General features: G+C 43.0%; 2 protein-coding genes across 2 annotated transcripts; one reads left to right on the top strand and one right to left on the bottom strand.

The window, feature by feature from the left end:
- Positions 1-20078: 20078 nt before the first annotated feature.
- zgc:174164 (uncharacterized protein LOC570656 homolog) lies at positions 20079-86194 on the bottom strand. Its single transcript, XM_060939265.1, has 22 exons — positions 85876-86194; positions 72159-72268; positions 71988-72064; positions 71798-71876; positions 69831-69907; positions 68854-69043; positions 66203-66265; positions 66045-66116; positions 64759-64928; positions 64515-64605; positions 60794-60924; positions 58523-58694; positions 57511-57600; positions 56187-56382; positions 52119-52224; positions 51591-51774; positions 49113-49199; positions 48804-48909; positions 41131-41272; positions 40062-40164; positions 36173-36204; positions 20079-20517 (listed from the first exon to the last, which is right to left on the bottom strand). The coding sequence occupies exons 1-22, from the start codon at positions 85976-85978 to the stop codon at positions 20415-20417; spliced, it is 2484 nt and encodes an 827-aa protein (XP_060795248.1). The 5' UTR covers positions 85979-86194; the 3' UTR covers positions 20079-20414.
- An 815-nt stretch (positions 86195-87009) lies between these two features.
- c14h10orf88 (chromosome 14 C10orf88 homolog) lies at positions 87010-94235 on the top strand. Its single transcript, XM_060938731.1, has 6 exons — positions 87010-87456; positions 88477-88674; positions 88792-88864; positions 90484-90684; positions 92993-93279; positions 93398-94235. The coding sequence occupies exons 1-6, from the start codon at positions 87320-87322 to the stop codon at positions 93579-93581; spliced, it is 1080 nt and encodes a 359-aa protein (XP_060794714.1). The 5' UTR covers positions 87010-87319; the 3' UTR covers positions 93582-94235.
- Positions 94236-102704: the final 8469 nt, after the last annotated feature.

Below are 102704 nucleotides of genomic sequence, written 5' to 3'. Positions count from 1 at the left end.
TGGCCGTTGCAAAAGTAGAAAAGGACTTTCAATATGTAAATTGTGCATGAATAATTACTCAAACTTCCACTGGGGGGGGGGAAGAGAGTTGAGTCCTGATCGATCACGTGACACCGTTCCACAATTATTGACACCCAGATGATTATTTATTAAAATATATATATAATCGGTATGTGGTATTAAGTTTTAAAATTAAAATTTTTAAAAATTTTAAAAAACCAAAGGTACGAACAAATATGAAAAGCATGTGCGTATCGAGCTGTGGGGTGACTTTATGGAACAGACTGGAGACAGAAATAAAACAAAGTGCAAATATAAATCTGTTTTTAAAAAAAGGTACAAAAAATATTTTTAAACAAGTATATAGAAGAGGGGGTGGCACGGTGGTGTAGTGGTTAGCGCTGTTGCCTCACAGCAAGAAGGTCCGGGTTCGAGCCCCGTGGCCGGCGAGGGCCTTTCTGTGTGGAGTTTGCATGTTCTCCCCGTGTCCGCGTGGGTTTCCTCCGGGTGCTCCGGTTTCCCCCACAGTCCAAAGACATGCAGGTTAGGTTAACTGGTGACTCTAAATTGACCGTAGGTGTGAATGTGAGTGTGAATGGTTGTCTGTGTCTATGTGTCAGCCCTGTGATGACCTGGCGACTTGTCCAAGGTGTATCCCGCCTTTCGCCCGTAGTCAGCTGGGATAGGCTCCAGCTTGCCTGCGACCCTGTAGGACAGGATAAAGTGGCTAGAGATAATGAGATTTATTTATTGAGGAAAATGATCCAATATTACATATCTGTGAGTGGCAAAAGTATGTGAACCTCTAGGATTAGCAGTTAATTTTAGGTGAAATTAAAGTCAGACGTTTTCAATCAATGGGATGACAATCAGGTGCGAGTGGGCACCCTGTTTAATTTAAAGAACAGGGATCTATCAAAGTCTGATCTTCACAACACATGTTTGTGGAAGTGTATCATGGCACGAACAAAGGAGATTTCTGAGGACCTCAGAAAAAGTGTTGTTGATGCTCATCAGGCTGGAAAAGGTTACAAAACCATCTCTAAAGAGTTTGGACTCCACCAATACACAGTCAGACAGATTGTGTACAAATGGAGGAAATTCGAGACCATTGTTACCCTCCCCAGGAGTGGTCGACCAACAAAGATCACTCCAAGAGCAAGGCATGTAATAGTCGGCAAGGTCACAAAGGACCCCAGGGTAACTTCTACGCAACTGAAGGCCTCCCTCACATTGACTAATGTTAATGTTCATGAGTCCACCATCAGGAGAACAATGAACAACAATGGTGTGCATGGCAGGGTTGCAATGAGAAAGCCACTGCTCTCCAAAAAGAACATTGCTGCTTGTCTGCAGTTTGCTAAAGATCATGTGGACAAACCAGAAGGCTATTGGAAAAATGTTTTGTGGATGGATGAGACCAAAATAGAACTTTTTGGTTTAAATGAGAAGCGTTATGTTTGGAGAAAGGAAAACACTGCATTCCAGCATAAGAACCTTATCCCATCTGTGAAACATGGTGGTAGTAGTATCATGGTTTGGGCCTGTTTTGCTGCATCTGGGCCAGGAGAGCTTGCCATCATTGATGGAACAATGAATTCTGAATTATACCAGGGAATTCTAAAGGAAAATGTCAGGACATCTGTCCATGAACTGAATCTCAAGAGAAGGTGGGTCATGAAGCAAGACAATGACCCTAAGCACACAAGTCGTTCTACCAAAAAATGGTTAAAGAAGAATAAAGTTAATGTTTTGGAATGGCCAAGTCAAAGTCGTGAGCTTAATCCAATCGAAATGTTGTGGAAGGACCTGAAGCGAACAGTTCATGTGAGGAAACCCACCAACATCCCAGAGTTGAAGCTGTTCTGTACGGGGGAATGGGCTAAAATTCCTCCAAGCCGGTGTGCAGGACTGATCAACAGTTACCGCAAACGTTTAGTTGCAGTTATTGCTGCACAAGGGGGTCACACCAGATACTGAAAGCAAAGGTTCACATACTTTTGCCACTCATAGATATGTAATATTGGATCATTTTCCTCAATAAATAAATGACCAAGTATAATATTTTTGTCTCATTTGTTTAACTGGGTTCTCTTTATCTACTTTTAGGACTTGTGTGAAAATCCGATGATGTTTTAGGTCATATTTATGCAGAAATATAGAAAATTCTAAAGGGTTCACAAACTTTCAAGCACCACTGTATGTAGTAGATATTTATTTTTGTAACTATATATTTATATAGATATTTATGAAGTGTATATATGGTATATAGTATATATATTTTTTGTAATTATATATTTATATAGATATTTGTGAAGTGTATATATGGTATATAGCAGTGGCGGCTGGCTTTTGTAAAAGTGAGGGAGGAAGGAATGCTTGGTTGAAGTGTGACCCAGTGCGACCGTACCTGCTGGACCGGCTATAGTTACACGCACGGGTTGAGTTGATAATAGTTTTTCCTGAATAATTCATTAACATCTTTTCCACGGTGTCAAACAACTGGCAACAGTCAACAAGTAAAAGAACAACAATAACATTATTTCACAACTATTTACATGGGATATAGCCGTGTTTAAGACAAACATTGATGTTAAGGAATGATTCAGGCCAACTGATTGAGGCTCCCTATTTATATATCAAGTCAATTCTCCGTGCTGTCTGATTTGCAAATCTATCTGTTACCTGATCGTACCACGCTGGATCTTTTTGGAGTGTCTTGAGAATCTTTTTTTCAATTGAAATAATGGCCAGATGTTTTAATCTCTCCTGCCCCATTGCGTTGCGTGTGTACGTTTTAATTCTCTTGAGGCACGAAAAACTCCTTTCAACCCCTGCAGAGGTTGCGCCAATTGTTCCAATCAGGGACATGAGCCTGTACAACTGTGGCATCGCCCCATCAAGACCGCTGGACTTCATGAAGCCAAGGGCATCGCAAAGTTTTCTTGATGAATTTATTTCTGCATTGTGATAAAAATGCTGCAGTTCGATTCTCAGCTTTTCTTGATCAAAAAGGTGGCCATATGTCTCCATCAAATTTGACAGTAGCTGCGTAGGAAATGATATTTTGAACGAGTCGAATTTCGCCGCATCCAAAAGCTCCATGAAGCGCAAGCGGTCGAGGTGTTGAAAGCGCTGAGTTATTTGAGTGCGCAAGTTGTCGTGGATGGAATCATAAAGTGCTCTGTAGGACTGACGGGGATTAAGCAGCCTTCTTTTGACCCTGTGAGACAAGTCAGGGTCTTCTGTTAGAGAGGCAGCCCTGGCGTAGATTTTGTCAAAGGCGCTCTGTACTTTTAGCTCATCCAATATTTGCAGGAGATTCTCTATTCGCCGTTTGCAAAAGGCGACATCCATGGATTTGTGCTGCAAGATGTCAAACACCACGTCAGTGTGCGAAAACAACTGCTCAAAAGTGAAGAGTAAAAACGCAAATTCAAACTCTTGCATTTTCAACCTCAAACCATCAGCTAAACGTATTGTCTCATCATCCATCATTGGGCGCTCAGTAATGTTCTCGAAAATCTGAAGTAGTTCGTCATAATTTGAAGCAACCGTGTTCACGACCCTAGAGGAAAAGTTCCAGCGAGTGGGAGCGCTCCGGGGAATGCGGGCGCAACTGAACTCCTCGAGTAAAGAAACCCTCTTGCTGGACTTGGAGAAAAAAGACGTGAAGCCACCCAAGTGAGCAAAGAAGTATTTTGCTTGGGGAATGGTCTTAACACCCTGACTTAAAACTAGGTTTAAGCGATGTGCATAGCAGTGGACAAATGTTGCACAGGGAGCCAATTCTCTCACTTTAGCCTGAAGGCCATTCAAGTCCGAGGCCATGACCGCGGCACCATCGTAAGTCTGAGCGACAAGTTTATCCTTGAAATTGAAACCTGACAACTCAGTCTGCACGAAATCGAACAAGGATTGTGCACTGCAACCACTGGACACATCAAAAAATCCTAGAAAGCGTTCCTGAATTGTACCTTGATTATCGACATAGCGCAAGATGACAGACAGCTGTGAATGACAGCTTATGTCTGTGGTCTCGTCGATTTGCCACGAGAAGAAGGGTGCCGTGTTAAGTTGCTTTTGGATTTCTGAATTAACTGAACCAGCTATAGCGGATATTAGATCATTCTGGATTGTTTTTGACATGCCTGTGAAGACAGTCGAACTTTCCAGATGCTCTGCCAGAACACGATCATAGCGAGCAATAACCTCCGCTAGCTCCCTGTAATTGCCCTTATTGTCCGAATTCCCCCCTTCTTCATGTCCCCTCAGTGACAACTCTTGCATGCCTAGGTAGGCTGTTGCATCTATCAGACGTTTTAATACCTCTCTATTGCGACTCACTTTAGCATTGTGCTGCTGGATTTGCAGCCGCACACCCTTGTCTACCACCCTATCTACTGGCATGGTGCCTAGTAAGGACAGTCGGATAGCAGCACCAACGTGGTCTTGACACTTCTCATGGCGTTTGGTTGCCCTTTCTAGATTTTTTAAATCATTGAAACCATGAACACTCCACGCTTGTGATTTGGCATTGTTCATTAGCAAACAGGGCCAGCAATATAATCGATGGGTGGTAACGCTACCAGTGAGCCATGTGTACCTAGCAAAACATGTAGCATTCACTGTACTGCCTTTGCCATTGGGTTTTGTGATTTCGATTCTAGGGGTTGGTCTACCTGCTGCTTTGATGGCTAATTTTTCACTGTAGCTCAGCCCATGGAAGGGTTTTGCAAGCAAAACATTCACCACGTCCTCTGTTTCCATTACTTTATTCGTAGAATATCTATAACATAGTCAATCCACTTCCACCTCGCTGTTCTCACTCTGACTGCCGAAGTGCCCGAGTCACCGGATCTAGAAGTTAAGTTTGATAAGATAACCCCTCCCCCCAGGCAGCTAAGGCCTCTACTTATTGGTTCATTGCGCAACTAGGGCTGCAGCCTATTGGTTGATATTTTGTAGCACTTGTCAGATCTCTTAGCTAGTCCCACCCTCTTAGAGGAGGATTTTCCTCCTCTCTCTCATTGAAGTCTATGTTAACCACGAGCCGCCAGTGCCGGAGACTGTTTGAATCGGAGTGAATGGGAGCCGAAGGGAGGAAGATCCTCCGTGCAGTAATTTCTAATAGCGAGCGATAGGGGGTGCTAATGTAATTTCACCCAGAGAAACGAATATAATGTACATGTCATATTTGGCAGTAAAATAGTAATATTCAAGGACAGCAATTCATTAAATTGGTCAAGACAATTTCAACTTTTTATTCTTAGAATTTTTAAGGAGGATCTTCCTCCCTCTCCTCACTGGAGAAGCCACCTGTGGTATATAGTATATATATTTTTTGTAATTATATATTTATATAGATATTTATGAAGTGTGTGTATATATATATGTAATTATATATTTATATAGATATTTATTAAGTGTATATATGGTATGTAGTATATATTTATTTTTGTAATTAAATATTTATATAGGGTCATTCCATGCCAAATCAACAAATATCTGACAAATTTATGCTCGACTATCTCAGATTTCAATGAAATTTGGAGGGCTCAGAGATACTATTAAAAGAAGTTAATCCCCAACATTTGAGCTTCCTATCTCCAACGGTTTCAGAGATACAGGCATTTGAATTTTTCGATTTTTTTTGCATTTTGCTCAAAATATATATATTTCAAAGTGTAATATAATCTTTATTATGCAAGATAGAAACCTAAAATTTTGCACAGAGAGACTCAATGTCTTGTACTACAAGCTTCAACTTAGAATTTCAATGGTCATTGTATATTAGATGGTGATTTTAACAAGGAAATTAAAAAGACAAATTTGCATTTTTTGCATTTTTAATTCATTCTGGAAGCTTGCCTGTGGCAGTAATGCTTAAACTAAGAATGTTATTCAAATCTACACAGAAATATCTACCAATTTCAGTTTTACCAAGTCTCCACTATTCCTAGTTTGTCTGTAATAGGGTTTTGAAATTCTCTGATTTCTAAAACATGCCATTTTCAGGAGCAAGAAATCCAATGTGGGATAGCATTTTCAGTAATCCCCAAGACCCATATTTTATGTTTCCAAATTTTTGTTCTGTGTCTCTCAAGTATTTTTAAACTACAGGGGTTTAAAAAATCCATTTTCACCAAATTCGAATTTTTGATATATTTTCATATAACTGATATTTGAGGGTTAATAAATGCTTCAATAAGGCTCAAGTAGGTTAGGAGACATGTTTCTTCCTCAATTTTAAATAAAATTTCAATTAATGCTCAGTATTAATTATTTGTAAATTGATTTTAATCTAAGACTGTGTAACATTAGCAATCAATGACCAGCTATTGTGTACCAGTCAACAGCCAGCCTTATCAATATCAACACAGCACAATAGGTGACCTTTGATACCAGAACAGGTGGCTCATATCTTATAGTTTTAGAGTCTGTAAACTGCATACTTGTTCAGATAACATTATATTGCTTGGATTATATTAAATACATTGTAATACAGAGCACTGAGAAAATTTACCAGTGTTATTAACTGAATGTGTTTCTTTGCAAGGATTGGATATTTTGAATAGTTGACTAGGGAATTTAATTATAGTTGCTTTCAATTTGAGATCAGTATAAATGAGTTTGTTCTTAGACATCTAGAAATGGCTGAACTTCCTCCCTGTTCTATAGGAATTGGACTAAAGAAATATTCTGACTGCCATAAACTAACAGTCTTGGGGATTACTGAAAAAAATTTACAAGTTCCTAACTGCTATCCCACATTGGATTTCTTGCTACTGAAAATGGCATGTTTTAGAAATCGGCGAATTTCAAAACCCTATTACAGACAAACTAGGAATGGTGGAGACTTGGTAAAACTGAAATTGGTAGATATTTCTGTGTAGATTTGAATAACATTCTTAGTTTAAGCATTACTGCCACAGGCAAGCTTCCAGAATGAGTTAAAAATGCAAAAAAATGCAAATTTGTCTTTTTAATTTCCTTGTTAAAATCACCATCTAATATACAATGACCATTGAAATTCTAAGTTGAAGCTTGTAGTACAAGACATTGAGTCTCTCTGTGCGAAATTTTAGGTTTCTATCTTGCATAATAAAGATTATATTGCACTTTGAAATATATATGTTTTGAGCAAAAAACAAAAAAATCGAAAAATTCAAATGCCTGTATCTCTGAAACTATTGGTGATAGGAAGCTCAAGTTTTGGGGATTAACTTCTTTTAATAGCATCTCTGAGCCCTCCAAATTTCATTGAAATCTGAGATGGTCGAGCATAACCTCTTGTTGATTTGGCATGGAATGACCCAATAAATATTTATGAAGTGTGTATATATATGGTATGTAGTATATATTTATTTTTGTAATTATATATTTATATAGATATTCATGAAGTGTATATATGGTATATATTTTTATAGGTGTATTAATGAAGTTTGGATTTCGGGGTAGTTAAAAAGGGGTGGGAAATTAAAAAAGTATTGTACTTCTTCCCACTCCTTTTTCAAGCAATGTGCAATGTATTGGAATGTCTTAGCTCTTTATGTATTTTATTTATTAATTTTTTTGTCACTTTTTCTTTTTTTTGTATGTACAAATAGTTACATACATTTTTTTATACATGTTCGGAATAAAATAAATTCATTCATTCATTCATTCAATTCAAGTTAAAAAACAGCTTTTATTTAAATTTTGTTTTACATGGATTTATATTTAGTACAAAATATCTTTAATATACTGAAAATTTATGGATGTCAGTGTTTACATAAATGAGGAAGTAATTCTAATGTTTGTAAACAAATGAACTGATAATGTTGAACCTGCGTCAGAAAATCTTTTTTGTTCGACTTTCTAAGAATTTTCGTAGATCACATTTTGTTCATCATTCGTCGTTGTTTGTATTAATTTCTAGTTTTGTAGTTTACCAATAAATGTCAAGTCAAGTTTATTTGTATAGCGCTTTTAACAATAAACATTGTCGCAAAGCAGCTTTACAGAATTTGAACGACTTAAACATGAGCTAATTTTATCCCTAATCTAGCCCCAATGAGCGAGCCTGTGGCGACGGTGGCAAGGAAAAACTCCCTCAGACGACATGAGGAAGAAACCTCGAGAGGAACCAGACTCAAAAGGGAACCCATCCCCATCCGGGCAACAACAGACAACATGACTATAACATTAACAGTTTTAACATGAAGACAGTTTCGTTGATGTTATAAACTCTTCATTGATGGAAACTTGAGTGCAAAACTGTTCATGACAACTGCAGTCCTAAAGTTAGCAAGTCAACTGTAGTCCTCAGCCATAAAAGCATGACTGTAAGAGTCCAGAGCATCCTCCAAGTGTGACTTTCAACTATCCACATAGGGCCGTCCTCCACAGGAGCGATGCGATGAGACGCCAACCAGACACAGGGCACCAGGATGGATCAGGCAGGTCCGAGGAGCAGAAGAGGTCAGCACCTCGATTCCAGGACCGACATGTCGCTCAGAGGGACAGATTTTGTTTTGGGGGGGGGAGAAAACACAGGTTGTTAGGTATGCCCAATGTCACCTGAATAAGTAGGAGCAGTATACATATTGCACTGAGTACAAGCAGGGACTCCGGCAACTAACTATGACAGCATAACTAAAAGGGGAGAGCCAGAAAGTAACACAGGCATGACGGAGCCCCGGGACATAAAGCAGCAGCCACTACACTGTCAACAAACTCGAGTGAGCAAGTAAGTGGGGACTGACAGCATCCATACATCCCAGTTTACCAAAACACTATGTCTGAGGACCCTCCAGATCTACTCCTTTACCTCATAAACACCATTAACAAAAGGCTTGACTAAACAGGTATGTTTTCAGCCTAGACTTAAACACTGAGACTGTGTCTGATTCCCGAACATTACTTGGAAGGCTGTTCCATGACTGTGGGGCTTTGTAAGAAAAGGCTCCGCCCCCTGATGTAGCCTTCACTATATGAGGTACCAGCAGATAGCCTGCACCTTTTGATCTAAGTAGGCGTGGCAGGTCATAGAGGAGCAGAAGTTCACAGGCAATTGTCAACAGGCAATTGATATTGTAACCACATGAACATCCAGGTCGCATCTCATTCCTCGAACCAAAATATAAAATGTCTACTGATATTGTAATATGTGGTAGATATTTACAACAAACTGAAAAAAAAAATTCTGAATGGAATAGAAAAATCTGAATATTTCAAGCATGTCATTTTTTTTTATATGCGAGGAATTTAATTCTGCTCTAATTCTATTTATTGCAATCGGATTCCAAATACTCGATAAACATTCCATCATGTTATGAATGAGGGGGGGAAAGATCAATATAATATATATATATATATATATATATATATATATATATATATATATATATATATATATATATATATATATATATAATTATTATTATTTTTTTAAAGTACTTCATCGACTTCAACAATGTTACACAAAGATCGATCCATAACAGTCGTAAATGTCCCTTAATTCCACAGGGTGTCAATAAAGGTGGACACCGGTGAACGTGATCACTATTATCGACACTTCACGTGACTTCTCAAACGCGCGTTGAGATACAAAATGGCGACTGTCAAATGAAAGAGTAAGAAACAAAGTAGGTTTCGATAAGGAGATCATGAAATATTGGCGAATTTGATCAGTAAAAACATGTCCGTGATCTTTCCACCACTGGAAAAAATTCCATCTCAGGTAACGAGCTGCGTCATCAGACGACAAGGTCAAAGGGCGAGGGGGGTCTTCCGGTTGATTGATTGACCAATAATAACTGTTGTAACTGAAACTCACCTTTGTAAAATTGTTTTTTATTGGTAAATCTGAAAAGGTGTCGATAATTGTTGCCATCTCTCTCTCTCTAATACATAAGAAACACTACATTTCTGATTGGTCAGAAGTTGATCATCTCATCTCATTATCTCATTACCTCTAGCCGCTTTATCCTGTTCTACAGGGTCGCAGGTGAGCTGGAGCCTATCCCAGCTGACTACGGGCGAAAGGCGGGGTACACCCTGGACAAGTCGCCAGGTCATCACAGGGCTGACACATAGACACAGACAACCATTCACACTCACATTCACACCTACGCTCAATTTAGAGTCACCAGTTAACCTAACCTGCATGTCTTTGGACTGTGGGGGAAACCGGAGCACCCGGAGGAAACCCACGCGGACAACATGCAAACTCCGCACAGAAAGGCCCTCGCCGGCCACGGGGCTCGAACCCGGACCTTCTTGCTGTGAGGTGACAGCGCTAACCACTACACTACCGTGCCGCCCTGGTCAGAAGTTGTTGATTAATTTTCTTTTGCAGCAGTTCTGACAGGAAGTGATGTTTTCTGGAAGGAGGGGTTTATTTAACATTTATGGAAGGAGTCTCCAGTGTCAGTGCTTTCATTATGGGAAATGTGAATTTAATTGTATTTAATCAAAACCTTAAAGGAACTTTAAATTTAGTCGTGTATTTCAGTTACCTTTAAGACCAGCCCTTAAATTTAGTAGACTGCCAACTCATCTGAAATTTTCAAATTATTTTATTGTGCATGGCATTTTCTTGTGTCTTGCAAGAACAATATCATTCAGACAAGATGTGATCATTTTGATGTCCTGAGGGTTGCTTTTCTCCGTTTTGGGATCGTTTTCCTCCCTCTTGAGGTAAACTGTACGGCCCAGTGGAAACAGGAAACAGCCGAACACGAGGGAGGAGCTTTAACTAATTAGCATAACTATGGAACTGCGTCACACCGAGATGGCGCCGCCGCCAAGAAAACACTGTAACTCTGCATCGACCTCTGAGAGTTTTGAGTTGCAGAGATGTAATTTGTGGTTGGCATTCGCGTGAAACAAGAGACGAATATATCTTTTCTCTGTTCCTGCTTTTGTGTTCTCGTTTCTTTTTTTGTAAGATCAAGACATTACGTGTGTAACTCCATACTCGCTCCTGTGGAGTCAAGCCCATGCATTCTAAGGCTAAGATAGCTAAGCGCTAGTTAGAATGATTTGGTTATCTGTCCAGAAAAATGACACGTCATCTAACCTTGCTCTATCTTGCAGTTGCACTCACTCAGCAGGCTTTCCTTTCCTTTTCCGCTGACGGGAGAGTTGAGTTTGCCACGTTTGCCCATGCCAACTTGTTTTGGTTAAAAGTAGCTCAAACACGCCCCTCAGTGGTCACATGATATTGTTGCTCACTTGCTTCAACGATCTCCAGAACTGTAAAACGCAGGACGCTTTTTATCTCGGCAAAACATTTACACACAGGATACACGGTGTGTGTATGTGTGTGTGTGTGTGTGCAGCATCGCAACATCTCAAAACTCAAACAACTATAGACATAGAACATTTTACCCAGAATTCAACTTTGCAGTCAGAACCTTTACTGAAATTTTTAAATTCATTAAATATGCCAGTAACTTTAAGAGCCTTTACTGGTATTCTTAAAAGTAATAACGACTTTTTAAGTACATTTAAAGGTTCAATTTAGTAACTCAGCCTTGCGATGAGCTGGCGACTTGTCCAGGGTGTACCCTGCCTCTCGCCCATGGTCAGCTGGGATAGGCTCCAGCTTGCCCCCCGCGACCCCGCATGGGATTACAGATAAAACAAACAAACAAACAAACAAACAAACAAACATTTAATAACTTTAAGTGACATCTTAAACATTCTTTTTAACAGCATTTTGTTCTCTTTAAGAAATCAAGGAAAGGCACGTAGTTATCATGGGCGCCGCCAGGGGGGGAAGGTTAGAACAATTCTAGGGGCCCAGCACTGCCATGGGGCCCTTTAAGGGGCCGATAATATGCTTTTAATGATTTTAATAAGACTTTTGAAATAACAACAATGCAATATTCCATCTGGTAAAATGAGCTAATTGAACAAGGTTGTTTATTTCTTGAGTTCTTCAACATATTGTCATTTAACCCTCCCCCTTTTGCGAAATGGTACGGTCCAGTTCTGGTAGAAGCGCGATGCGTTAAATCTGTGTGCTGATCAGTGCAACGCTACTTGCTGCTGTGTCGCGGTGCAGCAGCCAGCCAGCCAGCAGTGGACTGCGTACAGTCTATGATCGCTAAATATGAAGAGTGGCTGTCAAAAACGTAAAGAAAGGCAGCTGAAAGCTGAGAGGGACCGGAGAGGCAGGCAACTGGTCACTCAGTTTTTCCCAAAGAAAGGTAGCTAATCGCTCACATGTGTGTTCAAAATATTAGCGAATGGTAAATGAACAGTATGAACGTAGTTGGATTTAGACCCCGAAGCCGTTTGTTTTCAGGATAATGGCTGGCTGATGAAATTATTGGCTGGCTAGCTGACTCAGCCAAAACCTTAATGGCTGCTGCAGCCACCAAAATGTTTATGGCTACAAATGGCTGATACTGGACGTCACTGTGTGGCATATATCCGGGCGAACGGATCAAACAAATGGGGGGAATAAATAGCAAATTACCACAGGTCCCCTGGTCTCTTACTTCATTGTAAATATAAATCTAGCAAGATTGTAGTTCAATGCTAATAATAAGCTAATCTGGATTGTTCGAGGAAGGCATCTAGCTATCTACTCTCACTAGCAATGACCAGTGAAGGACTGGCAGCTATCTTACTATGATGAAAGTAGCGTGGTGGAGTACTTTTTTTTTTATCAATCTCGAAGTATGTGAAACAAACAAACAAACAAACAAAAAACCTTTACACTTTCCCTCAGCAGCGGCAAAGAATGCAGCCATCTCGTCGATATCGGAGTCGATTGATGCTCTGGGTGGGTTCCCGGGTTCCCCAGTGTATCGTGGTAACGGTGTGAGGGGCGGGAAGCCAGACAGGTAGTCACAACGGCAAGCTTGTGGTGGCTCTCTGTGCTGTGATATCAGTTCTAAATCTCTACAGTGTATGTCTATACGTCTCTATTGTGTTACTACTAGTGTGTACAGTTGATCATGTTTGTGTCACTTTTCTTGTAGCTCATGATGTGGATAAACCCATTATTTGATGTACACAATTCTTAGTGGCTCAGCCAAATTTTATTAGATAGCGGCTCAAATTGGCTTACAAAATTATTGGCTGGCGGCGGCTCAAATTCTAAATGGCGGTTTTAGCGGCGCCTGGCGGCGGCTTCGGGGTCTAATTGGATTAGCCTATCAAGAGAACACTTTTACAGTTTGTACAGTGACATTTTTTCCATTTTAATAACTGAACTGACTTGTGTGATAAACAAGATGAAATATTACATTATGCTGGTGCTAATAACTAGTGCTGATAACCAGTTTCATAACTAATGGGGTGCCCTAAATATGCACAGATTCAGCCTCAGGGGGACCTCCGCCCTACCAAACCACTGAACCCCCCTTTGGAGAAGGAGGTAGGCAGCAATACAAACCATAAATGCTTTAGGATTGAAGTTTTTAATGAGCGAGCACCATATACAGTTTGCTAGATTAAAGTGTTGCTAATAACGGACACCAGTCAAGTGTTTGACATGGTTACGTGTGTGGAATGTTCACACATTCTAAACCATAAATTTCAATTCTCTGTATGTCCTGCACATATGGCATTATTGATAATAAAGATTTCCATAGGTATTTTGATGCTGGGTAGAAAACTTTTTCTATGATTTATTAGCAGTCACATCACACATTTCACTACCAATTGTCCTAGCACAAGAAGGCATGTGGCAAAATCTTGAATTTTCATTTGTGATTGTAAATGCACCAGAATTAGTCACTGACCAGTTTTCATCTAGTCCCTGGTAGGTTAATACATAAAATGTAATAACAAAGTCACAAACTCAAGGTCCATGGGCTATCAAAAGTCAAATAATGACAATAGTGCAATTGTGACGAGGGTGGGCAAAGTTGGGGGGCCCAAAATTCTAATCTTTCATGGGGCCCAAAATTTCTGGCAGCGCCCCTGGTAGTTATACAATAAGAATCTTAACGTTATAAGTAATTAAACTGAAATTTAGTATTTTGTAAAGTTTTAGGATACTTTAAGAATATCTTAAAGCTGTTACTTTGACGAGTGTTTTTACTTTTTTTTTTTAAGCTGTAACTTTTTAAAGGGTCCTGATATCATCAGGATAAAGGAGGTTTGTTGTTGTTGCAGTTTGCTGTGTATGTTTTTAAACATACACTACCGTTCAAAAGTTTGGGGTCACCCAGACAATTTTGTGTTTTCCATGAAAAGTCGCACTTTTATTTACCACCATAAGTTGTAAAATGAATAGAAAATATAGTCAAGACATTTTTCTGGCCATTTTGAGCATTTAATCGACCCCACAAATGTGATGCTCCAGAAACTCAATCTGCTCAAAGGAAGGTCAGTTTTATAGCTTCTCTAAAGAGCTCAACTGTTTTCAGCTGTGCTAACATGATTGTACAAGGGTTTTCTAATCATCCATTAGCCTTCTGAGGCAATGAGCAAACACATTGTACCATTAGAACACTGGAGTGAGAGTTGCTGGAAATGGGCCTCTATACACCTATGGAGATATTGCACCAAAAACCAGACATTTGCAGCTAGAATAGTCATTTACCACATTAGCAATGTATAGAGTGGATTTCTGATTAGTTTAAAGTGATCTTCATTGAAAAGAACAGTGCTTTTCTTTCAAAAATAAGGACATTTCAAAGTGACCCCAAACTTTTGAACCGTAGTGTATGCAGCGTGACAAAGTCAAGAAGAGGTGTTAAGGCGAGTGTTGCGCTTGAGGCCGACCTTTTTGCTCAGGACATCGATATCTGTGTGTTGTCTCCGAAACTCACTTAAAAAGGATTATTCCAGACTCGGTGGTGAGCATTTCGAACTATGTTTTTGATAGGAGGGACCGAAATTGGTTTGATAACGATAAACAGGAGAAGGGCGGAGTTGCTATATTTGCTAGAAACAATATTAATGTGAAGCGAGTATTTAGATCTGAGTATTTTGAGACTATCAGCTTAGAAATAGAACTACCAGCAGGCCATCAAATGCTAATGTGCGGAATTTATCACCCTCCCAAACCAAGATATCCGGAGCAGGAATTGACTGAATACGTGACTGAGATCGTTGATGATGGTGTGTGAAGGTGATTTAAATCGTTTTGATCTGGAACGTTTATCAACTTTAACTGGACTGAAAGCTCTTGTTGACTTTCTTACTCGCAGTAAATCAGTTTTGGATAATTGCCTCACGAATAATGAAGCGCTTTTCTCCAGGTGTTACCCGATTGTTGCCCAAATAAAGACAGATCATAAAGGCATTATTCTACTGGCAGGTGTGAAATTAAAGCCCCGAGACTAAAGCGTATACTGAATGACTATAGGGAACAGAGAAGAATAGAATTCCATAAAAAGCTTCTGGAACTAAACTGGTCTGAGGCTATTAACTGCACTAGTCTGGAAGTCGCAGTGGACTTTCTATATTCAACCATCGAGCGTCTAATGGAAGAATGTTTTCCTAGTAAGACTGTGACTATGTCGTCAAGAGACCTCCCGTGGATGAGCCCTCTTGTTAAGGCGCTACTGAAAAGGAAGACAAGGTGTAATAGTGAAAATAATGTGAAAGATCTGACACAGAAGATAAGGAGGATTATTGCGGATAATCGACGCGGGGAAGCTTGGATCGCGAGCATGGTGGCGAAAAGTGGATCAACTGTCACATAGAAGAAATAAGAGCTGCCCAAACTTTGATCAGCATTTTATCGAGTGACTTAACTATTTTGGTGAACTTTGTTTTGATCCTGCCTACACCAGACCCCTACCAGTTAATCTAGATGCTAACTTGTCACCCCATCAGCTTTCTTCTGTGCAGGTGTTCCAAGCTCCATCGAGGATCAAACGCACGGCCACCGGACCCGATGGAATACCCTTTTGGGTATGGAAAGAGCATGCAGCAATTTTCACCCCAGTCTTTTTCACCCCAGCAATTTTCAAGCCCTACAGTCTTGGCCGAGGTGATGGAAAGAAGCTAACATCAACCCCCTTGCTAAAGTTGATATTCCAGTGGAGTATGCAGACTATAGAGGCATTAAAGTGCTGATGACACGTTTTTGACATCTTTGGCGATGTTTTATAACATAAAAAGTAATTCACGATGATCCCATATATTAATTCACGAAGGCGCCTATTTTACAAGTTATGATAAAAACGCGGCTATTTGGGCAAATTTGACGGGACTGCAGCACCCAGGAGACGAAAGAGGAGGAGGAGCTATATGACGTCAGCGAAAGAACCTTCCTCCTAACTTACCAGTTTGTTGTTGATGCGACAGGTGTTCAGTTTGTCATCTCATCTCATCTCATTATCTCTAGCCGCTTTATCCTGTTCTACAGGGTCGCAGGCAAGCTGGAGCCTATCCCAGCTGACTACGGGCGAAAGGCGGGGTACACCCTGGACAAGTCGCCAGGTCATCACAGGGCTGACACATAGACACAGACAACCATTCACACTCACATTCACACCTATGGTCAATTTAGAGTCACCAGTTAACCTAACCTGCATGTCTTTGGACTGTGGGGGAAACCGGAGCACCCGGAGGAAACCCACGCAGACACGGGGAGAACATGCAAACTCCGCACAGAAAGGCCCTCGCCGGCCACGGGGCTCGAACCCGGACCTTCTTGCTGTGAGGCGACAGCGCTAACCACTACACCACCGTGCCGCCCCCCAGTTTGTCATTATTAGTATTATTATTATACATTATATATATATATTAGTTATTATGCCTTCGCGTTGTGTTGCCGGCTTTTGCTCCAAAACCTACAAGGATGGGGTAAGTTTATTCAAGTTTCCCAGAGATCCCGAGCTGCATGTGAAGTGGGTGAAGCAAGTCAGGCGCACTTGTGACAAGTGGGAGCCCTCACCAACACCCGTCCTGTGCTCTGAACACTTCGATTTGGATTGTTTTGACACCCTTCCCAGCTTAAAAGAATCTCTTGGGTGTTCAGTTCATCACAAACGTGTGTTACTACCATCAGCAGTGCCTACACAGTGTTGCCAGATTGGGAGGTTTCCCACCCAGTTGAGCGGTTTCAAGTGCATTTTGGTGGGTTTTGAACATATTTTGGGCTGGAAAACGTCAGCAGTATCTGTTGCCAGATACTGCTGAAGTTTTCCAGCCCAAAATATGTTCAAAACCCACCAAAATGCACTTGAAACCGCCCACCTGGGCGGGATTCCTCCCAGTCTGGCAACACTGCCAGTATTCCAGAGGGGGTCTACTCGTAGCTATGCCGGATCCAAAGACAGTCCTCCTGTCAGAACATGTGTTGTGAAACGACATAAGATAAAGGTACGTAGAGCTATAGATTCTACATGATAATCATAAATGTAATCATAAAGTCGGCGTGATATCAGTCATGTATTAGCTTGTGAAAGCTTGCGGCTTTCATGTAACTGCCGCCTAGCAACGAGAGGCAAAGGGTAAAGACGGTAGGCTATCATAGATTCTATTCGGAAGAGATCAACACAATTCTAGACTCCCAGAAGAGGAAGAGCTAGCACTAGAGAGTTCACTGGCGTTTTCATGCACCATTTCCATTGAGTAGAACCAGAGTAGAACAGCCAGTGAACCGCAGCGTGTTCTTCCGCTGACGTCACAACATGGCTGCGAGCCACGGACCCAGTTTTCTTGCGCTGTGCAATTAAAAGTTGGATATTTGCGTAACAACAGCTTCTTTTCACGTAATTATAACAGAAATCTAACATGTTTGCCATGTTGTATAGTTTATTTAAGAAATTGCATAGAGTTATGTTCGTGTCATCAGCCCTTTAATATAACCCCAGTGATAGCCAGGTCCTTTGAAAGAACTGTATATGACATTTTTAACAAGAACACTCTAGAAAGGTACTTATCTAATAGTCAGTTTGCTTATCACTCAGGCGGCAGCTGCATCAATGCTCTTTTGAAAATACAACAAACAGTGGTGCTTGAAAGTTTGTGAACCCTTTAGAATTTTCTATATTTCTGCATAAATATGACCTAAAACATCATCAGATTTTCACACAAGTCCTAAAAGTAGATAAAGAGAACCCAGTTAAACAAGTGAGAAAAAAATTTAATACTTGGTTATTTATTTATTGAGGAAAATGATCCAATATTACATATCTGTGAGTGGCAAAAGTATGTGAACCTCTAGGATTCGCAGTTAATTTGAAGGTGAAATTAGAGTCAGGCATTTTCAATCAATGGGATGACAATCAGGTGTGAGTGGGCACCCTGTTTTATTTAAAGAACAGGGATCTATCAAAGTCTGATCTTCACAACACATGTTTGTGGAAGTGTATCGTGGCACGAACAAAGGAGATTTCTGAGGACCTCAGAAAAAGCGTTCTTGATGCTCATCAGGCTGGAAAAGGTTACAAAACCATCTCTAAAGAGTTTGGACTCCACCAATCCACAGTCAGACAGATTGTGTACAAATGGAGGAAATTCAAGACCATTGTTACCCTCCCCAGGAGTGGTCAACCAACAAAGATCACTCCAAGAGCAAGGCGTGTAATAGTCGATGAGGTCATAAAGGACCCCAGGGTAACTTCTAAGCAACTGAAGGCCTCTCTCACATTGGGTAATGTTAATGTTCATGAGTCCACCATCAGGAGAACACTGAACAACAATAGTGTGCATGGCAGGGTTGCAAGGAGAAAGCCGCTGCACTCCAAAAAGAACATTGTTGCTCGTCTGCAGTTTGCTAAAGATCACGTGGACAAGCCAGAAGGCGATTGGAAAAATGTTTTGTGGATGGTTAAGACCAAAATACAACTTTTTGGTTTCAATGACAAGCGTTATTTTTGGAGAAAGGAAAACACTGCATTCCAGCATAAGAACCTTATCCCATCTGTGAAACATGGTGGTGGTAGTATCATGGTTTGGGCCAGTTTTGCTGCATCTGGGCCAGGACGGTTTGCCATCATTGATGGAACAATGAATTCTGAATTATACCAGCGAATTCAAAAGGAAAATGTCAGGACATCTATCCATGAACTGAATCTCAAGAGAAGGTGGGTCATGCACCAAGACAACGACCCTAAGCACACAAGTCGTTCTACCAAAGAATGGTTAAAGAAGAAGAAAGTTAATGTTTTGGAATGGCCAAGTCAAAGTCCTGACCTTAATCCAATGGAAATGTTGTGGAAGGACCTGAAGCGAGCAGTTCATGTGAGGAAACCCACCAACATCCCAGAGTTGAAGCTGCTCTGTATGGAGGAATGGGCTAAAATTCCTCCAAGCCGGTGTGCAGGACTGATCAACAGTTACTGCAAACGTTTAGTTGCAGTTATTGCTGCACAAGGGGATCACACCAGATACTGAAAGCAAAGGTTCACATACTTTTGCCACTCACAGATATGTAATATTGAACCATTTTCCTCAATAAATAAATGGCCAAGTATAATATTTTTCTCTCATTTGTTTAACTGGGTTCTCTTTATCTACTTTTAGGACTTGTGTGAAAATCTGATCATGTTTTAGGTCATATTTATGCAGAAATATAGAAAATTCTAAAGGGTTCACAAACTTTCAAGCACCACTGTACTTATCTCGCTGCTCTAGATAAGAAAGAAACACAGGCAGTAAGACTCTTTCCTATGGATTTCTCTAAAGCATTTGATCGTGTCAAGCATAGCATACTCGCAGATAAAGTTATGGGGCAGCCATCTTAATCCGTTCATGGTTAACTGGTATTTAAGGTTTTTAGAAGATAGAAAACAAAGGGTAGTGTGTCATGAAATTGTGTGTGATTGGAAAACAGAGCGTTTTAGGCATAGTTTTTTTTAAGAGAATAATTTTTAAATATAAGTTGATGTAGGTTTTGAGATTAGGTTTTACATTTAGGAATTTCTGTCATTTATATTGTTACACTTGATATGTATTTTTTTAATCGAGTGAATAAAGACTATTACTTAGCCTGAAAAAAACAGACTTGTTTTTATAGCTGCTCTAATGTGGGCGAGTTGTTTCATAAGCATTACACAACATTAAATGCAACTGTAAACAGATAAAAAAAATTGCGACATGATACTCTTAAATTACAAATTGTACTCGTTGGTAAATTGCTATAGAAGGATGAAACATGGGAGCTGTGCTGTTATAAGAAAATATTCATCCTCGAGGTGGTAACAGTTACGCCATCATCACACCACCCCGTTGTTTTATTAGAAACACCTGCATTATACAATTATTTAATCAGTGAATCATATGAAAGCAGCACAGTGCATACAATCAAACAAAAACATGCTAATGAGGGGCATCAGAAATCACCCTACGGCAAAGATACAAACCGTAAACAAAACTCAAATGTGCACTGAGAATATTCACAGAATCACATGACATAACACGAGAGACTACTGGGTCATTTCTTCACTGTGATAATCAACATCACATTTCTGTGCAATTCCACAAACATCCTTTTGTGAGTTTGGTCACTGGACGATGTTCCTGGGTGGAATGGGTCGAGGAACTCCAGGTCCGTTTCTGGGAGGCTGAGAACTCCAAACTGCAGGCTGCACATCATCATAACCCTGACTGTGAGAAGTGCGAGAGCAAACAGAGAATGTAAACATCGCACAGAAAGAACACTGGAGTCATTCGCTATGGAATAAAACACTGCTGCTAAAGGGAAAGACTCTGCGGAGAAGCGTAAACTTCTCTGTAACAGCTTTAACTCTGACGCTGGCGTCGGTACATTGTTTACAGTCTGTCTCAAATAGGAACAAACAAGATCGACGGTGAGCCACTGCTCACTTGCGTATCCCCCCGCTCTCACTTACAACCCCGATTCCAAAAAAGTTGGGACAAAGTACAAATTGTAAATAAAAACGGAATGCAATAATTTACAAATCTCAAAAACTGATATTGTATTCACAATAGAACATAGACAACATATCAAATGTCAAAAGTGAGACATTTTGAAATTTCATGCCAAATATTGGCTCATTTGAAATTTCATGACAGCAACACATCTCAAAAAAGTTGGGACAGGGGCAATAAGAGGCTGGAAAAGTTAAAGGTACAAAAAAGGAACAGCTGGAGGACCAAACTGCAACTCATTAGGTCAGACCCTTTTCAGTCACGTGACCTTCGTAAACGCGACCACCATTTTGGACATGTAGTGGACTTCGGCTCGAATCAGTTTGAATGCGAGGAAGGCGACAAACGAAAAACATAAAAGAAAAAGGAGCGAGATGCAGAAAACACCTTCACTATCCAGCGACGTAGGGCATTTACAGGGCGAGCAGAGGGAGCGCGCTCCGGCTTGCTCAAATTAAGCAGCGCGCTCCGGCTTGCTCCCGGAGTGCTCCGGCCGAGGTTCCGGAGCACACTCCGGTTTGCTCCCCCTCAAATTAAGCAGCGCGCTCCGGCTTGCTCCCGGAGCACTCTGGGAGCAAGCCGGAGCGCGCTGCTTAATTTGAGGGGGAGCAAGCCGGAGCGCGCTCCGGAACCTCGGCCGGAGCACTCCGGAACCTCGGCCGGAGCACTCCGGGAGCAAGCCGGAGCGCGCTGCTTAATTTGAGGGGGAGCAAGCCGGAGCGCGCTCCGGAACCTCGGCCGAAGCACTCCGGGAGCAAGCCGGAGCGCGCTGCTTAATTTGAGGGGGAGCAAGCCGGAGCACGCTCCGGAACCTCGGACGTTGGCTCCGGCAGCTATTTACACCAGATCATAATTACAGTAAACTAGTAAATACAGTAAAGGAAAAACTTGAGACTGAAAGGTTTTAACAGTCATCCAAATGACTGAACGTAAACATTGCTACCATAACTAGCTACTATATTGTTGACATTAGCTAGTCAACAATAGCTACTACAGAAGAACAAAGAGGTTACAATGGGTTATTTTAACCTATTTGGTTACACACTCGCCGCCACAGAATGTTAACAGCAATGTAATGTCTTTTCTGGCTAATTTTATTCGTCTTACCTCCAACAAAGTGGTCACTACACAAGCGTTGGTATGCCGAGGGCTGCCAATCTTTCCTGTTAATGGCCGCTATCCATCTTCTCCGTTGGGATCCGATAAAATGATAAACCTTGCCTTGTTTGTTGATGGTTACTACATCCAGGTGCACAACAATATAGTGGCATGATGGAAGTCTTGCTGAAAGTAAAAACTTTCTTTGCTGCCATTCCTCAATGTTGGCTGTGGTAAACTACTGGTAGTACATGTCCAAAATGGCGGCCGCGTTTGTCGTGACGTCACGTGAAAAGGGTCATTAACATGACTGGGTATAAAAAGAGCATCTTGGAGTGGCAGCGGCTCTCAGAAGTAAAGATGGGAAGAGGATCACCAATCCCCCTAATTCTGCGCCGACAAATAGTGGAGCAATATCAGAAAGGAGTTCGACAGTGTAAAATTGCAAAGAGTTTGAACATATTTTCGGAAAGGCGGTGAGGTGAGGAAAGGACTCTCCAAACATTTTACTGAATTGGATGGCTTTATTGGTGAATTATGCCACCAAAAAAGAACTTTATAGCCGAGGAAGGCAAGGACATTAAAAAGTCACTCGGCTTTCTGGCAGAAGAGGTTTCTGTTATTAAACAGCAACAGAAAACCATCATGGACCAGGTGACGGAAGTGAAGTCGCTCAGGCTGCAGAACGCCGAGAAGGAGCAGTGTCTCGCCCACCTGGAGAGCAGAGTTGCTGATTTAGAACAGTACACCAGGATGAACGACATCATCGTCACTGGGATTCAGATTAAACCCCGGTCATATGCAAAAGCAGTGACAAGGGAGGGGGAATCTGATGAACTGGGCAGCAACTCTGTGGAGCAACAAGTGTCGGCATTCCTACACTCAAAGCGAATCGATATTGATTGCAACAACGTCGAGGCCTGCCACATTCTACACAGGAGAGACAAAGAGAACACCGCCATCATCATGAGATTCATCAGCCGGAAACATAAAGCTACACTGCTGAAACAAGGAAGGAAACTGAAAGGGACAAACGTCTACATCAACGAGCACCTGACAAAACGCAATGCTGACATCGCCAGAAAAGCACGACATCTGAAGAAAGAAAACAAAATTCAATCTACATGGATCACCAACTGCAAAGTATTCATCAAGCTGAATGGTACACCGGAGGAGGCAAGAGTTCCGGTCATATGAAACATTGAGGACTTGGACAAATACCAGTGATGGCTTTCGGGACTGTACGGTGTAGGTGCATTTGGTAATTATTAAGTGATCTCATTAAATCAGTCTCATTAAATTTCTCATCTCATCTCATTATCTCTAGCCGCTTTATCCTTCTACAGGGTCGCAGGCAAGCTGGAGCCTATCCCAGCTGACTACGGGCGAAAGGCGGGGTACACCCTGGACAGGTCGCCAGATCATCACAGGGCTGACACATAGACACAGACAACCATTCACACTCACATTCACACCTACGGTCAATTTAGAGTCACCAGTTAACCTAACCTGCATGTCTTTGGACTGTGGGGGAAACCGGAGCACCCGGAGGAAACCCACGCGGACACGGGGAGAACATGCAAACTCCACACAGAAAGGCCCTCGCCGGCCCCGGGGCTCGAACCCAGGACCTTCTTGCTGTGAGGCGACAGCGCTAACCACTACACCACCGTGCCGCCCTCTCATTAAATTTGAAGGTTAATAATTAAAATGAATCAGTCTCATTTGAATCGTTTGAAGTGAATCACTCAAGGGAATCACTCAAGTGAATCGTTCAAGTGAATCGAATCAGTGAATCATTCAAAGTGAATTATACCATTAATCCTGGTGCTTAATAACAAATTACCAAACAGCTAGATTATGGTATATTCCAAATTATTATTGATCACTTACCATATTACATAACTTATATGCACCTTTTTTAATTCTTTGAGAGATTGGGGACTTCAGATATTTATTGGAACACAAATAAAAAACAGTTTGTTCAATAAATGAATTTATTATAACAAAGATAAAAAAAATTTTTGAATAATGTCAGCATATATATATATATATATATATATATATATATATATATATATATATATATATATATATGAATGATGATATGGTCATATACTTGAGTATGTACCGGTAGATGTATAAGAGCTTGTGTGTGTGTGTGTGAGAGGCTATAAAGTTTGGAATGTTATCTGTGAAAGGGAGAGCCAGGGTGTGTGTGTGTGTGTGTGTGTGTGTGAGGGGGCTATAATGTTTGGAATGTTATCTGAGGTGTTGGGGGGAAGGTGAGTCCCCCCCCGTGGTTTGCCTTGAGACAAAGGAATTCCACCTACTTTATAACATTATCAAATTCACTGAAATCTTGATAAGGTCAAAATGTATAATAAGAATGAAATTGAGGATATTAGTAAGGAATAAGAGAGAGACAGAGACATGCACAGCCTATCTAATTGAGATATTAAAAACAAAACAGATCAATTCAACACGCTGCGTGTTTAACAGTGTAACAGATAAACCTGGGTTTAAATTCACACTTTTTCAATAAAAGCTAAATTCCTAAGACTGATCTTTATTATGCCCAAATGCCAAAACCTTACTCAATATTCTTTAGCCAGATATGAAGAGATATTCGCCGTTGTAGAGCACGTGAGTCGATTCCGTGAGTTGATTCCGTCGACAGAGAACTTCTCTTGATCCGACGCGTCGTGGCTCGTGATGAGAAGAAAAGTCTCTGATTAAAATTAATGTGCACAGCGCTTCAATCAGGAGGAATTCTGGTCGCTCCTAATTACAAATTAAAACTGCGTTTGGGCGGCAGTCGTGACGTCACTTCTAATACGAATAAACCGGTTGTAACTCAGGTTAAGTTTAAAGATCGCGCGACTCTGGAGTTTACCTTGGCCAAGGGTAAGAAAGAAATCGCGCTGAATGATGGATCTTGCAAGAAAGAGGTGTTTTGGGGTTTGCCCGCGAAGCGAGCGGCCTCTTTATGTCTGCAGTATTGCAACCGCGACGGGAAAGAGGAAGAGCGGAAGTTCGTTCCATGATTTATGCATTCATAGCGGACGTGGTGATGGTGATCCTGCCCCGGCGTGACGTAGGTCAACGCGGAAGTGGGCTGATGGGAGATGTAGTTTCTAAAGGGACTGTACCTACAATGGTAATCAGTACTGACGTGACACTACACCAAACTCAACCATGACACACACCGAAATAACTTTCATCCATTACCCGGAACACTACTCGGCTCACGCAATTGCTTGTTGATTATGAAAACCTGGAACTGAAACCACATGAATTCACTGACCATAAACTATTGGATACAGAAAATGACATAGACCCGGACAATAACTTTTTTTCAACCATTAATGACAATTGCCACTATTTCACAGAGGAACAGTACAATCAGTCCACTCAGGCTGTGGGAAAATTATCAATAATACACTTCAACAGCAGACGCATGTACACTAACTTCAAACACATCAAGAAATACTGAAGTCAGTTTACTCATCCATTCAGCATAATTGCCGTATCGGAGACCTGGATTGACCTGGAGAAAGGAGTGGATTTCGAACTGGCTGGATATGAATTTAATTACCGGTATATAAACAGGAAAAATAAAGGTGGAGGAGGAGTGGCGGTGTATGTGGACTGTAATTTGAATTATAAGTTAATAGATGGCATGACAGCGGTGATTGATAACTTATTAGAATATTTAACAATCGAAATTAATATTGAAAAAAGTAGAAATGTATTAATTAGTTGTATATATAGAGCGCCAGAAACTAGTATAGAGGCGTTTAAGGGCTGGGTAGAAAAGACATTTACAGTAGATAATAAAAAAGTTATCTTCATTTGTGGGGATACTAATATTGATCTGTTGAACCCTAATAAGCACAGTATGACTGAGGAATTTATTAATACCATGTACAGTATGAGTCTCCACCCAAAAATTACCAGACCCACCAGAATTACTGACCATAGTGCTACCTTAATAGATAATATATTTACCAATGATATAGATAATAACATTATAAGTGGAATATTAATCAATGATATGAGTGATCATCTACCAGTTTTTACAATTTATGACTGCAATCATAAGAGAAATGTGACAGACCTTAAACTTAAGTATAGAAGAGTTAGGATTGAGGAGGCCATGTTTGCATTAAATAATGATTTATTAATGCAAGACTGGGAATCAGTTTATATTGAGAATAGCATTGATAGAGCATATGATAACTTTAAGTATGTTCAAATTATTATATGATAAAAAAATTGCCCACTGAAGCAATATAGTACAAAACAAAACTATAATGACCAACCTTGGATTACTAAGGGATTACAAAATGCCTGTAAGAAGAAAAACACACTATATAGAGAATTTATTAAATTAAGAACCAAAGAGGCAGAAAATAAATATAAAAAATATAAAAAGTTAACGAGTATCATAAGGAGATGAAGGAAGGATTATTATGGTAAATTAATATATAATAACAAAAATAATTTTAAAGGAATATGGAATATATTAAATAGTATTATTAAAGATGGCTCTGGACAAATACGTTACCCTAAATACAACCCCGATTCCAAAAAAGTTGGGACAAAGTACAAATTGTAAATAAAAATGGAATGCAATAATTTACAAATCTCAGAAACTGATCTTGTATTCACAATAGAACATAGACAACATATCAAATGTAGAAAGTGAGACATTTTGAAATTTCATGCCAAATATTGGCTCATTTGAAATTCCATGGCAGCAACACATCTCAAAAAAGTTGGGACGAGGCAATAAGAGGCAGGAAAGCTTAAAGGTACAAAAAGGGAACAGCTGGAGGACCAAATTGCAACTCATTAGGTCAATTGGCAATAGGTCATTAACATGACTGGGTATAAAAAGAGCATCTTGGAGTGGCAGCGGCTCTCAGAAGTAAAGATGGGAAGAGGATCACCAATCCCCCTAATTCTGCACCGACAAATAGTGGAGCAATATCAGAAAGGAGTTCGACAGTGTAAAATTGCAAAGAGTTTGAACATATCATCATCTACAGTGCATAATATCATCAAAAGATTCAGAGAATCTGGAAGAATCTCTGTGCGTAAGGGTCAAGGCCGGAAAACCATACTGGGTACCCGTGATCTTCGGGCCCTTAAGGCCTCTGCATGCTCGTGCGACAAGGCTTTCACAGATAGCTTTTCGCAGACAGTTGTAATTTATTGTTGAGCGGGGGAATAGGCATGCGCGATGTTATTCACCGGCACAACGCAAGGGGGCGCGAAGTCGCTAGGAGGAGTTGGTGGGTGTGGTTAGTGGAGTGTTTATCCTCCGGTTACTTATAATGACTAGAACTTTTTTTTTTTATAATGACTAGAACTGGAGTCGTATAGATGTACGTACTTCCTCACTTCCTCAATCAACCGCTCTTCGTGCTGCTCCATCTTCGCTCGTGTTTTTAAAAATGCCGGTCGTGAAAACAAAACAAACCGGGAAAGCAGGGAAGCGGAAGTGCATGTACAGCGGATGTAGAGTGGACCAATCAGAGCCCTCTTGTCTGCGAGGCTTCTGCGGTGGTCACAATTTTTGGGAGGTGCGCGCAGAGAGTCTGCGAAGGTGGGGGGGCTACGCAGACACTGTCTGCGACACCGTCTGCGAGGACTGGGTTGTCAGCATAAATTGGCCTTTAGACGGCACTGCATCACATACAGGCATGCTTCTGTATTGGAAATCACAAAATGGGCTCAGGAATATTTCCAGAGAACATTATCTGTGAACACAATTCACCGTGCCATCCGCCGTTGCCAGCTAAAACTCTATAGTTTAAAGAAGAAGCCATATCTAAACGTGATCCAGAAGCGCAGACGTCTTCTCTGGGTCAAGGCTCATTTAAAATGGACTGTGGCAAAGTGGAAAACTGTTCTGTGGTCAGACGAATCAAAATTTGAAGTTCTTTATGGAAATCAGGGACGCCGTGTCATCCGGACTAAAGAGAAGGACGACCCAAGTTGTTATCAGCGCTCAGTTCAGAAGCCTGCATCTCTGATGGTATGGGGTTGCATTAGTGCGTGTGGCATGGGCAGCTTACACATCTGGAAAGACACCATCAATGCTGAAAGGTATATCCAGGTTCTAGAGCAACATATGCTCCCATCCAGATGACGTCTCTTTCAGGGAAGACCTTGCATTTTCCAACATGACAATGCCAAACCACATACTGCATCAATTACAGCATCATGGCTGCGTAGAAGAAGGGTCCGGGTACTGAACTGGCCAGCCTGCAGTCCAGATCTTTCACCCATAGAAAAAACATTTGGTGCATCATAAAACGGAAGATACAACAAAAAAGACCTAAGACAGTTGAGCAACTAGAATCCTACATTAGACAAGAATGGGTTAACATTCCTATCCCTAAACTTGAGCAACTTGTCTCCTCAGTCCCCAGACGTTTACAGACTGTTGTAAAGAGAAAAGGGGATGTCTCACAGTGGTAAACATGGCCTTGTCCCAACTTTTTTGAGATGTGTTGTTGTCATGAAATTTAAAATCACCTAATTTTTCTCTTTAAATTATACATTTTCTCAGTTTAAACATTTGATATGTCATCTATGTTCTATTCTGAATAAAATATGGAATTTTGAAACTTCGTACTTTGTCCCAACTTTTTTGGAATCGGGGTTGTATATATATATATATATATATATATATATATGCATTATTGTATATAATATATAAGCATAATATGCATAATTATGATATGGGTATCTGTGTATGTATGGATGTGTATAGTTATAGGTATGTGTATATGTATGTACTGTATATATGTATTGTATGTGTGTATATATGCATAAGTATTTGTATATATGATTTGATTTGGTCGATATTATACCATGTTGGTATGTCTTGGTATGTTGGTATGTTTTTTTTTTTGTTGATTTTGCTTTCTTTTGTATATATAGTTTATTATGGTAGAAAGTGGCGTTTGATTAACGGTGGTATAGAGGTTTAGGATTTGATAAGTTATTTACTTCTTCCTAATCCTTTCCGAACATTATGTTATTGCCTTGTGGCTACGCTATTCTGTTTGTTTATGATGATGTTTTGATGATTGCATTTTTTATTTTTATTTTTATTTTTTTGTTTTTATATCTTCTTTACTGTTCGGAATCAATCAATCAATCAATCATATCATCATCTACAGTGCATAATATCATGAAAAGATTCAGAAAATCTGGAAGAATCTCTGTACGTAAGGGTCAAGGCTGGAAAACCATACTGGGCGCCCGTGATCTTCGGCCCCTTAGACGGCACTGCATCACATACAGACATGCTTCTGTATTGGAAATCACAAAATGGGCTCAGGAATATTTCCAGAGAACATTATCTGTGAACACAATTCACCGTGCCATCTGCCGTTGCCAGCTAAAACTCTATAGTTCAAAGAAGAAGCCGTATCTAAACATGATCCAGAAGCGCAGACGTCTTCTCTGGGCCAAGGCTCATTCAAAATGGACTGTGGCAAAGTGGAAAACTGTTCTGTGGTCAGAAGAATCAAAATTTGAAGTTCTTTATGGAAATCAGGGACACCGTGTCATTCGGACTAAAGAGGAGAAGGACGACCCAAGTTGTTACCAGTGCTCAGTTCAGAAGCCTGCATCTCTGATGGTATGGGGTTGCATTAGTGCGTGTGGCATGGGCAGCTTACACATCTGGAAAGATACCATCAATGCTGAAAGGTATATCCAGGTTCTCGAGCAACATATGCTCCCATCCAGACGACGTCTCTTTCAGGGAAGACCTTGCATTTTCCAACATGACAATGCCAAACCATATACTGCATCAATTACAGCATCATGGCTGCATAGAAGAAGGGTCCGGGTACTGAACTGGCCAGCCTGCAGTCCAGATCTTTCACCCATAGAAAGCATTTGGCGCATCATAAAATGGAAGATACGACAAAAAAGACCTAAGACAGTTGAGCAACTAGAATCCTACTGTGGCTGCGGGGGCGTGGTCAAGCGCCGGTCTGTGACAGGACGGCGGAGTCAGGGAAGGTACGTGGCAGAATCACTACACCTGATGGCAATTAACCTGTGTTTGTGTGTGTCTTCCCAGTGACCGCGCCCTATTTAAGGAGGGACAGCGAGAGCAGAGGAGCTCATCCCGAACCCAGATGCCGGTTGTGTGTGTGTGTCTGCATTAACAGCATTGTTTTCACTGAAAAGTGTGGCAATAAAAGCCGTAGTGTACAAACCTGATCTCTGTCCTGCCGTCCTCTGTGCTCCACCCTTAGTGGGAACTGTTACAGTGGTGCCGAAACCCGGGAAGTGGAGCACCAGCCAATCAGCCCCATGGAGTCCTCCCTGTTCGCCAACCTGGTCCACGCCCTCGCCACGGCCCAGCAAAGCCAGCACCAGGCGCTCGTCATCCTCCGAAAGGAACAAGAGAGATGCTTCGAGGCCCTGGTGCTGGCCCAGCAAGAAGACCGAGAGGCGTTCCGGCACCTCCTCGCGTCGGCGGGGTCCACCAGCGCTCCTACCGCGGGCCCGTCTCCCCTCACCGTCACTAAGATGGGCCCGCAGGACGACCCCGAGGCGTTCATCACGTTCTTCGAACAAGTCGCAGAAGCCTCGGGGTGGCCGATGGAGCAGCGCGCGGCGCGCCTCCTCCCCCTGCTAACGGGAAAGGCACAGCTGGCCGCGCTACAGCTCCCCGCCGACCGGCCTACGCGGACCTCTGCCGGGCCGTCCTCCAGCGCGTGGGGCGCACCCCAGAACAGCAGCGCCAGCGCTTCCGCGCGTTGCGCTTGGAGGAAGTCGGCCGGCTGTTTGCGTTTGGCCAACAGCTCCGGGATGCCTGCTGGCAGTGGTTGAGGGCCGACAACCGCGACGCCGAGGGAATCATCGACTAGGTGGTGTTGGAACAATTCATCGCTTGCTTGCCAGCAGGAACCGCGGAGTGGGTCCAGTGCCACCGCCCGGCATCGCTGGATCAGGCAGTCGTGCTGGCGGAGGACCATTTGGCGGCTGTTCCGGCGGCAGGACAGCAGATGGCATCTTCTCTTCTCTCTCTCTCCCCCTCCTCCTGTGTCCCGTCCTCGCCCCATTCCCCCACCGTGGAGGCGGGGGCCGGCACCACTCCAGCCGGCCTGCCGCACCCGCGGTGCCCTCCCGTTTCTCCCTTCTGTGTCTGTCTCTCCCCCCCCTCAGATGAGTGAGCCCCAGAACACTGGTGCAGAGGGAAAGCCCGGGCCGCTTCGCTGGCGCTGCGGGGAACCGGGCCACCTTCAACAGCAGTGCACGGCGATGGAAGTGGGCGCGGTGGTTCGGATCCCCGATGCGCCAGAGGCCGCCCTCAATTGGGCCGGAGCATATCGCATACCGGTGAGTATCCAAGGGGATACATATCAGGTGTTGGTTGATTCTGGCTGTAATCAGACCTCAATTCACCAAAGCCTGGTGCAACACGAGGCATTGGGGGGAGCACAGGGGGTGAAGGTGTTGTGTGTGCACAGGGACGTTCACAGCTACCCTTTGGTGTCGGTCCACATTTTTTTCAGAGGGGAAAAAGTTATAGTGAAGGCGGCGGTTAATCCTCGCCTTACCCACTCTTTAATTTTGGGGACTGATTGGCTGGGATTTCAGGATTTAATGATGCACTTAGTCAAGAGTGGGTCCTACCATTTAATGGGGGGAGGTCCCGGTGTCGCTTTGGCAGGAGCAGCTGTCACAGAGCCGTCTACGTCATCTCTGCGTCAGAGTGAGGAGCCGCCGGCTCCTCCTCCCTCTCTTGGGGAATCCCTCGCAGATTTCCCATTAGAGCAATCGCGAGACGAGACTCTGCGACATGCATTTGACCAAGTGAGAGTAATCGATGGTCAAACGCTCCAGCCGAACGCCACCCCGTCCTTCCCCTACTTTGCGATTATGAAGGATAGGTTATACCGAGTGATGCAGGACACTCAAACTAAAGAGCAAGTCACACAGCTTTTGATTCCGAAGAGCCGCCGGGAATTGGTATTCCAGGCGGCTCACTTTAATCCCATGGCTGGACACTTAGGGCAGGATAAGACACTAGCCCGAATAATGGCCCGATTCTATTGGCCGGGGATTCGCGGCGATGTTCGTAGGTGGTGTACAGCATGCCGCGAATACCAGTTAGTAAATCCAGCGGCCATTCCAAAAGCGCCTTTGCGCCCTCTTCCATTGATCGAGACCCCGTTTGAGAGAATTGGGATGGATCTCGTCGGGCCATTAGATCGGTCAGCACGGGGGTACCGCTTTATATTAGTTCTGGTGGACTATGCAACGCGATACCCGGAAGCAGTGCCTCTGCGCAATATCTCAGCACGCAGTATTGCAGAGGCACTCTTCCGCGTCATCTCCCGAGTTGGAATCCCGAAAGAGATTCTGACTGATCAAGGCACTACATTTATGTCATGGACACTGCGCGAACTGTATGGGTTATTGGGGATTAAGCCGATCCGCACCAGTGTGTATCACCCACAAATGGACGGTTTAGTGGAACGGTTCAATCGCACCCTCAAAAATATCATTTAAAAATTCGTAAGTGAGGACGCACGTAATTGGGATCAGTGGCTCGAGCCCTTGTTGTTCTCAGTGCGAGAGTTTCCCCAAGCCTCCACGGGGTTCTCCCCGTTTGAATTATTATATGGGCGTAAGCTGCGCGGCATCCTAGACGTGCTGCAGGAAAATTGGGAGGAGGGACCTTCACAAAGCAAGAACGAAATTCAATACGTTATGGACCTGCGCGCAAAACTCCACACGCTCACCCACCTAACCCAGGAGAATTTGCGGCAGGCCCAGGAACGGCAAGCCCGCCTGTACAACAAGGGTATGCGCCTTAGGGAGTTCACACAGGGAGATAAAGTACTCGTACTGTTGCCCACTTCGAGCTCCAAATTGATCGTCAAGTGCCAAGGACCCTTTGAGGTCACACGGCGAGTCAGGGACGTCGACTACAAGGTGAGGCGAACGGACAGGGGTGGGGCGCTACAAATTTACCACCTCAATCTGCTTAAACTCTGGAAGGAGGAGGTCCCCGTGGAGTTGGTGTCGGTGGTTCCGGAGAAGGCGGAGCTGGGGCCAGAGGTTCAAAAAGGGACACTGACATCACGTACCCCTCCGGTCCCCTGTGGAGACCACCTCTCCCCGACCCAGCTCACGGAGGTCGCCCAGTTGCAGACCGAGTTTTCGGATGTGTTCTCGCCCCTGCCCGGTTGCACTAACCTCATAGAGCACCACATAGAGACGCCCCCGGGGGTGGTAGTGCGTAGCCGCCCTTACAGACTACCCGAACACAAAAAAAAGGTGGTTCGGGAAGAACTTGAGACCATGCTCGAAATGGGCATCGTCGAGGAGTCCCACAGTGACTGGAGCAGCCCGGTGGTCTTGGTACCCAAGGCCGACGGGTCGGTCCGGTTCTGTGTGGACTACAGAAAAGTCAACGCGGTGTCTAAATTCGATGCGTACCCAATGCCTCGTATTGATGAGTTGCTCGATCGACTCGGCACTGCTCACTTTTATTCAACACTGGATTTGACGAAGGGATATTGGCAGATCCCCTTGACTCCCCTATCCCGAGAAAAAACGACCTTTTCCACACCGTTTGGTTTACACCAATTCATCACCCTTCCGTTTGGGCTGTTTGGGGCGCCCGCTACGTTTCAGCGGCTGATGGGCAGAGTCCTCTGCCCCCACGCCACGTATGCGGCCGCGTATCTAGATGATATCATCATCTATAGTAATGACTGGCCGAGGCACCTTGAACATCTGAGGGCCGTCCTTAGGTCGCTGAGGCGAGCGGGGCTCACAGCCAACCCAAAGACGTGTGCGATTGGGCGGGTGGAAGTATCTGGGCTTCCACTTGTGCAATGGGCAGGTGCGTCCCCAAATTAATAAGACGGCAGCGATTGCGGCCTGCCCGAGACCCAAGACCAAAAAGGGGGTGAGACAGTTCCTGGGGTGGCTGGCTATTACCGTAGGTTTATACCTAATTGTTCGGATGTCACCAGCCCGCTGACTGATCTCACTAAAAAGGGGGCCCAAGATCCGGTCCAGTGGACGGAGCAATGCCAGCGGGCTTTTTCAGAGCTAAAGGCTGCACTGTGTGGGGGGCCACTTTTACACTCCCCTGACTTTTCTCTCCCCTTTGTGTTGCAGACCGATGCGTCGGACAGAGGGCTGGGGGCAGTTTTGTCCCAGGAGGTGGAGGAGGAGGACCGCCCCATCCTCTACATCAGTAGGAAGCTGTCAGTGCGTGAGGGGCGCTACAGCACCATTGAAAAGGAGTGTCTGGCGATCAAGTGGGCAGTCCTCACCCTCCTTTACTACCTGCTGGGGCGCCCTTTCACCCTCTGTTCGGACCACGTGCCCCTCCAGTGGCTCCACCACATGAAAGATGCCAACACACGGATCACCCATTGGTATCTGGCACTCCAACCCTTCAATTTTAAGGTGATCCACAGGCCGGGGGCGCAGATGGTCATGGCGGACTTCCTCTCTCGTCGGGGGGGGGGGGGGGGGGGGGGGGGGGGGGGGGGGGAGTCAGCTGCAGGCCGGACGGCCTGAGTCGGGCGGTGGGGGTATGTGGCAGCGGGGGCGTGGTCAAGCGCCGGTCTGTGACAGGAGGGCGGAGTCAGGGAAGGTAAGTGGCAGAATCACTACACCTGACGGCAATTAACCTGTGTTTGTGTGTGTCTTCCCAGTGACCGCACCCTATTTAAGGAGGGAGAGCGAGAACAGAGGAGCTCATCCCGAACCCAGATGCCAGTTGTGTGTGTGTGTCTGCATTAACAGCATTGTTTTCACTGAAAAGTGTGGCAATAAAAGCCGTAGTGTACAAACCTGATCTCTGTCCTGCCGTCCTCTGTGCTCCACCCTTAGTGGGAACTGTTACTCCTACATTAGACAAGAATGGGTTAACATTTCTATCCCTAAACTTGAGCAACTTGTCTCCTCAGTCCCCAGATGTTTACAGACTGTTGTAAAGAGAAAAGGGGATGTCTCACAGTGGTAAACATGGCCTTATCCCAACTTTTTTGAGATGTGTTGTCATGAAATTTAAAATCACCTAATTTTTCTCTTTAAATGATGCATTTTCTCAGTTTAAACACTTGATATGTCATCTATGTTCTATTCTGAATAAAATATGGAATTTTGAAGCTTCCACGTCATTGCATTCCGTTTTTATTTACAATTTGTACTTTGTCCCAACTTTTTTGGAATTGGGGTTGTACAGAATGCAAGCAATCGAAGGAATAGGACACTTATTACAGTATGAATGTTGACTTCAACAAATAATGAACCCTGAAACAAGTAAGTAAAGAACAGTGTCTCTTCCCGGGTATTTCAAATAGCATCTTGGTAAACTGTCATTTTGAAATAGCATTTTGCTTCCTGAAATAGTGTCAAAATCCATGCTATATATTTCGTAAATACATTCAGTCGGTAAACAGGAACTTGATGTGCGACAGACCTGAAAACAATATACACAGTATAGAACCCCAAGCTGAAGCTCGGTACCAAATATCAAGCAGTTATGATTTGTAGTTGCTGAGAAAAAGTTACGAAATTTTTGTAAATCCACGCTATATGTTTCGTAAATACGTTAAATCAGTAAACAGGAAGTTGATGTGCGACAGACGTGAAAATGGTATAGAACCCCAAGCTGAAGCTCGGTACCAAATATCAAGCAGTTGTGATTTGTAGTTGCGGAGAAAAGTATTACGAAAATTTTGTAAATCTACACTATATGTTTTGTAAATACATTCTGTCGGTAAACAGGAAGTCGATGTGCGACAGACCTGAAAACAGTAGACATGGTATAGAACCCCAAGCTGAAGCTCGGTACCAAATATCAAGCAGTTGTGATTTGTAGTTGCTGAGAAAAGTGTTATGAAAATTTTGTAACTCTACACTATATATTTCGTAAATACATTCTGTCGGTAAACAGGAAGTCGATGTGCGACAGACGTGAAAACAGTAGACAAGGTATAGAACCCCAAGTTGAAGTTTGGTACCAAGTGGCTATGATTTTGTGGTTGCTGAGAAAAAGGGTGTTGCGGACGGATGGAGATACGGACGGACGGACAGAGGTTAAAAACCAGTATACCCCCCTCCTTTGGAGGGAGGTATAATAATTAGTCATTTAAGCCAGACTTGGACCCGGATCAATCAGTAAATATTAATAATGTATGATGTATTAACAGATATGTACAGATATATATCAGTTACTGTATATACTGTATATTACCTTGGCTGAGCTCCCGGGGTGGCAGATGGATACTGAAACAAACACCAAAGGTAAAATCATTATGGTCAGAGACTCAGGTATTAGCTGTACATGAAAATAGCACCATGCCATTGTATAAAGCGAACAGGATAGGACAGTGGGGACTGGTTTCCTCCGCCCCGAGCAGTTCACATGACCCACTAATGTTACACATAAAACATGGGAATGTTCTTCAGAACAACTTCAGACTGCTATTTCTTACTGCACAGGGACAAAATGAGCATGTGTATTTCACACCTCGACACTTCTCATCCTCAGAAAAGTTTGTACAGTTAATTTAGTGAATAAGTACAGAACGCATCAGAGTCGGATTCAGAGTCAGCGAATTTCCTCTGCAGGGAAAGTTCCTCGTATTCAGAGTCGGCTTATGCAGCTTTCCTGAGCTCCACATTCAGACGATTAAAATCAGTGACGTGAAAATCCATCCATCCATTATCCGTAACCGCTTATCCTGTGCAGGGTTGTGGGCAAGCTGGAGCCTATCCCAGCTGACTATGGGCGAGAGGCAGGGTACACCCTGGACAAGTCGCCAGGTCATCGCAGGGCTGATACATAGAGACAAACAACCATTCACACTCACATTCACACATATGGTCAATTTAGAGCCACCAATTAGCCTAACCTGCATGTCTTTGGACTGTGGGGGGAACCGGAGCACCCGGAGGAAACCCACGCAGACACGGGGAGGACATGCAAACTCCACACAGAAAGGCCTCCGTCAACCATTGGGCTCGAACCCAGAACCTTTTTGCTGTGAGGCGACAGTGCTAACCACTACACCACCGTGCCGCCAACATACATACATACATACATACATAATCTGTAGCCACTTATCCTAGACAGGGTCGCAGGCGAGCTGGAGCCTATCCCAGCTGACTAAGAGTGAGAGGCAGGGTACACCCTGGACAAGTCGCCAGGTCATCGCAGGGCTGATACATAGAGACAAACAACCATTCACACTCGCATTCACACCTATGGTCAATTTAGAGCCACCAATTAGCCTAACCTGCATGTCTTTGGACTGTGGGGGAAACCGGAGCACCCGGCGGAAACCCCTGCAGACACGGGGAGAACATGCAAACTCCACACAGAAAGGCCCTCGCCGGCCACTGGGCTCAAACCTAGAACCTTCTTGCTGTAAGGCGACAGTGCTAACCACTACACCACCGTGCTGCCAACACGAAAACCTCTAAAACTAAATGTTTATGTGATCATATTTTTTGTGTTTGTCCATCGCCATTGCGAAGATGACCATAACATCAGAGTCGCTGAATTAGGCTCAATGTGTCTGAAGATGACGGATGAGGCCAATTTGGGCACAAAAGTATCGTACACGTTGAGTAACAGTTAAAGAGGTGCCCTCATCTTACGGACTTCACGTTTCCTCCTACACTCTGTCAAGCGTGATGACTCCGCATCACTGAACCCTTTATTTATGGCAGCGCTCCAGGAAGGACGGTCTGGTGCAAGGCTTTCCCACAAATTGGCGCAATTATTTTCAGAGACCCCTTGAGATTGTCTTTGAATCTTTTTCCACTAACCTCCAATAGATCTTTTACCAGAAGACAACTTACCATAAAATAACTGTTTAGGGAGCCGTGAATCAGACATGTGATCATACAGTGCCTTGCAAAAGTATTTATCCCCCTTTGTGGTTGTCCTGTTTTGTTGAATTACAAGCTGGAATTAAAATAAATGTTTGGATGGTTAGCACCATTTGATTTACACAACATGTCTACCACTTTACAGGTGAAAATTATTGTTTTATTGTGATGCAAACAATAATTAAGATGAAAAAACAGAAATCTGGAGTGTGCATAGGTATTCACCCCCCAAAGTAAATAGTTTGTAGAGCCACCTTGTGCTGCAATTACAGCTGCAAGTCTCTTGGGGTATGTCTCTATTAGCTTACCACATCTAACCACTGGGATTTTTGCCCATTTCTCAAGGCAAAACTGCTCCAACTCCTTCAAGTTAGATGGGTTTCGTTGGTGCACAGCAATCTTCAAGTTATGCCACAGATTCTCAATTGGATTGAGGTCTGGGCTTTGACTAGGCCATTCCAAGGCATTTAAATGTTTCCCTTTAAACCACTCCAGTATAGCTTTAGCAGTATGTTTAGGGTTATTGTCCTGCTGGAATGTGAACCTTCGTCCCAGTCTCAAACCTCTGGCCGACTCAAACAGGTTTTCCTCTAGAATTGCCCTGTATTTAGTGCCATCCATCTTTCCTTCAGTCCTGACCAGCTTTCCTGTCCCTGCAGATGAAAAACATCCCCACAGCATGATGCTGCCACCGCCATGCTTCACTGTTGGAATGGTGTTCTCAGGGTGTTGGGTTTACACCACATGTGGCATTTCCCATAATGTCCCAAAAGATCAATTTTAGTCTCATTTGACCAGAGAATCTTCTTCCATGTGTTTGAGGAGTCTGGCACATGCTGCTGGGCAAACTCCAAATGTGTTTTCTTAAGCAATGGCTTTTTTTTCTGGTCACTCTTCCAGAAAGCCCCACTCTGTGGAGTGCATGGCTTAAAGTGTTCCTATGGACAGATACTCCCATCTCCGCTGTGGATCTTTGCAGCTCCTTCAGTGTTATCTTTGGTGTCTTTGTTGCATCTCTGATTAATGCCCTCCTTGCCCGGTCTGTGAGTTTTGGTGGGCGGGGCCTTCTCTTGTCAGGTTTGTAGTGATGCCATATTCTTTCCATTTTGCTATAATGGATTTAATGGTGCTCTGTGGGATATTCAAAGTTCGGGATATTTTTTATAACCCAACCCTGATCTATACTTCTCCACAACTTTGTCTCTGACCTGTTTGGAGGCTCCTTGGTTTTCATGTTGCTTGCTTCGTAGTGTTGCAGAGTCAGGGTCCTTCCAGAACAGGGTGATTTATACAGACATCATGTGACAGATCATGTGACATTTTGATTGCACACAGGTGGATCTTAATCAACTAATTATGTGACTTATGAAGTGAATTGTTTGGAGCAGCTCTTACTTAGGGGTTTCATATGAAAAGAGGTGAATACCTATCTATGCACACTCCAGATAAAACAACAACTTTTACCTTTAAAGTTGTAGGCATGTTGTGTAAATCAAATGATGCTAGCCCTCCAGAAATCCATTTTAATTCCAACTTGTAATGCGACAAAACCGGACAAACACCAAGGGGGATGAATACTTTCGCAAGACACTGTATGTCATCATATACAGAGCAACTGTTTACAGATTTTGATAATAAAGCAGTATCAGCTGTGATGCTTTTAAACAGACTTCATTTTCAGAAGGTTAATCACCAGTTTAGCTCACGCTAATCTTACGCTGGACCGTCAATCTGTCTGGGCTTTGGGACCAGAACTAAGTATTGTGCAACCCCAGTGGCTGGGTATTTTACCAAATCTGCATGTCTTTGAACTGTGGGGGAAACCGGAGCACCTGGAGGAAACTCACACAGAAAGGCCCCCGTTGGCCATGAGGTTCGAGCCTAGAACCTTCTTGCTGTGAGGCAACAGTGATACAACACCACCGTGCCACCGACTTTTACAGTTGGTGTAAAATGGCCTTTACGCTCATGAAAATGTTGACATGAAATGCGATACGTGACCAAACCTGACTAACATAAGAGCGGAGATGAGATCCGTGATCTGCTGATGCTGAGATGCTGCAGTGCGCCGCTCAAGCCCAGGCCTCTCATTAGACACAGTGTATTCAAACACTGAGCTGTTAAAACTAAAATTAATCTTTAAATTAACAAAACAAACATCGTCATGTTTGTTTAAATCTCAGGATGGCCTGATATAAAAGCGATTCCAAATCGAATAAACGTATGAAACGTTTTATTAACCGTACCTGTGGATTTTTAGGAGGATTGGGCGTCGGGGGCTGAGGACGCGCTGGTCTTTGGACATTTCCGCTTGGCTGGTTGTTCGTCTGAGCATTTGCTTCATTTGTCCTGTGAAGTGCGACAGCGCTGGCGTGATTAGTACAGTAAAAGATGAATAAAAGACAGTAGGTTATAGATACTAACCCATAAACCTCGGTGTTGTTACAGCTCATGTGCACAAACTGACATGATCTTTTACCTGTGATATTTTTTTTGTCTCATTAGGTCAATAATAAGTCACATAAGTGACAACAGGAACTTTTTTCATGGATGTATCAATATCAAAATAATCAACTTCCTGACTTATTTAATTTATGAATGGTTCGAATTAAAATACACTCAGGGGCCACTTCATTAGGAACACCCATCCACCTGCTGTTTGATGCAGTTCTTTAATCAGCCATCAAATCATGCAGATACAAAATCAAGAGCTTCAGCGAATTAATGTTCACAATGTTCAAACATCAGAATGGGAAAACTTGTGATCTCAAAGTGTGACCACCTTTCACTGTGGCGTGGGTGTTGGTTTGAGTCAGATGAGTATTTCTGGTTTGAGTATTTCAGAAACTGCTGATCTCTTGGGGTTTTCACACATAACAGTCTCAACACAGAATGGTGCGGAAAACAAAAAACATCGAGTGAGTGAGAGTTCTGTGGGTGGAAAAAACAAACACCTTGTTGATAAGAGAGGTCAGAGGAAAATGCAGATTGGTTTGAGCTTTTTGGCCAGGGAGGATATAGTAACTCATATAATCACTCTTTACAACTATGGTGAGCAGAAAAGCATTTCAGCATACAACAGAAAAATAAAAGACTACATTGGGTTCCACTCCTGCAGCCAAGAACAGGAATCTTAGACTCAACAACAAGTTCCTATTAAAGTGGCCGGTGAGTGTATGTACTGTATAAATAATTATAACTTTTATTTACTTTTAAAATACTCAAAACACACATGTTGGACTGAACCTTGGTCATGAAGTGGAATTCTCTATTTTATGGATTTTCCTTTAAAAAAAATCATTTATTTATTTTTACCTCTGCCGTTTGGACCGTCGGCCCCTGAAGCACTTGTTTACAGAGTCGCGTCTGTATATGTAAAGAAAAGCCAACACCGCCAGCACCAGAATGGGCAGCACCAACAGGAAGAAGATCAACAGGCCGTTCCTCAGTGAGTAATCTGAGAACAGAACACATGACTCGTACTCTTACTATGTTATACACAGACACACTATTTATAACCTGACACGTTCACAGGATGCTCAGATTGAACCAGGCTTGTAGTACTCGAGTCTGACTCGTGACTTGACTTGGACTTGAGCACTGATGACTCGGACTCGTGCATTATCTCATCTCATCTCATTATCTCTAGCCGCTTTATCCTTCTACAGGGTCGCAGGCAAGCTGGAGCCTATCCCAGCTGACTACGGGCGAAAGGCGGGGTACACCCTGGACAAGTCGCCAGGTCATCACAGGGCTGACACATAGACAACCATTCACACTCACATTCACACCTACGGTCAATTTAGAGTCACCAGTTAACCTAACCTGCATGTCTTTGGACTGTGGGGGAAACCGGAGCACCCGGAGGAAACCCACGCGGACACGGGGAGAACATGCAAACTCCACACAGAAAGGCCCTCGCCGGCCCCGGGGCTCGAACCCAGGACCTTCTTGCTGTGAGGCGACAGCGCTAACCACTACACCACCGTGCCGCCCGTACTCGTGCATTAACTACTCGTAAATTGGAGACGAGGACTCGGATTTCTGCTTTACTTTTTGTAACATGCCATAATAATTTGGCATAAGACATTTATATTTATATCTATATTAATTTTTGTACTAATTTTGTGCAAGAGAATGCGCATTCACCTGTTTGGGAACAAACTAACGTTAATGGCGCCTGAAGAGAATGCCCCTAGGATTGTCTGCTTTGCTTATACAGACTTCATGTGCAGTGGGGAAAAAATGCACTGCTATGTGTTCCATGTGGAGAAGAACTATCGAGGAGACGACGGAGACGACCTTGAACTTCAATCGTCATTTGGAGAGACTCCACGCAGAGAAGGAAGTGACACACTATGTTCATTGCTCTGTTGATAGTGGGCGGGGCTTGCTTGCTGAGCGATAAACTAGCTAGTGCTAACCCTCTCTCATGGTATTTGCCCTGTTGATAGTGGGCGGGGCTTGCTGAGCGATGAACAAGCTTTTTATCTGTAGCCTGTTAACTAAAATGGAGCAGTCGAACAGTAACATTAGTCCAACACAGTAGCAGAGACGCTTTCACATAAAGGCAGCAACAGCCACCATCAAATGGTGCGGATGGAGTCTTGGTCTTGGACTCGACTCGGTCATGGTCCTACCTGTGGGTTTCCTCTCGCATGGTAACATCTCCACTCCTCTCCACTCAGCATTACCGGCCACGCCTGCATACACTTCCTCTTATTAACTCTCAGTGGCTGTCATTGGCTGTTGCTCATCACCTGCTCCTCCTCTGTGTGTATTTAAGCTGCTGTCCTCCCTAGCTTCAGTGTCAGATCGTCTTCTCGACGTCGACTCCATCAACTCTTCAGTCCTGGTAACCTGACCCTGCATTTCTGTCCCTTATCTTGCTACCTGATCTGTGACTCTGTGCTCCAGCCTGTTCCCTACTCCTGCCTGTTGTGCTGGCTTGTCTGTCTGCTGAGGAACTGCTCGCTGGGAGACTGCCTGAACACCTAGTGCTGTCAGCTTACAGCCTCACTACTCTGACTACGCCTGATCCCATCTGATCTCTGAAGCTAAGCAGGGATGAGTCTGGCCAATGCTTGGATGGGAGACTGCAGACATCACCACCATGCTCCCATGAGCCATCCCTGCCTCTCAGTCCTCCTGCCACTGAACTTCACACATGCACATCCTCCCAACTCCCTTTCCCCTGTTATCAATAAAACTCAAACATTTAACTTGCGCTCTTGGGTCCTCGTCTGTTTCTTCTGACAGACTCGGAATTTTTTTAATGACTTGGACTTGACTCGAACTTGAAGACTAGGGACTCGAGACTGGACTCGGGCTCGACGTTTAGTGACTTGACTACAACACTGGATTGAACTGTATTCACACTCGGGGACTTTTGATATGTCAGTATTTACAGAGGGAAAGTTCCTCGTGTTCAGAGTTGGGTTAAGCACACACAGGTCAGAGATCCACATTTTGAATGATTAGAAAATATGATGATGAAGGTAATAGTGTTTTTTGTTTTGCTGTCAAATGGAATATGGTGGGCGGCACGGTGGTGTAGTGGTTAGCGCTGTCACCTCACAGCAAGAAGGTCCGGGTTCGAGCCCCGTGGCCGGCGAGGGCCTTTCTGTGCAGAGTATGCATGTTCTCCCCGTGTCCGCGTGGGTTTCCTCCGGGTGCTCCGGTTTCCCCCACAGTCCAAAGACATGCAGGTTAGGTTAACTGGTGACTCTAAATTGACCGTAGGTGTGAGTGTGAATGGTTGTCTGTGTCTATGTGTCAGCCCTGTGATGACCTGGCGACTTGTCCAGGGTGTACCCCGCCTTTCGCCCGTAGTCAGTTGGGATAGGCTCCAGCTTGCCTGCGACCCTGTAGAACAGGATAAAGCGGCTAGAGATAATGAGATGAGATGAGATAGAATATGGTGTTTACATAAAAGCAAGAAAGAGTTTAAAAATGTAAAATAAAAGTCTAACATGATGAGTGAGAATCATGAGCAGATTTTGCGAGTGTTGAAATAGATCTAATAGTGGGCCTGTTAAGCATAACAATTATGCACAAAATGAAAAAAGCATGAAACTTTCAGGGTTTGTTCTTGAAGGCATAAGCTTTAATTTGAGATGTGGAGGCATTCTCAGTTTGACCTCTGGAGTCAGCTAGAGGTCATTGACCTCCATGATATCACATTTCTATGCATGAAATTAGAAAAGGCTGTATCTTAACATCTAAATGTGATGTAAATGTAAAATAAATGTGTTTTTCCATGTGCCTGGACATGAAAAAATCACATATAATACTGATATTCCTCTTAGGTGTAACTTCAGGGGTCAGGTAGAGGTCATTGACCTTTGAAATTTGAAGTTTCTATGCATGAAATTCTAGCCGGGTGTATCTTAGGATCTAAATGTGATAGAAATGTGAAGTTAATGTGTATTTCCTTGTTTCTGACCATGAGAAACCCATTTTTGATACTGATATTACTCTTACAGGTCATCTCTGGGGTCAGCTAGAGGTCACTGACCTCCAGCATAATGCATTTCTATGCATAAAATTAGAAACGGGTGTACCTCAGGTTCTAAATGTGATAGAAATGTAAACTAAATTTGTATTTCTATGATTCTGTACATGAGAAACCCATTTTTGATCCTGATATCATTCTGAGAGGTCAACATCATGGAGAACAGGCAAGGTTGGGAAACATCCCACATTTTGATAAATCTATATAAAAATCTCATGTGTTTTGGATTGTAAGAAACAATTCCATATGAATATGAACATGACAGAAATATACTTCAACTTGTCAGAAATTATAAACTTTAACTAATCAAAAACTTGAACTACAATCAAAACTCTAAATGCAGTGTAAACAGTTGAACAGGTTCTATAAAGAACATTTTAAAATCACTATATCACTATATCACTACATTTATTCTAAGGGCCTTGACCTTTGGGGATTACAATGTTGGCCTACAAATTGTAACTACATAAATAATAATACATAAATAATGGGCTACACACAAAACATGAACATGAAAATTCCGTTGAATCTCTACCTCTGCTAGACTGACATATAGTTTAGAATTGCCCTATCAATGTCCAACATTAAAATGACTGAAAATTAAACTACAATATACTGTATTCTTCAACTCTAGTGCAAATGAGAGCAAATGCTCCAAACCATTACTCACTTTGAAATTATCAATGGAAATGGGGCAACTGTGTTCAGCTTCTGACATAGTTTGTGACCACTGGAGATGTTTTACTTATCAGAAATGAGTTGTGTCATGTCCAGAAACATGGAATCATATATTTACTTTACATTTACAGTATTTCACATTTTAATCCAAAGATAGATTGTTTCTAATTTCATGCTTAGAAATGCATTATCGTGGAGGTCAGTGACCTCTAGCTGACCTCAGAGGTGACTTATAAAAATGATATCAGTATTAGAAATTAGTTTATCATGGCCAGAAACATGGAAATACACATTTAGTTTACATTTCTATCACATTTAAAACCTAAGATACACCCGTTTCTAATTTCGTGCATAGATATGCATTATGCTGGAGGTCAGTGACCTCTAGCTGACCCCAGAGATGACCTGTAAGAGTAATACCAGTATTAAAAATGGGTTTCTCATGGTCAGAAACAAGGAAATACACATTAATTTCACATTTCTATCACATTTAGATCCTAAGATACACCCGTCTAGAATGTCATGCATAGAAACTTCAAATTTCAAAGGTCAATGACCTCTACCTGACCCCTGAAGTTACCCCTAAGAGGAATATCAGTATTATATATGATTTTTTTCATGCCCAGTAACATGGAAAAACACATTTATTTTATATTTACATCACATTTAGGTGTTAAAATACAGCCTTTTCTAATTTCATGCATAGAAATGTGCCATCATGGAGGTCAATGACCTCTAGCTGACCCCAGAGGTCAAACTGAGAATGCCTCCACGTCTCAAATTAAAGCTTATGCCTTCAAGAACAAACTCTGAAAGTTTCATGCTTTTTTCATTTTGTGCACAATTCTTCTGATAATAAGAGCTTAACAGCCCCACTATAAGAGGAATCTTGTATATTCCCAATATATCACAGCATGAATAGAGTGAGGTCTAATGAGCACATTAATCCCTGGTTTAATTTAACACTCGTTATTCAGCAGCACACAGAATAGCATGCGATCCAGTACAGACTGTTAGTTTATACAACCCCGATTCCAAAAAAGTTGGGACAAAGTACAAATTGTAAATAAAAACGGAATGCAATGATGTGGAAGTTTCAAAATTCCATATTTTATTCAGAATAGAACATAGATGACATATCAAGTGTTTAAACTGAGAAAATGTATCATTTAAAGAGAAAAAATAGGTGATTTTAAATTTCATGACAACAACACATCTCAAAAAAGTTGGGACAAGGCCATGTTTACCACTGTGAGACATCCCCTTTTCTCTTTACAACAGTCTGTAAACGTCTGGGGACTGAGGAGACAAGTTGCTCAAGTTTAGGGATAGGAATGTTAACCCATTCTTGTCTAATGTAGGATTCTAGTTGCTCAACTGTCTTAGGTCTTTTTTGTCATATCTTCCGTTTTATGATGCGCCAAATGTTTTCTATGGGTGAAAGATCTGGACTGCAGGCTGGCCAGTTCAGTACCCGGTAGAGCCCTGCACTCCCGCGGGAGTCCCACGGGACTCGCGGGACCCGCCGCAAAGCAGTGCGGCACAGGACAAATTTTGAAAGCTCATTGCGGGCGCGGGCGGGACCGGAAGTGCACATATGCAGGCGCGGGCGGGAGCAGGAGTGCACATATGTGGCTCGGGCGGGAGCGGTGATAAGCTGCAGTCCTGCTAACTAAAAACGTGTTTGAAATAAAATTTATAAATTATTAATTTATGTCTATCATATATAATTTCTGCTGGATATTTTATTTGGCATTAATAAAAACATTTTAAGATGCCTAAATTTGCAGAGAGAGAGAGTCAGATTGCCAGATTGAGTGAGGAATGGCATCTTAAATTTGTCATTGATCACCCTAACGGGAAATCCTTTGATAACTCTAATGACTCGCCGTTCACACCCAGCTAGCAAAAGAACCATGAGTAAAGTGATTTACTGCTTGAGTTAGTCTACAACTCTAATCAGAGAGACAGGTTACACAGTGACGGTAGGCTTGACTCAATGCTATCCCAGAAATTCTTCCTGTAATATGCAAATTTGGCTGTCCAATCAGAGGCGGCCAAATTTGCATATTACAGGAAGGATTTCTGGGATAGCATTGAGTCAAGCCTACCGTCACTGTGTAACCTGCCTCTCTGATTAGAGTTGTTCACTCATGGTTCTCTTGCTACCTTTGCTTTGCAATTAAAAAAAAAAACATTGGTACAAAGCAAGCCCATTCACTTTTTTATGCTGATCAGAGAATTACAATGGTTTCTCATGTGACAAAAATGTGCGATTCGCTATTAAATATTTTAATCGCTTGACAGCACTAATTATTATTATTAGAGACACTACATGCTGAATTCAGAAACAAGGTAAATAATAACAAACGTGAACGTGAGCTGTAGATATTTATGCTCAAATCCACTCAAAGTAGGGGGCAGGGCACCATCACGCTGTGTCAAGACAAGAACTTTCCTGAGAAATAACGCGAACGTCTGCATCATGCGGGATTTGCGGGCGGGAGCGGGACATAATATGGCAGGCGTGGGCGGGAGCGGGACTGAAAATCATAATTCTTTGTGGGCGCGGGCGGGAGCGGGACTGAAAATCATAATTCTTTGCAGGCGCGGGCGGGAGTAGGACTGCACAATGCGGGCGGGAGCAGGACTGAAAAATCCGACCCGCGCAGACCTCTAGTACCCGGACTCTTCTTCTACGCAGCCATGATGCTGTAATTGATGCAGTATGTGGTTTGGCATTGTCATGTTGGAAAATGCAAGGTCCTCCCTGAAAGAGACGTCGTCTGGATGGGAGCATATGTTGCTCTAGAACCTGGATATACCTTTCAGCATTGATGGTGTCTTTCCAGATGTGTAAGCTGCCCATGCCACACGCACTAATGCAACCCCATACCATCAGAGATGCAGGCTTCTGAACTGAGCGCTGATAACAACTTGGGTCGTCCTTCTCCTCTTTAGTCCGAATGACACGGCGTCCCTGATTTCCATAAAGAACTTCACATTTTGATTCGTCTGACCACAGAACAGTTTTCCACTTTGCCACAGTCCATTTTAAATGAGCCTTGGCCCAGAGAAGATGTCTGCGCTTCTGGATCATGTTTAGATACAGCTTCTTCTTTGAACTATAGAGTTTTAGCTGGCAACGGCGGATGGCACGGTGAATTGTGTTCACAGATAATGTTCTCTGGAAATATTCCTGAGCCCATTTTGTGATTTCCAATACAGAAGCATGCCTGTATGTGATGCAGTGCCGTCTAAGGGCCCGAAGATCACGGGCACCCAGTATGGTTTTCCGGCCTTGACCCTTACGCACAGAGATTCTTCCAGATTCTCTGAATCTTTTGATGATATTATGCACTGTAGATGATGATATGTTCAAACTCTTTGCAATTTTACACTGTCGAACTCCTTTCTGATATTGCTCCACTATTTGTCAGCACAGAATTAGGGGGATTGGTGATCCTCTTCCTATCTTTACTTCCGAGAGCCGCTGCCACTCCAAGATGCTCTTTTTATACCCAGTCATGTTAATGACCTATTGCCAATTGACCTAATGAGTTGCAGTTTTGAGATTTTGAGATTGTGAATACAATATCAGTTTTTGAGATTTGTAAATTATTGCATTCCGTTTTTATTTACAATTTGTACTTTGTCCCAACTTTTTTGGAATTGGGGTTGTATTTTATTATTTAATATCATGATCTAACAGTTACTCGAGCACAAATTAATAAAGCCATGAGATTCTCAATCGAGGTGATGAAGTTGTCCTGTGTGTGTGTGTGTGTGTGTGTACCTATCTGAGCAGGGCCGCTGTCCACACTGCCTCCTCTGCCCCATTTGTTGCAATGAGGTGGAGCCCAGCCGTTGTTGCAGTGACAGTGAGCCTGATCATTACACACCTGGAACGTCACACACTCACATGATGCTCTGACACACTCATCTTCCCCAAACACATTTAACCCTTAAGTGGCTCACTAGTTAGGAATACTCTCTCTATCTCTCAGGAATAATTCAGTTATTTTAACATGTATTTTATATCATTAATTTAAAAAAACCCAACTTATACAGAGCATCATAGTTGAGCAGGCATTACGATACACACCCCGTTGCCGTTGCAGTCCTTTGCAGCATCACACTTCTGTCCTTGTGTCATCACTGATGAATTCACACACTTGAAGTTCATGCAGACCTGATGGCCAACATCGAAAAACAAAAAGAATACAAAAACATAAATTTATTCACAAATGAAAGACGTTTATAAGAAACGATCATTCGCAGACACAGTTTGGATACAAGTACAACCCTGATTCCAAAAAAGTTGGGACGCTGTGTAAACTGTAAATAAAAACAGAATGTGAAGATTTGCAAGTCATGGAGACCCTATATTTCATTGAAAATAGTACAAAGACAACATATCAAAGGCTGAAACTGAGAAATTTTATTGTTTTTTGAAAAACGTATGCTCATTTTGAATTTGATGTCAGCAACACATTTCAGAAAAGTTGGGACAGGGGCGTGTTTACCACTGCGTTGCATCACCTCTACTTTTAAAAACACTCTGTAAACGTTTGGGAACTGAGGAGACCAATTGCTGTAGTTTTAAAAGAGAAATGTTGTCCCATTCTTGCCTGATATACAATTTCAGTTACTCAACAGTTCGGGGTCTCCTTTGTCATATTTTGCACTTCATAATGCACCAAATATTTTAAATGGGAGGCAGGTCTGGACTGCAGGCAGGCCAGTTTAGCACCTGGACTCTTTTACTACAAAGCCATGCAGTTTTAATATGTGCAGAAAGCGGTTTGGGATTGTCCTGGTGAAAGAAGGAAAGAAGGAAGGCCTTCCCTGAAAAAGATTTTGTTTGGATGGCAGCATATTGCTCTGAAACGTGCATATATCATTCAGCATTAATGATGCCTTCCCAGATGTACAAGCTACCCATGTCATGTGCACTAATGCCCCCTCATACCATCACAGATGCTGGCTTTTGAACTGTGCACTGATAACACGCCGGATGGTCCAGCTTCTCTTTAGCCTGGAGGACGTGGTGTCCATGATTTCTCAAAAGAATTTCTACTTTTGATTCGTCAGACCTCAGGACAATTTTCCACTTTGCCTCAGTCCATCGTAAAAGAGCTCGGGCCCAGAGAAGGTGGCAGTGTTTCTGGATATTGTTTATATCTGGTTTTTAACTTGCATTTGTGGATGCAGTAATGAACTGTTTCACAGACGCTGGTTTTCTGAAGTGTTCCTGAGCCCATACAGTGATTTCCACTACAGACACGTGTCTGCTTTTAATGCAGTGTCTCCTGAGGGCCTGAAGATCACAGGCATCCAATGTCAGTTTTCAGCCTTGTCTCTTGCATACAGAGATTTCTCCAGATTCTCTGAATCTTTTAATTATATTATGGACCACAGATGATGTGATCCCCAAATTCTTTGCAGTTTTACATTGAGAATGTTACATTATTCTTAAATTGTTGCACTGTTTGCCCACGCAGTCTTTCACAGAGTGTTGAACCCCTCCCCATCTTTACTTCTGAGAGACTCCGCCTCTCTGGGATCCTCTTTTTATACCCACTCATCTTACTGACCTGTTGACAATTAACCAAATTAGATTTTTTTTTTTAGCATTACACAACTTTTTCAGTCTTTTGTTGCCCCTGTCCCAACTTTTGTGAAAGGTCTTGCTGACAACAAATTCAAAATGAGCATATGTTTTTCAGAAAGCAGTGAAATTTCTCAGTTTCAACATTTCATATGTCGTCTTTGTAATATTTTTAAATAAAGGGTTTCCATGATTTTGAAACTTTCACATTCTGTTTTAATTTACAGTTTACACAGCGTCTCAACTTTTTTGGAATTGGGGTTGTATTAAAACTGTCGTAATGCACTTAAAAAAAGAACGTCAAGGACGTAGTAGCTCATTTGGCCTGCCATCAAAACAACCATGACGACCAAAACATCAAACAGAACTGAAATGTGACAATATGAAAGAGGACCAACCTCCATGACAAATTGTTTACAACAGGAAAATCAACAAAGGACTAAATTTTGTTCCCCGATGGAAGATCGACCCAAAGCATCGATCAGAACTGAAGTCCCATGATAAATGAGAGACGAGACACAATTATAGTCAGATGAAAATTTGTTCACTTGACCTAATTACTAATTTGTTCGCAAAAAACTGACAATACAACGACCAAGTTTTGTGCAGAAGGCCGAGTTCTTTCAAATAAAACAAGCAGAACTGAAATCCATTGAGAACTGAGGGAGGAGATACGATTTAACTGAAAATAAACAACATTGTAAAAAAAGTTGTAAACAAATTGTTTACAACAGGAAGCTGCAAGAGGAGGTACAATTCTAGTGAGAGGCCTGGAAAATTTGTTAATTTGGCCTAATTACTAACTTGTTAGCAAAAAATCTGATAAAACAACGACCAACTTTTGACCCGTATGTGAACGCTGCATTTCTATTATAATATGTCACATAGGGATGAGGTATGCTGACGTCAAAATGCTGAGGTTAATTTTCACACAATAATGAAGATCAGACACCACAGATCACACATACTCACTTTGTCTGCAGCGCACACGGTCCCTGTTTTGACGTATCCCGGGTCGAGAACGTCTGATCCCAGGTTGAAGTCGGCGTTCCTGCACGAGACCCCTGGTTCTATGTTCTCGATGCTGATGACTGCCCCATCCGGTGGGTAGTTAGAGTCAAAGTTTGTGCACTGTATCTTCCCACACATGGAGTTCCTAGAGAAAAACAGTCAAGATTCGGATAAACAGATTATACCATCCATCCGGTCACTCTCAAATACTACTCCACCTGAAAGACCGTTACTTGCTATGAATGCAAAATAATCAACACTGGGCTAGTGTGATGAAGCAGAGTTACTGTCCACACCCTGACGCTGATGATTTTCCAACTGTTTCATTCCTCTTACACCAGAACTTTTTTATTTATGAAACAACACGTCATTTTTCATCCAATTAATATTCACAAAACAAGTTAGTTCCTGTTCTCACTTACGTTATAGTAGCTATAAACAGTCCTTCCATCACCATTTTAGAAAGAGTATGTATTTTAGAATACTCACGCCACAGAACACCGGACAACTTTGGATCCAGAGTAACCACAGTTTCCGAACCTGGTTCCCTGTGTGTTCACGTAGCTAAAGCATTTATCATTAGCTTTTACTGCGTCTGAAAAAAAGGAACAGCTGATTAAAATATTATTTACAATGTTTAGAATTACAATTTGAAATATTTAAATATAAAAAGATAGAATTACTTCAGTGCTCAGGATGACTCCCAGTGAAATAGTTATATCATTCTAACAATATCCTGTACTATATTTGATTTTGGGACCGAATTTATAAAAATACAAATTTCATTTCAATTCCAAATGAAAATGTATAATATCATAAGAGGGTTTTTTTTTGGACGAGTGATTAGCTATAGGAAAAAACAAGATCAACTGTGAACTACTGCTCACTTGCGTATCCCCCTGCTCTCGCTTATATCAGAATGCAAGCAATCGAAGGAATAGGACACTTATCACAGTATGAATGTTGACTTCAACAAATAATTAACCCTGAAACAAGTAAGTAAAGAGCAGTATTCTCCCTAGGGATTTCAAATAGCATCCTGGTAAACTGTCATTTTGAAATAGCATTGAAATAGTCTTGAAATGGCGTCAAAATCCACCCTATATGTTTTGTAAATACATTCAGTCGGTAAACAGGAAGTTGATGTGTGACAGACCTGAAAATGGTATAGATGGTATAGAACCCCGAGCTGAAGCTCGGTACCAAATATCAAGCAGTTCTGATTTGTAGTTGCTGAGAAAAGTGTTACGAAAATTTTGTAAATCTACGCTATATGTTTTGTAAATACGTTAAGTCAGTAAACAGGAAGTCGATGTGCAACAGATCTGAAAATGGTACACACTGTATAGAACCCCAAGCTGAAGCTTGGTACCAAATATCAAGCAGTTGTGATTTGTAGTTGTTGAGAAAAGTGTTATGAAAATTTTGTAAATCCACCCTATATGTTTCGTAAATACATTCAGTCAGTAAACAGGAAGTCGATGTGCGACAGACCTGAAAATGGTATACACAGTATAGAACCCCAAGCTGAAGTTTGGTATCAAGTACCAAGTGGCTATGATTTGTGGTTGCTGAGAAAAAGGGTGTTTTGGACGGACGGACAGACGGACAGGGGTAAAAAACCAGTATACCCCCCTCCTTCGGAGCGGGAGTATAATAATATCTACAAATATTCAACTTATTACATATGATAAGATATATGATTATAGGAGATATGATCCACAGCGTTGGTGGAAGATGTAAATAACGGTAGTATATCAAGCTCAAATTCACTAAAACAAAATGTGAAGCCAAGAAAAGCAGAGGCATTAAAAGTAAAATATTTTGTTTAAATTCTGCTGACGACTTGAGTAACATTACAGGCATTTCGCAGACGCTCTTATCCAGAGCAACGTACAAGAAGTTTTACCTAATCTGCATGTCTTTAAAGTAGGAGGAAACCCAGGCAGACACCATACAAACTCCACACAAGAAGACCCCCATCAGCCATGAGGTTCGAACCCAGAACCTTCTCACATTGAGAAGACAGTACTAACCACCATGCCACCCACTGTCCAGTAGTATAACAGCATTTACTCTTTTTAAAACTGATATTATAATTACAGACTGTCAAAATAATGAATCATTAACCCCGCCGACAGTAGTCGGAGGGGTTATTATTAACCCCGCCGACAGTAGTCGGAGGGGTTATTATTTTCACCTGCGTCAGTCTGTGTGTGTGTGTATCTGTCTGTCTGTCTGTCTGTCTGTGTGTCTGCAAGATATCTCAAGAACCAATGGATCGATTTGGACCAAATTTTGTACATGTGTTGCCAATCACCCAGGAAGGAAACCATTAAATTTTGGAGGTCAAAGGTCAAAGGTCAAGGTCATGGCAGAACTTCGAAATTTTCGCCCAATGTATTTTAATAGGGAAAAGGCGGGGTTTGCACTCGTTAGAGTGTCCCTGTCTAGTTTAGTTTAAGAAAGCTCAGTAAGTTCTGTAATTATTTGAGTGAAAATTATCATGTTATGTTTGTATTTTATAGAATAATTTTGGGACCTTTTCTGACATACAGTCGTGTGCAAAAGTCTTAGGCACATGCAAAGAAATGCCGTCGACCAAAAATGGCTTAAAAAATAATGAAATGAAGTGTTTCAACATTAAAAAATACTATAAACAGTAATCAGTAAGCAATAATAAATTAAACAAAGTCAATATTTGGTGTGAGACGACCCTTTGCTTCAAAAAAAAAAAGTAGTCTCAGGTACAATGAATGCAGTTTGATAAGGAAATGAGCTGTAGGTTTTACTGAGCATCTTACAGAACCAGCCACAGTTCTGCTGGACACTTTGACTGTCACACTCGCTTCTTTATTTTGCACCAAAACCCAGTAGCCTTCATGATGCTTTCTTTTTGAATCTGAAAAGTGCTCTCTTATGGAATATGCTGCTCAGATACAAACATTTTTTTCTGTAACGTTTAATTTTGTGCTGGAAAAAAAGTTTGGAACTCTAAAATGGTTTTGTACTATCTCGATAATGTAGAAGTCATAAAATAGAAATTGATCACAAAGTTTGTATGAAAAAAAATTAGGGTGCCTAAGACTTGCACAGTACTGTGCGTCTAATGTCTCATTATCTCAGTGACGTTATTCGTTTACTCGTGCTGTATGCGAGTTTTTAATTGAATCTTTTATACTGATGTATCACTGAGCAGGACATGAGATACAGGAACTCACAAAAGAACAAGATACAAAGTAAGAAAATTTTAAACTTTGTCTTATTCGACAACTTGATGATTAACGGTTCAATAATCCAGTAATATGAGCCAATACGAATTCATTTATATGTACTGGAATATGTCTTGGAAAAAAATTTAAATGACATTTTCACCGACTTCTCCAATTTCTGCAACCACACCCACTAGTATGGCTTCGAGCTGTGATTGGACAGTGACTGAATTTCACACTCATCACTACGTCGCAGCCATGCTACACTGAAATGCAATGCAATGCAATGCAATGAGGAGTTCCACTGACTGCTGACACGAGCCGAAGGTATTGACCAAAGTAATGCAATGAAGGTTTTGCTTTTCAGTGTGGTTCATTTAGAACCACATTTATCCAGTTTTGCAGTCTTTTAAACTATATTTTGCTGCTTATGTGGTCCCCTATTTATACAAAATTGAGTCATTCAGGATTCAGACAAGTTTTTGCTCAGCGTTAGCAAGTTACAGGTTTTTAGATTTCTCCTGAAATGTTTTCTTTTATTTTGTCTTCCTCAGGGTAGTAAAACTTGCTTTCGCTGTGAACAGTCGTTATCACTATCCATGCTGTAAAATTAATGCTATTTTGAATCCTCATTCACGGCTGTATTGCAAATGGCTTCCTCCTCGGTATACAAGTGCACTTCCGTGGCAGGAAAAAAATATATATTTTGCCGCTTATGTAGTCCCCTATTTATACAAAATTGAGTCATTCAGGATTCAGCCATGTTTTTGCTCAGTGTTAGCAAGTTACAGGTTTTTAGCTTTCTCCTGAAATGTTTTCTTTTATTTCTTCTTCCTCAGGGTAGTAAAACTCGCTTTCGCTGTGAACACTGTCGTTATCGCTATCCATGCTGTAAAATTAATGCTATTCTCCTGAGAAATGCGAAAATAAATGTTGACAAAAATTGCTACTATGTTTGTTGTTGTGAATGAGCGAGTTGCCAGAGGTCTGTAACCAGGGTCCGTATCGTAGGATATGGACCCGCTCACCAGCCAATCAGAGCGCAGGATTTGATGGAAACCGGACCGCGAAAAAAATAATTTATTTTATTTTATCTTTTATTGTATTTGAATCATGTTTTTAGCTGTTGTATATTTTTTTAGATAATTGGTTGTACTGATATTTACTTTTGACGTTGTAAAGCGCTTTTGATCATTGTATGTAAATGGCGCTATATAAGTTATTACAGTAAATTATCATCATTATCGTTTTTTGCATCACTAATCCCACACGTGTATAGTATTTCATGTTTTTTTTTTCCCCAGGGGAAGGCTGCACTTTGTGATAAAGTGAAAACAGAAGGTACTTTGCCCGAAGAGCTGCTTGCACTGGTAGTCCAATGTCTGGCACCGGCCCTCATAGCAGTACGCGTTGCCGCCCTCGCAGGTGAGACCATCCATTAGATAGAAGTCTGACGGGCAGAAAGCGGATCGGCCGTCGCAGTACTCAGGCAGGTCGCACTGGTTTACGGATTTTCTGCAGGGTGTACCAGACACCACAAGCTGGAGGAGATATGGACATCAATCACTGATCCAGAGCCAGCAATTTAACATCAGACTTTTAAATGTTCAAGATGTGATTGGAGGAAAGTACTAAAGTTCTGCTGTAGATATTATGTTAATGAGGTGTTCATGTGGTATATGTGATGGTTGTTATACATGTTATACTTCTGTTCCATCCTGGGACGTGATGTGGTTGGCAGTTCTGTGTTGCACTTTTGTGCTTTCTCTCTCTCACTTTATCTCTCTCTGATCAACTACAGGTGCTCTGATGAAGAGCACATCGCTGATTGGACCTGTCGAGACGGCATGGCTCCTCCTCTTCTTGGTGTCGCCACAGACCACATCCATGTGCAACGTCACTGTTTGTGGCTCAAGCTAAATACCTTTGTAATATATTTTTCTATAGTATATGAACTTAACATTAGCGAGGAAGCTCGTTTTATTTTAAATATGAATGTTTGGAAGATACAGCAGATTACTGTATTTTAGTTCCTATTTTATTTTTTATTACCAAGGAAGTTAGAGTTTCTCTTGTTCCTGGCTGTAATTGAACCTGAAGAGGGTACATCCTCAAAAATAAATATTGGTTCCTCCTGGACATCTGTTCAAGTTTTGGGCATAGCAGTTACAGAACCAGGAGGCTGTTGGAGACAGCGGAACTATACATTATACACTTCTGGAAACTACTGAAACGTGTTTCTCTTTTGCATGTTTCTCAATCGGCTGTCAGATTCGAGCATTTGAAAGTGAAAAGAGGTGAAATTTTACAACATTTAATGATTTAATTCCAATTCCATTGAAAGACGTGGCACTAATCTGCATTTCTAACCTCATCTCCAGGTCTGTGTGTGTGTGTCAGTGTGATTATAAGGGTGTCTGTATTTGCATGACTATTTGTTTTTTAGGAAGTAAATATGAAAAGAAGAAGAAATATGAATACATTATTGGGGTTGAACACATAATGCGTCCGAAATAAATATAAAAGCAGATAGGAACAATTGGTGGAGCATTCGGTTGTTTTCTTTTTTAAAGTAATATAATTTGGGGTTTTGTGCAGTAATGATTATGGCAGTGGATTGTCCTCATGTGGATAGTAAAGTGTGTGTGTGTGTGTGTGTGTGTGTGTACCTGACAGTCTTTGCAGCAGCTGCCAGCAGCACAAGCCGAACCCTTTGTGAAAGTGCACGTAGCCGCATCACAGCATTTATTTTTGCAGGTCTGCAATGCCCCCCACACACACACACACACACACACACACACACACACACACACAGATAATCTTATCAAGGAAAGCAAACTTTAATAAGAGCAATAAACCTTAAAGTTAGCTACTTTCAATGAGTCTCATCTGTGAATCTTTTATGTGTTCCGTTTACCTTCAGCCATGCCCACAAACAACTCCATAAAAGGCAAATGGAGCTAAAAATGGCGACTAAATGGTGAAAGTGCGAAAGTGCTAGCACTTTGTTAAGTCTTCCAGCAACGCAGCCACACTTCTTCCTTTCAAAGGGCACCAATTACTTTTGTCCTCATCTGATCTCATTATCTCTAGCCGCTTTATCCTGTTCTACAGGGTCGCAGGCAAGCTGGAGCCTATCCCAGCTGACTACGGGCGAAAGGCGGGGTACACCCTGGACAAGTCGCCAGGTCATCACAGGGCTGACACATAGACACAGACAACCATTCACACTCACATTCACACCTACGGTCAATTTAGAGTCACCAGTTAACCTAACCTGCATGTCTTTGGACTGTGGGGGAAACCGGAGCACCCGGAGGAAACCCACGTGGACACGGGGAGAACATGCAAACTCCACACAGAAAGGCCCTCGCCGGCCACAGGGCTCGAACCCGGACCTTCTTGCTGTGAGGCGACAGTGCTAACCACTACACCACCGTGCCGCCCCTACTTTTGTCCTGTTTGTCTTTTTCATCCTAATTTATGAACATGATCTGGAAAACTTCTGGTAGGTTTTCTTGAAACAAATAAGTGATTTAACCTTGACAGGAACGCTCGAGTTTCACGTTACACACTCCCGAGTGAAGTGGAGGATTGAGTTTCAGAATTAGAGTAACTGTGTGACGTTTACACACGTGAAACCTGTCCAAAATCCTGTTTTTCACCTTCGGGAAACTGTACCTTTGGCGATCCACAGTCGCACTGTTCTTTTCCCTCCAGGATCCCGTTCCCGCACTGGGCCACGGAGATGACGCTGTCCTGAGATGGCTCGTTCAGCAGACACACCCCTCCTCCCCGGATGACCAGGTTCTCAAAATCAGTACCGCTGCAGCTGCTGAACAATTTCGATCCACTACACACACCAACATGAAATAAATGAACATTAAAGAAGTTACACGAGGCACGTTCTCGAAGCTTACTCTATTAACCGCCCCACAGTGCTGTTGAATTCTGGATTCTGATTGGTCGCAGGGTCTTCATTCACTTCCTGACAGGAGTGAGGTGGCAAACTTCATGCGCTCGTTCTAATATGGTTTGTATAGTAACAGCTCCACTGACCATAAACGGATTTACAGTGCCTTGCAAAAGTATTCATCCCCCTTGGTGTTTGTCCTGTTTTGTCACATTACAAGCTGGAATTAAAATGGATTGTTGGAGGGTTACCACCATTTCATTGGCACAACATGCCTACAACTTTAAAGGTGCAAATTGTTTTTTATTGTGACACAGACAATAATTAAGATGAAAAAACAGAAATCTGGAGTGTGCATAGATAGGTATTCACCTCCATTCATATGAAACCCCTAAATAAGAGCTGCTCCAACCAATTCACTTCATAAGTCACATAATTAGTTGATTAAGATCCACCTGTGTGCAATCAAAGTGTCACATGATCTGTCACATGATGTCTGTATAAATCGCCCTGTTCTGGAAGGACCCTGACTCTGCAACACTACTAAGCAAGCAACATGAAAACCAAGGAGCCTCCAAACAGGTCAGAGACAAAGTTGTGGAGAAGTACAGATCAGGGTTGGGTTATAAAAAATATCCCAAACTTTGAATATCCCACGGAGCACCATTAAATCCATTATAGCAAAATGGAAAGAATATGGCACCACTACAAACCTGACAAGAGAAGGCCGCTCACCAAAACTCACAGACCGGGCAAGGAGGGCATTAATCAGAGATGCAACAAAGACACCAAAGATAACACTGAAGGAGCTGCAAAGATCCACAGCGGAGATGGGAGTACCTGTCCATAGGACCACTTTAAGCCATACACTCCACAGAGTGGGGCTTTATGGAAGAGTAGCCAGAAAAAAGTAATTGCTTAAAAAAATCATGTTTGGAGTTTGCCCAACAGCATGTGGCAGACTCCCCAAACACATGGAAGAAGATTCTCTGGTCAAATGAGATGAAAATTGATCTTTTTGGCCATCATGGGAAATACCCTGTGTGGCACAAACCCAACACCCTGAGAACATCATCCCTACAGTGAAGCATGGCGGTGGCAGCATCATGCTGTGGGGATGTTTTTCATCTGCAGGGACAGGAAAACTGGTCAGGACTGAAAAAAGATGGATGGCACTAAATACAGGGCAATTCTGGAGGAAAACCTGTTTGAGTTGGCCAGAGGTTTGAGACTGGGATGAAAATTCATGGTCCAGCAGGACAATAACCCTAAACATACTCTGAAGCTACACTGGAGTGGTTTAAAGGGAAACATTTAAATGTCTTGGAAAGGCCTAGTCAAAGCCCAGACCTCAATCCAATTGAGAATCTATGGCATAACTTGAAGATTGCTGTCCACCAACGCAACCCATCTAACTTGAAGGAGTTGGAGCAGTTTTGCCTTGAGGAACGGGCAAAAATCCCAGTGGCTAGATGTGCTAAGCTAATAGAGACATACCCCAAGAGACTTGCAGATGTTTTTTCATCTTAATTACTGTTCATGTCACAATTTGCACCTTTAAAGTGGTAGGCATGTTGTGTAAATCAAATGGTGCTAAGCCCCCAAAAATCCATTTTAATTCCAGCTTGCAATGCAACAAAACAGGCCAAACACCAAGGGGGATGAATACTTTTGCAAGGCGCTGTAAAAAGTAATCATTGACATTTTGCGGTGTAATCTTTATTTTTAACATTATATAACATTACTGGAAGGAGTCTCCAGTTTCAGCGCTTTGTAACAGTCAGTGGTGAAGCTGTAACTTTAAAACTTCAAGTTTGTGTGGACGTCCGACAGCATGAAACGTAACTATAAACCAATTTTAAAAAAAATGTACAACATCATGCTTGAAAAATAAATGAAAAATTGGAATTTTGTGGTATAAGGGGAATAAAACACAGATGAAAATGATCAATTTCTACCCTGTGGTTGATTATTTTCCTATAACAGCACTGCACGCGGATTATTATCCCTTCCGTAGTGAGTGAGTATGCGGTACTGACGTGGCGGTAGAGTACATGATGCAGCTGCTTCCTTCGCACTTGCAGCGTGAGTCATCGTGGTTCATGCCCAGATTGTGGCCCATCTCGTGAGCTAGCACCGTGGAAAAATACTGCAACGCACTGTCGCTAAACTGCAAAGAAAACAAATTATTATTATTAAACATACTGACCTTAAATACTTTACATTTTCAAGCCTCCCTCTCTTTCTCTAGTTCTCTAGACATTCCTGTCTTTCCAGTTGTGCCAAGATCTAGTGGTGTTCCTCATGTAGGTTGTGTTGTCTGAACAACATGCCTGATGGCACTTCTGTAATCATGAACAAAAAGAGACGCTGCAAAACGACCTGCGCAGCCGAGCAGCCTGATGCTACAATAAGATCAAATCTCCTCTCTTCAAAAGATATTTCTGAGAACGACTTTCCCATCAAATCCTGTGTACGCTGTAAGGGTCAGTATTTTGAGGAAGAAATCAATGTCCGATTATACACCACGACTAACCATGACTAACCGATTTTAATTGTTTAGCTTTGCATTTTACGTCATGAAATGAAACAAAATTTTTATTTGTTGAACATTCTGACACACTAACATGCTACGGTTATGTTTAAATCTTATTTATGGGCAATTCCATGTAAATGTCAACCTCACCATGCAAAAATAAAGCAACATGTAATACATCAAAACCACTCCCAGAGATATCACCTAGGCCTGTATTTTACAGATGTGAATAAGTTGAACCAATTTGTAACCAACCTAATATGTCACTGTCAGTCTTTCTTTCTTATAATGTAAAACCCAAGCTAAAATCAACTTTGATCATGTACAATTCTATATTATTGCCACAAGCCACAGAAATGTATGCTAAAATCCACAAAACAGCAAAACAATAGCCATCCTAAATATTATTTAAGAGCTTTGATAGTTTTAGCTGATATTTAGAGAGTTTTTCAAAGGGTTATGGTGGTTAAATTGCTGATTTTCTAAACATATGCCATGTCTATTTCAGACGCGTCACATCCATAACGGAATTTCGTCACATCCATAACGCTGACTTTTCCTTCCGAAACTCTGCATGAAATACAAAATATTTTAAACAAAGATTTTTTAATATTCACCTTGGACCCCTCTATCAAATGGATATCTCCATTTCGACATTAGGTTTACGATTTCACAGAGTTTGATAAAAATGTACAGTCACCCAAGAAAAGTGATACTTTTTCTGTCACATCCATAACGCATCTTTTATTGGCATTTTCTGGCATGCCCTAGATGTACTATGGGAATTGTTCTTGTTCTATCACTTCTCCAGTATGCTACAGCCTTAAAATATGCAACACCTGTTTAAATACTGGGAGACAATAAAACATGCACTGGGTCATTTGTTGCCATTTTGAGTTCAAGTGTCACGTCCATAACGCTGGAATTGCCCTTATCCAAAATACAGTGGATATAAAAAGTGTACACACCCCGTTAAAATGATCGGTTTTTCTGATGTAAAAAAAAAATGAGACCACGATAAATAATTTCAAAACTTTTCCCACCTTTAATGTGACCTATAACCTGTACAATTCAATTGGGAAAACATAAAGAATAAAAAACGTACAATAAGCTGGTTGCATAAGTGTGCACACCCTTAAACTCATACTTTGTTGAAGCACCTTTTAATTTAATTACAGCATTCAGTCTTTTTGGGTTCACACCCGCCATCAATTAAAATAACTCTGATTAACCCCAAATAAAATTCAGACATTTACTCCGTTGCATCCTCCAGCAAAAGCCAGGGTTCACAGCATCAAAGGGATCTCATTGTTGAAAGGTATCAGTCAGGAGAAGGGTACAAAAAAATTTCCACGGCATTAGATATACCATGGAGCACAGTGAAGACCGTCATCAAGAAGTGGAGAAAATATTGGGGCAACAGTGACATTACCGAGAACTGGACGTCTCTCCAAAATTGATGAAAAGACCAGACGAAAACTGGTCAGGGAGGCCGCCGAGAGGCCTACAGCAACACTGAAGGAGCTGCAGGAATTTCTGGCAAGTACTGGTTGTGTACTACATGTGACAACAATCTCCCGTATTCTCCATATGTCTGGACTATGAGGTAGGGTCAAAGAAAATACCCCAGCTTGGCTAAATTTTGCAAAAAAAAATACATCAACTCTCCCAAAAGCATGTGGGAAAATGTCTTCTGGTCTGATGAAACCAAGGTTGAACTTTTGGGCCGCAATTCCAAAAGGTATGTTTGGCGCAAAAACAACACTGTGCATCACCAAAAGAACACCATACCCACGGTGAAGCATGGTGGTGGCAGCATCATGTTTTGGGGTTGTTTTTCTTCAGCTGGAACAGGGGCTTTAGTCAAAGTGGAGGGAATTATGAACAGTTCTAAACACCAGTCAATTTTGGCCCAAAACCTTCAGGTATCTGCTAGAAAGCTGAAGATGAAGAGGAATTTCATCTTTCAGCACGACAATGACCCCAAAAAAGTTTTGGAATGGCCCAGCCAGAGCCCGGACCTAAATCCAATTGAAAATCTGTGGGGTGACCTGAAGAAGGCTGTGCACAAGACACGCTCTCGTAATCTGACAGATTTGGAGAGCTTTTGCACAGAAGAGTGGGCAAATATTGCCAAGTCTCGATGTGGCAGGCTGATAGACTCCGACCCCAAAAGACTGAATGCTGTAATTAAATCAAAAGGTGCTTCAACAAAGTATTAGAGTGTGCACACTTATGCAACCAGCTTACTGTACATTTTTTATTTTTTGTGTTTTTATATAATGCCGCGGGCGACACGGTGGTGTAGTGGTTAGCGCTGTTGCCTCACAGCAAGAAGGTCCGGGTTCGAACCCTGTGGCCGGCGAGGGCCTTTCTGTGCGGAGTTTACATGTTCTCCCCGTGTCCGCGTGGGTTTCCTCCGGGTGCTCCGGTTTCCCCCACAGTCCAAAGACATGCAGGTTAGGTTAACTGGTGACTCTAAATTGACCGTAGGTGTGAATGTGAGTGTGAATGGTTGTCTGTGTCTATGTGTCAGCCCTGTGATGACCTGGCGACTTGTCCAGGGTGTACCCCGCCTTTCGCCCGTAGTCAGCTGGGATAGGCTCCAGCTTGCCTGCGACCCTGTAGAACAGGATAAAGCGGCTAGAGATAATGAGATGAGATATAAGGCCGCAGTTAATAGTTTGCGAGCTAACTAGGTTACGTAACTAGCTAACATTAGTTTGTGGTTTTGAATCCGAGTTGTCGAAAAAATCTTGTCGTTTTTAAAGAACCTGCGTTTCCTTTGTGTGGAAGGAATTTTATGAACACAGCAGCGTTCCTGTCTAACTGAAATCTGATTGGTCCGGCAGAGGAGTAACATGCCCACGATGATGACATCAGAAGGTTAAATTGGATGTTGATTACCAAAGTGAAGCTCAAGTTTGGATCTGCTCCACCACAGATTGCGCTGTCAGATTCTGACTTCTGATTGGTCACATGGTGTCGCTTTATATCAATGCGCTTGATCTAATACGTTACTGTAACCATGCCACTCATATTCCAAGCGTTTCTGATGTGCTCTTGCGCTGATGTCACTTTAAACATGAATAATACACGTGGGCTCGGGTTACTGATCAGGGAACACCAGCAGACACATAACACCAATCAGCACCAACAGAGTGAGTCTAATGATGTGTGGAGTTTCATTATGAGCGTAATAGAAGGATGTGTTGTTTTCTGACCACGCTAATTCCACCGCCGCTGCCTGCTGAGCAAACACTGCCAACGTAGGCCATGCCCAAAATCCCTCCATTGTAGGCTCCTGATCGACCCCTTTAAAGAAAAACACAAGAATAAAAAGACGATGGTGTGGTTACATCAAGAACAAGCTAGCAATGGTACTCCTAGCAATAAGTAAAGGTTTACACTCAAAGTCTCGAGTTTTTTGTTTCTAGTGGAAACCCTGACATGTTGATACACACTTACACGATGAGCTGGCCCATGTCGTTCCTGATGCGTGATGTCAGATTATTTTTCCTCCATTCAACAAACCGTCCTAAAACATCTCTTGCTTCTCCCTCCACGTCAAAGGGGTTTCCTGTCTCGAAAATCTCCAGACCCACCAGGACGATGCGGATATTCAGCTGCTTGAAGTACTAGAAGGCCGAGAGATCGGGTCAGCATTATTACACGTAAGGAATAAAACACTCTGTCTCGTGGTGTTTTAGGAAAATAATAAATGTCTGATGAAAAGAAGAGATCAAGTCAAGTTTATTTGTATAGCACTTTTAACAATAAACATTGTCGCAAAGCAGGTTTACAGAATTTGAACGACTTAAAACATGAGCTAATTTTATCCCTAATCTATCCCCAATGAGCAAGCCTGTGGTGATGGTGGCAAGGAAAAACTCCCTCAGACGACATGAGGAAGAAACCTCGAGAGGAACCAGACTCAAAAGGGAACCCATCCTCATTTGGGCACCATCCTCATTTGGGCATATATACTGACATATAACAAAGAATCCTGCCAAGTTTTGTGAAATTCCTTGAAAAACTGCGAGGAGTTGATTTCAGAAGGTGAGCACGCTTCCCGGGACGGACAGACGTCGCCACGACATAATCCCCCTTCGGGCCTTTCGGCCAGCAGGGGAATAATAAAACGCAAAGTATTGCTCCTAAATTTGCTTCAATATTACATGTAAATAGTCCAAATTTTCTCTTATGCACTTATTAGAGTTGCTCCTTTTCTGTGGTCGAATCTCAGAGGGTGTTCGACTGGACAAAAATTTAATTTTATTATATAGACACGAATGTTTTACTGGGAAATTCACCTTCGTATTTTTCGTACGTGTTACATCCGGGACACGCGGATTGAAAACCATGACATAAATCTCTATATGTCGCTCGTGAGGAAACCAGGGAATTGTTTTGATAGACACATTCACAAACAAAAAGTATTTATGGAACAAAAAGAAAATCACATGTTGGCTTGAAGATAAGAAATTTATCTTCTCGTCTTGAAGAGCTCACATTTTTCATATGAAATACATCGCGGACCTGAGTGACATGTTTTAAATAATATCCATTTAAAAAGCCATTTAAATGGCTATCACCATCCAACAACAGCACATACTGGAGTGCTTTATTGCTCTTACATCGCAGCAATAGCAGGAGTCTTAAACACTGTGGAATCAATTCAAAGGTGGCAAATTTACAAGGTATCCAAAAAAAAAAAAACGCAAGCGGGACACGAGGTGCTGGGAATTTCTCACCGTGTCCAATAAATTAGCGATCTGGACCATTTCCTCCTTCACGGCAGTGCGGTTGCCCTTCGAAATCTTAAACTGTGAGGAAACAAACCGATAAACAGTGAACAAAAACCTGTTGAACAATCAAATACACATCAGATACATAATTTCATGAGCCCTACCCTCAGATTGTCGACGACTAACACCAGCTCTACGTATCTGGTCTGAGGCAGGTTGCGTTTTTTCTGTTGGAGTTAAAAAACAAAAACAAAACATGTTCATTCAGCGCAATAAAGTCAGCAATAAAAGCAAGACAAAAATACACCAGATTCAGAGTTCAGGAAGGCATGTATTGAGGAGTTAAAGCGAATTTCATGTCCCTAAATCAGACTTTTTTCCTTGTACAATCATTATGTTGATTGACCCTGCGTTTTCGAACCATAGTTGATCCAAAAGACCATAAATTAACAGAAAATCAATAAGATTTTCAGCCGTTTTTCACGGAATCTGCCGAGACTCATCCGGAAGATCTCGAAGGAGTGCGTGACGTCACACGTGTAACAATCCAGGTATCAATTTCGTTCCTGTGTGCAGCAGTGCTTAGACCAGTCTCGATATGGAATCACGTTTTGGAGAGAGCTCTGATAGTGATTGGGATTTTAATATGTCGGATGAAGGGGCAGATTTAATATTATCAAGGATATTCGGGAGTAAATGGTTATCTTTTCAAGCCCCCAAAACGAGAAACAGATGCCAGTTCACGACAGTCCCGCTCACCGCCGATAGCGCACCACCAGCCAGAGAGAATTGGAAACGCGGATTGGTTTGTGGATTTTTATTCTAAGCAGGCTGCTGCAAAATACAGGGAAAATATTTACATGTAACTCAATAAATGCAGAAATATAATCTTTAAAACGTACACTTCTTCAGTGTTGAAAGAAAATATGAAGTGGGAGATAACAGGGGAATCGATGAACTGTCCAAACGTCAGATCAAATGTCGTTTATTAAATCAGTGGGTTTCTTTTTTGCTCCAGTAATTCCCATGTCGTCATTCTGGCCTGGTTTGTTTACACAAATCTCACCCACTGTCGCTTTAGATCAGTGTCATTTCTTGGAAATTCGTAAACTGAATGGCCTGTTGTATATGGATTTGAACATCCAAACACAACGCAGTGCTTCCACATAATTATTTTTGTAAGATTCCAACAACAATATCCAATTTCAGTGAGCAAACAAGTACGGAGTCAGATGAACGGAAAGGACCCAGGTAGCCAGGGTTCTACGTGTGACGTCATGCAAGATCAGCCCTGAGGCAATCTAATGGCCCTTTTCCACTACCCTTTTTCAGCTCACTTCAGCTCGCTTCAGCTCACTTCAGCCCGACACGGCTCGCGTTTCGACTATCTCAGAGCAGCACGACTCAGCTCGCTTCAGCCCTGCTTAGCACCCAAAACTCGCACGGTTTTGGAGTAGGGCTGAAGCGAGCCAAACCGAGCCGAGTGGGGCTAGGGGTGTGAGCAGACACTCCCCTGTGCACTGATTGGTGAGGAGGAGTGTCCTCACACGCCCACACACGCCCCGCGAGCACGCTGGGATCTGTAAACACCGTAAACCCGGAAGGAGAATAATTACGAATTACGAGAATTTCTGAAGCCTTATGCGCCTCGCCTCATCTATACGCTCTTGCCAGTATCTGTTGGCGTTGTCGGTGACAACAAGCCACAGCACCAAGACCAGCAACACTAACGACTCCATGTCCTCCATGTTTATTGTTTACTATCCGGGTCGTGAGACTACCGCTTAAAAGGTCACTGATGTCTCTGTTTGCGCCGCCTAACGACATCACGTGACGTCCACCCACTTTCGCTAACTCCACCCAATGTGTCCACCCACTTCCAGCCAGCACGGTTCAGCGCGGTTGTAGTCAAAATGCAACTCCAACAGCCCCACTCAGCATGGCACGGCTCAGCCCAACTCAGTCGCGTTTGTAGTGGAAAAGCGGCATATGGCTGCCTTTTTCTGGGATCCGGAAGCCACGATTTATCGATAGTTTTGTGCGCGATAATAAAATAACAAATAATTAATATTATTTTTCCCCCTGCTGTGTTAATTAATTTTGGTCGTTACTAATGATTCACTTTAAAGCATTACAATAAGGCATTACATTAGTACTCATACCTCAGACTTTGGAGCTAATCAGAAGTTACACACCTAGGGGCGGAGTTTGTCTAAAACAGAGGCGCGTCTCAGTTGTACTTGATTCTGATTTTCAACTTAAGCACTTTTTCTTGCTTGATTTCACTCTCGGCTCGAGTTAGGAACAGTACGTTGTACACTGTCAGAGAACGACATAAAATATTAAAATGTAAAATCTGATTCCACTCTGCGCTGGATCAAGTGTTATTCTATGAGCTGCTGATTAACACATCACAAAATCTTCTCACTCGTTCATCATATTAGCGTTTTTAGTTCAAAGGTGAGAAAGAAACACTTTATTTCTTCGGTCTGTATTTTCTATCCCTGATTTTTAACTTGTTTAAAGGCAGAGGTCGAGATGTTATTGAAAAAACGCCGTCTCGCGTGCTTCCATTCTAGAAAAATCTGGCATCCCTGCAGCTACAAAGTACACGCCCATTATTTAAATTATTCAGTTGTAAATTTCATGTAAACTTCCCCACTGAGGGATGAATAAAGTTTATGTTATCTTCTTTAACTTTAGATCGTCTTGAGAAAATCTAATTCCAATTCTGCATACGAGGAACTTTCCCTGTCGGAATCTGAATACGTCCCAAAATACACAAGCTGTTAGGCAAACTCCAAACATTTCTAACCCGTAAAAATGTGCCCATTGGCAAGGTGTGGTCACAGGAGCCGTCATCACCACAGTCACGTTGGCTGTCCACGCCACACACAAATGGGCCTGACTGCCCATCCTTCAGAGGAAACAGGATGTGCTCGTTGTTTGAGGTGTTCAGGGCAGGTTCGAGGGCGTAACCCTCGTTAGCGATGAAAATGACGCCCCTTGAAAATAATATACACATTAAGTTACACGCTGTAAATGATACTGTAATACTTGAGCTGCTGCAACACCTGAATTTCCCCTCATGGGGATCAAGAAAGGAATATCTTATCTGAGGATGATCTGTTACAGAGTCATTATCATCCTTCATCAGGCTCACAGTGTGACTGGATTTGATCCCAGGAATGCTGGGTGTTCAGCAGGAATACTGTTACAACCTTATTTTCGATTCTTTCTTGAGGGAAGTGAACACACTAAAATATGCGCCCTGCTGTGGAACTCGTGAAGTTGTGACAGTTTGGAGGTGTGGATGTTTGCTGACACACACACACACACCATGAAAAGAGCATGGGTGAGGCCAGGCATGATGAGATGAAGTCACTAACACTCTTCTCCAAAACTTTCCATTCTACTCCCGAGTGTAAGTTAGGCTCAGTGTCTTTTTTTTTATACTGTCTCTTCTTTTCTGCAATGAAACTCACTGAATACTGAATATTTAAATGTAACATATTTTCTATAAACAATGCACATTATTATTTATTATCATTGTAAACTATGGCTATAAAACAGTTAATAGTAGCGCTACATAACCTGATTTATTGCATAGTCATGCGAGGTACAATGAATTCTTTGTTTCGGTTTCCACAATGTGATCCTTTTATTCTAAAGACAGCAGCAGCAGCTCAGACAAGTGAAGAACAAATCAACAGCTCCATAGGGAGTGGTAATAAAGGTGTGGGCGGAGTCTCCTCAGCCACGTCACACTTTATATTCTGAGTAATGACATACCTGAGTCCATTACAGGCGCTCAGAGCCACCAGAGAGTCCTCATAACCTGACACTCGTCCGTAGTAATGACACAGCGTCTGTCACAGACAAGAGCAGCAAATCATCAACAGCAAATGGCTCATCAGCTCGGACAAGCACACTGCTAAGAACCCATCTGTTTATTTCATTCATCCATCTATTTAAACCTTTATATATACTGCTCTATTTATATCCATTCATCTATCTGTCCCTCCACCAATATACTGATCCGCCCTGTCCATCCATCCATGTTTATCTCTCTAACTCACCATTCACAAGTAGGTCTATACATCAATCCATCTCTCCATCTATCCATGTGTCCATCCATCAATCCATCTATCCAACAATCCATCTATCTGTCCATCAATACATCTGTCCATTCATCCATCCGTCCATCCATCCAACCATCCTTCAATCCATCTGTCCATCCATACATAGAGCCAACCAATCTATCCATCAAGCCATCAATCCAATTGTTCATCCATCAATTGATCCATCCATCCAATCATCAATCCATCCATTCATCAATCCATCAGTCCATCCATCCATCCATCCATCCATCCATCTGTCCATCCATCCATCCAATCATCCAATCATCCATCAATACATCAATGCACCTGTCCATCCATCCATCCATCCATCCATCCATCCATCCATCCATCCATCCATCCATCCATCCATCAGTCCATTCATTAGTCCATCCATCTATCTGTCCAACCATCCATCAATCCATCTGTCCAGCCATACATACAGCCAACCAATCCATCCATCAATCCATTCATCTATCAATCCACCTGTTCATCCATCCATATATCTGTCCATCCATCCATCAATCCATCTGTCCAGCCATACATACAGCCAACCAATTCATCCATCAATCCATCTGTCCATCCATTTATTAATCCATTTGTCCATCCATCCATTAATCCATTTGTCCATCCATGCATCCATCTATCTATCTGTCTGTCCATCCATACATACAGCCAACCAATCCATCCAGCCAACCGTTCCAAACATCCATCAATCCTTCTGTCCATCCATCCATCCCTACAGCCAACCAATCCATCCATTCATCAATCCATTTGTCCATCCATCCATAGATTTGTCCATCCACCCATTCCAAACACCCATCAATCCATCCATCCATCCATCCATCCATCCATCCATCCATCCATCCATCCATCCATCCATTTGTCCTTCTATTTGTCCATCCATCCATCCATGGATATAAGAACTGGAGAGGAGTTTTGGTTAAAACCAAAAGAAATCTATCTATCTATCTATCTATCTATCTATCTATCTATCTATCTATCTATCTATCTATCTATCTATCTATCTACACTCAAAAAAAACAACATGGGTGTCTGTTACATGAACCTAAGTCTAACATGTAATGGTTGACATTTAGGTCACTCAACAAAATTGTTTCTGGCTAAGGTAACGCATTTTACTTGGGTGGAAATACTTTCCATAATTTTATTACGTTCACTGAGCAAGTTATTATTTTTTTTGAGTGTATCTATCTATGTGTCTGTCTATCCATACACCAATTCATCTATCTATCATCCATCCATCCCTCTTTCCATTCATGGATCCATTGAACTTATCTACCCATCTGTCTACATATATATATTTACTTATCTATCCATCTATATATCCATCCACCTATCTATGCACAATCCACCCATCCATCATTCATCCATATATCCAAATGTCCATATACTGTGTCCATCTATTTACCCATCAATCCATCCACCTGTCTACACTCACCCTTCCATCTATCCACATATCCACACATCCTTATATCCAAACATCCATCTCGTGTGTCCTCAGTAAGTTTTTCACCAAATCTCAACAGAACATCATCAAAATTCTCAAACCTCCCACATCAAAGATCATCATCTATTTTTGAGGGGATCAGTGACGTGACCAGTGAACGTGAGTCTTACAGGTTTCTCTCGGTGCTTTTTCACTGAGTTACGATGCACATCATGAGAGACCACAGCGAAGTCAGGAGATAAAAACTCTCTGGAAGAAAAAAAGGAAAGCACATGCCTCAGAAATTACACCTTTATGTAAATATGGAATCCATAACATGACAAAGCAATTAATAATCAGAATAAGAAAAATGTTTCTTACTTGTTTTTGGTTAGATGTAAGAGGTGAACAGTGTTATTGATCTCAATCGAGTAGGTCAAACTCTCTGAATCCGTTTTCTACAAATACAAATACAGACAAAATAAACTAATTCCAGCTCAACACGTAAGTGAGACTGTGTAATAAATAAGCTGGAGCTTCTCCTCACACTACCTGTTTGTGCGTTTGCGTCCTGGTGTCATGTCTCTGCCACCGGTGGTGCACAAGCTGAGGGATGACGACCTGGTAATGTTTCAGCTTTGAAATTTGTTTGTGGAACAGATCTGCGAACACATGTTTTATTTACTGTCTCATTAAACAGAACAGTGATGAGTTCCATAACAAGCTCACAAGAAAAGGCCTTCTGTGGCTCTATTTTTATTATGTTTTCATTTCATTTCTTTTTCATTTTTTTTCTCTGTGGAGTTGTATTTTGTCAGTTCATGTGTACGGTTGAATTGTTTTCCTTGGCTGGTTGCTGATTCAACAGAATATTAGTGTTCTTAGTGTTATTCAGCAGTAACATCTTATCTTATCTTATTCTGTCACTTGTTCAGTTGGCACTAGAACTGTCTTATCGAGAAGTTCTGCACTTTGCAAACCTGACTTTTACACTTGTATGTCGCTCTGGATAAGAGCGTCTGCTAAATGCCTGGAATGTAATTATGGCACACGGCAGTGCTGAATTCTGGATTGTGACTGGTGGCACATCTGGCAGATGTGTCGTTCTTTCATTAAAAAAAGAAAGAAAAAGAATCAGTGGTATATAACTTTGGGATAAGAGTTAGACAACACTCTGGGACATGATGTTATTGGAAAATAGTAAACTTCAGGTTGCTATGAGTAACTCAGCTTCATCACACCATCCCATCGTTGATTGTTTTACTAGAACTGCACACCGCAAAATTTGTCTTTGTTAAAGAAATAAATAAGTGGTTAAAAAAATTATTGGTTGTGTTTGGGTTGTTCTTCCTGGACGCAGTATGGAAACTGTTCCTGTAAATTGAATTGAATTGAATTTATTTTTATTTCGAACATGTATAAAAAATGTATGTAACTATTTGTACATACAAAAGAAAGAAAACGAGAAATTTAAAAAAATAAATAAAATAACATAAAGAGCTAAGACATTACAAAACACCGCACATTGTTTGAAAAAGGAGTGGGAAGAAGTACAATACTTTTTTAATTTCCCACCCCTTTGTAACTACCCCGAAATCCAAACTACATTAATACACCTATAAAAATATATACCATATATACACTTCATAAATATCTATATAAATATATAACTACAAATATATATACAGTATATATATATATATATATATATATATATATATATATATATATATACACTTCATAAATATCTATATAAATATATAATTACAAAAATAAATATCTACTACATACCTATCCCTGTAAATATAAATATATAAACTATCCCCATAAATAAATATATACCATATATACCATATACTAAGTTAGTTCTAATATAACAATCAACCCTATTCTATTTATAGATTTATCCCTCATCATCCTCCGTTACCATACTTCCTCTTCTATATACTTGTTTAAAAATATTTTTGTACCTTTTTTTAAACAGATTTATATTTGCACTTTGTTTTATTTCTGTCTCCAGTCTGTTCCATAAAGTCACCCCACAGCTCGATACGCACATCTCATCTCATCTCATTATCTCTAGCCGCTTTATCCTTCTACAGGGTCGCAGGCAAGCTGGAGCCTATCCCAGCTGACTACGGGCGAAAGGCGGGGTACACCCTGGACAAGTCGCCAGGTCATCACAGGGCTGACACATAGACACAGACAACCATTCACACTCACATTCACACCTACGGTCAATTTAGAGTCACCAGTTAACCTAACCTGCATGTCTTTGGACTGTGGGGGAAACCGGAGCACCCGGAGGAAACCCACGCGGACACGGGGAGAACATGCAAACTCCACACAGAAAGGCCCTCGCCGGACCCGGGGCTCGAACCCAGGACCTTCTTGCTGTGAGGCGACAGCGCTAACCACTACACCACCGTGCCGCCCCGATACGCACATGTTTTTCATATTTGTCGAACCTTTGGTTTTTTAAAATTTAGGTCTCCCCTTAGATTATATCCCCCCTCTCTCTCACTAAACATTCCTTGTATATTTTTTGGCAATAGATTATTTCTCGCTTTGTACATTATTTGTGCTGTTCTGAATTTGACCAGATCCATAAATTTCAACATGTGTGATTTTATGAATAGTGGGTTTGTGTGATCTCTGTATCCCGTTTTGTTTATTGTCCTTATTGCTCTTTTCTGTATTGTACATATCGGCTGCAGGGTGGTTTTGTAGGTGTTTCCCCAGACTTCGATACAGTAAGTCAGATATGGCAAAAATAACGAGTAATATAGAGTACGCAAAGATTTGCAATCAAGAATATGTTTTGTTTTCCACAGAATTGCCGAGCACTTTGCCAGTTTTGCTCGTATGTATCCTACATGAGGTTTCCAGCAGACTTTATGATCCAAAATCACACCAAGAAATTTAATTTCCTGTACCATTTCTATCTTAGTATTTTCTATTATCAATTCTACATTACAATCTATTTTGTGTCTCCCAAACAACTAGTCAAACTCAGTAAGCGATTTATTCTGTAGGGCGGCACGGTGGTGTAGTGGTTAGCGCTGTCGCCTCACAGCAAGAAGGTCTGGGTTTGAGCCCTGTGGCCGGCGAGGGCCTTTCTGTGTGGAGTTTGCATGTTCTCCCCGTGTCCGCGTGGGTTTCCTCCGGGTGCTCCGGTTTCCCCCACAGTCCAAAGACATGCAGGTTAGGTTAACTGTTGACTCTAAATTGGCCGTAGGTGTGAATGTGAGTGTGAATGGTTGTCTGTGTCTATGTGTCAGCCCTGTGATGACCTGGCGACTTGTCTAGGGTGTACCCCGCCTTTCGCCCGTAGTCAGCTGGGATAGGCTCCAGCTTGCCTGCGACCCTGTAGAAGGATAAAGCGGCTAGAGATAATGAGATGAGATGAGATGAGATGAGATGAGATGAGATGAGATGAGATTTATTCTGTATTACAGACAGAGATTAAATTGGGCCGGAGCCCTCCGGAGCTCAGCTCCACCTCCTCGCCTCGGCAGTACAGCCAGCAGTGAGCTCCCTCTGCTTCGGTGTTTATAATAATATAATACTTTTATTCATTTTCATCTATTCTAAAAACACCATCAATATGAGAGTTCGTCAATAATGATTTAGACAGCAAAAAAATAAGCTAAAGTGAATTACACCCATCAATTTTTAAAAAAACATTTTCATTGGAATTATCATTGAACGCACATGCGCTGCGAGAATGCGTGACATCACACAGCATCATCATACGTTTAATGTTAACGTTAATGGACTTCAGCTCGAGAAATTGGCGCCACTGTTTTCTATCAGTCCGTCATACTTAATATTTTATGAGGATTTATGTCGTACGAAGTTGTAACTATCTGCTAAACACGATGCCTTAGCAAAGTAGACAGAGGTAAGTCATGGTTCTATCGTTTATTTTGTCTTTAGTTGAGAAACTTTCTCAGGCAAAATGTACTAGTGCAGCAGATGACATAAGTAACGTTAGCTAACACTGACATAGGATGTTAGTCGAAAAATTCACGCCTCCATTTGCTGAAGTTCAGATCTTTTTGTCTGTAGTTCCGTCATATTTTATCTTCATTTACTACAACCCTGATTCCAAAAAAGTTGGGACAAAGTACAAATTGTAAATAAAAACGGAATGCAATAATTTACAAATCTCAAAAACTGATATTGTATTCACAATAGAACATAGACAACATATCAAATGTCGAAAGTGAGACATTTTGAAATTTCATGCCAAATATTGCCTCATTTGAAATTTCATGACAGCAACACATCTCAAAAAAGTTGGGACAGGGGCAATAAGAGGCTGGAAAAGTTAAAGGTACAAAAAAGGAACAGCTGGAGGACCAAATTGCAACTCATTAGGTCAATTGGCAATAGGTCATTAACATGACTGGGTATAAAAAGAGCATCTTGGAGTGGCAGTGGCTCTCAGAAGTAAAGATGGGAAGAGGATCACCAATCCCCCTAATTCTGCGCTGACAAATAGTGGAGCAATATCAGAAAGGAGTTCGACAGTGTAAAATTGCAAAGAGTTTGAACATATCATCATCTACAGTGCATAATATCATCAAAAGATTCAGAGAATCTGGAAGAATCTCTGTGCGTAAGCGTCAAGGCCGGAAAACCATACTGGGTGCCCATGATCTTCGGGCCCTTAGACGGCACTGCATCACATACAGGCATGCTTCTGTATTGGAAATCACAAAATGGGCTCAGGAATATTTCCAGAGAACATTATCTGTGAACACAATTCACCGTGCCATCTGCCGTTGCCAGCTAAAACTCTATAGTTCAAAGAAGAAGCCGTATCTAAACATGATCCAGAAGCGCAGACGTCTTCTCTGGGCCAAGGCTCATTTAAAATGGACTGTGGCAGAGTGGAAAACTGTTCTGTGGTCAGACGAATCAAAATTTGAAGTTCTTTATGGAAATCAGGGACGCCGTGTCATTCGGACTAAACAGGAGAAGGATGACCCAAGTTGTTATCAGCGCTCAGTTCAGAAGCCTGCATCTCTGATGATATGGGGTTGCATTAGTGCATGTGGCATGGGCAGCTTACACATCTGGAAAGACACCATCAATGCTGAAAGGTATATCCAGGTTCTAGAGCAACATATGCTCCCATCCAGACGACGTCTCTTTCAGGGAAGACCTTGCATTTTCCAACATGACAATGCCAAACCACATACTGCATCAATTACAGCATCATGGCTGCGTAGAAGAAGGGTCCGGGTACCTAACTGGCCAGCCTGCAGTCCAGATCTTTCACCTGTAGAAAATATTTGGCGCATCATAAAACGAAAGATACGACTGTGGCAGCGGGGGCGTGGTCAAGCGTCGGTCTGTGACCGGAAGGCGGAGTCGAGGAAGGTAAGTGGCAGAATCACTGCACCTGATGTTGATTAACATGGGTTTGTGTGTCTTCCCCAGTGACAGCGCCCTATTTAAGGAGAGAGCGAGAGCAGAGGAGGAGCTCTCTCCCCAACCAGACACCTGATGTGTGTGTGCGTGTCTGTGTGTGTATGAGAGACCACTGAAAGTGTCAAAATAAACAAAGAGTTACGAAACTCAGTTTTGGCCTGCCGTCTTCTGTGCTCCTCCCACTCCTACAAACTGCCACAGTGGTGCTGAAACCCGGGACATGGAGCGCAGAAGAAGAACAGTCCCATGGAGTCCTCCCCTTTCACCAACCTGGTCCACGCCCTCGCCACAGCCCAGCAGAGCCAGCACCAGGCACTAGTCGCCTTCCGGAAGGAGCAAGAGCAACGGTTCGAGGCCCTGGTGTTGGCACAGCAGGAAGATCGACAGGTGTTCCAGCACCTCCTCGCTTTGGTAGGGTCCACCACCTCCACCACTGCGGGCCCTTCCCCCCTCACCCTAACGAAGATGGGCCCGCAGGACGACCCTGAGGCCTTCCTCATGCTCTTAGAGCAGGTAGCAGAGACCTCGGGCTGGCCGGTGGAACAGCGCGTGGCACGCCTCCTCCCCCTGCTAACGGGCGAGACGCAGCTGGCCGCGCTACAGCTCCCCGCCGACCGCCGGCTGGTCTACGTGGACCTCCGCTGGGCCGTCCTCCAGCGTGTGGGACGCACCCCTAAACAGCAGCGACAGCGCTTCCGTGCTCTGCGCTTGGAGGAAGTCAGCCGGCCGTTCGCGTTTGGCCAGCAACTCCAGGACGCCTGCTGGTGGTGGTTGAGGGCTGACAACCGCGACGCCGAGGGAATCATCAATCAGGTGGCACTGGAGCAGTTCATCGCTCGCCTACCAGCAGGAACCGCAGAGTGGGTCCAGTGCCACCACACGGCGTCACTGGATCAGGCCATCGAGCTGGCAGAGGACCATTTGGCGGCTGTCCCGATGGCAGGACAGCAGACAACCTCTTCTTCCCTCTCCTCTCTCTCCCCTCCTGTGTCTCATCCTCGCCCTGTTCCCCCACCCCGGAGGCGGGGGCTGGCGCCACTCCAGCCGGCCCGCTGCACCTGCGGTGCCCTCCCGTTTCTCCCTTCTGTGTCTGTCTCTCCCCCCCCTCAGGTGAGTGAGCCCCAGAGCACCAGTGCAGAGAGGAAGCTCGGGCTGGTTTGCTGGCGCTGCGGGGAGCCGGGCCACCTCCAACAGCAGTGCTCGGCAATGGAGGTGGGCGCGGTGGTTCGGATCCCCGACGCGCCAAGAGCCGCCCTCGATCGGGCCGGAGCGTATCGCATACCGGTGAGTGTCCAAGGGGATACATATCAGGCGTTGGTGGACGCTGGCTGTAATCAGACAGCAATCCACCAAAGCCTGGTGCAAAACGAGGCATTGGGGGGAGCACAGTTGGTGAAGGTGTTGTGTGTGCACGGGGATATTCACAACTAGTCAAGTCAAGTTTATTTGTATAGCGCTTTTAACAATAAACATTGTCTCAAAGCAGCTTTACAGAATTTGAACGACTTAAAACATGAGCTAATTTTGTCCCTAATCTATCCCCAATGAACAAGCCTGTGGCGACGGTGGCAAGGAAAAACTCCCTCAGACGACATGAGGAAGAAACCTCGAGAGGAACCAGACTCAAAAGGGAACCCATCCTCATTTGGGCAACAACAGACAGCATGACTATAACATTAACAGTTTTAACATGGGCGGCACGGTGGTGTAATGGTTAGCGCTGTCGCCTCACAGCAAGAAGGTCCTGGGTTCGAGCCCCGGGGCCAGCGAGGGCCTTTCTGTGTGGAGTTTGCATGTTCTCCCCGTGTCCGCGTGGGTTTCCTCCGGGTGCTCCGGTTTCCCCCACAGTCCAAAGACATGCAGGTTAGGTTAACTGGTGACTCTAAATTGACCGTAGGTGTGAATGTGAGTGTGAATGGTTGTCTGTGTCTATGTGTCAGCCCTGTGATGACCTGGCGACTTGTCCAGGGTGTACCCCGCCTTTCGCCCGTAGTCAGCTGGGATAGGCTCCAGCTTGCCTGCGACCCTGTAGAAGGATAAAGCGGCTAGAGATAATGAGATGAGATGAGTTTTAACATGAAGACAGTTTCGTTGTTGTTATAAACTCTTCATTGATGGAAACTTGAGTGCAAAACTGTTCATGACAACTGCAGTCCTAAAGTTAGCAAGTCAACTGTAGTCCTCAGCCATAGGCAATGACAACTACCTTTTAGTGTAATTTTGGGGACTGATTGGCCAGGATTTGGGGAATTAATGAGTCATTTAGTGAAGAGTGGGTCCTGCCGTAGTTCCGCAGGGGGAGGTCCCAGTGTCACATTGGCGGGAGCAGCTGTCACAGAGCCGTCTACGTCATCTCCGCGTCAGAGTGAGGAGCCGCAGGCTCCTCCTCCTTCTATTGGGGAATCCCTTGCAGATTTTCCATTAGAACAGTCACGAGACGAGACTCTGCGGCATGCGTTTGACCAAGTGAGAGTAATCGATGGTCAAACGCTCCAGCCAAACGCCACCCCGTCCTTCCCCTACTTCTCAATTATGAAGGATAGATTATCCAGAGTGACGCAGGACACTCAGACTAAAGAACAAATCATGCAGCTTTTGATTCCAAAAAGCCACCAGGAATTGGTATTCCAGGCGGCTCACTTTAATCCCATGGCTGGACACTTAGGGCAGGATAAGACACTAGCCCGAATAATGGCCCGGTTCTATTGGCCAGGAATTCGCGGCGATGTCCGTAAGTGGTGTACGGCATGCCGCAAATGCCAGTTAGTAAATCCAGTGGCCATTCCAAAAGCGTCTTTGCGCCCTCTCCCATTAATCGAGACCCCATTCGAAAGGATTGGGATGGATCTCGTCGGGCCATTAGATCTGTCAACCATACCTGTCAACCCTCCCGTTTTTCCTGGGAAATCCCTTATTTTGACTTATTTCCCGCTGTCTTCCTGTTTTTTTATTTTCCCGAAAATATCCCGTATTTTCACATTATATAAAAGTCCCGTATTTTCACAATATAAAAAAGTCGGTAGGTCCAGAATTCATGACGCGCCTCTGACAGGAGTTTACAGCAGGAAGTCGGGCCATGAATTCACGTCCCCGCCCTCTCAGGCATCAGTAATTACATAACTACGTCCGGAGGCGAGGCTGAGCAAGTGATTAGGTTGCCAGATTGGGCGGTTTCCCGCCCAAGTTGGGCGGTTTCAAGTGTATTTTGGGCTGGAAAACGTCAGCAGTATCTGGCAACACTGATTAGGTCTGAGGTGAAGATGGCGATGCTAGTAGCTAAGAAAAACATTAGCCTCTCTTTCTTTGATGATTTCAACAAGTGCGTGGCTGGAATGTTCCCAGACTCTTCCATCGCAAAGAAATTTTCCATGGGGAAAACGAAAGCCTCCCAAATAATCAAAGGTAAGCTACACATGTTTACATTAAGTATGTCCTGGCTAAGACCTCATAAATAGCCTAGTGTAAACTAATTGGTGTATTAACTGTTTTATCCACTCATTGTCTATTTTATTTTCTATCTGAAACTTACCCATTTTAAATCACTCTTGGTTTAATATCTTATATTACTCTCTCTTTATTACATCTATCTATCTATCTATCTATCTATCTATCTATCTATCTATCTATCTATCTATCTATCTATCTAGTGTTCCGAGGCCATGACTATGGTAAAACCATAATAAATTGCAATGGAATTGAATTTATTGACTGGTTATATAATGACCTTTCTTATTTTAACATAAGATACGTATTTTAGCCCTTAATTTGGGAAATAACTGGTACCACTGAAAGCAAATAAAAATAAATGTATAGTTTATTCACAAATGCACTCTATAAACCATAAGCATATTGAGTTTGTGTCTTGGCTATCACCAACATGCACCAGAGTACAGGAAATCACAAATACTAGATAGAAAATTGCCCCCCATTCAACTACACACCCACTTTTGGTGAAGGGTATGACTTTCCGAAATTTTCCCTTATTTTGAGTTAAAAATCTGGGAAAGATCCCTTTTTTTCAAACCTCAAAGTTGACAGGTATGCTGTCAACATGAGGGTATGACTTTATATTAGTTCTAGTGGACTATGCAACGCGATACCCGGAAGCAGTGCCTCTTCGCAATATCTCAGCACGCAGTATTGCGGAAGCGCTCTTCCGCATCATCTCCCGAGTTGGAATCCCCAAAGAGATTCTGACTGATCAAGGCACCTCGTTTATGTCACGAACACTGAATGAACTGTATGGGTTATTAGGAATTAAGCCGATCCACACCAGCGTTTATCACCCACAAACAGACGGTTTAGTCGAACGATTCAATCGCACCCTCAAAAATATAATTAAGAAATTCGTAAGCAAGGATGCCCATAATTGGGATAAATGGCTCGAACCCTTGTTATTTGCAGTGCGAGAGGTCCCACAAGCCTCCACGGGGTTCTCCCCGTTCGAATTGTTATATGGGCGTAAGCCGCGCGGCATTTTAGATGTGCTGCGAGAAAATTGGGAGGAGGGACCTTCACCAAGTAAAAACCAAATTCGATACGTTATTGACCTGCATGCAAAACTCCACACACTCACACACCTAACCCAGGAGAATTTGTGGCAGGCTCAAGAACGGCAAACCCGCCTGTACGACAAGGGTACGCGCCTTAGGGAGTTCGCACCGGGAGATAAAGTACTCGTACTGTTGCCCACATTGAGCTCTAAATTAAACGCCAAGTGGCAAGGACCCTTTGAGGTCACATGGCGAGTCGGGGACGTCGACTATGAGGTGAGGCGAACGGACAGGGGTGGGGCACTACAGATTTACCACCTCAATCTACTCAAACTCTGGAATGAGGAGGTCCCCGTGGCGTTGGTGTCGGTGGTTCTGGAGAAGGCGGAGCTGAGGCCAGAGGTTCCAAAGGGAACATTGGCATCTCGTACCTCTCTGGTCCCCTGTGGAGACCACCTCTCCCCGACCCAACTCGCGGAGGTTGCCCAGTTGCAGACCGAATTTTCAGACGTGTTCTCACCTCTGCCCGGCCGCACCGACCTCATAGAGCACCACATTGAGACGCCTCCGGGGGTGGTAGTGCGCAGCCGCCGTTACTGGCTACCCAAACACAAGAAAAAAGTGGCTTGGGAAGAACTCAAGGCCATGCTCGAAATGGGCATCGTCAAGGAGTCCCACAGTGACTGGAGCAGCCCGGAGGTCTTGGTACCCAAGGCCGACGGGTCGGTCCGGTTCTGTGTAGACTATAGAAAAGTCAATGCGGTGTCTAAATTCGACGCGTACCCAATGCCTTGTATTGATGAGTTGCTCGATCGAGCAGGTCTCACAGCCAACCCGAAGAAGTGTGCGATTGGGCAGGTGGAAGTACGGTATCTGGGCTTCCACTTGGGCAACGGGCAGGTGCGTCCCCAAATTAAGAAGGCAGCAGCAATTGCGGCCTGCCCGAGGCCCAAGACCAAAAAGGGGGTGAGACAGTTCCTGGGGCTGGCTGGCTACTATCGTAGGTTTATACCTAATTATTCGGATGTCACCAGCCCGCTGACTGATCTGACTAAAAAGGGGGCACCAGATCTGGTCCAGTGGACGGAGCAATGCCAGCGGACTTTTTCTGAGGTGAAGGCTGCACTGTGTGGGGGGCCACTGTTACACTCCCCTGACTTTTCTCTCCCCTTTATGTTACAGATGGATGCGTCGGACAGAGGGCTGGGGGCTGTTTTGTCCCAGGAGGTGGAGGGGGAGGACCGCCCAGTGCTGTACATCAGTAGGAAGCTGTCGGTGCGTGAGGGGCGCTACAGCACCATTGAAAAAGAGTGCCTGGCGATCAAGTGGGCGGTCCTCGCCCTCTGTTACTACCTGCTGGGACGCCCTTTCACCCTCTGTTCGGACCATGCGCCCCTCCAGTGGCTCCACCGCATGAACGATGCCAACGTGCGGATCACCCGTTGGTATCTGGCACTCCAACCCTTTAACTTCAAGGTGATCCACAGGCCAGGGGCGCAGATGGTCATGGCGGACTTCCTCTCCCGTCGGGGGGTTGGCTGCAGGCCAGGCAGCCGCCCGGCCTGAGTCGGGCGGTGGGGGTATGTGGCAGCGGGGGCGTGGTCAAGTGTAGGTCTGTGACCGGAGGGCAGAGTCGGGGAAGGTAAGTGGCAGAATCACTGCACCTGATGTTGATTAACATGTGTTTGTGTGTCTTCCCCAGTAACCGCGCCCTATTTAAGGAGACAGCGAGAGCAGAGGAGGAGCTCTCTCCACAACCAGACACCTGATGTGTGTGTGCGTGTCTGTGTGTGTATGAGAGACCACTGAAAAGTGTCAAAATAAACAAAGAGTTACAAAACCCAGTTCTGGCCTGCCGTCTTCTGTCTTCCTCCCACTCCTACAAACTGCCACAACGACAAAAAAGACCTAAGACATTTGAACAACTAGAATCCTACATTAGACAAGAATGGGTTAACATTCCTATCCGTAAACTTGAGCAACTTGTCTCCTCAGTCCCCAGACATTTACAGACTGTTGTAAAGAGAAAAGGGGATGTCTCACAGTGGTAAACATGGCCTTGTCCCAACTTTTTTGAGATGTGTTGTTGTCATGAAATTTAAAATCATCTAATTTTTCTCTTTAAATGATACATTTTCTCAGTTTAAACATTTGATATGTCATCTATGTTCTATTCTGAATAAAATATGGAATTTTGAAACTTCCACATCATTGCATTCTGTTTTTATTTACAATTTGTACTTTGTCCCAACTTTTTTGGAATCGGGGTTGTAAGTTGTAGCTGTTTTCTGTGTTTTTTGCTTTTAGGTAAATATCAGAAAATTGAGTTAGCTAATTTAACGGATGCCTGCTAACCTGTCTTTGCGCATGGAACGTTAGCAAACCTCCCTCGTGATAGTGAGAACTGGCAGCCTGGACTTTTCCATTGGCTCGCACGCTCGACTCCCAATCCAATGTTGCTTTGGTCGGCCAAAGTTATGAGGTTGCTGTGGGGTACTAAGACTAGACTAAATAACAAAATTAAACGATTCCGACATCCCTAGTTTCCCGGACGCTCTGGGAGTCTCCCCGGGAGCATGTGGACAGACAGGAAAGTAGGGTGGCCAGACGTCCGGCTTTAGGCCGGACCGTCCGTCTTTTCAATGTCTTGTCCGGCGTCCGGCACAGCATCAAGCCGGACGCACATTTGTCCTCCTTTTAGAGACGATGAGCGGAATTATATAATATCGACTTGCCAGACTGGAAGAGCAGAGTTCTAGAATAACGTTTTGTAGGGAAACTGCAGATCTGTGCTGCACACTAGTAATCTACAATAAAAAGTCTATGGCTCGATGTTTTTTGGCATGCAATGCGAACTCCGCACCGCGAGGCGTTGCGTTCTAGAACGCGTTGCGCTCTATCCTTTGATGATCTTCCTGGCGCGTGCCTAGTGCCCTGCCCCTCTGGCCCTGGCTGGGACTTGGAAACATGAGTCTGTCCGGTAGACCAGCTGCTCACAACTTAACTTGTTAGGATATGGATGACAGTGCAAATGCACATCTACTATATCTACCTTAAGTTTAATTTCAGTGGTTTGTTACTCCACAATGTTTTTAATAAATACAAATATGGTGTTCTAGCCAATTAAGAGCTAATACATGAATTATAATAAATACTATGAATGCTTTAAAACGTTTTATAATGTTGCTGGTTATGTTGCCTATTTGTTCTTTGAGAATCTACAAATGTTGTGCTTTTTGGTACTCAGCACCTTAAGTTTAATTTCAGTGGTTTGTTAACTCCACAATGTTTTTAATAAATATAAATACTGTGTGTTCTAGCCAATTAAGAGCTAATACATGAATTATAATAAATACTATGAATGCTTTGACCTTACTCTTTTTGCCCCACAATCATAATCTTTAACCCTACAAAATTGCGATGTTGATTTCACCAAACTTGAGTGACTTGCATAAAAATAATCCATTCTCAATCTTGCCACTGTGGTTTACATAAAAATTTGAGGGCTATGAATCAGATGGGATTTGCCATTATTCACCCTAAAATTGATTAGAATGCAGGAAATTGCATCTAAGTAATACAAAATTTTCTGGGGGAGGGCCCCCAGACCCCCCGTCCAAATAATGTCCTCCTTTTTGGTGTTATGGAAATGGTCACCCTACAGGAAAGGCAGGAGAAACTTGATCTAAGTCCGATTTAGAAAGTTGTAAATTAAATTGTAATGACTGCTGATATGTGGTTTGATGTTGTGACATGTAAGTAAGTTTCGCAAACAATTGATTTGATTGATGTAGATTTATAGTGTGAGATGTAAAGAACTATTGTTAATATGTGAATTGATAGCGTGAGATGTAAATAGTAATGCAGATAATAGTGTAGATTGATGAGATATAAATTGCTAATATGTGAATTGGTGGTGTATATTGTGAATAAGTTTTACAAATTACAGTGTAGATTGATGGTGAAACGTAGGCTTAATAAGTTACCGATATGTGCATTGATGTGAGATATAAATAAGTAGGCCATAAGTTGATAAAATATGTATTAAACCGATGGTGCGACAAATAAAAATGTTTTGAAAGATATTGACCACTGTGAGTGAAGAAGGGCTCCTCTTCCTTACAAAAGCCAATTTAATCACTGATTAGAGATGAAATAAGACAGTTAATCAGCAGCAAAATATCACTGATATGGGTTACAGTACAGACAACAGAGCTACAACTTGATCAGACATGGAGTATGTGTGGAATGAGGGATGAAAAGATCATTCCGGCTCCGTGTTACGCAGGTGAGAAAGTGACCAATCTGCGGTTTGTTTTCATAAAATGTCTCACCTTGGCTCACGAATCCATGTGCGTGGATCAGGATGAGCAGCAGAACCGTGGGCCAGTGTCCACTTCTGTTTCTTCCGCTTCTCCTGGGTTCTTCTGCCCCCATTCCTCAGTGTGTGTGTGTGTGTGTGTGAGTGAGAGAGAGAGAGAGAGAGAGAGAGAGAGACAGGTACACAGCGCCACACCTTCACCTGTCCACGCACCAACTGATCATGCTGCGTTCAAGACCTGCTGTAGTTTGACCACTCACAGTCTGTTAACTCTTCCTGCCACGAGTCAGAGTACTGAAGTCACCGAAACAGCACAACAAACGAAACCGAATCTTCACACCTTTATAAATATTTACTTATATTTAAACTCACTTTATATTTATAATCATGTTTAGTTTGTGTGAGATCAGTGTGCATCAGTCCACATTTACAAATTTGTTATAACAAGTTTATAACGCAAAAAAAAAAAGCCCTTAACGTGAAACTCAACTTGACGTTCAGGTTAATTTTTATTAGCAGTCGGATATTTTACTGATTTCCTGATTCGTGAGATGTAAAACACTCCATGGTGTATTGAAAAATAATCACTGTGACCACAGCAAAGTTGACTCTTTCTCGACGACGGCACGCGTTTTATTCCTCTTACAACGCAATGATAAGATGAAAACAATAACTAATGAAGAACGACACATTATAAGTTCATAAGCTTTCTTTAAAGCATACGTTATAGCAGCTATAAACAGTCATTCCGTCACCGGTCTCTTTCTTTCTCTATTTTGAAGTTAATTTTTTTTTTAAAGAAATCTTGTTGTTGTTTAATTAAACATGCAATTTAATTAAAGATTTTAGGCTTTTGTGAAAAATTTTATACGACATCGTTTTAGTTTTTCTACTTGATCAGCATGTGGTGGTTTTTTTTTAATTGACTTATGTATTTATTTATAATATTACTGATATAGATATAAATATATTTATGTTTTCTTTGTGAGTAGAAATTGTGTTTTATGTGACACTGTGTTCATGGAACCGTTGACACCGAGGGGACTTTTGTTGACGGGGACTTTTACGCAGGCGGAAGTGAAGGTAGAGAGCCATGACCTGTGTGGTGAAAACGCGCATGCGTGAAAATGGCGCATGCGCGGTGCACAGAGCGGCGTGGGGAATGACAGGCGGTTGTGGGATGTTTGTTATGCGTTTGTGTTGAGTTCAACTCGACTTTAGCGCTCCGGTAAAACTTCCTGAGAGACATTTAGCGGTTTGTCGGCGTGTGTTTGCGCTGTGAGCAGGGCACAGACTATTACAATGGATTAGAGAGAGACAGACAGACAGACAGACAGACAGTGTGGAGAAACCCACACAGATTCCTGCTCGCTGTGGAATGTGTCTGTGGTTAGTGCAGGAGATCTGAATGTGTTTAATATCACACACACACACTCAATCACAGCTCCAACAGCATCATGATGAGCTCCAGCAGAGATGCCATGGTGTCTCCACACTCCTCCTGGGTGTGTACATCTCACACTGAGCTCAGAGACATCCTCATCACACCACAGGAGGATCTCCTCACTGAGGCTGCTCTGGATCCTTCTGCTCTGTAAGTCTGTTTCACACAGTTTCTCCAAAACAAAATGTAACTCTAAATGGATAAAAAACATCTCATCTCATTATCTCTAGCCGCTTTATCCTGTCCTACAGGGTCGCAGGCAAGCTGGAGCCTATCCCAGCTGACTACGGGCGAAAGGCGGGGTACACCCTGGACAAGTCGCCAGGTCATCACAGGGCTGACACATAGACACAGACAACCATTCACACTCACATTCACACCTACGGTCAATTTAGAGTCACCAGTTAACCTAACCTGCATGTCTTTGGACTGTGGGGGAAACCGGAGCACCCGGAGGAAACCCACGCGGACACCATGCAAACTCCGCACAGAAAGGCCTTCGCCGGCCACGGGGCTCGAACCCGGACCTTCTTGCTGTGAGGCGACAGCGCTAACCACTACACCACCGTGCCACCCATTTAATCTTTCTAAAACAGTCTTTTTTTCTGCTATAACATGCCAAAAACGTCACCAAATTAATTTTTTTCTAATTTTAAACTTTTTATCCGCTCATCACAGAGGGGCAGTTTTAGAATACAAAGTACACAGTATATATGGGAAGGTGTCTGTGCAATATCAAGTTTTTGAAATTCCACCTTCCACAGCCCTTCAAATATGCTGCCACGGCGCGTAGTGTAGAATTTCCGAGCAAATTCAAGCCCCCAGAATTCTCTGATAAACCAAAAGCACACATGTAAAAGTCCTTATTCTACAAGTACTGGTGCCCGTTTTTGACCCTTGAAAATATGAAGGACCTAGCTTAAATACTTTTCTAGATCCAGCAATCCTAAAGTGGCTCCCCAAAAAACTCGGCTCAAAACGGGTCCGAGGTTAGTTGCAAAAATATATACATTTTTTATTATGACAAAACTATAAAGGGTTGGGAACTAAAATTTGGGACTTTTCCTATTGGGAAGTGTGTGAACCTCCTGGAATTTTTTCAGCCAAATCTGAGATGGTCAAGTGGGAGCATTCAGAGATTTGACATGGAATGATCCAAATGTGTCCTAGGTGTGAGCCTGTGCTCCTGGAGCGAGCGGAGGAATCCTCGCCGTGCATCATCACCCTGCTGTGTCGACCCGATTCGGGTGCCGTCATCACCAGCCTGCAGATCGTGAGCGAGGCGAGGACTGTCGAGGTATACTCGCTCTCCGGAGACTACTGCGGGACAAGCCGTGGGGAAGAAGATCCAAGATGGCAGCAAAGCAGGTACATGAACACGAAACCTCTGGGGTGAGGTGATTTATATGCGTGTTTAAATAATTAACCTAAAGAGGAAGGAACGGACCAGATGCACATGAAATAACTTACACGTTCTCTTGCTAGTGCTGAAGACAAAAGACTCTTCTACAGGAACCACTTGGTGCTGGAATCCCCGCTCGTGTCATGCGAACTGAAGGTGCGTCTGTCATTTTGTTTTCTCATAAACACTCAGTATGTAAATATGAGAAACTACTCAGGATGTGGAACGTGTTTCAGAAACAAAACGATGATACAGGTTTAATCCAGCTCACTGAATGAATTTGGGCTCTGTGTTTATGAATTACAATAATCTGCGAGACCACTAGGGGGCAGAACAGAGCAATAAACCCCGAGCTGTGGAAATGATGAAACTCTTCATTCATAAGATAAACATCTGACACTGCGACCACAACCTCCTTCCAAAATCACTTTCGGGTTTTCACAGTAACCAGGCTGAATACTTCCATCATCCCAGCGAATCTTTCAGACTGTCCTGATTTCCTGTCAGTATTATGGGATACTTTGTGTAGATTTATAATCCCAGTTCGGTGGGGGAGAATCTTCTGCAACAGTAGAACCATGATATGGGGAAATGTGGACTGTCTTGCAGGAGAATTCAGCCCAGATGTGTTTGATAAGAGTGTAACCGGTTCATATAAACACTGACCTGAGATCAGTGTGTTAGGCTACGTTCACACTGCAGGCTGAAGTGACTCAAATCCGATCTTTTTGCCCATATGTGACCTGTATCCGATCTTTTATTGACAATATAAACGACACAGATCCGATTTTTTCAAATCCGACCCAGGCCGTTTGGATATGTGGTCCTAATTCCGATTCCTATCCGCTCTTTTCATATGCGACTTCAGTCTGAACCGCCAGGTCGCATTCATCCGACTTACACGTCATCAACAAGCCACAAACGTCACTATTCTGCGCTGAAGTAGGCGGCGGGTCTCTCAGAAAAAGTTACAACAACATGGCGCATAATCACGGGCGCAGATAGAGGGTGGGACTCGTCCCACCCAGATTTAAATTCACCTCGCTCGGTCCCCCCCCACTTATAGGGAGGAAAAAACGTCTATGCTGTCTTTCTTTGCATAAGGCAAACCTCACGGAAAAATCAAAAGACTAATGACCATTCGGTTTATTGAGGTGCACAGCAGTACATACATAGTTGCAACAATTCACACAAAACAAAGACTGATATTCGGTTGGTTGAGCTGCGCAGACTGCACAGGTTGTGAGCTCGAGCTTGGTTGCTATGGTTACCCACAACAAGTTTGACAGGCATATCGGGGTTGGGGTTGGTTTGCTGGCAGCTTTGTCCCTCCCAGTTCAAAAAACGTATCTGCGCCCCTGCGCATGACATCAATGCGAGGGACGCTTCGGGCTGTGAAGGTTCTGAATCTTCTCAATGGAAGGACGCAGAGGTTAGGGAGCTGATTTCCATTTGGGGGGATACAGCTATTCAAGCTAGATTGGATGGGTCATACCGCAACCAGGCGGTTTTACTTCCGTAAACACTGGCCATGCTCACTGCATGTGACGTCGTCGTATCCTGCAATGCGCATGCGGAACACTTTTAGGTCGCTTTTCGTTCATACTGAGGATCACATACAAGTCGCATATATTTGTTAATGTGAACGACCTCACAAAAAAATCGGAATTGAGCATTAAGCCTTGCAGTGTGAACGTAGCGTTAGTTATCATCAAAAGCAGAACTGATCCCCGATCAGCAGGAACTCGTGTTAAGTCTGGTGTCTCCACTCTCAGCTTCTCTCTCTCGGCGGCCGGTCGGTCGTGGGGATCCATCGGGTGGTTGTAGGATTGCGGTTCCGTCCAGGAGCAGAAGTCCAGCCTGGCCCGGCTGCTGGCATCGACCTTCATCGTGTCCAGGCCATGATGGAGGAGATGGGCACCACCCTGTCCCCCGGCGCGCAGAGCCTCATGGAAATGGTGCAGTTTCAGCAGAAGGTCAGTGCAGGAGAGCACGACTCCTTTTTCCTTTTCCTGATGTTCACTGACTCGGGGTTCAGCCTCACTGCGTTTGGTAAAACGTTCTAAAATGTATATATTCGTTTTGATTTATACGTAAAGTTTGCATCACTTCAAGTCAAGTCAAGTCAAAGTTTATTTATAAAGCACTTTAAAAAACAACAACAGGGCAGTTGACCAAAGTGCTGACAAAAGGCCCTAAACACGCAAGACTTGAAAGACACACAGGACTTGAAAACAACCATAAAACACATAGGAGAACAATAATAAAATACCAGCACAAGAGGGGGGCTATTTACAGTAGATGGAATATAAATATATTAAAAGAATAAAACAAAGTGACAATTTTGCCAATAAAAGATGGGTTAAAAGCGGGATTTCAGACATAGATAGATAAAATAAAACCTCAAAAGCCCTAGGTATATTAAAACAGACGAGACTAAGGTCTTATAGAGTTAAAAGCCTGTGCATAGAAATGTGTTTTAAGGTAGGTTTTAAAATCAGACAAGGAGGGGGCCAGGCGGATGTGAAGAGGGAGCTCATTCCAGAGTTTAGGGCCAATGACAGCAAAGGCCCTGTCCCCTCTACTCTTTAGTCTGGAGGGGGGCACATCTAGTAGTAGTTGGTCAGCTGACCTCAGTGCTCTGGCGGGAGTGTGAATTTTTAAAAGATCAGCCAGGTAGGATGGTGCCAACCCGTGTAAAGATTTAAAAACAAATAAAAGAATCTTAAAATGTATTCTATACTGTATAGGGAGCCAGTGGAGGGCAGCCAGCACCGGTGTAATATGCTCACGCCTTCTTGTTTTGGTAAGAAGGCGGGCTGCAGCATTTTGAACTAGTTGTAGGCGTGAGAGGGCAGTAGCGCTTATGCCAGCATACAAAGCATTACCATAGTCCAGGCGTGAGGAGACAAATGCATGGATGACCATTTCGAAATTTTTAAAAGATAAAAAAGGTTTAACCTTGGATAAAAGCCGTAATTGATAAAAGCTAGATCTAACAACCATACTTATTTGTTTTTCCATTTTAAAGAGGGGATCTAAGTACACGCCAAGGTTTTTTGCAGTACCTTTCTCGTAGGGTCCAAGAGGGCCAAGGTCAATGTGTCGGCCACGGGAAGCGCTAGGCTGAAATACTAGAATTTCAGTTTTGCTCTCATTAAAATTTAAAAAATTTTGGGCTATCCAGGCTTTAATATCCTCCAGGCAGTTTAGCAGACGTTTGAAAGAGCGGGGGTCGTTGTGACTTAAGGGCATATATATTTGTGTGTCATCGGCATAGCAGTGAAAGGAAACATTGTATTTTCTAAAAATAGAGCCAAGGGGGAGCATATACAAGGAAAAGAGTAAAGGGGAAAGAATGGAACCTTGCGGGACACCACAGGAGAGATGTGCAGAGGAGGAGCGACAGCGCTAACCACTACGCCACCGTGCCGCCCTATTTGAGTTTTGATTTTTAAACCTTCACATGAAGGTTTACTCTCAGCACGGGTCCGGCAAAAAAATGACCGGGTTATGTAATTTTACACTTTGAGTTTGCAGCTTTTTATAAACTCGTCTGTCCTGAAGCTGTCAGAAAACTTCATTTCGTGACAGGAAACTCTTACATGGGAGTTTGTTAAACGTGGACCGTCTGCCGTACAGATGTGTTTCAGGAGACACCTGAAAGCTCGTCTGTTTTTTAAAAAAATCAAAACTCAAATAGGGCGGCACGGTGGTGTAGTGGTTAGCGCTGTCGCCTCACAGCAAGAAGGTCCGGGTTCGAGCCCCGTGGCCGGCGAGGGCCTTTCTGTGCGGAGTTTGCATGGTGTCCGCGTGGGTTTCCTCCGGGTGCTCCGGTTTCCCCCACAGTCCAAAGACATGCAGGTTAGGTTAACTGGTGACTCTAAATTGAGCGTAGGTGTGAGTGTGAGTGTGAATGGTTGTCTGTGTCTATGTGTCAGCCCTGTGATGACCTGGCGACTTGTCCAGGGTGTACCCCGCCTTTCGCCCGTAGTCAGCTGGGATAGGCTCCAGCTCGCCTGCGACCCTGTAGAACAGGATAAAGCGGCTAGAGATAATGAGATGAGATGAGAAAACTCAAATAAGTGTGATCTGAGAAAAGACGTGTTTGCACTGACCGTCACTTTGTTCTGACTTTATTTAATCCTGTGTTATGAGCCAATAGGAAACAGGAAACCTGTGGCCTGGTCGGTTGAATACAAATCCGGCCGAGCCGCTAATTAAGTCTCTCACGCCGGACCTGAGCCTTGACTTTTGCCGAATATCCTTCCGTTCTCTTTTTAGAACAAAGCCGACGTCCTTGGTGGCTTCTTGCCACTGCTGATGGGTGGTGGTGCATTAGCGTACTGGGCTAAAGGAGCTAAAGCGGCGGGAGATGTTGGCTCCGATGGCGCGCCGACTCCGACTGGAACGTTCCGTGCCGACCAGAGCGGCGAAGCAGGTGGTCCGGGCGGGAACCAGAGTCCACTTAGCCCTGATCTGCTTCCCATGCTTGAGAGTGTGTGTGGTCAGGTTGCACGACTCCGCCTCAACAGTCCGCCCTCACCAGAGAAGAAGATGAATGGAGAGCGGTGAGTCACCAGTAGACTTTTTATTTTCCTCTTTTGAGGTTCTGAAAGTTTTTGATGTGACCTTTTTTGTGTTCGAACTGCTATATTAAAGCTGTGGTTGTGTGTTTTTGCGACGCAGCGAGGATCACGTTTGCTGCGCAGGTCTGGAGAAAGTTCTGGAGGAAGTGGTGGAGAAGCGTATGCACGATCTGGAGAACAGGTTGAAGGAGCACATGGATACACGCCTGGATGCTCTTCAGCAGCGATTAGAGCTCACGCTACATCAACTCGCGCTCCTCACGAGCGCGCCAATCCCGCAGTAATCCCGCTAACCAGCGCTAGCACAGGTGGCTGAAGTGCTTTCTGAGGGCGGGATTTGTTTCAATAAGTTTGTTAACCTTTACGGTTTCTTCCTGAAAACTTTTAATGGTTATGTTACGAAGTAACGTTTCTAATGTTCTAACGTTTCGACAGGTGAACCACAGGGTTTTATCGAATGTCCGTCACTTATTCGCTCGTTTTCACTGACAGCAATGGACGCGGCTAATAAGTCACATAACTCAGAATTGACATTACCGCCAGAGCAGCTTTCCATCTCTAATCCTCACTGAAAAAACATTTCAGACCAGACCTGAAATTTTTCTTCATCAGAATTTAACGAGTTTGCAGTGTCACTGAAGGAGTTGTTGTTGTTGTTTATTAACCCAGTGATGGCACTGAATTCCAGGAGGCGGAACCAAAGCTGAACCGGACTCATTCGGTTGATTCTGTGGAATTCTTTTGGCCGAAAGCGACGCTGTGCGGCGGCGGCGGCAGCTCCGCCTCCTGGGATCTGACCTGAGAAAAGTTAAATCATACGGTATATTCATGCTGTTTGAAGTGTTTTGTTCATTAACTTTGTATTTAATGGTTTACATTAAACCAACTGGAGAACTAAGGACAAAAAAAAAGAGAATATTAAAACATGGTTCTAATAAGACAGAGTTCCGTTTACGTTTCTCAGAATTCTACCTCCTTTTTTTTTTTTTTTTTTGCAACTTCGTATCATTTCTAACAATAAGTCTATTGAGTCAGCAGGTTCACTTGACGTACAACCAATCACTGACCAACACTTTATAAAGCAGGTTGCATTTCTGTACATGGCACAAAAGCAAGACACAGTAAAACTCTACACCTCCGATGCGGTCAGGTTCGAGCTCCTGTATGCAGAAGCCTCTCCGGGGCGTCGTAGATTTATTTCAGAATGTCAGATTTATCTACTGCAGTTGATATGTATTCCACAGTTTGAGTCCATGTACGTAACTTAAAATGTGTTTCACTGTACTGATCATTCGGACTCGTAAATTGGAGACGAGGACTTGGATTTTTCCTTTATTTTTTGTAACATGCCATAATTTGGAGTAAGATGTTTATATTGATATCTACACTGTGTTCCAAATTATTATGCAACAAGTGTTTAACCCTTTGGTGACTGACCCGTTGAAAATGGTTCCTCCAGGAACGACGACTTTTCAGTTGTCAAGACAACGGAAAAACTCATCTCATCTCATCTCATTATCTCTAGCCGCTTTATCCTTCTACAGGGTCGCAGGCAAGCCGGAGCCTATCCCAGCTGACTACGGGCGAAAGGCGGGGTACACCCTGAACAAGTCGCCAGGTCATCACAGGGCTGACACATAGACACAGACAACCATTCACACTCACATTCACACCTACGGTCAATTTAGAGTCACCAGTTAACCTAACCTGCATGTCTTTGGACTGTGGGGGAAACCGGAGCACCCGGAGGAAACCCACGCGGACACGGGGAGAACATGCAAACTCCACACAGAAAGGCCCTCGCCGGACCCGGGGTTCGAACCCAGGACCTTCTTGCTGTGAGGCGACAGCGCTAACCACTACACCACCGTGCCGCCCCAACGGAAAAACTAAAATACAAAAACAGAAAGATACGTCACAATGCTCTTGTGCACAAAACAAAATGCTCTTGTATTTTAGTTTTTCCGTTGTCTTGACAACTGAAACGTCATCGTTCCTGGAGGAACCATTTTCAAGGGGTCAGTCACCAAAGGGTTAAGAGTGGTAAGGTAAGATATTTTTTGTTTGTCAGTTAAACTCATGAATGGTAATGTGTATCAGGGCTCTGTATAACACTGAAACCAATTGAAGACACCTGTGCTAATTAGTTTGGCAGGTGAGTCCAATTAAAGGGGAGACTACTAAAGAAGGTTGTCCCACATTATTAAGCAGGCTACCATTTTCAACCAAAATGGGCAAGAAAAAGGACCTGTCGGCTGCTGAAAAGCAACAAATAGTTGAATGTTTGGGTCAAGGCATGGCAACAATCAAAATTGCCAAGAGACATCATCGCACTATCAAGAAGTATGTAGCTGATTCAGAGCACACACGTGTGCGTGCTGATAATGGAAAATCCAGGACTCTTTCCTACAGGCAAATACGTTGGATCAAAAGAGCAGCTGTAAAAATGCCCTGTCATAGCAGCAGACAAGGTTTTGAAGCTGCTGGTGCCTCCAACGTGCCCCGAACAACAAGATGCAGGGTCCTCCAGGGGTTTGCAGCGGTGCGTAAGCCATCGTTTCGACCTCCCCTATCCATTACAAGCAGAAACGGCTCCAGTGGGCCAGGCAATACATGAAGACTGACTTCAAAACTGTTCTGCTCACCGATGAATGTCGTGCAACCCTCGATGGTCCAGATGGATGGAGTGGTGGATGGTTGGTTGACGGCCACCCCATGCAAACAAGGCTACGGCGCCAACAAGGAGGTGGTGGAGTGATGTTTTGGGCTGGAATCATGGGGAGAGAGATTGTCGGCCCTTTTAGGATCCCTGACGGTGTGAAGATGACATCCATAACGTATGTGGAGTTCCTCAAAGAACACTTCCTGCCATGGTTCAAAAGGAAGAATCGTGCTTTTCGAAACAAGATCATTTTCATGCATGACAATGCACCATGTCATGCTGCAAAGAATACGTCTGCATCTCTGGCTGCAATGGGCATCAAAGGAGACAAACTTATGGTGTGGCCCCCATCCTCCCCTGACCTCAACCCTATTGAGAACCTTTGGAGCATCATCAAGAGAAGTGTTTATGATGGTGGGAGGCAGTTGACATCTCAACAACAGCTCTGGGAGGCTATTCTGTCCTCATGCAAGGCAGTTCCAGCAGATACTATCCAAAAACTGACACATTCAATGGATGGAAGACTTGAGAAGGTCCTTTTCAACAAGGGGTCCTATGTTCAGATGTGACTTCACTTGTGATAATGTTTTGATTTAAATAGTGTTTGATTTCAGTTACATTTCAGTTAGTCATGACCTGCTAATGTTTCTAATTTCACACATGACCATTTTTTGTTCTTTATGACAATAAAATGTTTGGAAACTCAATTGTGCGTCATAATTTGGAACATGCATTTTGGGTGCATTTGTGTTTTTTATTTCTTAAAAATTTACTGTTATCATTGGGAGGTTCGTTCAAAAACATTTGAATTGTACTCTAATGGTTGATGACTGGAAAATCATGATGACTGCCATTAATATAGATAATTTAGGAAAATCTGAGAAAATATGATTTGCATAATAATTTGGAACACAGTGCACATTAATTTTTATACTAATTTCCTGCAAGAGAATGCACATTCACCGGTTCATACGTCACGTTCAGGAACAACCTAACGTTAACGGCGCTAAAATGCCTGGAGAGACGCCCCTAGGATTGTCCGCTTTGCTTATACAGACTTCTCGTGCTGTGGGAAAAAATGCACTGCTGTGTGTTCCATATGTAGAAGAACTATCGAGGGGACGACGGGGACAACCTCGAACTTCAGTCGTCATCTGGCGAGACTCCACCCAGAGAAGGGCGTGACACGCTACGCTCGTTGCTCTGTTGACAGCGGGGCTTGCTTGCTGAGCGATGAACTAGCTAGTGTTAACCCTCTCTCATGGTATTTGCCCTGTTGATAGTGGGCGGGGCTTGCTGAGTGATGAACAAGCTTTTTATCTGTAGCTTGTTAACTAAAATCGGGCAGTCGAGCAGTAACGTTAGTCCAACACAGGAGCAGAGACGCTTTCGCATAAAGGCAGCAACAGCCACCGTCAAATGGTGCGGATGGAGTCTTGGACTCGACTCAAAATGTTTTTTAATGACTTGGACTTGAACACTGGGGACTCGAGGTTTAGCAGAGCATTTTTTAAGGATTTTCCGCTAGGAGACCAACTGGTCTGGGCAATACAATCACAGGCCCCAGAGTCCATCCGGCTGCACCGCTGCGGCATATTCTGTGATGCAAATTGCCGCATTACGAATCCTCGTTTCAGCCAGCATAATATCAACATAGTTAATGCAGTGCCAAGTTTTCCTTGTTAAATGTATACTTATAGTGGGGCAAAAAAGTATTTAGTCAGTCACCAATTGTGCAAGTTCTCCCACTTAAAAAGATGAGAGGCCTGTAATTTTCATCATAGGTATACCTCAACTATGAGAGACAGAATGTGAAAAAAAAATCCAGAAAATCACATTGTCTGATTTTTAAAGAATTTATTTGCAAATTATGGTGGAAAATAAGTATTTGGTCAATAACAAAAGTTCATCTCAATACTTTGTTATATACCCTTTGTTGGCAATGACAGAGGTCAAACGTTTTCTGTAAGTCTTCACAAGGTTTTCACACACTGCTGCTGGTATTTTGGCCCATTCCTCCATGCAGATCTCCTCTAGAGCAGTGATGTTTTGGGGCTGTCGCTGGGCAACACGGACTTTCAACTCCCTCCAAAGATTTTCTATGGGGTTGAGATCTGGAGACTGGCTAGGCCACTCCTAGTCTGGTTAACACCAGACCATATCACAAGTGAAATATGGTCTGGAATCCGCCTATTGAATTTCTCGTAGGGGAGGTGTGGTTTACGATTGTCAACGGCCGTTTATTGGATGTTGCGAATGTCTATCATTTGGCGTATACGTAGCCCATGGCCAATCATGGCAGTTGTACCCAGTGATGTAGTTAGAGCGGTGAAGAAGAGAAGGAAAGAGAAAGAGAAGGCAAAACAAAAATAGAAAAACAATGGCACCGAACGATTACTGCCATTTGTGCAAGACAAATATGAGAGAAGCTGGTTTGGTTAGTTCGGTTCGTATCGCTCGCCGCCATGTTAAATGTGATCCGTAAACAGTCCCAAATAAACTACAAGCTTCCGTTTGTCGAGTAGTACACGTCACCGTCTTTTCACCCCTCCCCACTCTCTGATTGGCTCCCTAACTCAGGCAAGCCTTTAGACCATAGTTTCCATGCTGTCTTTTCAGATCGGAACGATTGTGCAAAGCAGCATGGGATTTCCCAAGCTAGGCCACTCCAGGACCTTGAATTGCTTCTTATGAAGCCACTCCTTCGTTGCCCGGGCGGTGTGTTTGGGATCATTGTCATGCTGAAAGACCCAGCCAAGTTTCATCTTCAGTGCCCTTGCTGATTGGAAAGAGGTTTTCACTCAAAATCTCACGATACATGGCCTCATTCATTCTTTCCTTTACACGGATCAGTCGTCCTGGTCCCTTTGCAGAAAAACAGCCCCAAAGCATGATGTTTCCACCCCCATGCTTCACAGTAGGTATGGTGTTCTTTGGATACAACTCAGCATTCTTTCTCCTCCAAACACAAGTTGAGTTTTTACCAAAAAGTTCTATTTTGGTTTCATCTGACCATATGACATTCTGCCAATCCTCTTCTGGATCATCCAAATGCTCTCTAGCAAACTTCAGACGGGCCTGGACATGTACTGGCTTAAGCAGGGGGACACGTCTGGCACTGCAGGATTTGAGTCCCTGGCGGCGTAGTGTGTTACTGATGGTAGCCTTTGTTACTTTGGTCCCAGCTCTCTGCAGGTCATTCACTAGGTCCCCCCGTGTGGTTCTGGGATTTTTGCTCACCGTTCATGTGATCATTTTGACCCCACGGGGTGAGATCTTGCGTGGAGCCCCAGATCGAGGGAGATTATCAGTGGTCTTGTATGTCTTCCATTTTCTAATAATTGCTCCCACAGTTGATTTCTTCACACCAAGCTGCTTACCTATTGCAGATTCAGTCTTCCCAGCCTGGTGCAGGTCTACAATTTTGTTTCTGGTGTCCTTTGACAGCTCTTTGGTCTTGGCCATAGTGGAGTTTGGAGTGTGACTGTTTGAGGTTGTGGACAGGTGTCTTTTATACTGATAACGAGTTCAAACAGGTGCCATTAATACAGGTAACGAGTGGAGGACAGAGGAGCCTCTTAGAGAAGTTGTTACAGGTCTGTGAGAGCCAGAAATCTTGCTTGTTTGTAGATGACCAAATACTTATTTTACCGAGGAATTTACCAATTAATTCATTAAAAATCCTACAATGTGATTTCCTGGATTCTTTCCCCCCATTCTGTCTCTCATAGTTGAAGTGTACCTATGATGAAAATTACAGGCCTCTCTCATCTTTGTAAGTGGGAGAACTTGCACAATTGGTGGCTGACTAAATACTTTTTTGCCCCACTGTACATGGTACTTGGTTAATTAATTGCAACTGATTGAACCAAATGATAAGACATAACTTGGTTTAAAATTTGGTCTCCCAGTGAAGCTGGTTTGGCATTGACTAGGAGACCAAATCTGGCTACTGGGAGACCATTTAGTCTCCCAGTAACTATGTTAAAAAATGCTCTGTGACTCGACTCCAACACTGCTTATTTGTTTAAGAAGAAATACATACAGCTCAAGGTATAAGGTCAGAATTACACATAACTCAAACTCAACTGCAACTTATTTCTTTGTCTCAGTAACAAAACATTTTGTAAAGCTGGCTGTGGATTTTTGTTTGTTTTGCTTTTGTAGTTTTCTATAGAGTGGTTTTGCTCTTGTTGACAACAGTTGTCAAGGACGAACTTGGAGGACAAATTACGAATAAAGAGCCAAAAGCATTTAACTTGGAAATATGGTCAAGTTTTGTGCGGTTTACGGGTGTTCAAGTCGATTGAATATGGATAAATAAAGCTTTGACTATTTACTTTCAGTTCCTGCTGAAAGATACATAGAATTAAAAAAAAGTGAGATTTATAGAAGAAACGGCAAGAAACGTGGTTACGTCGCATACGTAGAGAAGACCTCTTGAGCGACGTTTACTCAGTGTTAACCTTTATATGAGTCTGCAGCGACCATTTTATATCAGGTAAATTAATCATTAGTATTTTACATAGTATTCACATATATATTGTGGAAATTTATGAATGAGACGTCAGTGTTTGGGGTAAAAATGGTCTAAATGGTTTGTGTTTCTCAGTATGGCTGCCAACAGTACTTTGCTGAGCTATAAGTTTTGACTGCATCAGACTCGGCAAACCAGCTGGACTTTATGAAGAAGAAAACCCAGATTGGGCTCCAACTCAAAATACTGAACACAAATACAGCGAAGTTAAGACTAAGAAAGATCTCAAATTATTAATTTACCCAATATAAGGAATTCTACCTTTTTTAAGCAATTTTATATTTTAAAACAGCCTAAGGATAAAACGATTGCGTGAGCAGATTCATCAGACCTACAACCAATCCCTGACCGCCACTTATCCCCAACGACCAAATCCCTCAACAACACTTATCACCGATGACCAATCCCTAACCACCAATTATCCCCTACGGCCAATCCCTGACTACCACTTATCACATACGACCAACCACTGACCACTTATCCCAGATGACCAATCCCTGACCATAACTTATCTCCAACTACCAATTCCTGACCACCACTTATCACCAATGACAAATCCATGAACGCCACTTATCCTCTACGGCTAATCCCTGACCACTCATCCCCTACAAGCAATCCTTGACAACATCGTATCCGCAACAACCAATCCCTGACAACCACTTAAACTCTACGACCAACCCCTAACCACTTATCCCAAATGACCAAACCCTGACTAATACACATCCCTGCGACCGATCCCCGACCGCCGCACATCCCCTGCGACCGGTCCCCGACCGCCGCACATCCCCTGCGACCGGTCCCCGACCGCCGCACATCCCCTGCGACCGGTCCCCGACCGCCGCACATCCCCGGCGACCGGTCCCCGACCGCCGCACATCCCCGGCGACCGGTCCCCGACCGCCGCACATCACCGGCGACCGGTCCCCGACCGCCGCACATCACCGGCGACCGGTCCCCGACCGCCGCACATCCCCGGCGACCGGTCCCCGACCGCCGCACATCCCCCCACACATTCAAAGATGATACTTTTCATTAGAAATGTTATAATCTATTATTTCGTTCTGATAAACACTATTCTCTTCTGTCCTAAGTATCTTCAGAAAATCTTCCTACATCATGAAACGTTTTGATATGCAAATGGTTATGATAATTCTATGCAAATTTGTCCAGAACATCATCGTTGACTTCCAGCAGCGTTTTTGAGCACTCATGACCCACTTTCCCCTGAACAGATTTGGCAACAGCGTCTCCACAACACGAACTCTGTCTGCTTCCATGCTGATTAATGACACGGCACTGAGCTTGGACTTTTTGGGAGTATCCCAGCATCTGTGTTGGAAGAAAAAAAAAAGGCAGCTCACTTAAAGGAACTGGGGATGAAGCCAGAGCACTGCAGCTGAACAAACACGTTATGAGACTTCTGAAAATGTCCCAACTCGGTTCCGAGCAAACAATGAAGTGGAACTGCTTAGGAACTGTCCTAACTGTATTCTGATTTAACATTATTGTGCTTTGGATTCGCTTTGGCTAACGAACACTTTGGGATGTTCTGGTGCAAAAAACTAATCAGCTGTAACGAGGCAGCGGTAGTGAAAGTTGATTACTTTCCTGTAACAGCACGTCCTCGGATGATTTATTCCTCGACCACACTGCAACTTTATTGAAAAATTTGTTCACGGGGTCACAAACAGCTCAACATTCATGCGTTAATATTAGATTTAATATAAATTATGTTGAAAGGAAAATATGACTGCAAACTCCACCCGCTTTCTTGTATTGTATGAAATGTAACAAAGTTTTCTGCGTGTGTTATGCTTGTGTCACACTGTCTCGTATTTTGCCATGCAAGTGGTGTGCGGGTCAAACACCAGGAAATGAGGCGTATTTTGTCCAAAATTAAAGTCCTGTGATGTACACAGCGTATCTGTAGTGTATCTGGGGTTTGTATGGGGTTCAAGGGACATAAAGTTAAGGTGTACTGAGGCGTGGCGTATGATGCGTTGCCGCGGCGTAACCGTTTCGTTGGCGTGGCATTTCATTCTTATGCGTGGCATTGCTGTGGCGTTCACAGGTGGGTATAAAAGGGGGCCCCATGCTATGTTCATTGTCATTCGTCACAGTCAAGAAAGCATCATGCGAGCGAAGAAGTCAGGACGCAAGAAGGCCAAGGGAAGAGGGACGACATCACCCGCATCCACCTAGCCAGCC

This window comes from Neoarius graeffei, chromosome 14, assembly GCF_027579695.1.
Source record: "Neoarius graeffei isolate fNeoGra1 chromosome 14, fNeoGra1.pri, whole genome shotgun sequence".
In the NCBI taxonomy this organism is placed as follows: Eukaryota; Metazoa; Chordata; class Actinopteri; order Siluriformes; family Ariidae; genus Neoarius; species Neoarius graeffei.
Note: the sequence above shows the minus strand (reverse complement) of the source record. Positions and strands in the feature narration are given on the sequence as shown.

Coding starts and splice junctions, on each gene's coding strand:
- c14h10orf88 (XM_060938731.1), top strand. CDS start 87,320: ATGATGAGCTCCAGCAGAGATGCCATGGTGTCTCCACACTCCTCCTGG. Junction 88,675..88,791: donor CCAAGATGGCAGCAAAGCAG/GTACATGAACAC, acceptor TTCTCTTGCTAG/TGCTGAAGACAAAAGACTCT. Junction 88,865..90,483: donor TCGTGTCATGCGAACTGAAG/GTGCGTCTGTCA, acceptor CTCCACTCTCAG/CTTCTCTCTCTCGGCGGCCG.
- zgc:174164 (XM_060939265.1), bottom strand. CDS start 85,978: ATGGGGGCAGAAGAACCCAGGAGAAGCGGAAGAAACAGAAGTGGACAC. Junction 72,065..72,158: donor GGACGCAAACGCACAAACAG/GTAGTGTGAGGA, acceptor TTGTATTTGTAG/AAAACGGATTCAGAGAGTTT. Junction 20,518..36,172: donor ACCCCGGGAGCTCAGCCAAG/GTAATATACAGT, acceptor CACTTCTCACAG/TCAGGGTTATGATGATGTGC.